Source organism: Mauremys reevesii, linkage group 8, assembly GCF_016161935.1.
Source record: "Mauremys reevesii isolate NIE-2019 linkage group 8, ASM1616193v1, whole genome shotgun sequence".
NCBI classification, from domain to species: Eukaryota; Metazoa; Chordata; order Testudines; family Geoemydidae; genus Mauremys; species Mauremys reevesii.
In genome coordinates, this window is record NC_052630.1 from 87,287,788 (window position 1) to 87,431,966 (window position 144,179).

The window sequence follows — 144,179 nt, forward strand, 5'->3', positions numbered from 1 at the left end:
TCCACAGACCCAGTTATCTCCTCATAGAAGGCAATTAGGTTAGTCAGGCAAGATTTGCCGTTGGTGAATCCATGCTGACTGTTCCTGATCACTTTCCTCTCCTCTAAGTGCTTCAGAATTGATTCCTTGAGGACCTGCTCCATGATTTTTCCAGGGACTGAGGTGAGGCTGACTGACCTGTAGTTCCCCGGATCCTCCTCCTTCCCTTTTTTAAAGATGGGCACTACATTAGCCTTTTTCAAGGCATCCAGGACCTACCACAATTACCATGAGTTTTCAAAGATAATGGCCAATGGCTGTGCAGTCACATCCACCAACTCCTTTAGCACCCTCGAGTGCAGCGCATCCGGCCCCATGGACTTGTGCTCGTCCAGTTTTTCTAAATAGTCCCGAACCACTTCTTTCTCCACAGAGGGCTGGTCACCTTCTCCCCATACTGTGCTGCCCAGTGCAGCAGTCTGGGAGCTGACCTTGTTTGTGAAGACAGAGGCAAAAAAATCATTGAGTACATTAGCTTTTTCCACATCCTCTGTCACTAGGTTGCCTCCCTCATTCAGTAAGGGGCCCACACTTTCCTTGACTTCCTTCTTGTTGCTAACATACCTGAAGAAAATGATTAGTTGGGTATCCACACATGTAAGTAGATCAGAATATGGGAGTTAAGATCTTCTGTGCAGATATCAGTGAGGAATTTTATGCATAGTAAAACAGTACCATGAGACATTTTACCACAGCTTTCTTTATTCCCAGTCATAGGTGTACTGAAGCAATTCTAGTTGTTCACTGGAATACAAAATGATTTATTAACAATAGGAAAATCTGCCCCCTTGAGTATATCCCAAAGCAAGTTTGAAGTTATTGAGGCAGGGTCATTACCATCCACTCTATTAGACAGGCCTGGAAAATACATATTTTAACTTTAATTGAATTCCCCATAAGCTCCAGTCTGGCCTTTAACAGAGAGGTTTTGTTTTAAATTATCATAGACCCAGGCACTTGCTTTAGGCTCACAGATTTATTCTCCAAACTACTGAAGATTTTTTTTTTACCTCAGTTGCATTCTGGTATCTAAAGCAAAAACTTTACAACAAAATCAACACATTTTTGCTTTGATGTTTTTTAATTTAGATGTAACTGTGCCCAGCAGGGACCTAATGCCTGACATATTTTTCTGTCTAAAGTTTTTCAAATTGTCGAATAGTTGACACAGTTAAATTGGCCGTTAGATGTTAACTGAGGAGTGTGCAAACTTGTGAATTTTGAGGAGTTCTGCTTTCCTCGATGCTGAGGTGAATCGGCTTCTGAAATGATTTTGAATCCATCTCAGGAATTCTGTCATTACTGGCCAGCATTCATCCCTGTGAAGCATTTAATTCTGGTTGTGGAAGTCTTTCCTTAGTACTTTTCCCAAGCATGGAATTTCTGATTTGGAGGAGGGATACAGATAAGCTTGGATGGGGGTTGGATCAGGCTCCGATAAAAGGCTTCACTGACATGTGGAGGCTTCTTAGCCTTTTAAAATAAGTATTTGTGTTACTGCCTTTTATTCTTGGATGCTATAGATCAATCTGAAAAAATAAAAAGAAGCCTACATGAAAATGTCACTCTCTTCTGTTTGGGCTACAAGAAAAGCTGTTCTGAACAAACAGAGCTCAGAAACTCAGGTGCTAGACATAGAAGGAATGTCTGAAAGTTCAGGTCTATAACTCTGTCCACAACTCCCATTGTTTTTAAAGAGGTTTGCCGCCACTGCAGCTACAGAATAGGGTCCTGCAAAATCTCGCTAGACTTCTTTTATCTGTAAAGTATAATGAATTTAACAGAACCATGTCATGTGTAATGTAAGCCAATATAGGAAAAGCAGAACTCAGCCATTTTAGGCCTTTTCCTCTTCCATTGAAGTCAAAGGAAGCAGGACCAGAGCCTTAAAGATAGGATATCTGGAAAACTTTAAAACAGAAATATTATAAAAAGTTTAGCCAATTAAACAAAGGGCAGGCTCTAGCAGAATGCACTCTGCAGCTACCCTGAATTGGGAAGGGACCCTACAGGAGTGGAGTGGGAACGAGAAAGGGACTGTACTGAGCATTCTGTGCTTCACTCCAAATACAAATGGGAGTGAGCTGCTTAGCTGAAGACCTAGGCTTCATCAAGTGACAAGTTCCCAAGCAGTTGAATACTCCACATTTCCTGACTGAGACATAATCATCATCGGTCAGCAAGCACGCATTGTCTATTGAGGACTGTTTGTCCAGCCACAGTGTGACCATTGTCAATGGTGTCACACCAGGCATCAGGCAGTGACGTTCTGAGATCTGTCTCAGTCTTGTGAATCCATGAATCTATGGGGCAGCCCTGTGGGAGTCATAATGGGATAGGGATTTGAAGATGTAGTGTTGCTGCCCCAGCAGAGGGTCTTCCTAAGAGTCTTCTCTCACCCAGGCCACAGTGCCTCTGCAGGAGGCTTCCTTTAGGCATTTTACCAAGAGGATATCCCTGTCCCACAGATAATGAATCCCCTGGAGGCAGAGAATTCTGAGAATTCCCTCCTCAGAAAACAGTGCTCCCAGAGTAGAAGGGTTCTGAGGGCCTCTGCAGATGCTGCTCCTCAGAGAGGGAGATACTAGGGGCCTTTTCTCCCAGGATCAGTGGGGGTGGCTTTCTGAGGGATTCTCTTCTCCACAGGGGATGATGGCCAAGCAGATACATGTATCATGGGCTTACATTGTGTGAGTCCAGCTGAATGGGGACACAGGTAACTCACAATGAGCTTGAATCAGTTCTGCCTATTTAAATGAAACCACTACATCTGGGCTGTGATTTTCTAGTGAGCCTCAGGGCACCTACCTCCTAATCCCACTTCTAACTTTTCCCAAACAAGGAATTTCTGTTTTGGGGGAAGGGACGGACACAAATTGGCTTTGATGGGGGATGGATCAGACTCTGATTAAATGCTTCATTGCCACTTGGAAGCTTACAGTATGCTCTAAACTTTGCTTTAAAATATATATTATTTCTGAAAAAAGGAGAGGGAAAAAAAACAGTCACCATCAAAACAAATACATATAAACCATTCCCTGCACAGCTATGTGCAGGTCAATATTTCAAAGCACGATACACATTTTAATTAAATTAAGCATCACAACACCGAAGTGGGCAACCACAGGCACAGAGATTGTAAATTTGCCCAAGGTTAAGCAGAGAGTCAGTGGCAGTAGTGGAACTGGAACGTGTGGTTTCTGATTCTCAGTACCCAGTTCTCCTAGGTGACACTGACATTTAAGAATGGTGGCATTGTGCACTATCTCAAAGATGCTGTAAATCAGGGGCAAAAAATACCCAAGCTATCCACAAACCTCTTAAAAATGTCATCCCTTCAAGTTCAGAGTTACTTTCATCTCTGTGGTGTATTTGAGAGTTCATGCCACACTGAAGACTTCCAGGATGCATTCTTCCTCTTCTCCCTTGTTCAAAGTTAGGTGGTATTTGAAAGGCGTTGGGATATGTCTCAGTGAGCATAGGTCTGAACTCAAGTGCCTCATTGGGTTTCCATCTGCTTCTGCATTTTGAGATGACAATGTATCCCTCCTTTTTGTTATCATATTTGCCTCTTTCTAGTTCCTGCCACTGCCAGATGTTTAGCTCTGGCCAAAAGACAGCACAAGCAGCCTCATCAATGGCCTTTATGAATATTTGCTGTGAATCTGACAGCAGCGAATCTCCTAGAAAGGAGCAACAGAAAGATACCTTCTCCCAGGAGGCTGCATTATGTAATTTCAGAAACAAGCTCACGTCTTTACTAGATAGTCACATAAGAGTTTCCAATCACCCCTAATTCTCTGGGTCTCCTATGCCAAACAAATAAAAATGTTAGTCTTACCAAATCAAAGCAGGAAAAATGCCTGGTTTAAATTAAACTATCACATGGAATTACAGGAGCAGACAGCGCATTTTAAATACACATATTAAATTATGCCATAGAAAAAGAACTTGGCATTTTAAACAAACTGGAACTGTTTCCTTTTTTAAAAAACTAGTGTGCTTACAAAACAAATATCTATTTTATATTACATTACATTGCTGAATTATTTCCTTACAGTTCAAAATACCTGAGTTGTTTGTGTTAGCCTACTAATACAAATGCCAAATAATGATTCATTTAGTTCTCCATTTTTGTGGTGGAGATTACATTATGACTTTATCAAGTGTCTTGCTTTTTTTTTTTTCAAAGAAACTTATTTGAATCCAATTTTTATGTCATGTTACAGATAAATGAAAGCAAAGACACCCCCCACATGCTGTATGTGAAATCTGTAATACCATGGCTCTAGTGTAATACCTTAAACAATCAGGCTAAATATGTCAAGGGACTTTTTAATATGCTGCACTGATGAAGCAAGAGTATTAAATTTATTCAGCCATGAAGAAGACTTTGATTATCACACACCTCAGCTGTGCTGGTATGTGTTGACCATGAGAAGAAAAAATAAAATAGAAAATGAAATGTGATTAGTTCCTGATGGGTTGAAATTCCTTTAATACACTTAGCATGGAGTGAGTTCATATTAACAATTTCCATCAAGAATTTTTTTTCATATCTACTCCACGACACAATGAATCAGTGTCTCCAAAGTATGATAACATTCTTATCAATATCTGAATAGAAACACATGGGATGGCACAATTATTGGCATTTTATTGTTTGCTCAGTTAAGTGAGACATGCATTGTGCATCACTGAAGTCCTGTAAATAGCTGCACCAATTATTACTTTTGACAACAGTGGCTGTGATTGGTGATATTTTTTGTCAATAGACAGATTGTGAAAACTGATAAGTTACAAGGTTTTAAAAATTATTTTGCAGCTGAAGCTTAACAAAAGCCTTCCTCTAAAAGCTTAGTAAAGGAAAAATAAAGCATAATGCATTTGAGTGAGGTGTGATTATAATATTCTTAAGCCATTGTCAGTAAATGGAAAAATTATGAGAAAGTTAAAAAGGCTGATAATTATAGAGTCACCTAGTTTTGGCAGCACTATAATATTCATTTTCCTGTTTCTCAGACAGCTGCTGAATTCTGTAGCGCTATGGTAGATCTGAATGCAAAAAATAAAATAAATCTTACTACCTGTGTACAATGTGCAGACTTTTTCAGCTGAATTATTACAACTTCATGTTTTGCTTCTGTACTTTCACTGCTGCCTCCGCAGTTGCTTCATACATACTCTTTGTGAGTAACTGTAAATGATGAAGCATAGAAGTTTCACAGAATTTGCTGAGACATGTGAAATCAATTTTAAAATGTTGAACATTGTTAATTTGTGTGCATCGTTTGTAAAGGTAAGGCGGTGTGATTGCAGTGGGAATGTGAAGTTGGAGGAAAAAGTGCATTCAAGGACACACTGTACCAGAGATAAGACCTTCCCCAGGTTAGAGAGACATTTAAAAACTTGGACTGATAAAATGTACCCTGGCATTTATATATAGTTCTCATCCAACTGGATCCTACACCACTTTTAAAACTTCACTGATGTGGTGGTTGTCCTCAAGAAGAATGCCTCAGGAGCTCCTGGGCATACAAAGGCTAACATGCGCACTGCTGCACACTTGTCTAGGTCTGCCAACCAGTTTATGGTAGAGTCCCAGAGCCAGGGCCATGCCTCTCCAGGAAGCGAGTCCTCCAGCCACCACCACTCTGACTGGGGGAGTGAGGCTCAAGTGCAGAAGAGGGATCAGAAGGATTGACTCATAAGTGTCCCCACATCATGGTGTGCCTAAAGCCCAGATTGCCTTAATCTGGTCCTGGGCGCTTGGCTGGGGACAGAAGGGTGGTCAGCGCTACTGTGCTTTGTACTTTGTACTTTGAAACAAGCATGAAATTGCAGTTGGCTCATCTTAAAGTGCCCTCTAAACTGCTGTTTGGGACGAGAGTAGCAGCCTGAGGAGAACAGAGTTGCAAATAGAACAGGAGTACTTGTGGCACCTTAGAGACTAACAAATGTATTTGAGCATAAGCTTTCATGGGCTAAAACCCACTTCATCAGATGCACACAGTGGAAAACACAGTAGGAAGATAGATAGATATACACAGAGAACATGAAACAATGGGTGTTACCATACACACTATAACAAGAGGGATCAGTTAAGGTGAACTATTATCAGCAGGAGATTAAAAACAAACTTTTTGTAGTGGTAATCAAAATGGCCCATTTCCAGCAAGAAGGTGTGAGGAACCATAGAGGGGAAAAATAAATATGGGGAAATAGTTTTACTTTGTGAAATCCACTCCCAGTAGCCCAGCCAATTTTACACCACTCCTCCTTCCCCCAGACTACCGTGGACATAGAAGAACAAGTCTCCTGAATCTGGACCCTTTGTCCTTCATAACCGTGTCTTAACTTTTGGACTCAAATTATTATGCTGGCAAATGCATAACTGTGAGATCTGTCAGAATGTGAAGTAATCTTCCAGAGGAAGTAGTGAAACCACACTGGCGAACATACTGTAAGCAACAATCCTGTGTTGGTGGGATGATGGACTAGGTGGCCTATAAAGGTCTCTCCCATATCTAATTTCTGTGGTTCCATGTATCAATACACAGGCAATTATAACAACTGTCTGGAAGTGCACTCTGAAAATACACAGTAGAGGTTGCCGGCAAGCAATGTTTATTTCAGCCAAGATATTGTATTTCAGATCATGCTGCTGTGACACATCAAATGAAGGCTGTGCTTTAAGAAATCTAATTGCATGTAACAGTGATACCAACAAAACATACTTTCTAAAATAGTTTAATTCTTTTCAAATGTTTGATTTCACTACTGGAACAGCTTCTTTTGTGAAAAAGGCACACTGTATTTTATTAGGTATATATGGCATTGTATAACGATAGGGCAGTCCAACCATGTATGCCCGTGCCCCAAAGATCTTTCAATCAGAAGGCAGGAACAGAGACAACCAGAATGACTAAGATACAACATATTGAGTGGGATATAGCCATTGTATCCAGAAGAGAACAGAACCCTGAGAGTATTCATAGATTTTAAGGCAAGAAGAGACCATTGTGATCTAATCTGACCTTCTGTAGAGCACAGGGCACAGAACTTACCCAAAATAATTCCTAGAGAAGCTCTGTTAGAAACACATCCAATCTTGATTTGAAAATTGTCAGTGATGAAGAATCCACCATGATCCTTGGTAAATTGTTCCAGTGGTTAATTACTCTCACTGTTAAAAATGTATGCCTTACGGATGTTACTTTTTCCTACAGATAAGCAACTACAAAAGGCAGAAAGCAAACAGCAAAGGTCAAGTGTCTGTAAAAAGTGCCTTGCATTTTACCTAAGGTAAAGGAAAAGGTGATTGAAACCTAAAGAAAAACTGCTATTTGATATTATAAACAAAATGTGGCCTAAGTGGCTTGGTTTAGTCGCTGTTTAAAAAACCTATATGACCGTTTCCTGACCATGACAAAAGAAAGTAGTTGTCATAAGACAGAGTAATGGTATAATGAAAATGTTAGCAGACCCTTAACTATAGGGGCCCTGGTAGACATGGTTATAGTGAACTACAATAAATGAAAGCATTCAGTATTTATGGTTTGTAATCTTAATGTCTGTTTAAAGGTAGTACAGGAGGATTCATGAGGGATTTAATGTTCTAGGAAATATGTTTGGTCAGTACAGTAAGATTTTTATGGTCCGACATTAGAATTTGAAGTTGAACTGTACAGGTTATGCTTTGAATGCAAATCATGTAACAGCATGCTGGCTGTACTCAGAATCCTGAGTATGACAGATGAAAGAGACAGCTTGAGAAGTCTTCTATTTTAATGATGTTTGTGTTGAATATGATAAATACAATCTGCATCTTTGAGGTTCACATTTTTAAAAATTCTCTAGGGGGAAGTGGCTAAAATATGGTTAAAAGTACTTTGCAACACTAAGAGATTGTCTCCATGAACAATGAAGAAGAAAAATCTGGGGAACTATAGACTCACCTCAGTCCCTGGAAAAATCATAGAGCATGTCTTCAAAGAATCCATTTAGAATCACTTGGAGGAGCAGAAGGTGATCAGGAACAGTCAACATGTATTCACCCAGGGCAAGTCATGCCTAACCAACCTGATTGCCTTCTATGATGAGATAACTGGCTCTCTGGCTATGGGGAAAGCAGTGGACGTTATATAACTTGACTTTAGCAAAGCTTTTGATACGGTCTCCCACAGTATTTTTGCCAGCAAGTTAAAAAAGTATGGGCTGGATGAATGGACTATGAGGTGGATAGAAAGCTGGCTAGCTCATCGAACTCAATGGGTAGTGATTAACAGCTCGATGTCTAGTTGGCAGCTGGTATCAAGTGGAGTGCCCCAGGGATCTGTCCTGGAGCCAGTTTTGTTCAACATCTTCATTAATGATCTGGATGATGGGATGGACTGCACCCTCAGCAAGTTCGTGGATGACACTAAGCTTGGGGGAGAGATAGATATGCTGGAGGGTAGGGATAGGATACAGAGTGACCTATACAAGTTGAAGGATTGGGCCAAAAGAAATCTGGTGAGGTTCAACAAGGACAATTGCAGAGTCCTTCACTTAGGACGGAAGAATCCCATGCACTGCTACAGGCTGGGGACTGACTGGCTAAGCGGCAGTTCTGCAGAAAAGGACCTGGGGATTACAGTGGACAAGAAGCTGGATGAGAGTCAACAGTGTGCCCTTGTTGCCAAGAAGCCTAATGGCATATTGGGCTGCATTAGTAGGAACATTGCCAGCAGATCGAGGGAAGTGATTATTCCCCTCTTTTCGGCACTGGTGAGACCACATCTGGAGTATTGGGCTCCCCACTACAGAAAGGATGTGGACATATTGGAGAGAGTCCAGCGGAGGGCAAAAAAATGATTAGGAGGCTGGGGCACATGATTTATGAGGAGAGGCTGAGGGAACTGGGCTCATTTAGTCTGCAGAAGAGAAGAGTGAGAGGGGATTTGACAGCAGCCTTCAAATACCTGAAGGGCGTGTGGGGGTCCAAAGAGGATGGAGCTAGGCTGTTTTCAGCGGTGGCAGATGACAGAACAAGAAGTAATGGTATCAAGTTGCAGTGGGGGAAGTCTAGGTTGGATATTAGGGAAAAGTATTTCACTAGGAGGGTGGTGAAGCACTGGAATGGGTTATCTAGGGAGGTGGTAGAATCTCCATCCTTAATGGTTTTTAAGGCCCAATTGGATAAAGCCCTGGCTGGGATGATTTAGTTGGGGTTGGTTCTGCTTTGAGCAGGGGGTCAGACTAGACGACCTCCTGAGGTCTCTTCCAACCCTAATTTTCTATGATTGCCAAGTCTGACCAGTGTAAGAAAGGTATTGCACACAGGACTGCTGGTAAGAGTGATCTTTATTTCCTTGCCCCAGTCACCCAACATAAGCAGAGGTTAAAAGGGGTTGTACAAGGTCCAGTCTCTCTCCACTAGCTACCTACACACACCACTTGGGAGATCCCATTCCCTCTTGCTGCCCTCTGTGCTTCTAACCCCTCAGGAGCATCAGGCAGGGCGTTGTCTGTGTCTGGTTGTGCTGAAGATTCTGTCTACATCTTCAGCAGGGGTTGACATGCTATTGGCAGAGAGGAGCCAGTGGAGAGAATGCTGAATCTCCACTCCTGTTAGGTTTTTGTCCTCTGAACTGGGCAGTTGTGCCAGAGGATCCACCTAACTATTACTGCACAAGAGACTTCCTACTATTAGAGAATTGCCTTAAACTTCACTTGCAAGTTGTCGATCTGTGATAGAGCACTAATATAATCTTCCAATTTTGGTAGTAGACCTTTAAAAAGTATGGTACAGAGCCTGTGACAATAACAGCAGTAATAGAACAACAAGTAAAAAACAGTCATACAAGATTTGAAGTATTTTCCTGCCTGCTCTCTTTAGTTCTTAAAAAAAAAGAAAAAAGAAAAAAAAGGTCTTTCCTTGCTCTATAACTTTGCATCAATGCTCTAATGTCACCTGTTGCACCCACAGTAGTTAATATTTTTTATGGCATGGTCTGCTTACTTCAGAGGAGTAATCTAAGCTCTCCTGTTTTCTACAGGTGTTTGCTTGTTATACATCATGCCTTTTCCCCCAGTAGGGTTATACAGATTGATTTGGCACCCACCAAAGAATGGCTGAATTGAAGGGGATCATCTTGAGTTCATTTTTTGTTTAACATTCAGACTCTGAAGATATAATGGTCGACATGAGCTTTTATCTTTCAGAGTCTCTCCACTCATCTACCTATTCTTAAGAAATAGTCTCAAGAAAGCAAATGGGAGCTCTCTAGACTCTCCTTACTATTAACATTGCGTTTTCAGTTCCCAAGGTTACTTTAGTGGGGAAGGATAATCTAATGGTTAAAGCAAATATTGAGAATTGGGATATATGGGTTCAGTTGTTTCCTCTGTCACTGATTTATGATTCTGGCAAATCACTTAAATTTCCTTTGTCTTAAGGTGCCCATTTGTAAAGTGGGGATTGTAATATATTTCTACTCAACCTGGGGTGTTATTTCATCAGTATTTGTGACACAACTGAGGTCCTTGGATAGAAGGTTCTGTGGGCTTATGACATGTTATTATACATAAAAGTGAACAGCAAATGATTTTAAAAAAAAAAGACCTGCATATTTATAGGGTTCATTTTTAAAGTTAAATTAACTAAATTTTGAGTTAATTTTACTCCCCAAAATTTAGCTAAGCACTAAAGCAGTCCATAAAAATAAATCAGGGAACACTTTTGAGGGAGTGTGATGGGGCATCTGCCCCACACTGACAGAAGGAGGGGTTAAAGCAGCCCCAAGGAGGCTGTGCAGGAGGCAGCCAATTAGGAAAGAGCTTGTAGAGACCACCAGGCTGGGCCATGAAAGAAGGGCTGCTGAATAGAGAAGTTTCAGTTACTCCCTGGAGTTTGAGGAGGGAGGGCTGCCTGACCTGAAGGAGGGAGAAGAGACAGCACCATGGTCAGAGCAGCATGAGTGAGCTCCTGGCTGACCGCTGCCAGACTGGGGCCCTGACTGCCACCCCCCCCCTCCTTTGGCCCCAGTTGCCACTGATGCAAGTGGCTAGACTCTGGACTGCAGCCTGCCACTGAGGCAAGTGACTGGACAGAGGGAGGACTGCTGTCTTTCCCCCGCCCAGAAGGGGAGGAGAGAACCAAGCGGGGCACAGCTGAGGGCTGCGTCCAGAAGAGGACACTGTGGTCCTGAGAGCAACATGGGTCCTGACGACAGAAGCAATGGAGGTGAAATGCCACTAGATGAGGGCGCACTGATGAACCAGAGCTAATTCCCAGGAGGCACAGCAGTGTTGAGTTGCGCCCCAACACACGTGGTGGAGAATGTGGGCATATAGTCAGCCCTGCTACAAGGGGAAGATAGAGGACTGTGGGGAGTATTGCCTGGTATAGATGTTTGAGAAACTAAGGGACACGTAAGGTGGAGAAAATGGAGTCAGATGCTTTCTTTGTGGAAGGTCCTGAGACCTTCCCAAACTGGATTCCAAAGTCGGTACCCCTGCGGAAAGGGTCTAACAAGCAGCAAGGGCAGTTTCAGATCCTGCTACAGCAGGTGCTCAGAGCCCAGCACAGACCATGGGAGGCAGAGGAGTACCTGCAGACCTGTATGGCTGGACTAGCAAAGCAGCAGTTGTACTTGTTTAAGTCTCTGTGATGGGGAAGTCCTTAAGAATCACTGGGAGCAAAATGGGAATTCCAGGGCCAGGAGAATGTTTTGCCTGTGGGCAGCAGGGACACTTTAAGAGGGAGTGCCCCTACCAGAGAGAGGAACAGCAGCCTCATTCGGAGATGGATGAAAGAGCCCAGAAGAGTCCCCCCTATGAAAACAGGGAGGCAATAGGCCTGTTGGGCCTGTGGACAACAGGGGCACCTGAAGAGGGAGTGCCTGACCCATAATTGTAGGGCCCAGGCTAGCCCAGAGTATGCGGCTGAGCCAGAGAAGGACTTTAGGAGGGCCATGGCCATGGGGAGGCAAAGGACATGCTTCCAGTGCCACAAGGAGGGCCATATACAAAGGCATTGCCCCCAGAAGAGAAGGAGGGGGATGTCTGAGAGCCAGGCTTGGTCAGAGACTGCCCAGACAAAAGGGCAGTGAGGACTGAGGACCTAGCAGAAAGCCATATCCCACACTCAGCAGGAGGAGGTAGGGAGGTGATGGATAGGATGACTGGGACAGAAGAGACCCAGACAAACAGGGAAACCCACATAGAAGCAGGACAGGCTACGGTGGGGACCCAGACCCTGGAAGAGGGAAGCAGGTTGCTCCTCTTAATAAAGAGCCTGAGGCAAGAGAGGGTCAGCCTGCGGTCACAGCTGCAAGGGAAGCTGGGAAGGTAGAGACCCCGTCCCGGGTGTGTGATGGGGCATCTGCCCCACACAACAGAAGGGGGGTGTTAAAGTAGCCCCAGGGAAGCTGTGCAGGAGGCAGCCAATTAGGAAAGGGCTTGTAGTGACAGGCAATTGGGAGAAGGGTTAGAGAGACAGCCAATCAGGGCCAGGCTGGGCCATATAAGAAGGGTTGCTGAACAGAGATGCTTCAGTCACTCCCTGGAATTCGAGGCGGGAGGACTGGCTGCCCTGAAGGAGGGAAAAGAGACAGCACCATGGTCAGAGCAGCATGAGTGAGCTCCTGGCTCACTGCTGCCAGACTGGGGCCCTGATACAAGGGTGGAGAAGGTGGTAGGGCTTCAGGGAAATGGCCCAGGGAAACGGACGATGGGGGTTGGAGGTGACGCAGTGTGTGACTGCTGTCCCCCCCTCCTTTGGCCCCAGTTGCCGCTGATGCAGGTGGCTAGACCCTGGACTGCAGCCTGCCACTGAGGCAAGTGGCTGGATGGAGGACTGCTGCGGGAAGTGGTGGGGGGAGAGAACCGAGTGGGGCACAACTGGAGGGCTGCGTCCAGAAAAGGACACCATGATCCTGAGAGCGACACAGGTCCTGATGACAGAAGCGATGGCAGTGAGACGCCACTAGATGAGGGAGCACTGATGAACCAGAGCTAATTCCTAGGACGGCCAGCAGGAGGGGCCACAGTGGTGAGTCGCGCCCTGTCACAGGGAGTTATTTCAAGAGTTAAAAATGACACGAATGGCTCTTTCAGTCTATGTTATAATGGGTAAAGAGGATAAGGCATCTTCTTTCAGGCATACCATGAGCAATAATAACTGTGATGTTTTTCATGCTGGTAGAAGAATGACAACATCTGCAATAGGGTGATTCCTTAATATCAGAAAGAGTTAATCATCACCTTCAGGTTTGTTAAATTACAGTGCCAAATATATGTTTTTAAATAACAGTTGCAGACGTTTTCCTCTTTGGGGATCTTGCAAACAAGTTCTTTTCAGCAAAACCTTTGCAATTCACCTTTTAAAATCTATTACGTTCTTAAATGTGAAAATGGATGGGCCTGGCCTTTAAAGAGATGGACCTTGGTTCAGATGGGACACATTTGTACTCTCTCCATATTCTGGAACCCTGTTCGTTGCAAATTATCACAGGATGTATTTTTACAAGCAGTTTAAAATTGATTATATGGGTTGGGAGAGCAGAAACCTTATGACAAGAGCATCCTTATGAAACAAGTCTCAAAGTAAGGGCTCAGCAAATATTGTGTATGCCATGCTACCTAAGAACCTGTACTTAGTCGTTCTATTAAATTTCTCAGTGACTTATTGCTGATTTACACTAATGTAAATGAGTGTAATAGCTGGCTGAGATTCATTTTCACTGAGATGATAGTCTAAAGCTGGGTGAGACCAGATAGCCGTTTTAGGAAACCTGCGAGGCTCTGGTAATACTTCTGTCAGAAGGACACAAGAACTCTATGGGGTGACATTCCAAAATAAAAGACCACTGGAAACCAAAGAAGCTGCATAAGGATAAATATTAATAAAGATGCACAGAACAAACACTGTATTTGCAATGTCATATGTAAGGAATCTAGTTAATATTTCAGTAGAATTCAGTCAAAAGCTGTGATAAAAACTGACAGATTCACAGTATCATGGTATAATATTTGCTGATTGAGAGGCAAGCAGCTTTTTAAGAACAGGGGGACATAATTTACAACTTATTCTTTGTGAAGGGAGAAGCCCCATGACAGATTTCAAGTCTTTGGCACAGCTTTATAACTTTATCAAAGAAAAGCATCAAAGTAAGAACTTTATTCTGGGGAAGAAAAAAAGCCAGAAAAAAATAATCAATAGAAATCATAATAAAATATAAGATCAGGATAATCATGTTGTACCATCAAAAAGGTACATCTTTGTGTGATGTTTTCTTCATGACAGTTTGGTCTCAATGGCACAGTGAGAAATAACTTTCCTGTCTTAAGAGTGACACGGAATTTAAATGTCAGCAAGCAAATGCCAATAGAAAAATATCTTGGATTGCATATTGTCTACCAATATGGAATCCACCTCATATCCTTGAAAATTCATGGGGTAATTGGCCCCACATGGTACCTGAAAAGTACAGATGTTGGTATTCAGTACCAAGAGAAATTACCTGGGAAATAATTGTATGTGATGACTCATCAGTACTCAGTGCCACTGCTAAAGCAAGATAAAGGAGAAAATGGAAACTCCAAGAAGGAGAGAAGATAAAAGCAGGCTAATAAGAAGAAGAACAAGATTTTTAACTGTCTAATGAATTCTCTTTATACTGAACTCCCATTCTGCCCATCATAATGTAAGCCAGTATCATGGCATTGTTTTGTGTTTGAATAGTAGCACAGAGAGCATGGGGTAGCTGGAACATGTGAGCTTCACTGTTGATAAGACTTGTCTTGCTAGGCTCCTTTTTACGGTCCTCAAATTTCACTGAGGCTGTTCTAGCTGATCACCCCATCCTTTGTGTTTATAAGGGCATCATTCCATCTATACATATATGCATGGAGTAGAAATAAAGGATCAAATTCATCTTTGCATTCACTAATGCAGTGAATCAAGGCACCCAGGAATTCGAGAGGAAGGGTAGAGTAATAGGCCACATTCTGAATTAGAACTACTATTTCTCCAAGTAGTTGATCATAGTTCAATCTTTAGGCCCAGGAATTCATCCCTATAGAGAGCACAACATAAAATGTCTTATGATGGCAGGACTGAAATGCTACTGATTCATGCTGGTTTTTGACCTCCTCCGTGAAGAACTAATGGGCACTTGAGCATTGGGGAAGTCTGATCTGGAGCTGGTTAGACACATACTGTTCTGGTAAGAAACACTAAATCAATCTCTAGAACTTGCAAGATTCTAGCAATCTACACATATTGATGATGTTTGTTTGTGTGCTGCAGTATTTTTAAGATTTAGGGTTTTTTTGTGGCACTAGGGATGGGGGTGGGGGAAGACAAAGCGTGGAATTTGACCCCAGATGTTAATTCTTTCCTCACAGTAGGTCCTTGAGACATAGATCAAATAATTAGCCACAATTAGAATGATCATTTGCTTATTTGTTTTTAAACATTCCACCAACATTTGAGTCTGAGAAGAGCTTATTATCTGTAAAAACAGCAACGACTGGATTTTACTAGAGCACACTGAAAAATGGTGAACATTTTTTCTGAGAAATTTCAACCAACTCTAGATTAATTTGTTTGTTCCTGCAGCCAATGCAGGTAGTATGTGAATGGCAGCATTACAGATACAAGCTGCCATCACCACTGCCTTCTTGATTAACGATGGAGAAAGGGTACTATGTGCAGAGATGAAGAAAACATATGCACTCCCAGTTCTGAGTTTGGAAGATATTGTAATTATGTTGGGTTGAGGAGGCACCTCAAAGCATGCATAGTTGTCACATGACAATCAAAACATTTTTAGTAGTAAGCTAACCACACTGGTTACTGCTGCTGCTCCCAGGACTGCTGCTGCTCCAGCGGACCCCGGGACTGCCCGAGCAGCTGGCCCCAGGGCCACTTCAGCAGAGGCCGGTGCATTTGGCTCTGGGGTCAGCCACACCAGCCTCTGCAGCTGCGGAAGTCAGGAGGTCCTGGAAAGTTACAGAATCCATGACTTCCATGACCTCTCTGACAGACTCACAGCCTTAGTCATTGATAATACTAAATGAGTGGACAAAAATAGTTTGTGTATATAATGAATATGATTTTTTTGCATTAATTATGTTGACACCATAGTCTAATGCAGTGAACCAAGGCTCCCAGGGATTTGAGAGGAAGGGGTAGAGTAATAGCCATATTCCCATTTGGAACTACTATTCCTCCAAATGGTTGATCATAGTACAGTCTTTAGATCCAGATTTTCAGTTAGCCTTCAGATTGTTTGGGTATAAAACTCCCTGGACCATCCCTACACAATCTTCATCTGTGCACATGAAAAAGGTGATCCAGTTATGATCCTGGCCATAGCGCCCATGCCCAGGAGGTTAGGAATGTATAATGAATCCTCATATCCCACTATTGTATAAAAGCCAAGGACAATCACAAATTCTGCACTTGGGGAAGTGCAAGGATAGGTCCTCTCCAATGTGCCTCTAGGGGGCATAAATCACTTTGAAGGGGCAAGGAGGAAGCACAGCCTTGGTTCACTCCCTTTTCTGCACTAGCCCACAGAGTAGCTTTGAAGAAAGGGACCACACAGCACCACATAAGATATGGTGTGGCATGCACACTGTGCTCCATGGAGCTCTGGAAGGAAGTGTGGTTTTCAGTCCCTCCAAGAGCTCCCCTTTGATTGGTATGATTGCATTAAACCCCACTCATGTCTGCAGCTAAGCATCACAATCTAGTTCTCAGTGTCTCCCTCTGCAACATGCTAGTAAATTCTTTAGTTCTTAGTGGGTCTGATCCTACTCACATTAAAGCCAGTGGGAGTTTTGTCATTGCCATTGGAACGTGGTCATTGATAATTCCAGTCTGCTCAGTAGTGGAAGAAAAAGGAAAAGAAATACTCAAGCCTGGGTGGTGGTGAACAGCAGATGTTCTTTACTCAGGTTGTGAGCCACCAGTGACATCTTCTAAAGGAGATAGTATTGACACTGATGGTACCCAACAGTTGCTAAGTAAATATTGATTTAGCAACAGCAGCTGAAGTGGTAATGTGCACTTATTCTGGTTTGTTGATAAATCATAAAAAAATAGCGTGCTTGCGAGATTTGGTCGTTGGCATAAGATCCCTCCCCCCATCATCTATAGGAATGGTCAAAATAGCTTGCTGATTAAGTTACCCATCCCTTTATAAAGTAGTTATATTCTTATCTACATTGTTCTGTTTTCTGAATGTTTAGTTTAAGGATAAGAAAAACAAGCTATATTTTATGTGTGTTATGTTGTCCCTACTTCTGTATACCATCAAAAATCTCTCATTAATGATAGAATGGCTATAACTAATGTACTGGCAACATGCATTTTCATGCTCTAGTCCTTTTTATCTATAAAACAATGGAAACCTTTAATAATAAAAAAGGAAATGCTAGCATTCTCCTTTAGCGATACAGATTTTTCCCTTTTTATTCGGTTTGAGATTGAGAATGAGTATTGTTGAGAAATACTGGTTTATTGCAGTGGGCTGGGAGATGAGATAAGAGTGAAATACTGAACACACACATACAAGCAGAATGTGTGAAAAATTGAAATGATAAGGTTTTTGAAGTAGGTTGCTGTTAAGGTGATTGGGGTACAGCACTTTTTTCTGGGGAAGTTGAGGAAAATAGTGATGTAATCAATTAAAATGGATGCCAATGTTCCCAGACAGAACTGTCTAAAAGCTAAATACTAAGCGTGTGTGTGCGCGCACATAGAACAGATATCATTTTTTTTCTTTTTTACTTTATGTCAAGGTTATGTGACTTTGCAGCAAGCCTAAAAAAAAGTATGGGTCAAATCAGAGTTACTCTTTTATAGGCAACTGGAAACTCAGAGAGCTTGAATTCATTCCCTACAGGGAAGGAATTTGTTCCCCTGAAGAATACCCATGACAGCTGTACATTTCCCAAAACCCGCTCGAGTCCTTGGCCATGTGTGAGGCCCCTGTAATTCTATGCTGTATCTCAGTCTGGCCCGCTTAGTAGCCCCTGGGTGTTGTGTAATGAGGGAACTAGAATACATCAGTGCTGACCTTAACAGCAAATAAATAGAGTGTCAGATTCTCCAGTACCCTGCAGCTGTGCAAAGTAGCCCTATAACCGGCTCAGCTTATTCTCAAATTCCAAATGATCGAGCAGAGCTAAACAGCCACTTTTGCTTAAAATAAAACTGCCTGGGAAATATTTCCTCATTCTCCCCACCAAAGTTCAATTCCCTCCCCAGCCTCCTAAAAAATATACATCTGCCTCAGGCCCAGCACCAACAAGGCTGCAAGCATCCTTCTTAGACTGTATGCGCCTCAGGTCTAGCAGCACATGTTTCTGTGTGGTGTTACAGTACCTAGCTCAACAGGGCTGACTAGGGGGCCTCTGGCACCTACTAGGGCAGTGGTTCTCAACCAGGGATATGCATACCCCTGGGGGTACATCAGCTCATCTAGATATTTGCCTAGTTTTAAAACAGGCTACATAAAAAACACTAGCAAAGTCAGTACAAACTGCTCTATGTACTATACACTGAAATGTAAGCACAATATTTGTATTCCAGTTGGTTTATTTTATAATTACATGGTAAAAATGAGAAAGTACGGTAAGCAATGTTTCAGTAATAGTGCGCTGTGACACTTTTGTATTTTTATGTCTGATTTTGTAACCAAGTAGTTTTTAAGTGAGGTGAAACTTGTGCGTATGCAAGACAAAGCAGACTGCTGAAAGGGCTACAGTAGTCTGGAAAGGTTGAGAGCCACTGTACTGGAGCATAAATAACAAATACTATTAATAATGATGGCTTTTTTTAATATATAAAAGTGCTACAATTCCAATGTCTGATATCTCACAGCCCAGCAAGGCTAGAAATGGAGGATTTTGCAACACTGGAAGTGAAGATTCCATGCTTTGCAATAAGACTTAGTAATTGTTTCTAGTTCAAATATAGAAAAGCTCTACATTTTAGATCTCCGGGGCCTGTACAATTAAACATATCGGGGCAGAGCCTCAGACCGCATCGATCATCCTATCTCCAGCAGAGCTGTACTGATTTACATCTGCTGAGGATCTGGCCACTGCTATCCAAGGCAAATGGATACAAAACCCAGTCTCAATAAATGCATATAAATCTCTTCATTCCAGAAGATGTCTTTCTGTAATCCATGTGTGATACACAAAACATATGAAAGGGTGGTGTAAAAAAATTAGTCAGCACTCGTTGAGGGTAATGTGATTCTCATGCAGCAATGTGTGCAGCCCAAATTCATACCATCCTGTATTCCATATCTCTATATTAAACATGATAATATAGTCTTTCATTATTTTTAGCACATAAAGTAAACTGGCATTCTAACTCCTGTTTTTTGTGGCGAAATTAATTAGATGCTTTAGTTAATACAGCCACTGTGCCTGAACAGAAATTCCACACAGTAATGCCTCTCTCCACCACCACACCAATGTTCTCTCTCAATTACTTTTTTGTTAAGCAAATATGTACTGTGCTTTAGGTGCTGCATCCAGTAATTACATTGAACGTGTCACTATTGTGTGATGGCTTTCTTACAAGCCCTGTCATTATAAGTGTCAGATGAACTTTAAACACTTGGCATACAGTAAGACTACATTTATAAAAACACTGGGAAGATTATTTTTATACACACTACCTGTTGTCAGAAGAATATTTGGGAGTGCAAAATTAAGTGAAATCTAAGCACCCCAAATGAAAAAGCTGCTGCATAGAGTGGCTTTTCTAAATTCCATGGCATCTTGTTATAAAAAGACACAAAAATACAATTGTTTCTAGATATACATTTATATATGATACATCTATACACACAGACACACACTGTATGATGGTTACTGTTTCAAGAAACTGTATTGTTCTTTGAAACTACTGTGATTCACGTCCCAAGGGTGGCTAATGTTGCATCAAATTGTACCTGAGGAATGCATAGCCCAAGGTTCCTGGGGAAACATAGTTTTATATACAATATTAACAAATAAATGCATTTCTCAGTTGTTTGTATCTAATTTTGTATTTCAGCAAATAGCTCTATGGTAATGTTTGAATTTTCTCTATAGAAAGCTGATTCATCATGAAGTTTATGTTGCGATTATCTATATTCTTCATAGTTTATTAAGTTTTAATAGATAATTGGAAATTTTCAACTCAAACTGTCAAAATTCCAAAACAGGTAGGGTGACATCCATGAAGGGACTTAGGCATTGCAACACTGAGTGTCATGGCACCTAGAATCACAGGAACAACACTCTGAGCCACAAAGCCAAGTTAAGCACCCTAGGTTCCCTATACAGTGAATGGGGAGAGAGAATGTGATCCACAAAAACCTGCACACTACGTGGGAAACAGCCTAAGTTTGCCAATGGGAAATGCCAACCGGGGTGGGAGGGGATTGCTAAGTACCACCCCGTTGGAGATAGACATGTAATTTCAAGCTGCAGGGAGGTGCCTGGGAACCCTATGGATTTAGGAGGCTTAGGTGCCTAAGCAGGTTCTTGCAGGAATAAGTTAGGCGCCTGCCTCATCCAACACACAACACCTAGAGAAGGAGGAGATAGTGGTGCCCACCTTATAACTGTAGTCCAAGTAGACACAGCACTTGCCCGAGATGTGAGAGACCCAGGTTCAAGTCTGCCCTCTCTGCCACAGGGAGACAAAAGGATTTGAACAGAAGTCTTCCACTTCTCAGCAGCATGTGCTAACCGATGCACTATGGGATATTCTTCTGATATTCCTCAGTCTCTCCTCTTGAAGCTGTTGCACCCTGGATACAAAATGAGTGATTGGAGCAGGGGGACTGGACCTGGGACGCCCCACCTCCCAAGTGGGTGCCCCAACCACTGGACAATAGAGTCATTCTTTCTCTCTCGCCCAGTGACTGTTTAAGTAGTTATCCACAGTTGTATAGTCATTGAGCCAGGAGGGAGAGTGAGGGAGAATAATTCTGTAGCCCATGTACTAGAAGTTATTAATGTGCCCTCAGTGTTTTCTGGATAGAGACCTCTCTTCTTCAGGAATCCACCCTAGAGTAATTAAGACAAATGAAAACACAGTACAGGAAAACTATTTAAATGGAATGTCTCTGAATGAGATTATTTGAGTTTAATGATTAATGGTAAGTATTGTTGCTTAATTGGGTCAGTAATTCTGCTTAATTGAGATGCCTTCAGGCTATTAAATTCTGCATTGGTCTTTTGTGTGTGTGTCGCTCTCATTCTGTGTGTTTGCTTCTTTTTACAGTGTCCAATCCCTCCATAGCAGTGATACACATAAAGATCTATTTATATCACAACTATAACCTAGTCAGGGGACCCAGACTCTCCAAGGCTTTAGCTTAGTTATACACATTTCAGTCAGGTTGCCAGGCCGGGAAAGAACCATGTTGCAAATGGGCTATTCAAATAATTTGCAGTTAAACTCCAAAACCTAAGTCTTATGATTTAACCATTCACCACCAATTCACAAAAATTGGTGTGAGTTGGTGAAAGATCTGTGAGACTCAGTTTGGGCTCAACATGGGATAACTTTTGAGTGACAATTTTTACTCACAAATAATTATATTATCTAGGACCTCTGCCTTGAAATTTTTATGAAGACAAGGATCTGTTTCTAATGTTCTAATTTCTGCATGTTTCAGTCAGAAAATAGCTATTTGATTTTTGGGGGGAGAGTGGGGGAATAGGAACTGGCTTTACCCTCAAAGCAAAGCTAACCCCAACCTTTTCTGAGGTTCATAAAAGTTCAGATTCGTTTGGCAGTAGGTATTGTGACCAATATTGCAGCCTCATACAGTATGTTTGTATTAAATTGATGAATACTTTGTGTGATTGTTTTCTACTCCAGGGGGGAGGGTTACTACAGCTCCTCCAGGAACTAAAAATTGCATGTGCGGAGGGAGAGGAGGTGATTCGCTGAGACTGGACAACCCCAGAGATGAACTACCCTGTGGAGTGGTTTGCTATACAGGCTGGGTTTTCCAGACTGCAAAAAAAGGGGGATTTGGTATAAAAGGATTAATTTGAACTGACTTGTGGCCTTCATCTTGATTCAGCAAATGGACAGGTTCTTCTGCCCAATGGGAGGTTTGACTTACTAGGGCCCTATAAGACCAATGGGTGACTTCTGGTATATTTAGTGTGCGTTTAAATCTGGGTTTTTTTTTTATGTTTTCTCTGTAATGCTTTTACTTTAATAATAAAAATGTGCTTGCTTAGAAAGAGTTTGAGTTAACTTGTAACTGCTGGCAATACACTGTTCAGAGCCCTCAGAGGGAAAGCAAAGCACAAGTGCTGGCCTGTGGGTAGACTGGCTTGCAGGGGATATCAGGGAGCTGTAAAGACTTAAAAACCCCTGATCAGAAGGGAGTGGAACAAGGGTCTCTGTCCAGAGACAGGTGATGACAGGAGTCCTGAGACCTGGCTAGACACTCCTGGAATGGATCGTGGAAGAGAGGATACAGGGGCAGTTACCCTGAAATTATGACAGTCATTTTCACATGTTTTTGAAGTTCCTGATTCCCGCCATGATCAGAAACAAAGCACCAAAATGGGGGAGATGTTGTGATATTTCTGTCCTAGGAAGAAGCAGGAACTATCATAAATCTCTTGGGAATACTTATTTTTTGTTAGATCTCTTGCCAACTTTTCCAATCCAAGTGATATAGAGCAGACATTCATACATTTGAGTGTTATGTAAACTGAACCAAACCTCTGAAAATGTTCAGGTTCACCCATCAAAAACTACTACCACACTTGCAGTATCTACCAAAGAAAGTGATTTACTTGGAGTATTTGATCAGTAAAGCATGCTACCTTCACTGCTTTAACTTTGTGAGTCTATGAAAATGATAGACATACAGAATATGGCCATTAAATCAGTAAAACTGTTAAAGAGGATGGGGAAGAAGTTTATAACAACCTAAGTGGCAAAATTATGTCTAGAAGATAAAGGACCAGAGCACTAGAACGGAATCTGTTGATTCAGTGTTCAGCAGCAACAGAAGAACAGGAAAGAGATATTACAGAAGCAATTTCTGCACCTGTGACAACAAAACCAATGGCATTTGCATTTCCTCACAGGATGTTGTGCTAAAAGGACTACCCTGAGGATGCATGGCTAATGACACTGAAAAGCAGACAGCAATTTCTTCCACTCAATCACATAAACTGTTAGAGATGGTCATCAAAATTTTGTTTTGATTTAGATTATTCAATGCTGTCTTCTGGGGGTAGGTAAGACAGAAGAGAGAGAGGGGGAAGTAAAATTTAAGTGAATGTCATTGTTCCTTATATTCCGCTGATGTAATAAATAGATAAAGTACAATCTTCTTTGCACAGAACTTTAGATTGCTGACTCCTCAGGATTAAGTTCATGAGCTTTGGAAGCCAATTCATCTGTGGCCATAAAAAAGTAAGTTAGCCTACAGAAAGATCTCTCACTTACTATCTATATAATCACACACACACAAAAGCTATGGTAAAGTAACATTAAGATTGCAAAGTCAAGCACTTAAAAGTTAGGAAATGCCATGATTAAGGTTGTTTGAAGAAACAACTGAAGAAACAGAAATTGTGTCATATGGCATCATATTGATGCTCACATGGTTCATTGGCAGGGTTGGAACTTTTCAATTCACCACACAGACCTCTGTCACTTGAACTAATGAAGTAACCAATTGCAGTAGTAGCTTATTATCCTCTAAATGGACCAGCAATAGAGAGGGATGAAACACATGCTGTGCCATTGGGATTCATAGATATTTGCTAACACAGAGGAATGATGAGATGAAGGAATCTTGAGTTCCATTCCTGGCTCTGGAAGGGATTGTGCTCAAGTAGTCATAATCCACTTTGCCCATGTTCAGACTAAGCCTGTCCCATTCTGTCTCTGTGTCTTCCAGCCTGTCCCTGTTCCAGCGCTGTCTTTCCCCTACCCTCATCTTCTCGCCCAAGTCCCAGACTCCACATTCCATCCCAGTTTCTTTGCTCATGCAGTCTTCTTCTCTCCCTCTGGGCTCCCCATCCTAGTCCCAATCTTCTCCTCACCTCAGTTCCCAGCTGTAGGCTCCCTGCAAGTTTCCACTGAGCATGTGCACATTGCAATTTTTCAAAGGCTTATAACTTGGCCAAATGTGGCAATTTTTTTCACATTAACAGCAAAAGCCACATCCCTGACACAATGGCCACCTTCCAGTGCTCAGTAACACCACTGAAGCCAGCTTCCCTCACTCTGCCTCCCCTCCCCCACTATCAGCAGGCATGGGTTGTCTTTGCCTGACACTCCTCTTCTCCCCCATTTGCAACGTGCCCCTAAACCAAGTGGTGGGAGATGGGTGACATAAAACCATTGGCACTGACTTCGTATTGCTTAAGATTGTCTTGTGTCAGGGTAAATGCTCATCTGCCCCTTATGGGGTTGAGCCTACTGTGTATATGAAAAGAGATAAAGGGTCTGGAGGGTGGGGTATTACCTCATGCTCTCAGAAGTCACTGAGATACCAAAGCATTGGCAACTGTATGCAGTACCATTCCGGCATCCCCCAGTTTTATTTGACTTTGCTTTGATGGATTTTGCTGCTTCCCTCTTCACTGCGGAACTGTTGAAAATGTTAAATACTATACTAAAAGCCTAATAGATCCTCAACTGGTGTAGACTGGCACAGCTCTACTGAAGTCACTCTGATTTTTCTCTATGGCAAACAGATTGTTTTAATTTTTGCATGTGCACTGAAAGGAAAACTTAAAACAGAAAAAGCCTGGGCGTGGTGAAAATAAGGTTACGTATACGCCATTCTCCTGCAGCTTGTGCAGGCATTTAAACCTGTACCAAATAGGTGTACAAAGCTAGTAGATCATTATGGAGGAATTTCACACCTATTTTTCTTGTACTTTGCATGCTATAAAAAGCTACATAGGGTGCAGGGCAGGGAAGAATCAGGCCCATTATTTTTGAAAAACCTGCTCCAAAAGCAACATCCTTCCACAACTTGGTCCTAGCTTGCCTATTTGATGGGCTCTCAAATCACTGGTGTGTTTCTGAATTGCAATTCAATGAACAACTCTCAGCACACTTTCTCTGCATTGCAGTCTTAATGAACTTAATTTAAACAAGTGCTTCCAAGAAATTTCGTGGCAGGAAGGAGCATTCTTCAGCCAAATGTTCTAAATTAACTGTTGCGTTGGGTTTGTACGGTTCCAATCGTCTATAAATCTGTTCAGGGGGTGTTGGATAATGCTGTATAAAACTGGAGGTGGACAATACCTGCCCACCCAACAGCTTTTAAATGATCTACTCAAACGATGGTTTCAAATATAGTTTAGAATGTTCTTGTGTAAATCTTAGAAGAATGTATCTGGCAGCAGAAGCAGTGCTATCACAATGCATAAGTAGTTCAAGTACAGCAAGATATTCATTTTAAGGGAATTAATTTTGGCAGCCCAACAGACAGAAAGCTGTTTTCATCAGGTCTTCTAAGTCACCGATTTACTTCGAAAATGGAGAATATTTTATTTTTAAGCATAAAGCCTGATCCTCTCAAATCTTACTCATGTGTGTCATCCTTATCCATCAAAGTAGACCCACTGCAGGTAATGTGGACTACTCACGTTACTCACTGAGTAAGGTTTTGCAGGACTCAATCTGTGTTTTGTGTTAACAAAAATATAATTATAAAGCTCTACTGCAAGCTCTACATAACATTCTCAATTATACAACCATTGATTTGGAAGCCTGAGGTTCCTCTTCAGTGATTAATATACATATAAGCGTCACCATTGAGTTTATTGATGGGGACTTGAACTGTGGCTTAATAAATAGCATAGAAAATAGTGATGGACGTGAGGACCATGGCAATTTTCAGATATTAAGGTGTGGCTAAGATTTGCCTTGGTGATAGGGGCCATATGTGAACTGAAATAGAATTTCCTCCTAGAGGATATGTTATCAATACCAAGAGTCGTGACTCCCTAGATGAGTTCTACGATCTATAGAGTGGTTCAGAATACAGCAGAGCTGTCTGTTGAATAGGACTGGTAGGAAATTTCCTATCAAAATGTTTTTCTTTCAATGGCGAATTGGTTTTTCAACTAGGTGAAATTATAGAAAGTGCCTACTTACCTTGAACATTTTTTATTTTTCAATGGAAAACCAAAGCCCTGTAAATGTTCAGGGTTTTGTTTTTTCTATTAAAAATCCTAATTTTCCACTGCAAATTTTGACAAAGATGGTAGGGGAAAATTTAAATTTGTCAAAATTTTCCCAGGTGCGGGGGAGGGGAATTCCAACCAGCTCTTCCATTGAATACATTTTTAGGGGCAAATTTTCAGCCAGGCTTTGAGGGCATGGAAAACTGCATGCATACATTTTGGTATGCACACGTTCTGGTACATGCCATAGTTTGCTGATGTAAGCACCTGCATTCCCACAAGTGCTACAATCACAGCCATAAACCCCTTTGTCCCAGTAGATACAAATTCTAACACTAACACTTGCACACTATTAAAATCTAGTCACCACTGGCCATGTAGTGCTGTGAATAAGGATCCTGGACTGCCTCTGGAAGAACTTCACTAAAGTCCTTGTCGTTGGAGGTATTTAGCAGAGTCAGACTGATACTAGAAATTGATCTCCAACTTTCCATTAAGACATGTGCCATTATGGAGCTACCTAACTTAATTAATGGCTTGAACTTTGAATTCTTACAGCCACATTGATTGTGAGAAAATGTATTCTGTCAGTTTGGAGAATACAAATCACACCAAGCTGCACAGTTTTATTAGATATCACCAGCCTCAAAATATATCTTATATGAAGTAAGAATCATCTACATGACAGGGGTGTGTGTGTGTGTGTGTGTGTGTGTGTGTGTGTGTGTGTGTGAGAGAGAGAGAGAGAGAGAGAGAGGGTACAAATGAATGTCCCCAGTTTGCCTGCCAGTATAAATATACCATGTAGACTTCCAGGTTGACAGCTCATTGCATTCATTAGGCCCCAGAACCTCACCCCAACATATAGGCCAAGCAGCTGGGTTGTGCATAAAGGGGATTCTTGAATTGTAGGATTTTGTGGTTAGAGGCATAGACCTCCTCTGCACATGCCAATACAGCATCAAAGTGTAGCAATAACCACATGCCACCTCTGCCTTCCTTTCTGATATGATTAACTAGTTGCCATCCAATCCCTTTTACACCCTTGACCTTCCCTTAACACAACCTCAAGCAGGGAGCTGAGCTCTGTGGTGCAGCCCTATGTAAGCTCCCAAATCTCCCCACACTGAGTAAATTTTATAGACCATAAATCACAAGAGGAATATATCAATAATAAATTTGTCTATTACTTATTCCATTATTTTGTTAGAAAATGTGAATGTGAGCAGTCTGAGATTCAAGGATCAAATGTAATTGTCAACATTAGAATTCTGCTGTAATGTGCTTTCAACTACAGTTGTCTTGGTACGTTCCTGTGACTCAGTTGTCCACTCTCCCTGTTCTCAAGCCTTTAAAAATAGAAACAGATTTATTTGTAAATATCTTCATCTTCTGCATCTACATCCCTCTTCATTCCCTATGAATGTTTCCTTTCTGTCATTGTACTATCTACTAATAGGTTTTGTTGAAATTAAAATCCAGTCATTTTAAATATGAAATGCAGAGATGGGCCCAGACCATAACCCAAGACCCTGATATTCAACACTGAGTATAGGGCTTGAATTGGGGTGGCTTGTGGCAGCTTAGTAAACCCACACTCTTTTGGAGGATGTCATCCAGTGCTTCCAAATCGAAGCTGTCCTACAGAAATGTGTAGCTGGTATGGCTGAGGAAATAACCCTGAAAATGTGAAAGAAATGTAACAAATATAGTGATGTCTGCCTGAGTTTGCAGAGAGCCTGAAATAATAGTTCTAAGAAATGTGTGAGCTGCCCCATTCATCTCAATGGAAGTATTAGCTCAGAGGCCCAGTGACAATCTATCACGCAACATTGTTAATAATTTTGCCAAAAATCCAAGCCCACAAATAAGAAGAGGGAAGGACATATTCAGATTTGCACAATCAATGACTGACATCAAAGTTTGCCACCACCAGCAGGCGTCAGTGAAGAATAGCACCAACACATATATTTTCCCAATCTGTCTCAATAACCAATAAGAAAGAGGGTCGAGCAGGTGTCTGAGTCCCATCAAGGAGGAGCCAAGTTCAGAGAGACCGGTGGGGCAGCCAAGTCTTATCAAAGGGAGTTGAGTTTAAGGAATTTAGTAGGACATCCGATGGGAAGTCAAGACTGAGGAGCACACTGGGGTTCAAGTCTAAGTTCAGCTCACTATGCATGATATTAGAACATTTGCGCTATTTATTACCAGTATCATCTCATTCTGGTGTGTCAGATGGAGGCTAATTTTGGGAGCGTACCATTGCTTTTGTATTTCCCAGTTCAACCTCTGAATGAGGGGTTGCCAAAGCCAGAGCTAGATCCCAATTTTGTGGCATGGACTCTCTCTAACATTGCATTTAACAATGCACTGAGTTGTGCTGGCTTGTGGTTTCAGGAAACTTCCCATAAACTAGCACTCCAACTAGCACCCCCAGCAGAGCTGCCCAGGATTGAATTCTCAGGAAAACCACTAACCTGTGAGCCCTAAAATGAAGCACACAGGGAAGAGGCCCAGCAGTAGCCCGATGTCACAGCTCTACTCTCTGATCACATAGTGTACAGGGGAGATGCTGCTGCTTGAAGCAGCATTAACATCTCACAGCTTCTAGGGTGGTTCTTCCACATTCTGTGGGTGAAGCATTCCAACTAGTGAAGCTTCTCCCCCACCTCCCCCCAATCCTTAGCCACTCTTCTTGTTTATCTGAATTTTATGCATTGGAGGAAAAGATTGCTGCATAGAGCAGGAACAGCCTGAGGAGCTGCTTCTCCACTCTCCATGGCCCCATCGTGGCTTTTCCCACAATTTCACAACCCTTTGTGTTGCACAATAGCAAGTAATATGCAGCATTTGTTAATGCTGAGTTTAGCAGCAAGATTTAATTGTCTAGATCAAATGCTTGACCTCTCTGGGTTACCGTAAGGAGGTTAGCTAAAAGTGCCCCCTGTTATAGTATTTCTCAGACATTTGGACGTGTGTGAAAGCATTTTGGAAGCACTGCTCTTGTACAGAATTACTATTGCACACGTTAATAATCAAGATATCCTGCATATAGTTCTTCACAAATAAAAGCTGTCTCATTTGCCCTCAGCACCTGTAAAAAAAATCACATTGCAGTCGTGAAGAATATGCAATACATTGCAGATCAAGATAGGTATCCTAATACTGTTCACCTTCTCAAAGAAACCTCCTATTGAAATAATTACAATTTTTGTCACTTAATAGCATCTCTTATGAAAAAAAAACCCCAAATGAGTGCCCTACTTTTTAAAGCTCTGACAGTGCCGTTTTATGAGGAACAAGCCAAATCCCATTTATATTAACTACACTAATTTAAGCCTATTGACCAGATAAGGACATATTAGTTATACTACTATAGGCACCAGAATTACCAAGGAGGAAAACAAACAAACAGAACTCACCAAACCTATTCCTGACTACCATGGACACAAGGAGTGAAACCTTGGCCCAGTGAAGTCAGTGGTAAAACTTCAGTGGCCAGGATTTCACCCAGCATGTTTAGACAATCCTTAGGGGCTCCCAGTTTGACAAAGGGAATCATACAAGATGCAAATTGATGTACTCCAGTGTTTGGAACACTGCCTTACTGTTGTACTACCATTGTTAATCAGTTCAGAGAGTCCAAAGGCAATCAGAAAAATGCCAACAGCCTTAGAGACTAGGAGTTAGTTGTCAGAAACAATAATAAATAATAATATATTAAATGAGCCAACTATCATTAATTGCAGGATTAATCTCAGATTTTGGACGTCTTGCTGCCTAACTTCCCACATAAACGCTCTCCCTTCCCCCTCATTCCTATTCATAACAGCCCACCATCCTCATTATTGCCCATTCCTGCAAGTCTTCTACCTATGAGAAATCTATTCCCCATGAGGTCACTGTGGCTTTAGAATTCCCTCTCTTCAGTCCCAATTAGCCTGATGCCATTTCAGCATTTGAGAGAGGGTCAAAGTGTTGTGGTTCTTGGCTTCGGTATCTGTGTTGCAGGGGATTTTGCAGTGTAGTGTTTCCTGATGATTGGCGGGCTTATGTTGGGGGAAAGGGGACAGGACACTGCTGCTGCATTTGTGGTTTTGTTTTTCTTTAATGCTGAAGGTTGAATTTCCCCTGGTTAGCAGGGTATCCAGAGCCAAAGTTCAAGATCCTCCTTTTCTTCCCTTTCATCACTCAGCACAGTCTCACATGTCTACATCTCCATAGCTTCTCTCTGCTTCATTCTCACTCTTAACAGTCCCTTTCTTTTAATTCTTGGTTTTGCATCTTTTCTCATGCTGCCCTGATATATGAAACAGTAAAGAGTTTCACAGGCATAAAACTCATCCGCTCCATCTCTTTGTCAGTGCATGGTTATTCCTAACAGTATGTTCGTTAGTGCTCCAGCTTGCTCAGCCCATATAAAAAAAGTTCTAAGTGATGGTTCACCACCTCCCTTGGGTGACTAAGCTACATCCTAATGCATTTCACTGTCAGGCTGTGTTAGCTGGATATTCAGCCTAAATGTCTCCTCTTCATTTCAGCCCATTACTCCTACTAATTCCTCCACAGTGAACAAGTCTTCTTCATCCTGGGTGTTTACACTCTGCAAATACTGTACATTTATAGGCTGTTACCCTGTTTAGGCATAGTTTTTAAATAGCTGTTCCTTCTTGATTGTCATGGTTAAGTAAAAAGTGAGCGATGACTGAGAATAATGCAGCCTGTTGTGAAGTATATTGAAGATTATTCTAATTACTGCACAGAGACATCATATTGGAAGCAGAAGAGTTCAAGTCACACTAATATATTTCCTTCCACTGTATTTCTTTGAACACAAATTTGCAGCTCCACATGCCTATCAAAGGATACCTGAAGTATAGAGTGTGCTGCGGTCTATAGAACAGAGGGTACAATCTCCATCAATATTACTATTTGTGTTAACGTAAATGATAAACTGATCAAATGTAGCTTTTCATTACTAATACATATAGATCTGAAACATGCCCTGGCCAGCACAGAAGAGGAACAAAGACACGTCTTCTGTAAAAGGACTCTTGTAAGGGGAGATTTATTATAACTGGCCTGAAGGGTAGGTTAGGAAGTACACTTTTCTACTCCTTGGAACAGAAGTGAAGTATATTCTTGCCTAGCAGCTCCTGCTGTCTGCAGCAGTCAGTACATTTCCCCTACCCACAGACTATGCTCCCCTGAATACATGGGCTCTGATCCTGCAATCCCATAGTCCTTACCCCCCAAACAGCTGCAGGGGATTCTCAGTGCTACTGTAATATAAATAAATATTAATAATGATAACGATACAGTAGGGAATAGTCATTTGAGTAATGATTATAGACCTGAGTTAAGGGTTTGCAGGCTCAGACCCCTGTGTGAATGTCAGCACATCAGCAGGCAATCGACTTAGCATTCTATTCAGGGCTCGGAAAAGATCCAGCCCTGATACATACACAGGGAATAATGCTCCTTAAGTCCTCTTAACCATCCTTCTCCAATCCCTCCATGCACTAGGATAGTAGAGAGCAACATTTAGCCCTGAGTTTCTCTAAACTTAAGGTTAGCAAAACTTATATGTTTTGTCATGTATTGACTTGGACTTTAAAGGGATTTTGTACAGATGTCAGGCTTCAGCAATACCCAAATGGAAAGTACAGAAATGGAGGCGGAATAGGCTCACAGCTGACAGCACATGAAATGCTAAGAGAGAGCCACAGAGAGAAAATATCAAATACAATTATATGGTCAGATCCTGAGTTCTCTGACTTCATTTGGCCTCCAGGCAGACAAACTCCAATTGATTTTAATCAGAGTAAAAATGGAGGCAATATCTCAGGATTTGACCTAGAAATTAAATGCAAAACCAAGGAAACAAACCATTGTTTTAAAAATAATGACATAGCTACCTGCTAACGTGTAGAATGAAATGTAAATAAAGTACAAACAAGCTACGTGTTTAGTCATTACATGAATAAATGAAATCAAATATTAATTTTGTAAAAAAGCAGCAACAGGGAAAAAGAGAAACATTTTGCTGAGCAGGTACAGTCACAAACAAAATCCTAATTGTCCTTGGCAGATATCTGGAATTGAATGCAATTGTTGGGGCAGTATATGAGAGCACTGCTATTTCAGATCCATAACAAGAAGACATTTTTAAAACTTATTTTGCTCTTACGGCCTATTTACACTGAGAAAAGCCTGCAGTAGCTGGTGCACGCTAGCTACTCCTCACTAACTCCCCACATGGACACTTACTGCATGCTAAGACTGCTTTTGTTCTGATTATCTTAATTCACTTTGCAAGTGTACTAAGGTAAACCTCCCAAGGGCACTCTTAGTGCTCAGTAAGGGTGTCTACATGGGGAGATACACTGTGGAGTAGCTGGTATGCTCCAAATTCACACCCTATCCTAGGGCTTGTCTACACTTACATTTTATGGTGCTCTGACTTGCTGGCTCAGGGGGGTGGAAAAACCCATGAGGCTGCTCTTATTCAGAATTAAAGTGGCTTAAGGCCACTTAAGCCACTGACTTAAGTTCAGTTTATCATAATTCACCTCCATAAATTAAAATAAACCAATTGAAGGCTATGTTAATTCTGAATAAGAGCATACACCAAAGCATTTAATGTGGTTTAACTAATGTGCTTTAAATTCACACCTTTAGTTCATTCAGATTAACTTTTCTGAACATCGTTGTATAGACAAACTAAGGACATAACTCTGAATCACAATTCCTTCTTACTCTGAAGGTATAGTGAGTGAAACACCCTCCATGCCTGCTCAAGTGTGCTGGCCAATGAATAGATGGGGGTGAAGCCATGTCTCTGCCCATTTCCAGCCCTTCTCACCCCTCCTACCTGCTTTGAGGAAGGGGTAAGAAAATGCAGAGCACCTGTACAATCCCATCTGCCAAATCTGGGAAGCCCATGCAGGGGTGTTCAGAGAGTTTTACTTGCTCTTACTCCTTAGCAGGGGAGTGTGGTCCAAGTCAGAGTGTATCCTTTTATGCAGCCCCACTTTCATATATGTATTCATAGCTTTTAAACAAACAACTGGAAAGTGTATTCCTTGTGCACCCAAACACTGGAAGCTTTGGGTGCAAATGTGTTGCGGGGGAAAGCTTGTATTTGCCTTAGTAATACATATACAGCATGACTATGACTCAAAACAGAGCAACGAGGAGAGTGTGGATCTACTATCTGAGTTACAGTAATGTTCATTATAGAAGGATAATAGTAGATCTCCTCTCAACCATGTAATCAGGGAATTGTACAGGAGAGATCAGTTGTGTTATGCCTGTATTTTCTTTCCAAAGTCTATCCCAATCTTTCAGTGCTTCACAGTTTGCTCTGTTCACACTCCACTCATTTCCATCTCTTCCAAGAGTGCATTAGCAGAATGAATGATCCGGAACATGAATGCTTTAGCATCACGGGACACTGAGTTTGGTTGGGTACAAAATCATGGCTTCTGCTCTTTCAATGGCAAATTGTTTCCTCACTCTTTTAATCTGTATTGCTGGCAGATGCTAGGAAATAATAGTATCATAAGTGCCTTGTGCAGTGCTTGTTGGCTTTGTTAATCTTAATATTTAATAGCTTTCCATACTCTCTCTTTGCTGTTCCCATGTGAAAAAGTTACTATCATGGTAACTGCTGCCTTTCCACTATCAGATGACTCTCTTGGGAGCAATCTAAAACACCTCCCAATTACTCTTGAGTAATTATTTTGTACACAACATTAGTAGTTAAAATCATCTGGCCAAATTCTGCTCTTCTTACACCACTGTAAATCTGGAGTAAATTTATATTCACAAGCATGATTTGGCCTCTGTTTTCTTTGCTGATATATGTGACCATTTGTATACTTTAAACAGGTGTCAATTACTACATTATTCATAAAATATGTTTTTAAAAGTATTATAAATGGAATCTGCTAAGCAATTGTCACTCCAAGTTGATTTAAACCAAAGGTGTGTAGAAGACAGCAGCACAGGCCTCACCATTTCTAGCATTTTGTCGGTTTTCACTTGGACTTCATGCAAAGCAGATGTTCAGAAATGAGGCTGTCTGGACTGCAAATTAGGCAGCAGTTCAAGCTGAAATTGAAGCTCATCTGACAACATGGGTGGGGCAAATTTTTCCCCACAAACTCACAAAGAGCCTGTGCCTTTAAAGAATTCATGTACTGAGGAATGATGGCATGAAGTCACTATGCACTCATCCTTCAAATCCCTCCCCTAGACCCAACTACAGAAATCAGCTAACCAAGGATGGCCCAGCGGTGTGACAGGTACAGCTGATTCTATTTATTTTTTAAAAAGGGAACCATTAGGGACCATCAAGGTAAACAGAAGCTAGTCTATTAAAGCAAAAACAAAAACATGATGATGCTTGACCTCCTTTCCCCTTTGAGTCTTGTCTCAAATTGGATTGCAATTTCTGGGGCAGGGGCACTCTTTACTTTTTGTGTCTCTACTTTGCCTACATACATACACTCTTGCTATGGATCCATAACAGTGCAATTAGTTTATTTAATCCCTGAGAAGGCAGTGAAATTTGATTGCGAGTGGCTCTAGAATCCCTTTCTTGCCACACCCAGGTTCACTCAGAATATGATCGACTATCAGAAACAGAATGAGCGTGAGAGGCAGAGGTTATCAAAATTGTGAGCCTAAATGATGTATTTTGCAATATTTTATAACAATAACTACAAACAGGTGCAATTCACCATCTAGTAAAGTACAATCATGCTTTTGATTTGGAAATATATAAGAGCACCCACTTATCTTCATTAGATTAAAGTGATGTCATATAGAGCTGGGTTAGAAAAAGCTTAATGTAATATTTTTCAAATATAAACTGCAGCTGTTAAGCATGTGTGGTTTCTAGGTTTTGCAGGAAGAAAAAGGCTTTTGAAATACACATGATCAGGAGGTTCTGGACAGAGAGCTGTGCAGTATTTGTGACTTTGGCACAGAAACATTTTCCCCTGGTGTTTTGGAACTCATTTCCCCTCTTTATTTTTCTCATTTGTAACTGTTCACACAGTGTGGTGTTAGAACCAAAGCTAACTGTGATCTGAAAGTGATTGGGGCACGTACATTGCAAACAATTCTCCCTTAAACTGGGGAGAGTACCTGTTTGATTAGAGCTTGCTCTCTCTCTCTCTCCCCCGCCCCCGCACACCCATTTCATTACTAAATAACTTTAAACTTAAAATGATAACTGTAATTAGTAAATAACTTTGATGTGGGGTGACTCTTACCTCCACACTGGTGAGTGGATGCACAGAGGAAAAATCCTGCTCTTATGCACAGCCAGCATATATAATCCACTCTGTCATTGCCTTTCAACAAATGAAAGCAAGAATCTTTTAGAGGACCAAGCATGATGTTTTCCATCAGGCTGGACATTAAAACTCTACTTTTTGTGAAGCCACCAGACAATATTTTCCCATTTGAGATTACATCCGTCAGAAATTAATTATTTAGGCCTTTTTTAAAGAAATATGCCAACATCAAAACATTCCACTAACACAGGTGAAAGATAATTGAAATCCTAAAGAAATGGGGGCTTGATCCTGACAAGCGTTTGGCACCCACAACTTCCATTGGGAACACCTCTGATCAGGTCAATTATAAACTCTTCTGTGAAAGCTCTTAATTAGGAATACTTTTTCAAATGCACAACCCAGAATTTGAGCTTTACACATTGATTACATAAACATAAGCACATGTGGTTATATACATCAGTAAACTTCTATACAAGTATATGGCTATTTACACATCATTATACACAGGGGCAGCTCTAGCAATTGCGCCGCCCCAAGCACGGCTGCACGCCGCGGGGGGGCGCTCTGGCGGTCGCCAGTCCCTCGGCTCTGGTGGATCTCCTGCAGACGTGCCTGCGGAGGGTCCGCTGGTCCCGCGGCTCCGGTGGACCTCCTGCAGACGTGCCTGCGGAGGGTCCGCTGGTCCCGCGGCTCTGGTGGAGCATCCACAGGCACGTCTGCGGAGGGTCCGCTGGTCCCGCGGCTCTGGTGGAGCCTGCGGCAGGTCCACCAGAGCCGCCTGCTGCCCTCCCGGCGGCATGCCGCCCCAAGCGCTGGGGTCTAGAGCCGGCCCTGATTATACACACTCATAAATCTTTTATACTACTTCATGTTTCACTTGATTTCATTTCTCAGGTGCAAACAATCCAGTGGCCAGACAGGTATATTGACATTAGTAAGCTGCCTGAAGGACAGACTGGGGAGAAAATGGATCTTTTGGGGCTGTTTGCTCAGTGCAAATGTGGAGTGTTGTGCCTATAAATGCAAGTTGAAAAGTGATTAACAGAACAGAAAGTGCACTGGGATTTGATCCTGCATAATGAGTGCACAGCTGCATGGCTGTCAAGTTATTCTTGTCTAGTGGCAAGAATAAGGCCAGTGCAGAGCAGTTGGCATCGCAGTGATGCAGTTGCATGCAGAGGATGACAGCTCAGACACACCCATTCCTCCACCTACTGTCCTACCCTTTTTTACATCATGAACTCTTAAGACTTACTTCTGCTTGAGGTGGAGAACTATGCTTAGCGTTCAATTATACCCTACACATACACACATAATTTCCAATTATACTACAAAGCAACAGTCTTGCCTTCCTACTGCCCATTCCACAAGGCCTTGCAGGAATAAGATATTGATTCATAATATTTCTTAGATTCCTTGGTAGTGTTGAAGAGAAATATGAGAGCTGAATTGTTTGAATTGGGTGTGGCAGATGAACATTCCATGTTCTGTCTTGGAGAGGGAAATTAGGGCTTGCTGCTTTCTTGTTGGGTATCTGGAGAGATGGGCTAATTATTTCTATTCCTCTGCAATGCAAAGTAACATGTGCCCTTTCCATAGCAAAAAAAAAAAAAAAAAAGATCTCTCCAAAACACATGTTCAACAAATATGTTGGCTCTACTTCTATTAGTACCTTAAATCTTGGACACTATTCAGGAGCATATTCATTTTCCTGCTGCGGCACCAGCAGAAAATAAAAAGAGGCTTCTAAGCCATTGTAGATTTACCTGCAACTGGAAGTGATTTGCAGGCAGGGTGCATGTGCTACTAAAAAAGTGATTGCTAATGTTTTCACTAACTACAGTATCTCAGCTCTCCTTGTGTTGAATATATTTTCAAGTTGTCACCAATCAGTCAAGTGCTGAAAATGTAGCCAGGCATCTCCAGCTGTCTAGTGGATAAATGTGTTTCTAGAATGCTTGCTCTTAACAGTAGTTTAATGAGTGTTAATTTTATGTGTTGATGTATGTTGTAGGGAATATGAGAGATCAACTGAAGGCGTATTTATTGACACCATATGGCAATTCCGTAAATCATGGCCAGTTGCAATTCTGTGTTTTCTTCCCCAGGTGTAAGCTAATTGAATAATATGTATGCATCAGGTGTGTGGTGAATTCGCTTGTAAAATGTAAATAAGTGGTACAGTGATTTTTGGAACAGGATCCTACACTTTCCCTGCCTGCTGTGGAGGGCATAAGGGGAGAAATGATCTCAAGTCCATTTGCAAAGAGGTCTTTGATGGTTCAGTGGGCTCACCTTCTAGCCACAAGTTTGGTAACAGGTGTTTAGGTGGGACAGGTATTTAATAATTCAAAATTGATTAATGGTAGATAACTACAAGGGTCCAGATCCTCACCTTGTATAAGCCAGCATAGCTGCACGTGGAGCTGCACCAAAGTACATCAGCCAAGGACCTTGTCCATTGTATTTAGATGAGTTTGATTACTCATGTGTATTGATGTTTTGGTAACCTATGTACAGTGATTGTGTCTATTTAAATAAGTTAATTAAATATACAGTTATGATAAAACTGGCTCTTATCCCTCTCTATTTGTATTTTGACTCAGCTCAGATCTGTCACAACCTAGAGAATAGTAGTTTCATAATATTTGTTGTTCTTCCTGACAGATCTCGAGTCAGTGCTGTACCCTGGCTACAGCAGGTTTTAATATTTAGTGAGATTTATCTACACTAACATTTCTTATACTTTGGGTTAAAAATTGATTTTCATTCTCCTTGGCACAGAATGGACTCTTTGCTCTAGGATTTTCCCTAGATTGTGATTGAGGCCAGGTGGGCCACGAAGTGTCAGAAGTCCAGTTCCCAGTTCAGCTGAAAGATAATCGCAAAGAGAATTACAAAACAGAATCCCATCAGTAATGTTCAGACTTTCAGCGGTGGACTTTCCTCATTCATCCTAAGAGTGTTCCATTATTCCCTTAGTAGCTGATACATATTTACATGGTGTAGATTAAAGTCTAATTTTAATTAAACACATGTTTGTGCTTTGCCCTTTATTAGGTGAAAAACCATTTGTAATCCCATGGACGTTATAATTTATGACCTAGAGCTAACCATTGTATGACTATGCATTTTAAACTTTGAAAGAATAGAATTCTACACAAAATAAACATAACTTTAGAAAACCTACACAGAATGTGGCTCTTTGCCTAGCTACCTAGATGGCCACTCACATGGTAGCATTTGAGTACCTCCCACACACATGCAAAACAGAAATAATAAGAAAACAGTTACTTACCATGGTATCAATATGGTTCCTCATGAAAACTGTCTCTGCCTGTTCCCGATTATAGAATGACCCGTTTCCCTTATACTGAGACTTGGGAACCTTCTGGAAACCAGTGCCACACAAGTGTCCTTTCTTGACACCAAATGTCAACAGTCGAGTTTATAAAAGAGACTGATCTAATATTTCCAGGGACTGGGCATGTAAGACCTTCTCAGAAAGGAAAGCACAGAGCATTTGCAGCCCATTAGCAGTTATCTTTAAAAAGTCATGGAAGACGGGAGAAATTCCAGAGGATTGGGAAAGGGCAAATATAATGCCAATCTATAAAAAGGGGAATGAGGACAACCTGGGGAATTACATACCAGTCAGCTTAATTTCAGTACCCAGAAAGATAATGGAATAAATAATTAAGCAATCAGTTTGCAAACACCTAGAAAGATAATAAGGGAATATGTAACAGTCAGCAGGGATTTGTCAAGTACAAGTACAATCTCCATCATTTGAGCTTTTTAAGAGCAGGTTAGACAAACACCTGTCAGGGATGATCAAGATAATACTTAATGCTGCCTTGAGTACAGACGATGGGACTAGAAGACCTCTCAAGGTCCCTTCCAGTTCTATGATTCTCTTATTTGTGCAGGCCCCACACCGAGCAGAGATCTGGGGAATGGCCATCTTAGTCAGAATAAACAACAGTAATGCTCATCCCCCTCCCACAATGTGGAAGCGTTATGTGTGTTGCTTTAAATCTACCCTTCTTATCCATATCTACAACCCTTATCAGCCATGACCAAATAGGTCCAAACAAAAGCTAAGCATGTAATACTTTCTAACTACAATACACTTTGCCAATAAAAATAGGGGCGTTTTGGATAGAACCTCACAAAAATCACTCCAAATATCTAGAGAAGTTCCTTTAATCCGCAGCTAGCTGTGACAAGGAAAAATTGAGGCAGGTGGAGTCATCTGTCTCTTATAACCTTATTATTAGGTTCTGTAACTTGAGAGCCCCAATTGACCGCTCAGAAGTCTCAAAGGTACACATCCTATAGTGGGAATGTGCAGAAACCATCTTGGAGAACAATCTCTCCTTTTTCTTCCTACCCAGACAATACAAGAAATAATTTGATAGAATATAGCAGTTTGTTTGCTTGGTTCTATAGCATTGTGTTGTGGTATTTGTGTGTCTGTGGAGAATTAAATGACTGAAAAACTAAGCCAAAGAAATGAGTTTTGCCCAAACAAATCCAGAATTCACAACAGCAAATTTAATTATATTCCCAAACCAATAAAAAATAACCTTGCTCCAAAAACCAACCAATGTCAGTGATTTACAACAACAAACTTACCTATGACATCCATTTACAAAGCCCAAACAGTTGTAAGCAAGGAAGTGAAGAATTAATAGCATTACAAATTGAACACTTCCCACATAATACATTAATTTATAATTGATAAGAATGTTTTAAAGTTTTTAAACACAAAACAACCTTAACTCTGCCCCAAAATTAATACTATTCTTTCACAGTAATCTCAAAATAAATACACAATAAGTTGCATCTCCATAACCTTTCACTTCTCCACAAGGGGGGAAACTTGCCTAGCACAACTTTTCACACTAGTACCTAAGTTTGGCACTCTTTTGAAAGCCTGTTAACATGAAGAGTATGTCTGAGTTCAGAAAATCTAGTTGACTTCACTTTGACATTGATATTAGAAATGTTTCCTCCAGTAACTAAAATTATACACTACAGCATATCATGTGGCAGATTTCTTTAAATCACAAATCCAAACTATCCCAACCTTTTGGCCAAGCAGAGATTGAGTGAATAGCAACTGTATATGCCTCACCAGGCACATTTAGAGTAGTTCTACAATACTACCCTAATATATGATCCTCTGGGATTACCTTTTAAAAGCAGCATATTTGTTGAAATGATTCTATCTATGTGACTTTGTGGACAGTTAAGCAGGTCCTGATAGTTTCTATTTCTTTTGTCTGTGCTTTGTAAGGAGACTGGAGACTCAGTGTAAAGCCATTTCCAGTTCTATATTTTTGTATACACCAGTGCTTTCCAAAGAACACAATATGCTATTTTATTTTAGCTAAGGCATGCATCTGAAGTTCTGCCATTATTTGTTTCTTGTATTGCAACAGTGTGCTTGATGCTGAACGGAACATGTAGGAGTCATGGGGTCCTGACCTCAAGCAATTTATGGTCTAAGATCCACCACCTACACAGTGCATGGTGCCTACAGGTAGATGCTGAGTGCTTTCAACTCCCAGTGAGATGAGGGTACACATCACCTTGCCACTCTAGACTCAGAGCTCAATGCCATAAGGTGCTCAGCACTCTTGTGAGGTGCTGAGCACCCTCAACTCCCACTGTCTCCAATGGAGTTCAGTGTACTCAGCATGCATTGTGGGGTAGAATCTGTATAATCCGATCCTATAAAACCTTTTTTATCTTTACACATGAGAGCAAAAGCTGAGATATAGGGTCCTAAATCCTGTGTATCTGCCATAAAACTTCTTATTTTGGAGCGGCATATGGGTAGGAAACAAAATCTTGTGCTTCTTGAGGACCAGGCGGAATACATCTGATGCATTTGTCTCAGGAGATTTGTAGCTATTACAATATAAATTGTGAGGAATTAAAAAAAAAATCACTTTGGAGAGTAAAATTAATAGTTCACCTTTTAAAGTCATCTTTTTTATAGTCTCCACAAATGCAATTGAAATGCTAATCTTAAGAATTTAAATACCACAAAGAAACAGTAGCTAAACTATTAAATTATAAAGAAAGATCACTTACTTTGTTTTAACCTTTATAATGAAAATTATTTTCTTATTAAAAAAATCAAAGAGTTATTACTGTATTCTTGGGTTTTTAAAGAAGTAATGAGCAGTAAACATGGCAATTACTCACGTACATTACTAAATGTCATTTGTTAAACAATTGCATACTACGAAGAGGAAGAGATATCTATTCAAGGAAGAAACTTTCGTCCGATTTCATACTCTGTGAATTCTAATTCTTTAATGTGATGCTTGAATAATTTTATGCATAGCACTGCAAATAAAGGTAGAATTTTCTTGATGTCTGTTTGACTATGGGCTTCTTACACCATCTTGTGTGCTAATACAACCAGCAAAAAACCCCAGTGTGCTTTTAAACTATACAAAACTAGGTAGTATATCACACTTTAAATGTGATATATAGTAATATTAAATAATTTGTTGCTTTTACCAAACCACTAGCTCAGGATTTTGCAGATCTTTTTATCTGCAATAATAATTATTCCAGCAAGAACAGTTTTAATTAAATGTTGCTCTTTAAAACCAAGAAACATGTACAAGGTCAAATATTCTAGATGAAATTTGCCAGACTATTTTGGGTGATTATTTCAAAGTTTTCTTTCATACTCTTTATTATTCCAGATGCTATTTAAAGGATAATAACTGTTCTAACATGTTTATTATTTTCATCATCATTATTGTATTTTATTGATTGCTCTTTTTAATTAGAATTTGGTCATAGTAAAATCTTCTACACATTTGTAATGAGGAACTGTATTAGCTGTACAAGGTTCACCTGTGCAAAATATTTAAAATCAATATACAACTGTTGCTATTAAAAAGTCAGTATAATCTAGCTGCACTAACTCAGATCTTGATGATTAATTTACATCTATGCAAAATGAGTGCAAGGGGGATGCCAACAGCCAACATTCTGATTTGGTACCATTTTGTACTCACTTTATACAGGTGTAAATCATCACACTACATTGAAAGCAGTAGAGAATCGGGGCCCTGGTATTTATAGGAGACCAATCACCATAGTACATGGAACTCATTATTCAGATTTACATAAAAATAAAAGTGATTCAAAATGAACTCTGCTCTTGCCCATGCTCAGATATCACTGCTTGTGCTTAGATTCATTCTTTCTTTCTATTTCTCCTAGCTCCCATGTTGAAAGACTTGGTCCTGCGTTCATTGAAGTCAAAGACAAAAACTCCCATTGACTTCAATGGTGCAGGATCAGGCCTTCAGGCCTGCTGTAGTGCTTACTTAAGAATATAAGAGTGTTACTCAAGACTTTGAAGACATCATGTTGGAGTCATAGAAGAAGGCAATGAGGTCCTGGAAAGTTGGGTCCGAGTCCACTGTGATAGAGGATGACAATAGTCCTTTTCTATGGTTATTTTCCTGGTCTTCCAAAGGCACCAGTGCTGTCCTTCCAGGCACTCTCCAGTCCAGTCAGCTTGCCATCTTCCTTGATGTCTGGACTCACTAGTCTTGGAAGAATTCCTGCCACTCTTGAATCCACTCCGGTGGCCAGCACATCCAGCATGTTTCTGACATTTTTGATTTGCTCCTTAACTCAAGAATATAGAAGTCTATTTTCTCTTGGTAGGTTGTGGGCCTCCTTCATCACCAATGCATGGTTGAGTATTAGAACCAGTGATGGTGTAACAGATGTTATTAGTGTTGGTATAAATGTTAGGGTCTGGGCCAAATAGCTCCCTGTATTCAGACATGCAGACTCACTGCCTCCAACCAAAGTCTGTACCTAAAAGGAAAAATCACATGTTAGACTGGCTATTGCAATAGTGGTACTGTAAGAGCTTCCTTTAGACAGCTGAAATAAAAACAGATATTGAGCAAACTGTGGATTGTTCCTTATATTGGGATATGCACATGAAAGGGCTTTTTTCCTAGGTGAAGAAATACAGAATACAAAAGTGTATTCAGTAATGTAGAATTGTGTACTTGAGAAAGCTACAATATGGTAATTCTTTTACACAATGACCCAAAGCAGGCAGTCATCTAAATGCAGTCCACGTCCAGTATATCTTCTGTGCTTTTCATATTGTAGAGGCTATTATAATTGATAATGCATAATATGTATCAGTAAAACATCTACAGTGATGCACTGCATTGCATTTGGAATTGGCTAATAATTTATTTCACTTGTATGCCACACATTTTCTTATTTTTCATATGAACCTGATTAAATTAGTGTAGCAACTGATTAGATGTTATCCATCTCATCTATGTTTCTATGAGTAGTCCCAATTACTTCAAAGGGACTATTCATGGTAGTAAAGTTAAACGCACATGTAAGCGTTTGCAGGCTTGGGCCTTGGTTCCTGTAGTATCTCCAGCTAAGGCCAGCCTAAGAAAAAGTAAGGACTATTTGGTATATCTCAGTAATGCTTCATCTTTGTGTCAAATACCTCCTATGGAACTTGGCAACAAGCTTCTTTAAGGAAAGTTCTGCGCCGTACTGTGGAGGTAGGAAGGTTATGCAAATAGAACGGGGATTCTTATACAATGCATTCAGTAACCATATTTTACCAACATATAATTTACATCCTGGAGCAACTTTTGTTGTAATAAAAATAAACGCTTAGCCCATGATTTTCAAAAGTGAGTGGTAATTTTGCTTCAGTGTTTCGGTTCCCAACTTGAGATTCCTTCAGGATGGGTGCTCACCACTTTCTGAAAATCAGGCCCCTGGAGTCATCTCAAACTGGGCAACAAAAAACAGAATCATCCAAAATCACTACTTGCATTTGAAAATCTTGCCTCTAAGCCTGTAGTGAACATGAAGTATAGTGTGAGGGGCTAACAGACATCTGACTTTCTGAAAGACAGTAGAAATACATGGTAACCAGGAGCAGCTGCTGTAAAGAGGCAGGACAAGAGACTCTAGTGATCATGTGTGGACTGAGTCTGAATAAGACAGTGGACTTTGAATTGTAAAGTGCGAAGATATTTCCATTCCCGGAAACTTGCAGATGGATGGAGACTAGAGAGACTTGCTAGATAAGTAAAGGGCCAGTAATGAGATTAAACAAATTACTTTGAAAAGGGAGAAAGTGCTCTGATTGGAAAGAATGAAAGTAATTAAGGAAATAAAGGTCAATTAAAAGACACCCCCCCACACAAAAAATCCTTGAAAGTGTCAATGATGTGGTCTGGTAAAATGGAGGGAAATCATGTTTGGTAAAATAATTACTAGAAGTTGTAAAATTAAAAACAAACCCCAAGCACCTTTACCAATGAGAATGCTGATAGCGAAAAAGAACTGTTGTTTCAGGAGCACAAAGGATGAGCAGAATGCTTCAGGTAGGACTAGGGCACACAAGACAGGTTTACCTCTGGCTTCGGTTGTCCACAGCCAGAGTGCTAGCATCTGGCCCCGTAGCATCTGAAACCATGTTGCTTGGTCCTGGTTCTGCAGCTCTACAGCATTTACTTGGATTCAGACATAACCTCCCATCTACTGCAGCCCATTTAATGTCTATAATAATGCATTTCTCCTGGTCTCACCTGCAAATTGTGTAGGTAAGGACAGAGAAAACAGGGCCGTTTGCTGTATCAAAAGTGATCAGACGGGTAACCCTGGCTGAATTTAGAAAAAAAAGGTGATCTCATGGGGAGCCGTGGTATCTAGCTTGATGGTGCTTATTAGGCCTAGGGGAAGTATGATCTCTACCTTCTGGCAACTGCCAAACCCTGATAAAACTAGACTTTAAGATGAATGATGAATATTGGGTATCCCAACTTCCGCAATATATTTAAACTGAAAGATCAAAAGCAAGTAGGGTTGCCCACCCTCCTGGTTTGGCTGGGAGTCTCCCAGAATTGGGCTTGATTTCCTGGAGACTGAAGCCAATCTAGGAGATTTTGGGCGGCTAAAAGTCCAGTGGAGTAGCAGAGCTAAGGCAGGCTCCCTATCTGCCCTGACTCCGTGTGGTCCCGGAAGCGATCGGCATGTCTGGAGCAGTTCCTAGGCGGAGGCACAGCCGGGGGGGTCTCTGCGTACTGCCCCCACCCCAAGCAGCGACTCTGCAGCTCCTATTGGGTAGGAATGGGGAACCACTTCCAATAGGAGCTTACAGGGCAGTGCTTGCAGGCAGGGGCAGCATGCAGAGCTGCCTGGCCGCCCCTGAGTGTAGGAGATGCTGTTGGACATGCTGCCGCTTCTGGGAGCCACCCAAGGTAAGTGCTGCCCAGCCGGCACCCGCACTCTGAACCTTCACCTCTTGCCCCAGCCCCCTCCCACACCCAAACTCCCTCCCAGGAGGAAGCCTGCACCCTGAATCCCCTCCCAGACCCCAACCCCTGCCCCAACCCTGAGTCTCCTCCCACACCCAAACTATCTCCAGGAGCCCGTACCTCTCACCCACTCCTGCACCCCTGCCCCAGGCTCAGCCCGGAGTCCCCGCCCACACTCTGAACCCCTTGGCCCCAGCCCAGAGCCCGCACCCCAACCCCCTGCTTGAGCCCAGTGAAAGTGAGTGAAGGTGGGAGAGAGAGAGTGACATAGGGAAGGGGGCGAGGCATCAGAGAAGGAGAGGGTCTTGGGAAAGGGGCAGGGCAAGAGTGTTTATGTTTGTGTGATTAGACAGTTATCAACCCTAAAAGCAACCAGGATTTCCAGATGTGACTAGAAAATATCTGCTATAAACCTGCTGGTCTACAACAGATACATTTCCAGTCCTAACAGGACATTTAACTGGCTCTTGGTTTCCTGTGGTGTTGGAGGCAGCAGAAAGAATTCCCAAACAATACTGTATTCATGTCTATTTGACATCTCAGGGAGTATTTTATTTCCTACCAGTCTTCTGTTACAGCATTATATTTTACCCAGAGAAACGTCCCCTTTGCCGTTATTTAGACTAGACCTCTGGACTCCATTTCTCATGTTTAAAAGGTTTAACAGAAACTTTTCTGCTATCTTTAGACCTTCCCCAGGACCAGCTTCATGCATGGAGGTGATTATGGTTTGAAGAGAAATATTTTCATTGCAAATTTCAGCATCAGGATTACAAATAGGATGCACTGCTTGCATCCGAAGAAGTGGGTATTCACCCACGAAAGCTCATGCTGCAAAACATCTGTTAGTCTATAAGGTGCCACAGGATTCTTTGCTGCTTGTACCACACTATACCATAGCAACAGCACTATGTCTGCTGCAGCTGCAGATGTGTGTGTAAGAATCCTGTAACACTTTGTTCGACAAGTTAGAAGTGAGGGGGACTAATAACGAGGCTTTTTTTGAAGTATGGCTATTTATTATGAATTGAAAAAAGGGGAAAGAGGGATGAAGTCAGGCTTTAGAAAGGGCTAAAGGTCCAGAAGGTCTGATTGTGGGGAATGATAAATTAAACATTGCATTTCCACAAATTACACAGGGCTTACCAGTCACTACAAAATGGCCTCATGCCAGGCTATATCGGACAGACTAGGCTCCTTCAGAAAGAGAAATGCTTTTTTCAACATGTCATTAAAATCTTTGGTCGTTTTACAAAAACATACATTACTATAAATGGATGTGGTGGTTTTAGTACATTTCAAAAGCTTGACTTTCTTTTAGTGTTTTATGTGTTTGTTTTCTTTCACCAACCAATTGATTTTGGCCTTGATTCTGCACTTGTTGAGAAGTACTTTATTCCATTGTAGTACCATTGAATAGAGCTACTGGTGGAGCAGAATACTACCCAACGTGACTGCATTTAAACTCCAATTCAGCATGGCACTTAAGCATGTGTTTAATTCTTGATGATTTCCAGGAATCATAAGCATGTATTTAAAGTTATGCATATGCTTAAATGCTATGCTGAACCAGTGTCCTAATGAGTCAAAGGACTCTTTATAAGTAGGCCTGAGTGAGCCCGTTCAGATATAAGAGACAAAACAAATGCTTAAATAACTTTGAAACAAACAACAGCTAGGTTAACTTGAACATTTAAAAAAAATTGTTTGGGAGAAAAAGCAAAAAGTACTGAGAGAAACTCTGTTCTTGTGGTGTATTCAGCCAGTTTTGCAGATCAAAGAAGTCTGGACAGTGTGCAGACTTATGGCTAGAGAGGAGATTGTTAAAGCTGAGACTGAATTTTTGGTATGTGTGTCTGTGAATCAATATCTTAAGTGTTAGCTCTCAATACAAAGCTAAACCTAAACCAAACAATAAGCACATAGCATATATGAATTCCATCATTAGTAACCACACAAATCTTAAGATTTCTTACACCATATGTATTGCATTGTACACATTTCAACACTTAAAAGAAAGAAAGAATCTCTCATAAAACATCATAGTATTGCCATTTGTTAAATAGTCACTGTAGTATTTAAAATAAAAGCACAGAGAAATATATGTCTTCCAACTGTAGCTGGAAATGCACCAAAAAGAGGAGAACCACAGGGGAGAGACACTGCTAAACAGAGTTAGGAATATTCAGTAGGGAACCCCTGATATCCCCCAAACAGTATTTCCCCAATTTTCACTCCATGACAATAAGAAACTGTGAGCCAGATTCAGAGCTGAGTCTGGGAATCTAAACTGCCATGAATTACATCTTCTTGTGGCCTCCTCAGTGTCTAAGATGTACTGAGTTAGGTTGCTATCCATTTTCCAAAGTGTAAATTACACCTACCTCTGACATCTCTGAATTTAGCCCACTGAGTCTGAGATAGTCCAAAATGGTGTAACTTACATCGTGAGGGTCTGAGAAAGAGGGAGGTAATATGAAAAGAAACTACAAGGCAGGTGAAGTGGGGAGGGATAGCTCAGTGGTTTGAGCATTAGCCTGCTAAACCCAGCATGGTGAGTTTAATCCTCAAGAGGGCCACTTAGGGATCTGGGGTAAAAATCAGTATTTGGTCCTGCTAGTGAAGGCAGGGGGCTGGACTCAATGACCTTTCAGGGTCCCTTCCAGTTCTATGAGATAGGTATATCTCCATATATTATTATTTACTTTAACTTACAACTTTTTTTTGGTCCTAGATGTGTAAATTACACAAGTATTTTTGTTACATTTCACCTCTACATTTCACTTTTTGTTTTACTTTGCAAGATGATATATAATAAAGAATAATTCCAGTTACTTCAATGTGTTCTGATGTATTCAGAATGACACATGGCCTTGTGCAGGGTGCGGAGTAGACAGGCCAGATCTAAGAGTCTGAAAATACTCTTTTCTATAGTTAAGAAATGTTAAGTTTGCTAAGTTACGGAGGCTGTGTGTGTTGCTTTGATTTTAAATTAAAGAATTGATTCTTGCGTGCTTAGATGCAATCTGGATATGAAGTCTAAACAGTCATCACAGTAGTAAATGTCTGTCAGATCTCATGTGTTCAGACTCTCACAGGAATTTCTTATGCACTGAACAGGCAGAAACTTAACTCTGCTTTTCAAATGGGCACTGCAACCAGGGCCGGCTCTAACATTTTTGCCGCCCCAAACAAAAACAAAGAGCCCCGCCCCCCAGAGCGTCGCGCCGTCCCGCCCCCCTGAGCGTTGCACCGCCCACGTCAGCGCCTCTGAGTGTTGCGTCGCCCAAGTCCCACCCCGAGTGTCATGCTGCCCAAGTCCCCGCCCCGAGCGTCGCGCCGCCCAAGTCCCCGCCCCCCGAGCATCGCGCTGCCCAAGTCCCTGCCCCCTCCAAGCGTTGCGTCGCGCCGCACAAGTCCCCGCCCCTCCCGAGCACCGCACTGCACCGCCCAAGTCCCCGCCCCCACGAGCACCATGCTGCTGAAGCCTGCCCCAGACAAGTGCTGCTCCGCCCAAGTCCCCGCCCCCCCAGCATGGCACCACACCTCCTAAGCCCCGCCTCCCCCCCAGCGCCGCCCGGCCAAACCAAAAAAAACAAAAACAAACCCCAAGCACCGCCCCATCCCAAGGTGCCGCCCCAAGCACGTGCTTGGTAGGCTGGTGTCTGGAGCCGGCCCTGACTGCAACCCCCGGGTACACTTTTATGAGCTCTTGGGGGTCACACACTGCTTTAGCTTTTTTGACTACTCATCAGTCTGATTTCACACACAGCATAGCAGCAGAATGGTTTCAATCACGCCAAAAGAAGTGGTTAAATCTAATGGCCTTTATGGGGGCCACAGAGATAATGTACACTCTACAAAACTTTTTAAAATTGATTTTCTTTTTTAAAATTTTGACAGGAAATTGCTGAAATGATTTCCTTGTTTGGGCCCCCAAAATGCAATAACTCGAACATGCCTTTTAAATTAACTATAATGACTTTAATTGGGTCAGAATAACAACAAGAAAGAAACATGAAGTCATGACATAAAACATATAGGTTCGTTATAACAAACTTCAGCATAGGTTCCTTTACCAGCTAACTCCTACTTCATTTAATGAATCTTTTAACTGTGCTACACAGAAATTGCTTTGCCTTAACATGGAAATTACTTTGGGAAAACACTCCCTTTTGTCACCTACCAATAATGAAGAGGTGAGAGAGGTAGAGAACATTTCAATTTTGGGAAGCCTGCTTTGTATCTTCTGCTCCTATGGTGGTAATTGCAAAATTCATACATCTTATTAGAACTGGTCAGAAAGTTCCCATTAATATGTTTTTTAACAGAAAAGACTTTTCAACAAAAAAGGAATTTTCAGAAATAATTGTCCATTATTGTCAAAATCTGGGGGGAAGGTTGTAAAAAAAAACCAAACTAAACCCCATTTTTTAGTTTTTGGCAACTGAAAGTTTTCAGCTTTCAACTGATAAAACCCTAGAAATATTTGGTATTTACTTTTTTGACAAAGCTCTATATATTTGATGAAAATAAATCTTTATTTTCCTTGAAATATTTTGTAGGAAAATATTTTACAACTAGTTCTACTTATTATCACTATTATCCTCTAGTGTATGCAATTTAGATAAAATGGCTAACATAACAAGGGTCCCATCGAAGATATGTTCCTCTTGCCTTGGAAGAAATGACTCATATTTTAGATCATAAGGGGGCACAGTCTTGAAAACAATGAAGTACATTAACACAAACCCCAGCAAAGAAAAGTCACACCAAAAAATATAACAAAAGGGAACTCTACTGGGAGCGGGAAAATAGGATATGGGGAAGGAGAGAGTTATGATTAACTAATAAATACTAAACATTAATAAATCCACAAATTCCACACCTCCAAACCTTCACGATTTATCCCAACCCCAAGGTAACTCCCTAGCACCTTCCCAAGCAGATGGTACACTGAGGATGAGTCTGGAGTGATCGCTGTAGTTCTGTGAATATTGATTGGCTCTTACAGTGTCTTTGCCTCTGGGTAGGATAAGCTCCTCTCCTGACTTTCTGGTGTGGAGATCTTGGCTGGCTCTTGGTAGTCAGCACTTGCTCAAATCTCTGCCATCCAAACACGGATCTCCACAGGGCTGGAACTGCCTGAACCATGCACTAGATCCCACAGTGGTTCAAAGACTCCCTTTGTGGGGAGGGGAGTTAATAAGAGACTCCCTGAACTGTTCTGCATCTCTCTCAGCTCCAAACTCAAAGCCCAAAACTGAAAGAAACTAAACCTACTCTCAAATAAAGATATCCTATCTCCTAGAACTGGTAGGGACCTTGAAAGGTTATCAAGTCCAGCCCCCTGTCTTTGCTAGCAGGACCAAGTACTCATTTTGCCCCAGATCCCTATGTAGCCCCCCTCCAGGATTGAACTTAGAACCCTGTATTTAACAGGCCAATGCTCAAATCACTGAGCTATCCCTCCACTGCCCCTTTATGTCTGGGTCAGCTTGTGTCCTCTCATGGAGGGGTTGAGCACCCTGGCTCATCACTGGCCCAGCAAACTGTTTGTCCATATCACCCCTGTAGAAGCTGCCCCACTGGCCTCAGATGTAGTTTCTAGCCTGTTCTGTTTCCACCCTGACTCCAGGCATGCTGAGAAATGGCATCAGAGGCCAGCCATTATTGTTGTCGTGATAGGGTAGGAACCCCTAGGAGCTGTACAGCATTCCAGGAGCTGAGAAACTTCAAGTGTGTCGCAACTGTATGTATTATAATTTTGTTTATTTAATTGAACAGCATAATAAACTGGATTATGGGACTGACCGACTTTTGGAATTTTGGATACGTTAGCTATAGAAGTTGGAGCAGAGGATGAAATATACTTTTTCTTTTTTTCCGAATGCTGTGTAAAAAAAGCTTTGTAAAGGGAGATTGACTCTATAGGGCTTCTGCCTTGACACCTACTTATTTATGGTAGTATGGTGTAAATTCCAGTATTCCTTTGTCTTTAAGGTCTTGTGCCGTATTCAAGCACAGCAGGCTGAGGGAGAATATGAGATTTTTCAGTTTGTGGAATATTTGAAATTAAAGCTATTTCTGTTGTTTCTTGGCAATGCTGAAGCAATCATCTAACAAGGAAATATGCATGCACATGCACTTGGAGACAATAATGAAGAGCTTTTTCTAACCTTACAGAGCCATTTATCATTGTCTGAAGTTTGGATGTCCTTGGGGAAGCTTTGTAAGTTGATATAATATTAGTGGACCCGAGTGCTGGTTTGGGCAAGTTTAAGAATAATACTCACTGTTATAATAATGATGCCCGTTGTTGATTTGCCAGCCACAAGATGATAAAAATCTCCTTTTTTCTTGTCTCATGACTAGGGATACGATTTAGTCACGGAGGTCCCAGCACTCACAGGTGGTGTGACTTTACTGGACCTCTGTGACTTCTTCAGCTGTCAGCAGCTGAAGCCGGGCCTGGAGCTGAGACTGTGCACCCCCCTGCAGCTTCAGCTGGGCCCATACACCCTCCCGCACAGTGGCAGCAGCCAGGGCTAGGGCCAGGACTGTGTGCCCTGCATGGTGGTGAGGCTCAGGCTGCCAGTCCCCCCCCCATGTGGCTCCAGCTGTCATTCCTCCCCCAAGCTCTGCCCCCTCCAGTTGTTTTTAATAAAGTCACGAACAGGTTATGGGCTCCTGTGAATTTTTGTTCACTGCCTGTGACCTGTCTGTGACTTTTACTAAAAATAATCGTGATACAATCTTAACCTTATTCCTGACCAATGAAGATGTGGTTGAAATGGCAAATGACTGTACTGTACAAGGGATAATGCATGCCTTAGGGTAGTTTCTATTAGCTGTAATTAAAATGTTATATCAGAATTGCTTTTGGTCAGCAGAGATCACTGATAGATTTATATATTTCTTTCATCTTATAAAATTACACCAACCTGTAATGAACTACTCTTAATAATTAAGTATTTTTATCACACTTCTCTCATCTTCCCTCTTCCACTCACTCCCATCGGGTACACTAACTTGTTGTATCATGCCTTAATTGTCTCTTGTCTCTTCTGGGCAGTGATTGTACAGTGCCTAACACAATGGGCCCCTGACCAGTGTGGGGCCTCTGCATATACTATAATAATAATCATTAATAGTAACAGTGTTATGCCCAGTCTTCTATCAATCACCTCGAGGTGTGGCAGTATGTACAGCAACTGAAATAGCCTTACTGCTCCTCCAGCACTTTTTTTTAGCTCAGATTTCCAAGAATGTCTTCTAAAATTGCTATTCCACTTTAGGGTTGTGCATTCAAAGCTGCAACTATCTCTGCTTCTAAACATGTTTATATGTTTTACAGACTTTTGAATGCCCCAGGAAGTTGTTTAAGGTGTCAAAATAACATATCTGATCTTCCCATGACAGTTCCAATATCTTATGTCTATAAATATTTTCCTGTGTCATTTGAAAACAAAAAAGGAAGAACGAATATAAAAAATACTCAAAACCCAATACCAACACCTAGGATAGCCCCATATACCAGTTCTTAGTGTTCTTGTTTTGGTTTATACTTACATATTCTTTGTTTATATACAGTAACCACAAAAATACTCCAAAAAACTATTCCGTTAGAGTCTGGAGATCATGTGTCTCTGACTTTGGCATAGCAAACTAATGTTCAATAAACAGAACATTTGTAGCTAAGAGCCATACAACTAGATATTGATTTATTAGCTCTGGAGCTTCTTTTCACATTCTTGGCAAAATTTCACCCCAAAATGTAGAAGCCAAGCTGAGGTGCCTGCGCCTATCTCATTATATTAAGAGAGTCTGAGTGTAGTTGACGTAACTTAACAGAAGACCTAGCATAGATCCCCATTATCACTTCTGGAAGTGGAATCAGTTCTATTTCCCACTTCATGTATGTGTGCATGTTCATATAGGACAATCTCTAATCATTTCCATTTTAGAAATGAAGCATGAAGGGCCTGATTCTCCTCTGCCATGTGCTTAATGAATTCATTTACACCAGTGCAATCCCAATGCAAAATGCTACTAAATCAGAAATCTCCACTCATTCACATTGCTGCTAGCACTTTACTATGACTTTGTATAGGTGTAAATGTCTATAAAACAGGAAAGTCAAAGGAGAATAAGTCCTAATGTCTTTTATACATCCTTGATCCTTTTATAATACAGCTCATAAACCATGAATTCCTTTGTCTGGCTTGTTTAGGTTCTGTTAATAATACATAACAATATTCTGACATGGAATGTAACATCCCATGGTTTCTGCAAATTTTGGGTGCATTTTTTAAAACTGGTATAATGTATTTCAAAATTAATAACTCTGATTTATGAATGAGAATTTTCTTTTTGCAAATTAAGCCAGCATTCTTTTGTGTGTGTGCTTTCAATTATTATCAGATTTAATTAAAAGATTCTGACCAAAAAGATGCTTTCCTGACATGAAAGCATTATGAAGGCTTTTGGATTTATGCTCAAAACACATTTTGAACAAAGACAGAAAAAATAGATATACAGCAAAATAATATCAGAGGGGTAGCTGTGTTAGTCTGGATCTGTAAAAAGCAACAAAGAGTCCTGTGGCTCCTTAAAGACTAACAGATGTATTGGATCATAAGCTTTCATGGGTGAATACCCACTTCGTCAGACACAAGACTGCGTCAGACGAAGTGGGTATTCACCCACGAGAGCTTATGCTCCAATACATCTGTTAGTCTTTAAGGTGCCACAGGACTCTTTGTTGCTTTTTAGGAAAATAATAGTTTATAGTGTGGGGACATCACATTTTTCATACAGCTCCAAGTATTGAATCCCATTCACTATTATCTTTGCAATACCTGTGGTCAATTTCATATTAGGGCCCTGATCCCGCGTGGGTAAACCTTCATGCCTGCATGGAATCCCACTGATTTCAGTGGGACTTCATGCTGGAAGAAAGACCCAGGTAAATCCCATTGTAGAACTAGAGGTTAGTGGCTGATGAGGTGGCCTGGAAAAATGCCTACATGTGTTCAAAAAGTAGTAGAACCTTATATTTTCTGGAAAAATACCCCCCAGGATAATATATTGCTGAAGACAAGAAGGCCTGGGAGCTAATAAATCAATATATATTTGTATGGCTCTTAGCAACAAATGTTGTGTTTATTGAAAATTAGTTTGCTATGCCAAAGTGAAAGACACATGCTCTCCAGAGTCTAATGGAATTGTTTTTGGAGGGTGGTTGGGTTGTTTTTTGTTTGTTTGTTTGTTGTTGTACATAAACAATATGAAAGTATAAACCAAAATAATAACACTAAGAACTGGTACATGGGGATTTCCTAGGTGTGAGTTAAATAGTCCTTTCCCACCCTCCCCATCCCCTTCTTTTTTCTGTTAGTCACAGCAAATTCATGATTTGAACTATAAGCTTGAACTAAACTAGACAAAATAAGCTAGCGTTAGAAACAGGCCGTTCATTTTCTAAACAACACTTAGCTAACAAAATGGGACTATATGCCTGAATGGGACTACTCAGATGTGTGAAGATTCCAGAACTAGGCTGAGATATTTTTGCAATGTTAATTAGCTGACTTTCAGTATGTTTAATTGTAAATATTGCCAGCGTTGTTTTCATTTCCAAACTAAAGGTCTCTCCTAGGTGTAAGAGGACAAGTAGTTACTCTTCAAGACAGAGTATATTTGCTTATTGATTTGTCCTAGCCATTAATTATAACTTTAGTAAACAGACACAAGAAACATAAAGACAAATGAATAGGGACAGATGCTCAGCTGGAATGAACTGAAGCCGATGGGGTCATGATGATTTACACCAGCCGAGGGTCTAGCCCAAGACATCCACCTATTTTAATTAAATATTTAATATTTAATTTTCTTTGGATTTTTTTTTCTTGATCTCTGCCATTCACCTCTGGGTGTGGGCTCTCTGGCAGAAAGCACTGATGTTGCTGCTATAATAATTCTGAATTTATTAATGCTTTTTATCTTGAATGAGCCCAAACTGATTTATGCAGTAAAAGGGGTCGGTCACCTTGCCACTGAAATGGAACATGGAATGTGGCTGCCATTCTGCTCCGCCAACACTATTCAAACAGGTTTTTTCAGGAGATGTAGAGAAGAATATCAACTCCTCCAAGTAACATTATAGTGGGAATTTAGGTACTCGGAAAGTAATTATACAAGTTGGAATCTGGCCAGGACACCAAGATTAACCTAACACTCTTGCTTTTATGAAAAGTGACATAGGATCTTTAATGACCACAGCTGCTCTGGGCCTCTGTTTTACATCTCATCCAGAAGACAGGTCATTGCTGGTAATATGGGTTAGACTCAGACCAAGAGTAAATGATGTGACAAGCTAAATTTAGGTTTGACCCTCTCCCCTTTCAACTGTGATGCTCTACTTTGAGTTTAACTAAGTGAAAAGAAGTTTAATTTGCAAAAATTGCTTTATACTATAAGCCCCAGTCTTAGAACTGCATCCAATAAAAATAGTGCTCTTTTCCCCGTCACTAAATAAATACAAATATAAATACTATTAGTTGTTTTAATCCGTTTAATTTCATTTCGTATGTGGCCTTTCTTAGCTGTTGATGACAAACTGTTATAGGCTGAATAACCTAGCACGTTCATGGAAACCTCTTGCCTTTTAAAGTTTCAAATATTGACTTGTCTGTATGATATTAAACCAGACAAACACATAAGCATTTGTTCAACTTTAAACATGCAAGTAGTTCCACTGATGTCAAATGGATCTATTTATGTTAAAGTGACCATATATTCTGTTTTTATTGGGATTGTCCCAATTTTTTCATAGGACAGCCCAGTGTTTTCTTTCAGGACCTGAAATAATTTTTTTTGCACCTGGAATGTCCTTATTTTTCATTTAATCAATCAATCAAACAAACAAAAAAAATTGGTTGTTTTATAAGCACAAATGGTTCAAGATGTATTGCTATTCACAGTAGAATTTAGCAGGACAGTCCAGTGGAATAAGTGTTTAGGGTGATGAACAGTGTTTGGGGCAAACAGAAAAATCAAATTGCATTATTAAAGTTGTTTCTTTGCTGAAAGTGAATGCTAATGACAACTGTTCAGTTCTTCAGAATAAATTCAAATTAGTGGGAATAAATCCTTTATTGAGAAATGTATAAACACGTTGCAGTTGAGTCAGCAGCACCATGAACACACCCCTTTTAGAAAATGAGCACTTTTTTGTCTCTTGTAGGTGTGTTTGGTGACTGAAAATATTGCCCACACTAAAGTGTCTCAGATTATAGTTTTGAAAATAATGTCACTGTAATTCATATGCTTAATTTTAGGTACATTCTTAAGTTCCTAGCTAACAAACTAAGAGCACTCGGCATTCAGGGCTTATGTGCCAACTCATCACTGTCTGAAATGTTGATGCCAGAGATCCATAATATGGCAAGAGACCACCCTAGCTTAACCAGGAGATCCTCAATGATCTGAAACTCAAAAAAGTGTCCTACAAAAAGTGGAAACTAGATCAAATTACAAAGGATGAATATAAACAAATAACACAATTATGTAGGGACAGAATTAGAAAGGCCAAGGCACAAAACAGGATTAAACTAGCTAGAGACATAAAGGGTAACAAGAAAACATTCTTCAAATATATGAGAAGCAAGAGAAAGACCAAGGACAGGGTAGGCCCGTTACTCAATGAGAGGTGCGGGGGGACAATACCAGAAAATTTGGAAATAGCAGAAGTGCCAAATGACTTTTTTGTTTTGGTTTTCACCAAAAAGGTTAGTAAAGATCGGATGTCTAACATAGTGAATGCCAGTGAAAATGAGATAAAATCAGAGGAAAAATAGGTGAAGAACAAATTAAAAATTACTTAGACAAGTTAGGTGTCTTTGAGTCGCTAGGGCCAATGAAATGTATCCTGGAATACTCAAGAAGCTGACTGAGGAGAGATCTGAGCCATTAGCAGTTATCTTTGAAAAGTCATGGAAGACAGGAGAGATTCAAGAGGACTGGAAAAGGGCAAATATAGTGCCAATCTATAAAAAAAGAAATAAGGACGACCCAGGGAATTACAGACCAGTCAGCTTCACTTAAGTACCTGGAAAGATAATGGAGCAAATAATTAAGCAAACTTGGTAGACCCTAAAAATTAGGGTCTTACTAAAGACACTGGATTTATGGCTTATACAACAATCTGTAACCCACTATCCCTCCCACCCCTTCTTTGTCCTATGACTGCAGAGATGTTAACAGGCCAATTCACCTTGTATGGTCTAGTACAGTATGCGTTAACTACTTGAGATAAAGGATCTGTTCCACTGTGTATTTAGCTGTGACACTCTCAGTACTTTTCCCAGAACTGAAGAAGAGCTATGTGGAGTTTGAAAGCTTGTCAGTTTCACCAACAGAAGTTGTTCCAATAAAAGATATTACGTCACCCACCAGGTCTCTCTGATACCACAGAAAATGGTTAAATCCTTTAATCTATAGCAGTTTAACACCAAAAACATGGAGAGACCACATATGAAGTTAGCATTAGTGACTGATCAAAGGGAAACAAATTAGCCATCACTTCCTGTTAGGAAGCAAACTGTTGTTTAATAGGGTGAATGGTTTTCACTTCACTTCAGTGACTTCCAAATAGAAAACGTTGGAAGAATAAGAATCAGGGTTGTACAATAAAGATCAATAGAAATGCTTTTTATTTCCTTTCATGCAATTGTGAGATAGTTTTAAAACTATGTTACATAAGCTTATAAATTCATCTTTAAAGTCAATTCTGTATGTGGAATATTCATTAAATATAGTTTGTTAATATTTACCAGTAGTAGAATGCATTTTGTACAATGTGTGCTGAATAATCTCTACGCACATACTTACTGGTATTTATTAACATATAAATAATTTCTCTCTCTGAGTGTGTGTGTGTGTATATATATATATATAGTGTGGTGTTATATTGTATAATGTTTGAATTGGACCAGGTGGAAGAAAGATACAACAGTAGAATGTGGTGTAAACATAACCTCAACTTTATTGCGTACATACAACTGGTATAATACAGTTCAAGTACACAGCTACAATACCAAATCTATTAAATTAAGGTTTTCTGCCACTTAAATCAGACTTATTTGGAGTCAGTACATGAACTACATTTCATGTAGTCTCCTGCAGTGGAATCATGGCCACGCTGAAGTCAATGGAATTTTTGCCCACCTGACCCAAGGTGTTTAAAGATAAAACAACACAGACAAAATCAGTTAAGGCTGAAATTTTCAAAGCTGCCTAAGGGATTTGGATATCAAGTTTCCACTAGAAATTAATAGGAATTTGGAATCAGCAGCTTTGAAAATCCCACTTAATACCATTGCATTTTCACCAGTGTCAAAACAGAAGGAAAAAGTCTTGCATGAAGCAAAGATGTAAATTGCAACACCTGTATTTCATGGAGTGTATCATTTTCAGAGATTTACCACTCCAGTTAGAATACAGTTTATGCGGAAGTCTATAGTGTCCAGGGGGAAATTTCAGTAAACTCATTTAAAATATACTACACATAATATAATGTATTATACATTATATATATATACGTGTAAGTAATCAGTCAATAAACATACAGTTTAGTTAAGTATTCAGTTGTTTTATGCTTTACGATTTTTCACCTTCCCATTTCCTCACTTTTCCTTAGTTTCTCTCTTCTCTCCTCTCCTCTTGTAGCCCACTCACATTCCGGAAGAGCTAATTTTGCACAGTAAGGTGTCTGTGGGATGAGTGGAGTGCAAATCAAAAAGACAGTTATAGAGATGGGGAGTTATATAAATCCAGTATGTAATAACTATACTTAAAACGTCTCTACAGTCAATGGGGAGTGACCTGCATCACTGAGTTATGGCTAAGCTCCTCATGGTGATGGGGTCGGCCCATCCCATCGAAATAAATCCCAGTATCTTATTATACAGTGGCTGTAAACTACACCTGATGCATCTCTCTCTCTCTCACACACACTCACTCTCTCTCTCTGAGGAAATGGTTTGACTGAAACTGAGAGAAACAAGGACATTCCTTATTCAGGAATGCTACCTTCTTTTTCACCACAGTATTTCAGCAGGCCCTCGAGGCACTTCAGTCTAAGGATGAAGTAATAACTTTAATTGCCTGGCTTTGGTTTGTTTCACATTGAACCCCTTAACTGTTATGTCAGTATCTTTTTATTTGTTTATTTAAACTAATGTTTAACACCCAAGTCAGACACTAGCATGACAATAAACCACCACTGATATATTATTGAAATGTTGCTCCTTTGGATCAGATTTGACATAAACTGAAACCTTTTTTCTTTTCAAATTTCCATTGAAATAAAGGGATAATTTTAGTAAAAGGTTGGGATTATCGAAAGCACTCAGCAATGGCCTAGCCCCGCTTTCATCTAGGTCAGTGGAAAATGTCCCATTGACTTGAGAGGGAGTACAGTTAAGGTATAGATGACTACTTTTGAAAAATCCCACCCTAAATAGCTAGGCATCAAATGCCTGGAGCTTCAGTTCAAAGGAGTTACATCTACGTAACTCCGGTCTATTGCAGTGGTGAATTAGGCCCATTGTATTGGATATTTATGTTAACGTTGTATTGAATCTGTGCATGACACAGCTCTAATTAGAAGTGAGTTGTAAATTCTCTTATAATTCAACAATTTTCACAGGAGTATTTTTAAAGGAGACCGAGGGAGTTAGCACTCCAAATCCCATTGAATATTTGATTGAGAGGAGCATGGGCACCGGAACAATTTTTTATAAAGCGAGTTACCGAAAACCATTGAACAAAACTATAAAACCTGAATATGATGAAAGCCATGAATTCAGCTGCTATTACTGTGTCAAAGTAGGAGCTGGTGCCACACCCCCAGCACCACTAGTTCTAGTAACCCTGCCAAGGAGCCACAAATCCAATATGTCAGTACCAGTTTATTGTCATGCTACTTTCTAACATCCCAGCCCCAATTCTTACTACTTATTATTTAATACAAGCAAATGAGATACAATCCTGGCCCAGCTAGCCCCTGGTAAAACTCCCATTGACTTCAACAGTCAGGATTTGCCTTAGTGAGCTAATCATTCTATGAGAGACAAACATTTACAGTCTTTGCCCTGCAACCTTAAAATCTATAGGGAATTTCAATTGGATTTTACATAATAAAAGACAACACTGGGCAAACAGTGTTAATTAAAAAAATGTAACTAATTCAAACCCTGTGAGTATGTGTTTTCCAAATGGCACATTAACTTTATAGCCAATGCTCATGGAACTTGCAAAGTTAAAATTACTTCTCAATTTAGCAATCCCAACCTACACTGTCAAGGCCCAGAGGTTTAATAATAATATGCTCTGAATGTTACTGCAGTAAAGTGCTGTTATAGTATGATCCCATTTTGGTTACAAACCTGGACTCTGCTCCCGTTGAGGTCAATGGGAGATTTGCCATTGACTTCAGTGGGAGCAAGAATGGGTCTCTCTATGATGAATAAAGGTCAAACAAAGGTTCTTCCAATTTCCTTTGCTGACATGACTGCTCTAAGTGATTGCTAATCTTTACATGGTACTGAGTGCTCACTGTAATTCAAAGCAAATTTGAAAAAGCAGCCACAAAAGCACAGCATAAGAAGAAAGACATTTATGTTATGATGGATGAAATTAAGCTTCCATTTCCATTGCAAATGGTTGGACATATGGACTGTAATTGGGGAACTTTTAAGCAGAGATTTCAGCTCTATCTCACCATAGCAGTTAGTGCAGCTGAAATGCCTGACAAATGAAAAATAGCATTGCTTCTCACAACTGCAAGGTCACCAGCAATTGATAGCTTGAATACATTTACATACATTTTTCAGCTTCTCTGTAAGGAGAAGCGGGGAGAAAACATACTAAAATGGAGGTGATTTTTGCAAATATTTGATGTATGCTGCTCACCATAAAAGAACGAGGCATATGCAAAGCTGTATCTTCAGCGGTAGAACAAAGCAACACAGAGAGACATTTGATGCTTTCGTCACAGATCAAAGCTTAGTCATGTAAGTCTAGTGAAGGCCAGATATCTTAAGGCAAAAGTACAAAGCTCAATACTACCACTACAAGCAGGGCCACCATCATGGGGGCAGGTGTGAATGCTGTCCTGGGCCTAGCATTAGCATGGTGTCTGGGACATCTGCTCAGCTGACTAAATGATGCTTTTTAAAGCTGCTGGTTGCCATTCAATTAAAACATGAGCAAAGGGCATGGGACTGACTCCTTTTAGCACCGAATATCTGTGTCTTCCTCTCTCCCATTGGGCCCTGCCCCAGTTTCAAGCAAATAGGGAAAGGGCCCAGGGGATGATGGGGTATCTTTCCTTCATGCTCAAGAAGAGGAGAGAGGAAATCAGAACTCTCAGCATGGTCTTCCATGGGGAGGAAAAGAACATGTTACTCCAATGACCATCCTTGAAGGGGCTAAGATGATCCTAGCTCCCCCTCTTATTGCCTGTGGGGAAATGGAGAGGAGATTTCCCCACTCAAACTACATAGGAAAAGGTTTCTACAGAGTAAATGGGGTGGATGGTCATGTGCACGTGACTGGGCGAGTGCATGATCAGTGTACAGTGGGTGCACAGACATTTTGCTGTAAAATCATTACATGGGATTTTGAAAATCTAGTTCATTATCTAGTCCAAAATCTATTATGTAGCATCTATAAATCATGATTAAAAAATTAGAGCCCCATAATGGGGATCAGATATCATGTCTGAAGGAATAACTGTTTGTTAACGGTTACTGCTCTTCCAACGTTGTGATACTTGTCACACTGTCAAACACAGTGAGCTAAACTCTGGCTTCTCTTCCCTCATGGAGCAGTGCTCCATTTGGAATCTGCGAGACTCCCGTGCATAGCTCTATGGTAGAAGTAGGCCCCATAACATATATGATCATATTTCTCATGAAATCCATATTCTGTAATCATTGAACCTTAGCAGTCATATCTGGTGGTTTATTCCAGAAAAAGCATCCCCAGCAACTAATTAATTCACACATGTCACATAATGGAGTTCTGACTATGACATAATTTATGTAGCACCATGTTTACGGTAATTAAAAAGATACAGGCTGGCATTTTCAAAGGACGCATCCCGGAGAATTTTGGTGGTATTTGGGTACCTTAAGCCCCTTAGGGTGCTTTGAAAATCCCAGCCACAGTCTCTTACCCAAGGACTTTATGTTCCAAGTTACAGGAGCAGAATAATTGAATATAGTTGGAAGGGAATACGGCTCTTGGGAAGTATAGGTTGCCCAAAGTTGGCATATCACACGCATTGATTGTTTATCATGGTTTTGTTAGTTACACGGGGACAGGATTTGTGTTTCTGCGTGTGCATGTGTTGCTTCTTAGTTGTGTCTAGCACAATGGAGCCCCATCCTGTTTTGGGCCTTTGGGTCCCAAACTACCATAGGGAGCAGGTTAACTAAAAGATTTCCAGGTACAGCTCTAGTAAAAATATGTATATAATCCATTGATGGATAGTACAATGCACAATGTTACAAAGTGCATCAACTACATTTCCACAGTAACTACTTTCCAAACTCCAGGTGACAGCTAAAGGTTCAAACCATGGAATTCTTTGTGCTTGTTTTATGAAACATTTTTCACTCCGTAGTAGACAACAAACTTCTCACAAATTTATCATCTAGCTTTTCTATATGTAACTTCTACATCAAAGCTAGTCCATATACAGTACCCTAGATCTCAAAGCACACTTATTGATCCATTCAGGCCTTCCATATCCCAGTGACTGGTATTTACATTTTTACACACACACACACACACACACACACACACACACACACACACACACACACACACACACACACACACACACACACACACACACAGTCTTTCTAGATGGAGAATATTTAAGCTTCAATTGAATGGTTTAGTTTTTAAATGACACTATTCAATATTTAAGAGATATTTACATGGGCAAACTTTCATATACTGCAAAAAATAAAGAAAATTGGAGAGGTGATTGTAAGTATGTCATATTAGATTTTGTCTAAAAGAGAAGTTTTCAGAATTAGCTCTCTCTGGCTCTCTCTGAGTGTAGACGAAAGAGAGAGAGATCCTTTTCACTCCCTAGTGGAATATACTTAACTCTCATCACCCCATGTACAACCCTCTAACCGGCCATGCAATGTCCTCACAAAACTTCCATAAAAGTCTCACTAGAAAGTTTAAAAGAGGCACCAGATGCTATTTTTCTGATGAGTATTCCTGGCTACTCAACTCAGTATACAATACTTGTACACCTGTGTTGACTGCATACCTGGATCATGTTAATTACCTTCCTTTCTCACCCAGCTCAGCCTGTTCCTAATCCACATGCTAAGTCATTGTTTTTCCTGTAAGCTGGTGTCTGTATATAATAAACTTTCTCCAGTCCTTTTTGGTTGTAACCTTTTTGGTTGGTAACACATCCCCTTAAATTCCCCTTTTCCATATGTTTGTGTGACTACAGAGTTTCCGCATCTGGTTAACCAGCCCCTCATATGACACAAGGTCTTCTCAAGCTGTGACACCTCTCTAATCATTGCACATTAGTCTCTTCACAAGTTTTCATACACCCACACAAAACAATATACTGTGTACTGATGCCTGCATGCAGGGCCTTTGACACATATCATGATGCAGTATGGCTCTTATTTTCTTTGCTTTGGGATTTGATTGCTTTTAAAGAGCATTTTTCAGGCGACCCTTCTTGTTTTTCAAGATTGAAAATATGGGTGAATTTAGTGCTCAAAAACTGGGCTCTAGTTTCAGCCAGGCATGTTGTGGGCAAAAGCCAGGAAAGCTTCCCACGCACCTCTGTGTGACAGAGCAGTAACACTCCTGCTATCCATGTCCTGGGTCTCTCTTGAGCAGATGCTGCCAATTGTATTGAATTGTACCCAACTCTGTGTTGTTGGATTCTTTTTTTCAATGTGGCCAAATGGGGGGTAGGACAAAGCTGCCAAACTCATTTTTATTTGTAACCTAAATAAGGATTTGAACCTAAGTCGCTGGAGAGGCAAAAGCTATTGTAGGGACCCATGATGCTATCTAGCCTCAATCGTTTTGTAATTAACATTTGTTGTACAACTGTCTGTCAATTACTTTTTGCTTAATTATTGTAGATTATGTGCATTTTTCATTTGCAGGCCAAGTCCAGTGACTTGCTTTGGCAATTGCAGCTTTCCTTACAGTACAAATCAATCTATGCATTTGCAGAAGAGAGTGAAAAGGCAGACTGATAGCCGTCCATCAAAGATGAAGCCCATAAATTATCCTTTACAGTGAACATATAATGCATGATAGTCTTTTCAAGGGCTCTGAGATGAATAATGTCTGAGAGGATTCTATTTTTAATAAGCTACATTTATGTGTCTTTGTGAAAAGCTTTGTGAAATCATGAAAAGTCAAAAGAGAAATCATCCCCTAACTTATATTTGTTAAAAGTATGATCACTTATAGCTCAGACACTAGTGTACCACCATTGTGAACCTCAGTGCTTTGGGCCATGGCTGTATAACATTGTGGTTGGTTTGTTTTGGTTTTTAATGATGGTCATTGGTTGAAATCAAACTGTCTACAATATTCTGTGTCAACTGGTGCATTTCAGAACCTGAACAGCAATATGATTGGTAGTGACCACTAAGCCATTTCTTGTGCTTTGACACAATTTCCCAAAGTGTTCCCTATTAAACAAGATCAGATGCTTGTTTTCCAGTATTTTGAAATGAAGCAACAGCATGTGTAACATGCTGTGTACCTCTTTGGCAGCACATCTAATGGTTTAGCTGTTATTAACAACATACCTGTGGTTCTGTGAGCAGCCCCTAACGTCATGCATTCAGGGCAGATGTGAAGAACCCCCGCTGTCTAGTCCTGGCTTCGCCACTGATTTCTTCTATGGCCTTGGGCTAGTCCCTTAACCTTAGTTATTGAAAATAAAAATCTAGCTTGTTGGAAAAGCATCAGTAAAATGGAGGTTTGTATGGTGATGGTGAGATGATCCTGTTTAATTGAGAAAACACATGACATTAAAACTGAAACACTTTGAATTGTTGTCTGTTTTGTTTTCTGTGAACCCACAGACAGGTGCACCTCTCATGGGTTTTATCACCTGAAGAATTTAAATAGCAAGAATGTGAGTTTGCCACGGAAATCAATCCACACTGTCATGGGAAATCTCTGCATTTGCTGGTACCTCATTGTTTATATATCTCCCTTTCTTCCGAGAAATTGTAAATTGTACATTTTATATCATGCTACTTTACATAATATAGACATTGAAGCAATGTGAAATGATTTTTCACTACACAGCACGCAATGCAATTTATTTGTATGTAATTTCCTTCACATTAAATATCATCCAAGGCTTTGCACAAAGTGTTAATCATAAGTTAGATAGACAGGGCATGTTAAATGGAATGGATTCTGATTAATAGCATTGCTCTGGGTTTACACCAGTGTAACTGAGATCTGACCTGATTTAATGAAGTGACATAAAGGATGAATTTGGCCCCAGACCTCAGAGGGAGGGAGGAAGGGAGTTGTAAATAATAAACTAAAAGAAATGGCTTAGAGAAAAAGGCAAAACAAGAGAATGGTGGAAAAATTAGATGTTTGCTTGAGGCACACAATAAGGAAAGTTGCACTGAGATTATTAAGTAGAATGAGGAGAGAGAGAGAAAATCTCTGAACAGAAGAAACAAATAGGTCATTACTGCTGGGAAATGGGTAACCTCAGCACCGTGAAAAGGCCAAGTGCCATATTAAAAGTACAGGTGAGGGAATAATTGATTTTTCAGTTTGCTGGCCAAACTGAAAAAAAATCTGAAAAAAAAATCGTTTGTTTCAACCTGAAATACTTTGTTGTTTTTTTGTTTTCTCATGAAAAGAAAAACAAAACAAACAAGCATCATTCAGGTGAAAGAAAACATTTCAAGTGTCAAACTGAATTGATGTTGTCTGAACAAAATTTCAATTTTAACCAACCGTTTTGAAGTGGCAATTATTAAAAAAAAGTTTAAAAATTTAAAATATTGTAGGTTTTTTTTTGAGGGGTAGCTAAAATATTTATTGAATTTGACCTGAATTTGCAAATATTTTCAATTCCCCCCCCCAAAAAAAACATTTTTTGAAGAATAGTCAATTTCCCAAAAATATTTTAGCCAACTCTAAATAAATGTAATCAAGGAGGAAAATTTTGATGAGGTGGTCATAGGGCTAAGAGGACAATACAATATTCAGAACTTTTCTAATGAAAGGAAGGTTGTAGATAGGATAGCATTTAGAAAGTGAAAAGGACACAGGAAGATTTGGGGTTTTTTCCAATGGAAATGGAAACATTCGGGAGAAATAAAGTGGTGGTTGAGGTTTGGATCTAAGTGGCAAAGTCAGAAATGGTGAAGAGTTACTTTCCTCATTGATTAAATGAGACTGATCGTATTGTGATAGAAGCTGATTATACTCAGTGGCATGGGGATGGGTGCCATACTATTGGTAGATAAAGGAAATATGAGGCACCTGGTGCTCAAGTCAGTAATGGTGTAGTGTATTTGTTGCTGTTTAGAAATAAGACTATAGCAAACTTCACACAATGGTCAATGGGGAAGATATTTTGGGGAGTGGGGTAAGGAGTCATCAGCAACCTGAACAATGATACACTGGAGAGATTGAGTGAGTTGTGCATTCAGTAAACTCTGGCATATGGCCCCAGTTCAGCCAAGAATTTAAGTACACGCTTAACTTTAAATATCCCTGTTCAGCAAAGTACTTAAGTATATGATTACAATTAAGTATGCATTTAATTCCCATTTGATTTCAATAGAACTTAAGCAGGTACTGAAGTTCTTTGCTGAATCAGGACCTGAATCACTGTATCTCCTGAAACTTTTAGCTGGAACAGGGTTGAGTAAAAGCTAGCTTGAGGGCTATCACAGCAGATTTAATAGATGTGAGGGGACCATCAAGGCAAAAAAAGAAGTACTAACTCTAATATAAGGCCAAAGCTGCCTTCAGAATAGACGGTGACCAGAATGACAGGAGTAATTCCTAATGACAAAGTCAAAAGAAGAGTAGCATAAGCCCCAGATGTAACTATTGACCCTTACAGAGGGGATCAGTTTTGCCCTAGGGCAAGATGAAGTGATACTGAGATGATTGCTTAAATCAAGGGCATGCAGGGCCGGCCCACAACATTTTGGTCCTGAGGAAGGGAGCTCAAATGATGCCCTTATGCCCCCTTGTAGACACAATTTTCTACACTCTGGGTCCTAGTGCCCCTCCACCCCCCACCCCCCACACACAGAGTCTGGCGCCTGAGGCGGCCGCCTCAGTTCGCCTCATGGTAAGGCCAACCCTGAGGGCGTGGGGTGGAGGTGGGAATAGGAGCATGGCCTCTGGCACACACGCAGCACCTAGGTTTTCCAGGCTATCAAGAGTGACTATTAGACTGTGAGACTGAAAGAGTATCCAGGAGGAAAGGGGGTTTACAGGGAAGATGGACAGAGGTGTCATCTGTGAACTTCTCAGTGTGATACAATGCATTAGAAATATTAAAAAGAACCTCTCCTTTTAACTGAATAGTACTCCCTTGTGATCACTGAAGCCTGTAATTCAGTTCTACAATGTGTCAGCTACTTATTATTCCAGCCTACCAGATTATAAAACAGCTAATCTTAATGCTTCTCCAGTCTATGCTAGTTTATAAATTATTTTAAAAAATTAGCCCAGACAAAAATACAGCACCTCATAAGGAAACACATAAGCTTTTTAGGAGAGGGTCATGATAGACAAAAATGATGATGCACACTGTAGTGTCATCATCAAAGTATAATTGTCTCATTAATTAAGATCAATATTCTATTATATATTGGGTCCAAGAGTGATTATGATTCAAATGCCTGCTAAAATGTGTGAATTTATCTTCTGGCTTACAATTTGCAGCCACGTAAAGCATTTGATGAAGGTTAAAAAGTTCAATTGCTGCTTTAAAATGTATTTGAACTTTAGGCATGAATAATCATTGATCTGCTCTTCAGCTAACCAATTCTCAAATTCCAGTGTGGTGTGAGTTGTTGGGCTGGTTTCCCCCCCCACCCCCCCAGTACTCTAATTACTTTTCCAGCAGGGGGAAAACTATTTGCTCTCTTCAATATGTAGTGACATAACATTGTACATAATGCTGCCTCACACAAAGGTGTTCGAAGTTACCGGCACTGCTATAATTTACTGATCATCCATTGTTCTGTCTGTGATATGTGTCTCTTGTATTGGGGCCGTTACAACCCACCTCTGACATGAACAGTAAATCATGCTGCGTTATTTTGTGTGACATAGAACCACACTGAAAATTTAGCACTCCACTTATTTTGATGCAAAACTGAGATACTGGATATCAAAAAAGGTAAAACACAGATAAGCGACATAGTTGTCGAAATAGGAATTGAATCATTAGCCAACTCATTCATCATTACATACATAATTTGATGAGTACATGTAACTGCAAACACCTAAAAATTCTTTTTTCACAAAATATTCTGACACTGATCATGCTAATTTTCATAAATTCCTTGCCAATGTGAAAAGCTTGTAACTCTGTATGTTCAGGAGTAATTAGATCAGATTCAAGCAATTTGCTGTAAGCCCTCAACTCAGATCATCCTTCATATGTCTTGTTGCTAGATCTGTCTTTAAATTTGATATAATGAGCTCAGCAGCACTATTAATAATACAACAAATCATGGGCGAATATGGTTTTATTTCATCGGTATTATATGCACAATCATGAAGCTTTTTGCTTATCTAAAGTAGGTGACTGCTCAAAGCTTTATATCTTTTAATCATGGAAACCAAATATTAGGACACAGGAATTACCAAAAAGTAAAATATATTTGCTCATTTTCAGTAACAGCTATGGGTTTAAAACATAAACTTTAGCAGATTATTTGGAAATGGCATCATTTAGATAAAATATTATTAGGGTCCTTTCTCTGTCTCTAGAGATTATTTTATTTAAACAGTGTAATTCCTGGTCTTAATAAATGTAGTGGATGAAAATTGATCCTCTCTAAATTATTCAGTCTCTCCATTTTTGAGTCACAATGGAAAGATTACCGCAGCTGATTAAATATGGGACAGCAGCACACAGTGATTGTGACTTGTGTCAGCCTAGCGTGAAAGTTATAAGTTAGTTAAATATATCTTATAACAGGAGATGGACTGAAGTACTTTGGAATTAGTGTGACAAGTATATTTGCTTCACTTCAATTAAAATGAGATGGCCCTTTCGTTGTGGGTATTAAGAGTGCAGGGACTGAGATCATTGCCTCTGTAGTGTAATGTGTCCCCTATCAGTCACAAGCACAGGGAGGTGAAGGAGTTTAAAGTTCATGCTACTTGCTTTTCTGGAAGATCAAAAGGGAGAATACCTGTAGGTCAGATCACCCTCGCCTGTGGGAAAATGCCTGGGAGAGGAAGTAAAGCCCAGGGAGAGTTCTCACAGCGAGATTTCCCACAATCAAATCTCCCTTCCCATCCTCCCTGCACTGCACTCCAGTGCAGAGTGAACAGAGTGTTCAGTCCCTAGGATCTCGGATCTCAGGAGGCACAGAGCCATTTGTACAGAGGCCCTCTGCCTCCATCCAGTTGCTGAGTACAGGGCCTTCCTCCCCTTTAGCTTTCTGGCAGTGTGGCTCCATTAGAGCTGTGCTGACATTGATGCCTCTGCCCACAGCTGTCCCCAGAACCTCTTTTGAGGGAGAGGGTTCCACAATAGGGAGGCGTCTCCATGCAGAAGGTAAAGCAGCTTCAGGCTGAGTTAGCTTTCTGGCATGGTGGAGGGGACAGTATATAGAAACCCACCACTACTGTCCCATGAGCAGACCCCAGATCCATGAGGCTCCCTCTGCAGGATGGGGAGGCAGAGTGTGCATGACGGAAAGCTGACATCCCCCTACAGTGCAGCCAGGAACATATCCACATAGAACAGGTATCCTCTGTACCTCTAGGAGACACCTTCTCTTTGTTTATCCACTGTATTGTTCATTATATATTGAAAGGATTGTCATTAAGAAGTCAGGTCTTGTCAAGGGCCAGTTCACAGTGCTATCTGAGATACCACTTCTAAGTGCCTAAGTCTCTTTTCAAAATGGGACTTAAGCTCCTAAATCACTGAGTCACTTTTGAAAAATGTAGCCAGTGTGTCTTAGAAGTTCGATTTTCCTGCATATTTCTGGAAGATCCTAGAACCTTAATAAAGCCAAACTATTTCCAAGACTTCTTCATACAGCTGAACAGATGTTACTAAAATACAAGCCTCTGGGCCCAAGAGAGAAATTTACAAGTGAAGCAGTGGCCTCATAAGGATTGTATCTTGTACAGGTTTCTACTGTCTCCATGTTTTCAATGCCCCCATGCAGAAGACTCAGGATGATCTTACTGAAAGTTAAAAAAGCCTCAAGCTAAGAAAAGTCACCTCCTCTCCCAAAGGCTAGGAATTTTTTCTTCTTTCTTTTGGCTCTTTGAAATCTATCATGTTTATTTTTGATGTAACAGCATGAAACGGTGAAACTAATCATTGATTAGCTTGGCTTGACTCCTGGAGAGAGAAGTGTATTTCACTAATTGTGTTGTTCTGGGCCATGCATTGACCTACTAGTCATTTTTAGTGCCATGCAAAGTGAAGCACCTGAGTAAGTAATGTGAGTAATTTAAAAGCACGAGTACCAAGAAGCTGTGTTTAAACTGCTGTGCTCTGTGTTTGCTGAAAAGCACAGCTGAGCAATTATTTTAAAGAGTATTTGTTTTTAACTTTCCTAAAAATGTTTTTTAAAGACTCCATCGGGGGCCACCTGTTGTGGGCGATCATTACACACTGAGCTGCTCTGATTTGTAGCTGAGGCTTAAAAACCAAGCCATTTGTTTGAAGTTTTCTATACTACTGTACCTGGAGTGGGGAGGAAGGGAACCACAGACATTCAGCAACAAAATATTTAAGACATAGGCATCTAGGAAGCATGTTTCTAGTCTTGGTATGGGGATGATTTCCTAAGCATACTCAATCTCTTCCTACTCTACATGCCGTGCTATTACTTTGACCAGTGGTTCTCAAACTAGGGCTGCCGCTTGTTCAGAAAAGCCCCTGGTGGGCCGGGCCGGCTTTTTTACCTGCCATGTCCTCAGGTTTGACTGATCGCGGCTCCCACTGGCTGAGGTTCGCCGCTCCAGGCCAATGGGGGCTGCAGGAAGCGGCACGGGCCGAGGGTGAACCACGGCCAGTGGGAGCTGCGATCGGCCAAACCTGCAGATGCGGCAGGTAAACAAATCTGCCCGGCCCGCCAGGGGCTTTTCCTGAACAAGCAGAAGCCCTAGTTTGAGAACCACTGATATGGAGAACTCAAAATATAAAAGAACTATAGAGAAGGACAATGTTGTGGCTTACATGTAACATATCATTCTGCTAAGGACTTAGAGTGCAATTCTCGAGTCCATTCTTTCACTTCATTGCCTGGCATGAGGTAGGAGATGGAGCATTATGGAAGTGATCCCCTTAAAGGCAGTGGAAAAGTCTACATCTACACATGGAGTGGAGGGTGTGATTCCCAGCTTGAGCAGACACACTCATTCTACCTCTCATAAAGCTCTCAGTTAAAAGTAATAGTATAGCTCTGATAGCACAGGCAGCAGTGAGTGATTGTATGGGCTAGCTGCCCCAAATATGTACCCACTTGCCATTGCCCTGGCTACCATGGCCACACTACTATTTTTGGTGTATGTCTATTCAAGCTGAGAATCACACCCCTAGCTCCAAGTGCGGACATAGATGTACTGTTCTTGTGGTTGCCTGTATTGGACAATATGTATGGGAAGCGATGATTTTCTGGAGAGGTCTTAGTGCCTCAGAAAGACCCAGTAGCAGACATTAGTGAAACATTTGTGCTAGATCTCAAAGAGAGAATAGTGTCCTCTTGGATAGGAATGTTCTTGGGAGGAGGAAGGGACTTGAAGAGTGAAAGAATAGCTTGTTATGAAAAGAGTTGAATTTCCCCTGCTTCCCGACACCTAAATATTTCTTCTCAAAGGGCCATGTTATGAAGTATAAGGAGCAGAAAGAATCCAGACAGCTGTTGTCTGGAGAGCTTGTGCATTTTGATGAAAAGCAATGTCATTCTTTTTGAAAACAATGTTTAAAATGTCTTTAAATTCCATTGAAGTCCTCTGTTGGTTTGGGTGACAAGGGTGTACAATGTGGTAAATTACAATAAACATCACAATATTTGACATAGACCAGGTGTTGCCTGTGCACTATAGGCCCATAGGGCTCTGAACTGGTTAAAAGACACTTCTTTCTGGGGAGTTGCATTCCCATTATTATTTTGTTTGTTTTTTAACAGCTGAAAGTTCAGGGATAGTCAGTAAAATTACTATATAAAATTACCTGCTTCTTACTCAGCCGCTCTGCTCCTTGTATGTCTGATTCATTTCTTCTGACTTGAATGGAATAATGGGTTCAGTCCTGGTTAACCTATCTCAGAACATGAATAGCAGAAATAGAGGGGAGATTCAGATCAGGATAATGAAAATCATCAGCGGTATGAACTGACTTCTATTAGGAGAGATTAAAAAGACTGGGATTGTTTAATTTATGCTCTGATTGCCCTGAAGACCAGTTCACTTTGCATTGACTTTTAGAAAGGGATCAAGGTATACAAGCTAATGAATGGTACAGAGAAGGCATAACAAGTGCTGCTATTTACCTTTTTATGATACAAGAGTAAGGGTAGATTCAATGAAGTTGAAAGGCAACACATTTAAAATTGATAAAAGAACATGTATGGAACTCAAGATACAAGATACGTGCTACAAGACAAAAATTGAGACCAACAGCTCAGTACATTAAAAAAAAGAATTAGGTATTTACATGAATAATGAAAACATTTACAGTTATATTAAAGGGTAGCCTTAGAAAGGATACAAACTTTTATGCTTCAGGGAATAAATACACCATTAACTAATGTGGGTTGGGAAGAATTTACCCCTTTGGGCAGTTTTTTCCATAATGGTTCCCTACATGGTTTCTTACACCTTTAACTGAGGCATTAGGAGCTGGCCACTGTCAGAGGCAGGATACTGGTCCAGATGGGTCTCTGGCCTGATCCAACATGGGAATTAGAGCTGGTCAAATTTGTCAATGAAAATGTATTTTATTGGGAAAAAACAGATTTGTTGAAAGGGTTGCTCAAGCTCAGGATAGAAATTCCTGCTCAAAAACACCAGCAAGAGAGAGAAACTGAAACAGACCCCAGACAAGCCCAGGGGTTAGGGCACTGATGTGGGAGACTCAGGTTCAAATCCCTGCTCTGCCTAATTCAGAGCAGCAATTTGAACCGGATCCCTGGTAGCCCCACACAAAGGTTAACCACTGGGTTATGCAGCTAGCTGCTCTTGCTGGTGCAATGAATATTGAAGTATTTATACAAAGTGGAACAGCTCTACAAAGAGTAATTGGGACTGTCTCTATAGCTTGGTGGTTAGGGCACTCACCTAGTATGTAACAGTCTTAGGTTTAAGTCTCTGCTCTAAATCTGGCAGAGCAGGTTTTGAATCTGGCTCTTCTACTTCCCCTGTGAGTGCCCTAACCCATCCTATTAGCTATTCTGTGGTAGCCCACTCTCTCCATTAAAAACTTCAAATGGTCTTAGTTTTGCAAAACGGAATTCTTGTTTTCCAGCCTGCTCTAATGAGAATACAGCTGAGGAAGTTTGATCCTGTTCAACCTGGTGCATCGTCAGTACAAGTTACGAGCTAAACTCCAGTTACAGAATTTTTATTTTCATTTATTATAGCAGCAGTAAGAGCACAACTTGGACTCTCAGATCTGCAGTTGAATTTCCAGGGTTGACAGTTAGAATAATTGTCTTCTGACTTGTAAACTGAACAAATTTGATATGAATCTTTGAGAGAGACTAAATGTAGCACCCCAAGATGTCAGGTTCATTGAGTCATTTTCCTGATGATTATCGTACTCCCGTTCCTAGATAAAAAGCTCAGATTATTTTATAGAGTGAGGAATAACCATGCACAACACAGTGTCGCTTCACTTCACACTAGCAATCATGAGTTATGTACTCATCCTGCTTCTTTCTCATGAGAATAAAAACACTCTGCTGGCTCTCATGTAGATTATCCCTTTATCTATCACTATACCCATACATAGACATGTGTATATATTATATTGGTAATGGTGAGATCTGTCACAACAGTAAATTACAGTTTCAAGTAAGGAATAAATCCATCTGAAATAATCTATTTTTTCTTAGCTACATATGTGCAGTTGGCACTTATGTTAAAGGGACCCATGCCTGTTCACAATGAAAAAAATAGACTCCCATCATTATAATTGGCTGTCAACCACACATATGCATTTGGCATCACTACACTGTCTGTTATTTTGAAATGTAACTGGGACTTGTTGCAATGTTAATCCAGACATTGGCAAATGCTAACTCAGCAATGTTAACTAGTCTTGTTGTTCATGCTGTACTTGTTTTGTGGTGGAGGATTTAAGTCTTCTGGCCAATCTGTTTCTGATTTTGAGCACTAAATTGAATGGAGTGGCCAGTCCCTTTTGAAGATCAACCTTGCATATTTGAAGGAGGAGAAAAGTAGAACATTGTTTAAAAAAAATGGTTCTTAATTTAAATCTGCCAGGGGGTGGATCTAATTTCCACTTTGAATAGAATATTGCTCCAGTAATTATCCTACTATTTAAGAACAAGAATAATTAGTGTAGTAACCTCAAAGTCTTATAGTACTCACAGCCTGCTGAAGGAATAAACCCTACAATTAGCATTGGGAAAGAATATGAAACTTTTTTTACATAAGTAACTGTTTCAGTGCTTTGCTCTATAAGTAGATTATTATCATTATTTTTAAGGAAGAAAAACTGGGCAGCTTGGAAAGAAAAAGAGTGGTGTTTAATCAGTGAGAAACCTATAGGAGTTTTTTATTTTTTAAAGGACCTTTAAAAGTACACTGTTCCCAGCTTAATGGGATGATCCAACGTAATGGTCCTTTAATCTCTTCAGTCATTTAATAAACCAAGCATAACACTTTGAAATAAAATGTATTTTGCTTAGGGTTCTCTTCTTCCTTCATTTTTAGGTGCATGTCAAACAGAGTTCTACTCACAAGGGGAGATGAGTTTTTTTCAGCATTATGCAAATGTCTCATACTACATAGAACTCATCTTTGAACTACCTAAACAAATGTTTCTCAACAACCAACTGAATCAGATTAATACATCCAGTGATTTCCCTACACCCCCCCAGGGTGTGTGTGTACACCCCCATGAATTTCCCCAACACTCCCCTACCCCAGTTGTGTGAACTAGTTACATGCCAATTTAGTGACTGTTTGGAAATTTGAATTGAAATTGAAACATTAATACACACTTTAAAAGCATATACAGTGTATGATAAAATATGTGTATCTGAAAAAGTATAATAGATTTGAAAAGTATGAACATAGAATAGCTTCCTTATACAGCTGTTGTTTTTTTATGATAATGTCAGTGCATTCATTTTGGTGATGTTGGCCAACCTAATAATTTCAAATGATGATTTGTAAGCAAAGTCTAAATGAGCTCTCCCTGACAGCTAGCGATGAGCTGGGGCTGAGGGGAAAGGCTTCAGGACCAGACTGTATTTACATTCACACCTCATCTACCTAGGTATCCAGCAAACGGAGCTGTGTTGCCCACGTGATAGATTTTGGCTGGTTGGGTTACAAATCACTTGAATGCGGGGTGGGGGGGGGAAGAAATGTTGTTTTGCCTATTGTATGAGTAAAGGGCAGTATAACTGTACTTAGCTTGTGCTGATTGAGGGCAGCAGGAGAGAGGGTGGGGACCTGTCCCTCTCCACTGTTTAAAGACAGAGCTGATTAGGCTCCATAGATAGTCTTTTGTTCTGTTAAGTGACCACTGCAGCTGAAATCACTGATAATCAGGTCTAAGTGCTTAGTCCTGCTGTGGGGACAGTGTTTCTGTGGAAGAGACAGCCCAGATTGTACTAGCCCACTTTCAAAGCCAATTTTAGAAGTACTTAATGAGGCTGTTAAGAATGCTGGAGACACAACACAGTTCATGCAAACAAACATGGCTGTGGCATCCTACTTTCTATTTAAGCAAGAGATACCACACACTACAAACTGGAGGCCAATGTTAAGTGCATTGTCACTTGTTCATTGTGAAGTTGGACACTGGTTCTGAACAAGATCAGCAAATGCTCACTATCTTTCTGCAAGAAACTCTACTGACTGGCTAGAAGCATGCAGTGCAACAGTGAAAGACTCAACAGTTGAAAAAGTGAAGAACTCTCCCACCACATTCAAAAAATTTGCATACATGGCTGATGAATGCATCGATGCAAATGGACATCAAGTATTACATCATTATGTACATTAGCTTGATGTCAGGGGTAGGCCAGTAGATGCATTTCTAGCTGTTCAAGTTATAGAAGACACATTGGCTGCATCTGTGACAACCCACATCTTAGAAGAGTTAAATGCTTGTCAATTGGACCCCAAACAGATGGCTGCTTGTGCATTTGATGGAGCTGCAAACTTCTCTGGAAGACATGGCTGAGTACAAGCTTTGCTCAGAGAAAAATGTAACCCTAATCTCTCCTGTATACACTGCAGAGGCCATCTCCTCCAACTAGCACTAGTACGAGCTGCAGAATCAAAAGACATTTAAAAAGCTATAAATTTGATGTCTTCATTAGGTTCTTTTTTCAGCAAGAGTCCAAAAAGACTGAATATATTGGAAAATATAGAAGATACACTGGGACTGAAGTTCAAATTAGTCCAACCTGGGAAAACCCACTTGCTTTCTCATGAGTGATCCTTGGCTGTTGTCTTAAAATTACTCCAGTCGTTATTACTGGCTTTGGAAAGTATCTGCCAAGATGGGATGGATCTAAGTAGTGAGGCTGGTGGATTACTTTTGCTACTACATTCAGAGATGACTATTGCCATTCTCTCTCTCTCATAAGTCTACTGTTGAAACTACTTGGGTCATTAAACAATGCCATCCAGGCATCTGCTACAACAGTGGTAGATCTTTGTCCAGCAATAGAGCTACATTTGGATCAACCAGAGAGCTATCCATAGAAAAAGTACTGGAAGAAGCAAAGACTTCAGTCCAGAAGTTGACTAATGAAGGCATTTATATTGACTCCTTAAGTGAAGAAGACAAGAAGTGTTTGTTAAGACAACTGAAAAAGTACACAGACTTGATTCTTAAAAATCTACAACAGCGACTTCTAGATTCTACTCAACCTCTACGAAGCTTTTACAGATGCCTGTCCTATAAAACACCAACAGTTGAGTGGAGTGAGGCACTACCAGCAATGGGGCTGCCATGTGATCAGGACAGAATAGAGAATTTGAACACAGAGTGAATATCATACGACGAATGAATGAAGATTTGACTTCAACTACTTTTTTATCATCACTAGTGGCTTGACCTGATCTTTGTGTTCTTCATACAACCACCACTAAATACTGTACAAAGCCTGATGTCTATCCAAGGTCATAATGTACTGTTGTCATACCGCTAACTCCTAAATACACTTACAGGGAAACCCTTTTCCTCTGTGGTCACACGTCAACAGACAAAAAACTGTAACATTATTTAATAAAGATAATATCTATTCGTTTATCATATCCTCCAGTGCAGATCATTGAGAAGTATTTCTGTATTTAAAATTAGTTGTTTATATAACCACATTGTACAAGTCTATGTTTATGGTTGATTTAGTAGATTTATTTAAAAATAAAAGTAGGAGCATTATTTAGAAATAACTATTCTTTACAGTTTTGGTCATTATGTTATCTCCAAGACAGGAGTTCACATACTGGGGCAAACTATTGGTTCAAGAACATTATTAATTATTAATATCATTATTATTGATTCTAGAGGCCCCAGCTAAGATCAGGACTCCCACTGTGCTTCAGCACAGTACAAACTCATACTAAGAGATAATACATGCCCCAAAGAGCTTGCAGTCTAAATAAACAAGACAGGCAAAGAGTGGGAGAAAGTCCCGGTTCCTGCATTCAGCAATAGACAGTGAGGAGATAATTCGTAAGAAGGCTGTACCTACCTAATTATACATTGCAATATCAAGAAGGATTTGAAGGAAGGGGCAGAGGTGGAAGAGGATTCCTTCTTGACCCTTGCAAGTAATTAATCCTGAAATTTGAAAATGTATATCCTTTATAATTGTAGGCTGTAATTGCAAATGATCATGTACATATAGATTTTTATTGCAATGATTAGGGCAAATTTTCTTGGAGAACACTACCTGCTGTAATTACATTTCACTTAAGCTCCTTGGATCTTCATAATACTGAAAACCAAAGACATTTAAGGTTGATGAATTTTGCATAATTTCTCCCATACAAAAAATTTTCACTTATCAAAGAATAAACTGATCCTTTATGCCATAATATATTGTTTTTCCTCTTGCATACAGATAACAGCTGAGCGTTAATTCATTTTAATTCTAATACCGTACATAACCATAGTGTGATGTGGTAAATATATCTCCTATATTAAAATGGATTTTGCAGTTTGTGTTAATCATAAGATTCATATTGCTAAATCTTACAACCCTAGGTACAGCAGTAGGCTAAGTATTCAAACCTTGTACTAATTGCTGAGCCCTGTTAAGCCTCAAGCTTGTTGCAAAGCCAATTTTAAATACTTTTACATCTTATTTTCCCCACTTGCATTATAACTTTAATTTTTTTATTACCACTTCCTTAAGCATCTTAGATTTTCCTAACATATAGATTATAGTTTGCTTCCAGGTATAGACGTCTCACAACCACGTCTGGGATCAACAATCAACATATATAATAAACAGTTTTGAGTTAGTCCAGGTTTCTGGAAGACAAGAATTAAAAGGAAGTATGATGCTAGTAGACTCATTCATCCTCTAGTGTGTGGCGTGTATATGGGGGTAATAAGCTAAATTAAAAGGAAACCAGCTTACTAGGAATGTTTTCACTTTTCACAAAAAACATGTGTGTAACAGAAATATGGCTTGATGCTGGATATTAACTCCTTTCAATTAATTGCATACTAGGCATGCGTGGATACTCATGAGCGATATAGGGCTAGGTTCAGTAGGAGAAAGGCAGGAGCAGGTACTGGAGTAATACAAGGATCTCATATAACTAGGGCCCTACCAAATTCATGGCCATGAAAAATGCATCATGGACCGTGAAATCTGGTGTCCCCTCGTGAAATCTGGTCTTTTGTGTCCATATAGCCTATATATTGTTACAGACGCAGCCATCAGCGCCATCAAAAGCCTACCTGTTATGAACCAACTCGATGATGAACCGAATGTGGAGGAGCTTAGCCTTGCCATAGATGACCTCCTCAATGTAAAGACCCCCGGAAAAGACTGCATACCACTTGAGGTCATAAAATGCAGAAAATCTATTCTACTGCAACATCTTCATGAGTTGCTCTGCCTGTGCTGGAAAGAAGGTGAAGTACCACAAGAAATGAGAGACTCCAACATCATCACTCTCTAGAAAAACAAGGGTGACAGGAGCAACTGTACCAACTATTGTGGCATTTCCTGTCTTAGTATTATGGGAAAAACCTTTGCCTGAATTGTCCTGAACAGACTTCAGACCCTTGCAGACAGAATCTATCCTGAATTACTGTGCGGCTTCAGAGCTGAAAGGTCTACTATCAACACGATTTTCTCGCTGAGACAACTACAAGAGAAATGCAGAGAACAAAAAAAGCTCCTCTACATAGCCCTCATCGATCTCACAAAGGCTTTTGACTTTGTCAGTAGAAGTGGACTATTCACACTTCTAGAAAAGATTGGATGTTCCCCCAAGCTCCTAAGCATGATTCAATCCTTCCATGAAAACATGTTCGGCACAGTCCAATATGATAGTTCAGTGTCTGAGTCTTTCCAGATTTGCAGAGGAGTTAAGCAAGATTATGTATTTGCCCCAACTCTGTTTGGGATCTTCTCCCTATTTCTGAAACAAGCTTTTGGTTCCTTGACTGCGGGAGTCTACTTGTACACAAGATCTGATGGAAAGCTGTTCAATCTTGCAAGACTCAGATCTAAAACCAAGACTCGGTTATCCAACACCTTCTCTTTGCTGATAATGCAACAGTCACAATCCACACAGAAGCTCATCGTCAAAGCCTAATGGACAGTTTTTCCAAAACCTGCCAAGACTTCGGGCTTACTATAAGCCTAAAAAGAAGAACATAATGTGCCAAAGAGTTGAGGAAGCACCCTCCATCAAGATCAACAATTAGTGATGAACAAGTTCACATAACCTGGGGTCCACTGTTGCAGTCAACCTTTCACGTGAAACAGAACTCAACATCTGCACAGGAAAAGCTGCTACAACCGTGTCTAGACTGAACAAGATGATATGGCAAAACAACAAACTGACAGAACACACAAAGATCTGTGTGTATTGTGCGTGTGTTATCAGCACAGTTTTGTATGGGAGCGAGACATGGACCTTATACTCTCATCAGGAACAGAGGCTCAACAGCTTTTATATGCATTACCTTTGTCAAATCTTTGGAGTCTCCTGGAGGGACAAAATACTGAGGGGATCAAACAGACCAGAATACCCAGCATGAAAACACTCCTCAAACAGAGACGCCCCCACTGGCTTGGGTATGTATGCCGAATGGATGATGGGTGCATCCCAAAGGACATCCTCTACAGTGAATTGGCATCTGGAAAAAGACCCAAAGGATGTCCAAAATTGTGTTTCAAGGATGTGTGCAAACAAGACCTCAAAGAAATGGACAAATGGGAAGATCACACTCAAGACTGCAGCGTTTGGAAACAAGAGCTTAACAAAGGTCTCCGGGGCTCCAAGAGGAAACCATCCAGCTTAGCAGAGGAGAAAAGAGCTCGCAGAAGGCAGAGCCCAAAAGGTCAAAAAAACACCTTTAAGTGTGACAGATGCGGCAGAGATTGTCTCTCTTGAGTGGGTCTCTTCAGCCCTGTTTGCGGCTGCCATAAAACCAACTGAGTAAATTCTTTATCTCTCAGGGTCGCATACCCATGGTCTCTTGAGACTGAAGGATGCCTACTACCTACCCTATACTATACAGATTTCACTGGAAGACCAGCATTTCCGAAACTGGGGGTCCTGACCCAAAAGGGAATTGCAGGGGGGTCACAAAATTATTTTAGGGGTACATGGTATTGCCATCCTTTTTTCTGTGCTGACTTCTGAGCTGAGTAGCCAGAGAGTGGCTGGGGGCCTAGCTTTGAAGACAGTGCCCCGCCAGCAGCAGCGCAGAAGTAAGAATGGCAATACGATACCATGCCATCCTTCCTTCTGCACTGCTGCCTGCAGAGCTGGACAGGTGGAGGGTGGCAGCTGCTGACTGAGGGCCCAGCTCTGCAGGCAGCAGTACAGAAGTAAGGGTGGCAATACCATGCCATGCCATCCTTAATTCTGTGCTGCTGGTGGTGGCGGCTCTGCCTTTAGGGCTGGGCTCCTGGCCCGCAGCTGCCACTCTCCAGGTGCCCAGCTCTGAAGGCACCACCACTGCCAACAGCAGTGCAGAAGGGTAGCAGTACCACACACACCCCTTCAATAACCTTGTGCCCCCCCCAAAAGAAAAACCCTCCGTTTTGGGTCAGAATCCCTACAATTATAAATTTCAGATTTAAAAAGCTGAAATCATTACATTTACAATTTTTAAAATCTTATGACCATGAAATTGACCAAAATGGACCGTGAAATTGGTAAGGTCCTTCATATACCCCCTCCTCCACATACTCTACACTAGAGGGCCCACAGTCATCCTGCCACAAAGGTAGGTTGTGTTGACCTGCAAGAAGGAGCTGAGCATATTGACTCACCAGTCCTGCCCTGACTACAAATGAAAGGTGACGTCCTCATTTCTGCCTTCCCTTGCTCACCTCTTTAGAGTCCCCATGGGTAGATTTTTAGTGATAATGCCCCCCCTCCTTGAAATTCCTGATCATCTTCTTGATCCCAGGGAGAAGAGCATTATTTAAATGATCTGAGTTCTAATGGGCAATTCTTATGGAATCTTTTTTTTTTTGAAGAAAGTATTGCTTCTATTTATTAATGAATTCATTTGCTTTAAGCAGAGCTTACCTCAGGACTTAGGGAGATCTCCATTGATCTTTAAGCTAAATAAATACCTCACAATCATCATTTATGCCTCCGCATAGCTGGCATAATAGCTGAGGACAGAAAACTAGTTAAGTACAGATCTAATTAAAATATATAAATTTGCTGTGTAGGAGATGGATGTGCTTGTGCTGTCTCTTCATAGCCTTTGCCCCTGGAGCCATGTGCAACCCCATGTGTGCTCAGGTTTCAATGAATTACAGTGCTGCCTTTAAAAAGTTGTGTTGTTGAAAGAACTGGAGAACCTAATACAGAAAGACACTAGTTTCTAATTGCCTGTAAATTTTAAAATGGGGGATGTAAAAGGGAAGCCTGTCTAGGAGATCGGGGACTAGCCAGCCTTATTCAACCAGCCCTGTCTGTGCTATAATTAGCTGCCCCCCAAGCTAAGGGGTGTCAGGTGACTGGACTTCATAAAAAGCCTAAGAAAACTCAGCTGGGGTGAGGGAGGAAATCAGAGGAAGAAGTGATGCTCCTGTGGCAAGTAGGGTCTGGAAGGACCCCAGGTAAGCAACCTGGGAATCTGGGCTCTATCCTGGAGCAGAGAGATTAAAGTAACCCAAAAGAGACTGGGAATTGAACCTGGATGCTGAGCTGAAGAGGCGCCCAAGTGGGATAGAAGAATTTTTTATTTGTTTTGACTTTGACTCCGAGGACTGAACTCGGAGGGTGACCAATCAGAGGGCTGAGCCACACAAATCCCTGGGAAAAAACAGAACATGCTGGTGAAGGGAAATTAAGGCCGGGAGTGTCTGCAGCACCATGATCAGCCAAAAAGGGTTGCTACAGAGAAGACACACCTTATGACAAGAACCACCTCAGAAAATTCAAGGAGCTTCCTGATCTTCAGCCTGCACACAATTCCAGACGTGTCAGATAGAATTTTCAAGTTGCCTATGGAATATGGATTTCCAGTTCCTATTAACTTTATCTAATTCATAAAGATTCCCAGTGACTTTAGCAGGTTTTAGATTTGGGCTTTAGTCAACTTTGAAAACCTCAGTCTTAAGGTTAGGATCTTTCTGGCCAACACCCCCCAACACACTCTTCACACACGTCATCTCTTATAGCTGTGTCTGCTTAAGTCCAGAGGCAAATCAGAAAGATCATTTTATTAGCAGATATTAATTCAGCTGCTTGAGTAGGCTAAGAAGCTAAGATGTTCTCTAATAGGAAAGACGTGTTCAGAACTCAACCCGCACAAGGATGTTATGTTGCAAACTATTACCTCATTAGAGCAAATTTTTCATTTCTGGCTGATCCAGAGGGTAGGGTGAACACTTATAAGCTCCTGAGATCTGGATGTCACAAATTATTACTACTTATTAAGCAGGATAGCTCGCTGGGGGGCACATGACACTACTGTACAGGATATGCCCCTGCTGCCCACTGGATTCTGGATGGAGATTGAAATGTTGGCTATGACCAATTAAACCCTAAATTGCCTGGGAACAGACTGCCTGAAGGATTACTACTCTCGCCAGTCCATACTGTTGTAGTCAGCAGGGGCACCTCAGCTGAATTTCCCTTGTTATATCTTAGAGGGGATGTCTGGCAGGGTGTTCTCTATGAGGGCTCCAGGACTCTGGTACTTGCCTCTCCTCCCAGGTCCAGAATAGCGCAAATTTATTGACTTTCCAGGCATGATGCAAAAAATGATCCTTCTGATAGGGTTTCTGGAGAAATCTAAGAGTGTGCTTTCTAGGTGATGAAGAGTGGGGGTTGGGAAGAGCAGGGCAGTCACTGTTGAGGAACTGATTTTAATGCTGGTCAGATTTAACTTATTGTATTTACAATATAGAGCTTTGGAAAGCCATCATTTTTTAAATTTTTTAAAATCTAATTAAATAAATACATAAAATAAATTAGCTCTTTCTAATATATTCTAATATAGCCCTTCCTCTGCTGCTGTCCATCTGCTCTCAGTAAATCTGTGGTGTAGTTGTGTTGGTCCCAGGATATGAGAGATGAGGTTTTATTGGACCAACATCTGTTGGTGAAAGGTACATGCTTTTGAGCTACACAGAACTCTTCTTTGGGTCTGGGAGAGGAAGCAGAAGAGTTCTGTGTAGCTTGAAAGCTTGTACCTTACATCATCAGAAGTTGGTCAATAAAATATATTACCTCGCCCACCTTCTCTCTTGTAGCCAATTAGTTCATTTTGTCATCCATTTATTATTGTGTTACCATGGACACATGTTGTGCATAGATGCTCATGAGAATAAGGGGAACTAAGAAAACAACCTATGAATAATGGAGGAACTGAACATTCATGTGGTGTGGAAGTACAAATAAGGAAAGAGGATTGAAACCCCTATGCATTTGCGTAAGGTGTAGGCGTGGTCATGACAACAGGATAAAATAGGCTCTCTGGTTAGGCTAAGGAGGGAGGAAGACCCATGAAAGACCTCATTAGGATGACCCCAGCAGGAACAACCCCTTTCTCAATGACCACCTGTTGAGAGAGCTACCTGACTCTATGAAATCTTTGGGTATGTGAGTATGGATACGGCATTGGCCAGTGCATGGACTCTCTCAGGTTGCGTAAATGAGTATGCGAGTGCACTAGGTATGTTTGCACAGCAATAACCATCCGTGGCTGGCCCAGGTCAGGTGGGGCTCACAGGGCTCAGGCTGTGGGTCTATAAAATTGCTGTGTAGATGTTTGGGCTGGGACTGGAGCCTGAGCTCTGCCACCCTGCAGGGGGGAGGGTCTCAGAGCCTGTACTCCAGCCATAGCCCAAACATCTACACCCCAATTTTTAGCCCTGCAAGCCTAAGTCAGCTTACCTAGGCCAACCGTGGGTGTGCTGCAGTCTTCTATTCCAATGTAGACATACCCTTTGAGTCCTGGGCTTGAGAACTGTTGAATGCCCGTGTCCCCAGATCCGATCAAACCAGCCTTGAAAATGGACTCAAGATGTGCCCTAAAATCCCACTTTATTAAAACTATAAAAAATGGCATAAATCAAGAGAATCAAATCAAACACATCCCGTACAATAAAAGAGCTTGCTTCCTCTAGAAAGATGTCTGGATTCCTTCTGCAATAGTTGAGTTCCTCCTGGTACATGGAGAAGTTTCCCATTACGTCCTGCTTTAAAGGGGTCACTTCTTCGCAGACAGAATTGGCCCCTATTTTTATCTCTGCAGAATTGCTGAAAAGGGGCAAAATAGAATGGGTAAGAAGAGGAACAGAAGCCTGTTGGCCACCATTTTTACACATCAAGAAAAGAACCAGTGGTTGCGCAGCACAGTTGGAGAATGAGCTAAAAGGAAAGTGGCAAAGTTCATTGTTACTTCACGTGGGTTAAGTGGCAATATACTAAGCTAGCTGTACAGAAGCAAAACTCATAGTTTGTCAACTTGCCTAACCAATGCTGGAGATGCTTGAGTTTTAGGCATCACAGGCAAGTTTGATTCTCAGGAGGGATTTAAAAGAGGATAAAAGTGGCATTTTCATGAATTTGGACTGGGGGTGGGTGGGTTTCTCATATGGTGGGCAGCTTGAAAGCTGCTTGGCGAAAAAGTAGACATCCCTGCAATCAAGGCTGGCATCGGTGACAAAGTAAAAGCAGGAGATGACAGCTCAATCAGCGAGTGGTTCTGATAGTTAGGGCAGGGTTATATAATGAAGGGCCTTAAAGGCAAATAATTTTATTCAATTGAAGTAATTCAGGCTTCAGTTTGAGTATAAAATATATGGAATTGAAATTGGTTTGGTTTAACGGTGTGATCCTTTGAGGTGCTGGGCACCTTAATTCCCACTCATGTCAGTGGTAGCTGAGGGTGCTGAATGCTTCCCAGGACCAAGTCTTTACCTTGTTAGAGACTGCTACATACAGTACATTTAATACCCTTCTTAGCAGTGTATTGCCTTCTACCTATCCTACAGCCCACTTACTCTTTTTTTCATCTGTTGATGATTCATGCAGTATTTGGTGAATAAAACATTTTACTATAATAAAAATGCTGCTGCTCTGAGTTTATTATCTTTTATTTCTTCCACCAGATCTTTGCATGGTTTCATAAAAGGCTTTTCTTACCATTTAATATTCATAAAGTTAAAGTAGTTTTCTGTGCAAATAATTAAACATGCCTTTCTGCATTCCCTGGGTCTTCACCTCTCTTCATAAAGAGCTAAACGGGGGGGGGGGGGGAGGGAACATATGGAGGTGGCAGTTATAACAGGATAAAATAATGTTGACCTGTTACCGCTTCCACTGGAAATTAGCATTTATTTTTTTTCTCATCTGATGTTCTGTCATTACAAGGATGGTGTGTTCTGGTATTTTCATCAATAAACTTCACAATTTAACAGCTAGGTTAATGGCGATTTTAAAGAAAAATAATATTAATTAAAAAACAGTGACAGCTTTGATCTGGTTTTCTCTTCTTGAAACAAATTGATTTTTAGAGTCTCCTGCATGTAGCCACCCTGTCTTCCAAAATACACAACATATGTGCCAAGGTTGGGGGGTTTGTTTAAAAGTTGACAGTTAATGTGCACAGTTTGTACTATTTTGTTGGATATTTTCACTTCACAGAGTCTTTTGCACAAATGCGGATTCATGCTGCTGCAGCCATGGGATTTACAGATTGCTAAATCTTAAAAGGTTTGCATAAACAGGCATCTTGCTATTGATAAGGCAGACAATATGACCATCTGTCTTTTTTCTGTAGCCAAATGAAAATGACATGAAGTATGGGTCTTGTCATTTGAAAAGTAGTAATTTCCTAGCTCTTGTTAGTATTAATTTAAACTCTTATTTTGCAATGTGCTGCTAAAAGGTGATTACTTTCAGAAAGTGTGGCATTGCAGACTTTGATTTAGCTACACCACAAATCACTGTTGGAGAAAGCAAATGGAGAAGTGTTTGATTCAGCTCCCCAGAGCTTCTCCTCTCCTCCCCCCCCACCCCAACATGAAGCTTACATCTTGGAATGTTGATCACAGCACTCCTGGTTCCCTGAAGAATTCAAAATGCCTGTATCACAGCTGTAGAGTTTCCAATATAACAGTGCAAAATCAAGGCATAGGAACCTTAATGCTTTTTAATAACTAATGAATCAAAAAGTCTGTAGTGTTAGCTTTGCCTGTAACCTTATCTAAAGATAGCTCAACAGTTCAGTGTTTTGAGAGTTCTTTTATGCAGATTCCCAACTGTGTCACTATTAGTAAAGCCTTTAAGTTTCCTCTATTGAGAGCAAGTCTCTAGGGAAGTCCAGGTTTGGGCTTTATCCTTGGCCTTCTCTCTCTCTCTCTCAGCTCTTCCTTTGCATGAGCGGTAGTAACAAGTTCAGAATGTACAGCTAGAAAAGATATTGTGATGATACTGCTGGTTTTCAGCAAATCAGAACACGGCATGTGGTAGCAATTGATTCAGTGATATATTTTGACTAAAGGTTCAAGGTCACTCACATCTGTCCCTGCTATTTTTCCTTCCACTCTCAAGAAAACTTCTCAATGGACTAGTCATCTTGCTTCGTGCACTGAGTTCCTAAAACATGTACTAATTACTCTGGCTGCAATTCAAGACCAGATCTGTTTTTGCCAAGAATAAGACAGTGGGCCTAGAATGCACAAACAAGCTGGCCCTTGGCTGGTTAAGTCACCATGCTGGCCACTTCATCACAGACACATTTATGTTCCCCCAGGTAATATATATATATAATTATAAACAGCTTTGAATATATATATTCGAAGCTGTTTATAATTAAGAGATGCTGAATAGGCAGCAACAAGCTAAATTTGCCACAAAGAATCAGAGAATGTTTTCTTTTTTACTGAAAAAAGAAATCATCAGCTCCTTCAACACATATTGGAACAAGCCCAGATTTATGCTGAGTGTGATAACAATCTACAATGTATACTGTATCAGGGATTTACAATATTGTCTTAATGCTGCATAGGAGCATTATAAACAATAACAGTGCTTAAGGTCTCTCTATAAATCTTGGGTGGTTAATAAAGTGAAACTGAAAATTTACTGCATGTAATTCCAAATTCGCCTCCATACTGGTAGTTTGGAGGGAGGGAGGGGGGATTTTTTTTTGTTTTTTGTTATTGTCCCAGTGAACATCAAGAGACTCTGCTGAGACTTCATGTCATTAAATGGGGGAGCATGGGTGGTTTGCCCTCTTTCTCTTACCCTCCAGTTCATTTTACACTACCCCGTAGCTTTCATATATTTAACTCCAAATACATACCTTGTTCTAGCAAGTCACCCAAGTACTGACTGCACTATTGCACAAGATGCCAAAAGCCCTGAAATAATAATAAACCTTGACTCCTTCATTCTGACTTGTGTAAGTGTCATGAGATCAAGTTACCATGTAACCGGCTTTCCTGTGATCAGAAAAGCTTCATGCCCCTGTTGGAAAAGCCCTTTCTGCAGTTAATTTACTGATCTTGGGGACAGTCAACAGTAAGGGTATGTCTAGATTCAGGAAATTTGCACTTGTGTAACAACATCAAGGTCACTACCCCGCTGCAAATCCTGACTGTAGTTACTGTGATAACATACAACGATAAATAGCATGGGTGCAGAGTAAGTCGCACAGGTGTGTGCTCCATCTTACACTAGTACATCTGTACTACCAGTTAATACAGGTTTAGCTACACTGGTGCAAGCCCCTTCTCTCTCACACACATATGATTTAGTTGGGGTTGGTCCTGCTTTGAGCAAGGGGTCGGACTAGATGACTTCCTGAGGTCTCTTCCAATCCTAATCTTCTATGATTCTTCTATGATTCTATATACGTTGTATAGAAGAAACCCAGTATATTGATTCTATTGTTGGAACTACCGATTATGATGCAAATAGCATTCCTCACACTTGTAGGTGCAGAAGGCAGTGAACGGTTATTCCTATTGTGGGTCTAAAGAAGGAAAGAAATGTTGCCAGGGAGGCAGCTGACCTTGCCTTTATATGTGGATAGGAAGAGAGCCACACATGGAGAGGACCCTCCATACAGCAGCTGACCATGGTCATTTCCAATTCCTGTTATTTATTATTAAATATGTAATGAGCCTTTCAGCAGAGTAGGAGTTTGTCATTTTGTCTTTGGCCACTGCTCCCTCCACACCCTCACTTCACATGTTATGCAATTTGCAGTGGGGCAGCTATTTGCCATCCTCCACCCCACACTTGGCCACCCATAATTGTGTATTATGTGCCATATATATGGCATGATCCTGGAACCCCTATTCAGACACAGAATCCCATTGCAGTCAAATCCTGAGAGGCATCGAGTACCTGCAGGTTCCAGGAATCTCAACGGGAGTTACAGCTGCTCCTTACCTCTCAGGAGCTGGTCCAGTGACTAGAATGTAAAAAGCAAAATTATTATCATCACTAGTTCCAAATGCTTTGAAAAAATAGCTTCATTTATGCATGCAGTCCATTCTCCCAGTGATGTGTCACATTTACATCCATAACTCCCATTAGCAGTAATAGGAGTTAACAGCATAAATTCTCCATGAAGCAATAGATGAATGGACTCTTATGAGTGGAACATTGTGAAATGCATTAGAATTTTAGTCTGTTCTGACATCATATGGCTCTATGAAACTCACTTCTAGTCATGAGCAGTATATTTATAACTGGATGCAAAAACAGTTTACTAACCTATCTTAGATATAGCAAGAAAATAAATAGCACTGTATTAGTTATCATTCTAAACAGATGGTCTGCTAGTGATTCATTTATATCTCCCTTTCAGTCATTTTATTTATAAACAAAAGTTAATAAGCCTCTGAATTGTATACTCAGCTAATATAGGTAACTGTGTGTTCCCATTACTAGCCACCTACTATCAACTGTCTTTTATGTTATGATGGTACAGCATGCAGGAAAAGGGAGCCATGATCCTGATTTGTGTCTTTGAGCACATCTGTAATACAAATAATAAATAATTTAATAATAAAATCAAGTTCCTCCGTATGTTGATAAAGAAACAGAAAGCTGCAACTACTATAATATTTGATTAACCAGTTAATATTTTTTTATAATCTATGTAGTACTTTAATTGCACTAGCTCCCAGAACCAGAGCTGGCTGAGAATTTTCCATTAGATTTTTTTTTAATTGGAAATGTAGTTTCTGCACAATTGAAATTTTCCAGAAGAAAATGTTATTTTTTGACTACATTGTCAATTTTTTGATGGAAAATCAAAACATTTCATTTTGGGTCTGGTCAACATTAAGCTCCTCCACCTGAACTGCCGTGGTGCATCATGGGAGTCATAGTTTAGATGTCTCATATCCCCATTCTCTCCTTCAGGCTGGGATTCTTCATTGGACTTCATCTCCCATGATGCACCACAGTCTCTCCTTTGGCTGGGCCCCATTAGTGCATAAGGAGAGCTATAGTCCAGTGAGGGAACCTAATTCTGCCTGGCCTTTGCACAGAAGCACCAACTGTGAGGAGGGTGCCATGCATCCTTGCACAGGGACCAGGCACAAGGATTACCCTTTTGTGTCCCGTGGGGCACCAGACACCCTCCTAAACTGTGGTGCAGGGTGTGCCCTTCCACTGTACACCAGGGAGTTCTAGGAGGCAATTCCCCTCCCTAAATCACAGTGCTTCCCATAACTCTCCTTGGGTTGGTGCTGCTCTGGATTCCCCTCAAAGTAGGTGTGTGTCTAATAGGCCTAATGTAATCCTTAAATATGTGTTTAATAATGTTGCTATTTTGCTTGTTAAAAACCAAAGTAAACCTTATTTTAACAGTTTGATTTTTTTAAAAGTGCTTTTAGCTTTTCACTTTGGGATGGTTGGGCGTGATAAGGCACTATGTAAATCTAAATTGTTGTTAAAGGGCTTTAGTCTCCTAACCTCTGTGCATGAACTTCCTTTGTGCTGAAAATCCTTAGGGCTGGTCTCCACTACCGGGGAGATCTATGCTGCTGCAATTGATGCAGCAAGGATCGATTTAGTGGGTCTAGTAAAGACCCGCTAAATCGATGGCAGAGTGCTCTACGGTCAACCCCAGTACTTCAGCTCTCCGAGCAGAGTAAGGGAAGTCGACCAGAGAGTGGCTCCCATCGACTCAGCGCTGTGAAGACACCAGTGAAAGTCGACCTAAGCTACATCAACTCCAGCTACGTTATTCACGAAGCTGGCGTAGCATAACTTAGGTTGACTTACCCCCGTAGTGAAGACAAGCCCAAAGTGAAGGCATGGAAACAGCTTCATAAAAAAGCAATCAGCACAGAGGTGATTGCATATTGCAATAAGTAAGTGTAAGTGGAATACATGGATTTTTACACATTTAACTAAAGTGGGCAATTTATATACATGATTTTGTTAAATACCCAGCAAGGTTTCCAACTGGCCCTGCTTAGGGTGGAAGGAGCAGAATTGTCTATATTGTGTCCTAGAATCATAATCCAGTGTCTCTTATCCCCGACAATAGTAAGTGGGAATTCTTGCGTTCAAAGGCCCCTGCTTTCTTCTGTGCCTTCATTTTTTCCTACATCCTTCTCTTTCCTCACGATTTATTCTCCTTTTCCCTCTCCTGAAAGTGTACCTTATTCCACACCACTTTGAACACCCTCCTGGTCTGTAGTGCGGGGATTTGGGTTTTGGTCTTGTTTGCTATAAAGCATGGTGTACAGCTATGGTGCTACCATTTATGTCCCTTAACTGAATTCAACATTTAATATAAAAATATAGGGAATTAATTCACTAATAAAGTCCAAATGGTATGAGATTGAAGGCAATTGTGAATCAGTCTAGCCCACTCCATGTACAGAGAAGTCATGCTAATTTCAACTAGATCTGAGTTTCAAAAGCCAGGACTTGTGCAACCCAGCCAGACAGCTAGATGAGAGGAGGAAATCTTTGAGATCTTGAACTGTATTTCCAATTACTGCATGTATGATTTTAAATAAAAGTACCAGCATCCAGAAGAGAGCCTGCTGTTTTCTGTCCATCAGCAGTTTATGCTCCTGATCTAGAAACTAGTGGTACCACTGTTACAGTTGCTCATATGAAACTGACCAGGCTACAATAAGAATGTTTTCACAACAAAAGAAAAGTTGAATTTCAGCTCTCTGGAGCCTGTAAAGTGGTTGTGAAAATAACAAAATATCCCCCAAAGCTTCATGGGACAGGCACACTAGAAGGGAGCTCTGGTGAAAAGCAGGCAGGATGGAGAGAGATAAGAGGATCATGCTGGAGCAGACTCCTATCCAGAGATAAAGGAGAGAAAGTTTTCAGTGCCTCCCTATACAGGGTCTGCTGGAGACGGGTGTAGTGATGCTTCAGTGAGCACTATGGGCTTTTCAGGGGTGGAGAATCATGGGGCGCAGGTCCTGATCTGCCTCTGACACATCCCCTCCATGCTCTGCCCTACACTCCTCGCTCCACTCATTGTGCAACCTGGAACATTCCCTGGCCTGGGGGCTGCTACAGAGGCAGCACAGAGTGGTATTCCTGGGGGCTGGTGGAGAATGGTTTACATCTCTCATGATCCTTTTGCAGCAGCCTACCTAGCACATAGAAGCCATGGAGAAATGATTAATCAAGCCCATTGTGAAATATTAGTATTCATATAAATAGGAAAATAATTACATTCAAACTCTTTTTATCTACTGTAAACCATATTTATGCTACATACATACCAAATGTGTCATATACAATTGCAAGTAGGGACTTATTTAAATACTTTGGGAATATAAGATCTCTTTGAGAAAAGGTCCACTAAATACTTTTTCATTATATTGTCCTTTGTACCATCCCCACATAAGCTGTGGAAGAAAATCAAATCCCAGCTCCAAATGCACACACAGTATATAACAATTCACAGAGTGAATGAGTGTTGATGGTTGACGGCAGGCAACAAGGGTGAAAAGTAAAAACACAAAGAACAATGCTAGTAGCAAAAGAGGTATGTTTAATAGAAGCTCCTGGGGCCTTTTATGATTATGATGCTATCACATGGAGGAGAGTACAGAGACCATAAACATATTTGTTTTCATTACAGTTTTACCCAGTCAGCATTAAATTGACATCCCTCTATTGGATCCCTCAGGAGGGCTTCTGGGGCAGATGCATCATGTCCCTTGCTGGAGTCATGTTGCCATTGATCTGGGGGCGGGGTGCAAAGGAAGGAGACACATGACATCTGCAGATCCCCCCAGACTCCACCCAGATCTTTGGGGCTCTACTGGATTGCAGGGGCTAAGCCCCTGTGCTGCTTGGAGAGGGAGAAGCCTGTGATTAGCTGGCACATGAAGGTTAACTCTCATTTAAGTTTTAGGCCGACTTTTTTGTCTCACCATAGGAACATTCTCCCTTACATCTTCTTCCAATTACTTTCCATTTCCCACCTCAGCATATCTCTGCCCCATTAGCACACTGTATATCACCTAGGCAACCTGAAAATCCTGAAGGAAATATGGACAGGAAGACATTTTTCTGAGACACATTTACATTGGTTTGCAAATATGTGACTTCTTTTCTTTTTGCAGGTGATAGTCATATATTTAACATCTGACATGTTTTCCCAGCCAAAACATCCCTCAGCAACCCAGCCAAAAGAATTTGGTGTCCTCCTAACCATGTAAATATAGGCACAACTCAAACAAGAGTTTTAGAAGGTTACATGACTGCTTTACCAGCACAAGTACCAGAAATCTTCACAGCAAGAGAAAGGGAAAGAGACGGGAAGAAAAGGCACATTGTTTTTTTTAAGCAGGCTCAAATGGAACTTTCTGAGAATTCTGTATTTGTAATCCAACTGAGGTGACTTCAATTACCCTCCAAAGCTAGCATTTCTCATTGTGCCACGTTATAAAAGTGGAGCAACAATTTCAGCCAATCAGAAGCCAAAAAAGAAGCACCAAGTGAAACTCCAGAAAATTAGATTGATCAGAGTTGATAAGAATCAAGTTAAACAATTCTACAGTGTATACACGTTTGAAGATTATAAGACCACTGATAAAGAATTCAGATGACAGTATCTTATTAACATAAACAAGTTATTATTTTCACAATAATTTGTTTAGCAGTGTTTCACAAACCCCTGAACTAGAAAAGACAAAACATCTTTGCGATCTAATTACTTTTAAAATTCTATTAACATAATTCAATATAGCTGTTTTCAGGGTATCCCTGTTTAGGGCTTTAGTTCCCATGACAACGGAACAGCTTTTAAATATAGCTTGTAACACCCGGAAAGTTCCAGGAGACTGGAAGAAAGCTAGTGTTGTGCTAATATTTTAAAAGTATAAGTGGGATGACCCGGTAATCATAAGCCTCTGAATGTGACATTGACCCAAGGCAAAGTGACGGAATTGCTGATACAGAACTAAATTAATAAAGAATTAAAAGGGGTAATATAATTAATGCCAATCAGCATGGGTTTATGGAAAATAGATCCTGTCAGACTTGTTACCTTTTTTTGATGAAATTACAAGTTTCGATGAAAAATGTAATGGTATTGATGTAATATACACCTCTACCTTGATATAACGCAACCCGATATAACATGAATTCGGATATAATGTGGTAAAGCAGCGCTCCCGGGGGAGGAGGGGCAGGGCTGTGCACTCCGGTGGATCAAAGAAAGTTTGACATAACACGGTTTCACCTATAACATGGTAAGATTTTTTGGCTCAGCATTATATTGAGGTATAGGTGTCCTTAGACGTCTGTCAGGCATTTGACTTGGTACCACGTAACATTTTGATTAAAGGACTAGAAAGATATAAAATTAACATGGCACACGTTAAGTGGGTTAAAGCTGGCTAACTAATAGGTGTCAAAATGTAAATATAAGAAGGGAATCGTCATTGAATGGGTGTGTTTCTAGCGGGATTCCACAAAGATCAGGTTTTGGTCATATGCTATTCAACATTTTTCTTAATGAACAAGAAGAAAACATAAAATCAACATTGATAAAATTTTCACGGCACAAAAATTGGGGGAGTGGTAAATAATGACGAGGACAGATCACTGATACAGTGCAATCTGGATCGTTTGGTATTCAGGGCACAAGCAAACAGTATGCATTTTAATATGGCTTAATGTAAATATATGCATCTAGGAACAAAATATGTAGATCATCCTTACAGGATGGGGAATGCTATCCTGAGAAGTAGTGACTCTGAAAAAGATGTGGGGGTCATGATGGATGATCAGCTGAACAAGAGCTCCCAATACTATGTGGTAGCCAAAAGGACTAATGCAATCACTGGATGCATAAACAGGGGGATCTCATGTAGGAGTAAAGAAGTTATTTTATCTCTAAATTTAGCACTGGTGCAACTGCTGCTGGAATATTGTGTCCAGGTCTGATGTTCACAATTCAAGAAGAATGTTGATAAACTGGTGTCAAGTATCAGAGGGGTAGCCATGTTAGTCTGGATCTGTAAAAGCAGCAAAGAGTCCTGTGGCACGTTATAGACTAACAGATGTTTTGGAGCATGAGCTTTCATGGGTGAATACCCACTTCGTCAGATGCATGTAGTGGAAAGTTCCAGGGGCAGGTATATATATATGCAAGCAAGAAGCAGGCTAGAGATAACGAGGTTAGTTCAATCAGGGAGGATGAGGCCCTCTTCTAGCAGCTGAGGTGTGAAAACCAAGGGAGGAGAAACTGGTTTTGTAGTTGGAAAGCCATTCACAGTCTTTGTTTAATCCTGAGCTGATGGTGTCAAATTTGCAGATGAACTGAAGCTCAGCAGTTTCTCTTTGAAATCTGGTCCTGAAGTTTTTTTGCTGCAGGATGGCCACCTTAAGATCTGCTATTGTGTGGCCAGGGAGGTTGAAGTGTTCTCCTACAGGTTTTAGTATATTGCCATTCCTAATATCTGACTTGCACAAATACAGACAGATATCATCTTCCTTTCCAAATACAAACTGATGGACACCATACCAAATGGACTAAAGGTAAAAAATCCACTGCTATCTACTGTGGCAAAGTTCCTCCTCTCCTCTAGTAGGTCCTGCGCTTATTGGCGGATTTCTTCCCCTTAGTGGTTTTCCCCTTGGATCAACTACTCCTATGTCTGATTAGGAGTAGTGGGGCTAGGGGGGAACCCGGGCCCACCCTCTACTCCGGGTTCCAGCCCAGGGCCCTGTGAATTGCAGCAGTCTCTATGGTGCTACGTGTAACCGCTGCTTGACCGCTACAGCTCCCTGGGCTACTTCCCCATAGTCTCCTTCAAACACCTTCTTTATCCTCACCACCGGATCCTCCTGGTGTCTGATGCTGCTTGATTGTATGGTGTTTTCCTCAATCCTCCAGTAGTACCCCCTCTTAGTTCCTTGTGTCTCTGGCTCCCAGCTCCTCATACGCACTTCCTTCCTCTGGCTCCTCCCCCCTAGACTGGAGTGAGCTCCCCTTTTTATACCAGGTGCCTTGATTAGCCTGTCCTGATTGGCTGCAGGTGCTCCAATCAATGTAGCTCTCTCCGGTGCCTTCTAGAAAGTTCTTAATTGGCCCCAGGTGCCTTGATTAGCCTGGAGCAACTGCCATTTTGGTTCCCATGGTACTAGGGATTTGCTTAGCCTGGAGCTAACATACCTGCTCCTCAGTACTTTCCTGTAGCCATCCGGCCTTGCTCCATTACACTACATACTACACAGACCACAGTGAGAGATTATGCCATACTCTATCAAAGAAACTGAGGAACCACCTGATCAGCATCCTATACAGCAAACAGGAAAACATCAAACAAGAGCTCTCCAACCTGGAGACTCTCATAAATAACCAAACTTCCATACAAATGGACTTCACTAAAATAAGACAGGAGATCTACATTACTCACTTCACCTCTCTACAAAGAAAAAAGGACTGTAAGCTGTCTAAACTCCTACCTGCCACATGGGGCCACAACCGTGGTATCCCTAACCCACCCAGCAATATCGTCAATCTATCCAACCACACACTCAGCCCAGAAGAAAAGCCTGTCCTATCTCGGGGACTCTCTTTCTGCCCTGCCACCCCCACTAACATGATACAGTTCTGCGGCGATCTAAAAGCCTACTTTTGCCGTCTCCGACTCGAAGAATACTTTCAGGATCACACTGAACAGCCCACTGATACACAGTTACCCTCCCACCAACAGCACAAGAAGAAAAACTCTGCATGGACTCCTCCTGAGGGTCAAAATGATAGTCTGGACCTATACATAGAATGCTTCCGCCAATGTGCACAGGCAGAAATTGTGGAAAAACAACATCGCTTGCCTCATAACCTAAGTCGTGCAGAACGCAATGCCATCCACAGCCTCAGAAACCACCTTGACATTATATTCAAAGAGGCTGATAAAGGAGGTGCTGTTGTCATCATGAACAGGTCTGACTACCAAAAGGAGGCCGCCAGACAACTCTCCAATACCAAAGTCTACAGGCCACTTCCCTCAGATCCCACTGAGGAATACACTAAGAAACTGCACCATCTACTCAGGACACTCCCTACACTAACACCGGAACAAATCAACATACCCTTAGAGCCCCGACCAGGGTTATTCTATCTACTATCCAAGATCCACAAACCTGGAAATCCTGAACGCCCCATCATCTCGGGCATTGGCACTCTCACTGAAGGACTGTCTGGATATGTGGACTCTCTACTCAGACCCTATGCCACCAGCACTCCCAGCTATCTCCATGACACCACTGATTTCCTGAGGAAACTACAATGCATTGGTGACCTTCCAGAAAACACCATCCTAGCCACGATGGATGTAGAGGCTCTCTACACAAACATCCCACACAGAGATGGAATACAAGCTGTCAGGAACAGTATCCCTGATGATGCCATAGCACAACTGGTTGCTGAGCTCTGTGCCTTTATCCTCACACACAACTATTTCAAATTTGATGACAATATATACCTCCAGATCAGTGGCACCGCTATGGGCACCCGCATGGCCCCACAATATACCAACATTTTTATGGCTGACCTGGAATGCTTCCTCAGCTCTCGTCCACTCACGCCCCTTCTCTACCTACGCTACATTGATGACATCTTCATCATCTGGACCCATGGGAAGGAGACTCTGGAAAAATTCCACCATGATTTCAACAGCTTCCACCCACCATCAGCCTCAGCCTGGACCAATCTACATGGGAGGTCCACTTGCTAGACACCATGGTGCAAATAAGTGATGGTCACATTAACACCACCCTATACCGAAAACCTACCGACCACTAGGCCTACCTTCATGCCTCCAGCTTCCATCCCGGGCACACCACACGATCCATTGTCTACAGCCAAGCACTGAGGTACAACTGCATCTGCTTTAACCCCTCAGACAGAGACCAACACCTACAAAATCTCCACCAAGCATTCTCAAAACTACAATACCCACACAAGGAAATAAGGAAACAGATCAACAGAGCCAGACATGTAACCAGAAGCCTCCTACAGCAAAAGAAACCAACAGGACTCCACTGGCCATCACATACAGTCCTCAGCTAAAACCCCTCCAATGCATCATCAGGGATCTACAACCCATCCTGGACAATGATCCCACACTTTCACAGGCCTTGGGTGGCAGGCCAACCTGAAGCATATCCTCTCCAGTAACTGAACACTGCACCATAGTAACTCTAACTCAGGAACCAATCCATGCAACAAACATCGATGCCAACTCTGCCCACATATCTACACCAGCGACACCATCACAGGACCTAACCAGATCAGCCACACCATCACCGATTCATTCACCTGCAAGTCCACCAATGTAATATACGCCATCATATGCCAGCAATGCCCCTCTGCTATGTACATTGGCCAAACTGGACAGTCTCTAAGGAAAAGGATAAATGGACACAAATCAGATATTAGGAATGGCAATATACAAAAACCTGTAGGAGAACACTTCAACCTCCCTGGCCACACAATAGCAGATCTTAAGGTGGCCATCCTGCAGCAAAAAAACTTCAGGACCAGATTTCAAAGAGAAACTGCTGAGCTTCAGTTCATCTGCAAATTTGATACCATTAGCTCAGGATTAAACAAAGACTGTGAATGGCTTTCCAACTACAAAACCAGTTTCTCCTCCCTTGGTTTTCACACCTCAGCTGCTAGAAGAGGGCCTCATCCTCCCTGATTGAACTAACCTCGTTATCTCTAGCCTGCTTCTTGCTTGCATATATATACCTGCCCCTGGAACTTTCCACTACATGCATCCGACGAAGTAGGTATTCACCCATGAAAGCTCATGCTCCAAAACATCTGTTAGTCTATAAGATGCCACAGGATTCTTTGCTGCTTTGATAAACTGGAGAGGGTTCAGAGAAGAGCCACAAGAATGATAACGGATTAGAAAATATGCCTTATGGTGAGTGCAGTGGGGCAGTTACTCTGCTCTAGTGGGAAATAGCTAGGCTGATTGGAGAAGCAGCCACAGCTGAAGCCACGCCCCAATCAGTCCACGCCTTGCCCTGTTATAAGGGCTCAGGGATGAGCTGGGTCAGTCTCTCTCCAGTCTTGGAGGGAGAAGGACCTACCTGCCTGGGAGCACAGGGTACCTGAAATAAAGCAGTGCTGGGGAAGGGCAAGAGGAGCTGGGGAGCTCCAGCCTGGCAACTCCCCAGGCTGAGGCCTTGATAAGGGCCTACGCAGGTATTGGATCTGGGAGGTGCAGCCCGGGGATAGGCAGAGGCAGCTGGTCTGACCCCCTTGCCAATGATGAGTGGCCATTACAGACTTCAGTTTGCCCCAGTGTAGGGTTACCAGACAGCAAACGTGAAAAAATGGGGTGGAGGGTATTAGGCACTTATATAAGAAAAAGTCCCCCAAAATGGGACTGTCCCTTTAAAAATGGGACATTTGGTCACCCTACCCCAGTGAGAGGGGCTAGATGATCACTGGCAGTAGCCACTGAGGCAAGGTGGGTGTAGGGGGGGGTCCCCTGGGAGGGGAGACCAGAGCGTGGGGTACTATGGTGGGCAGATCCCCAGGGTAAGAGGTGCTGGGGTCTGGGAGGGGCATGGAGGCCTAAGGCAGGCGAGACAGCAGCCACCAGGAGGCGCGCTGAGTACTGGATGAGCTAATTCCCAGGACGATCAGCAGGAGGTGCTGCACTGGTGAGTCTTTCCTCTGCTACAGTGATAAACTAAGTAGATTAAGCTCCCTGAGTCTAAAAAAAGAGGTTAAGGGTGACTTGATTATGGTCTATAAATAACTGCATGAGGAACAAATAGTTAATTGTGGACTCTTCAGTCTAGCAGAGAAAGGTATAACACAAGATAATGGATGGAAGTTGAAGCTAGACAAATTCAGACTGAAGATAAGGTGTAATTTTTAACCATTGGAACAATTTACCAAGGGTCACTTTTTCATCACTGGCAAGTTTAAAACCCAGATTGGATGTTTTGTAAAAGATCTGCTCTAGGAATTATTTTCGGGGAGTTTTATGGACTGTGTTATACAGGAGTGCAAACTAGATGATCACACTGGTCCCTTCTGACCTTGGAATCTATTAATCAGTTTGGTGGGGTTTGGTTTTTCTTTGGCAGAAAATTTAGACAAAAACGAATTCTTTTTTGTTCAAAGTTTTTCATGGGAAAAAGCCTCCCAATTTCTGAGCGGCTCTAGTGCAAATCCTAAAGTACCCTCCTCCAATGAGGGGCACCATAAACTGCCAAGAATATGCCTCCAGCACGTCTATGCTGAAAACGAAGGTGTGATTGCAGCTTGGGTGGGCAGCCCCATGCTAGTTTTCATCTAGTTATCATGACTAAAAACAACCGTGAAAACATGGTGGCACAGGTTCAGTGCAGGCTAGCAACATGAGTACATACCAAGGTGGGCTTGTACAACCCACACTGACGCCCATGCTGCTGCATCTTCACTGCTATTTTTAGCCCTGCTACCTAGAATGATGCTATTACAGGGTTTGCCTATCTGAGCTGCAATGACAGTTTTGATTACAGAGTAGACATACCCTTCCTGTCCCAATGCTTCAAATTAGCTATTAGATGTTCAGGTCTATTTCTGAGGAATAAAATCATTCAGCCAGTTGTAGGCTCCATGGACCTCAATGGAGTTGAGTTAATATACCCTGAGGATCTGGCCTATTGTATTTTTCCCCCCTCTCTCTCCCTCCATCTCTCCAAATGAATTTGATGTCATAGGGTGATATATTTTATGCTGCAAAATCACATCTGAAAAATAGATGGAACATAGTGATGGATTTTCTTGATAGTAAGTTCCATCCCTGAACCCAATTTCAGGGAATAAGGCTAGAAAACCATTAGGGTCCTCTGGGATTGCTCACATTGCAAGCATGAAAACTGGGTACCCTTATTTAAACGTTGCTTTTTCATATAAAATAGAGTCTTTGATAACCTATATACTCATTCACAAATTAAAAGGCAGCATAGTCCAGCGGTTAGCACAGGGAACTGGGAGCCAAACTCCAAGGCTGAAATCTTGGGCCCATTGAAATCAATAACAAACACCCATTAACATCAATGGGCCCAGGATTTCACTCCCAGATTGTATTTCTCATTTTGACATTGACATTGACAACTCACTTCATTGTCCTGCACCTCAGTTTACCTTTCTGTAAAATGGGGATAATACTATTTCATAGGGTGGTGTAAAGATAATTAAATGTTTATTATCCTCAAGTGAAAGTCATTCTATAAGTATGTTATTTGCTATACAATTGTGACATATGAGGAGGCTCACTGGAAAATAAGTTTGTGGAAATCTTTGTGAGAGAGAAAATACCAGGACTTACAGGTAGGAAGGAATAGCTGGGTCTAGTTTAGCCTCGGCATAGGTTGTCAAACAGATTTTTCTGCCAATACATAAAAGAATTCATGTCATCACATGGATGCAGACAACAAGAATTTCCTGAGATGTATAATATATGAAAGCACTGTTCACAGGCCAGTCAGAATGCCCAATGCGACTGATGCAAAGCTAGATAACAGGTTATTTTGAACAAAAAGACTAGATGTAAAGTAGATAATCACAGGATACAAGTTGCACAGCCACAAATAGTTCTAAGGAAGTGGGTGCTGTTCAGAATTCAACTTCAAGTTTCTGCTCAAGTGGTGTGGTGTTGGGTTTTAATACCCAGATGGGATTCTTTTCAAATAGCAGTGGTGATCCACCATAATTAATCCGCATGCCTTACCAGTTTATAAGGTGGAAGCAGCTGCAGCCAGCATTTTTGAAGCTTCAAGGTTTAATTTCCAGTGTGTGAAAATAGTCCCCAGATTAAAATGGAATCAGCAAATAACATCTGACATCAGGTAAGATCATGTAACGCAATGGAATTCAGCGCAATTGAATGTGAATTAAAGGAGACCACATCTTCTAGAAATGAAACAAATCCAAGAATGTTAAGCAAAATGAAGAAATGGAAAGATTGTCAACTGGAATAATAACAACAAAAACAGGAAATATTTAGTTCCATGGACTAAATTAAGAACTAAAGACTGAATTAGGGCCTCAGTTATATGACTTGCACCCATGTAACTAATCACAAAACTGGGCTCTCTTTTTATTATTTTACCGAAATTTAAATTGCTAATAGTAGTAGGAAATAATAATACTTGCATATTAGTCCTACATGTTTGTCAATCCCTGTACATCTTCAGAAAATGTGAGGTAATCAAAGTATATATTCCTTACTTGAAACCTTACTCCTCATGATGCCTTATTCTGAAAATCAAATCTCATGAAGAATTCTGAGGTGAGATGTGCTAAAATAATTACTTGTAGTGTTAGGTAAGTAAAGCAAATCAGTTGTCTAGTCTATGGGTTTATGACATGTAATAATAGAGGGCTGCTTAACTATTTGCATTTGATCCTTTGTTGCATTCTGTCATATGTTGCATTATAGGGCATGTTAGGAATAACCGGCAGAGAAATGTCAAGCAATATATGTTTCTTGCTTTTGCTTTTGGATCAAGAGATTAGATTAGAAGGGCATTCCAAGAAGGCAATGGTATGGCTCTCCTGTAGTTGTCATGACCATAACTGCTCTTGAACTCCAGGCTTGAGTCTTGCCTTGATCTGGACCTCACCTTCTGACCCAGATCCTGAAACCTGATTTGGATACCGATCCTTGGTATTGGGCCTGGCTTGGAACTTGACTGCAAACTTCTCTGCTACTCTTGGCTTCAGGTTTTACCCTGCTCTGACCTTTGGTCCAATTACCCTTGTCACAATCCTGACACTGAGGAACTTCTTTTTGTTACATAGATCTTCAGAAATAATTGTGTAGACTGGCTTTCAAACTGGAAATATATTTAAATTCTGTGCAAACCACCACAGATAAAAGCTGCCTCTGAAGTTTGAACTGAATTGGTTTAGACCCTGATTCTGCTTCCATTGAAATCTATGGCAATATTCCCATTGACTTCAATCATCGCAGGATAGGATCTTATGCTTGTACAGAAACTATTTTCTATTTATCAAAAATGTTTTAGGATTTTCATTGCTCTGTTTCTTTGACCAGATGTCTAGATTCTGCAAATGATTATCATTTGACATCTTTCTCACATCTTCTGTATGATTCTTACACAGTTTACTTAGAAAAAGAACACTCTTTTTCATTCAAATATATGGTTTTATGTCTTTAAGAGCCTCTTCCCCCTCCATCTGACTACTCGTGCTTTCTTGACAATGTCACACAAAAAGGGTGAAAATGTCAAATTCAAATGCAGTCAAGTATATTGTTGCCGTATGGCAGCTATACAAGACTTTGCTATAAGTAATGATTACACTAACAAAAGTGAGTAAGAATTGGAGTTGCAAAGATAATTTCTAACAGTAATCTCACCAGAGCTCAGATTCTATATGCACATACAGCTCCACAGATATATCTTCATTATTTGTTTGTTCTTCTTTATCCTCTACATCCTCAGGTGTATGGGGTGTTGACCAGTTTTCACCGTTTATTTTTATCTTGCGCTGGTCTGCTCAGGCTACTGAATGTCATATTGATGGATTTGGCTTCTTTCTCTGTTGTTCGGCATAATGTTTCTCTAGCACATTAGCTGACCTCTGAAATTTCCTGTCTAGAAGGCAACATCTTTTAGGGAGTTCATTGTACATGGGTCGGTTGCAAGGTCTATTGGGTGGAGACATAGGGCTCCACAGCTTGATGGAGTTCTCCATATATTAGTATACTTTGAATAAGCATCCGAGTGCAGAATCTTTTGGAGTTCCTCCATCACTAGTCTTCTATAATTGGATCCATACAGGCGGCCTCTTTTGCTTCTGGGCCTCAGTGGATCAGATTGCAGATTTGGGACTTAGCAAAACTGCATATATTATTCTATGAAAAGTTGATTTACAATGTGCTTTAATGAACACTGTTGCTAAGGTGAGGCTAGTTTCAAGGGCATCTGCTGGAAAACAAAATACGGTAGAGGGAGCAAATTGTTAAACTTACACTAATTAGTAATTCTTCACTCCATTATACTAGTTTTATACTAGTTTCAGTGGAGTTACCCCCATCATAAAACTGGCATAATAGAATGGAGATCAGGCCCTTTATGGATAAATATTGTAGGAATGTAAGGTTAAATCCACAGCTCATACAAATCAGTTTTCTTCCATTGAAGTCAAGGGAGCTACATTGATTTACATGAGTTCTGGATCTCATCCATTATGTGAGTTTATTTGATAAATCTATTATATAATTCCCAATTAATGAAAAAACAGTTTTAGTTAAGTGATGTGGTTAGTAATTGACACAATCACATCCTCTCTTCTTTTTCTTTCTTTTTTTTTTTCCTACCAAAGCAATACCTTTCATCTTTCCAGGACTCTGAAGTAAGGCTGCTGCTTCACATACATTTACTTGTTGCCAGGCACAATAGGTTTTAATCAAGAAATGATTGATAGCTATAGTTAAACAAAACATTAGGCTAATGACGTACCAAGCTGCAGCACAGTTAACTTATTTATAAGTTTATTCTGTATTGAGGAATTTAAGTTGCTTACTTTAAATCCAAAGCCTTTAAGCTCTCTCTCTCTACAAATGTGTCCTCCAGCTTAGTAGGGCTGCTCAAAAAATTGTTTTGACAGAAAATGAGGTTTTTGACTAAATAAAACATTTTCTGAAAAAAATGTGCTTTCCTCGAAAAATGCATTATTTCAATGAAGAAGTCTGCATCCCAAAACTGCTAACCCCAGTGACTCAAGGAAATTGCAATTCATTTGTCTCATGTCCCCATTCTTTTCTCTGGGGCGGGCTCCCAAGTCAGACTTTCTCCCAGCCAGGGAACTTCCATGATCACTGTCTTGCCACAGTAAGAGGGGAGACTGTGGTCCTACCAACGAGGCCTATAGAGGTGAATGAGAGCACGAGTCATTGTGACAGCATTTCCAAATTGAAATATTTTGCGTTTTAATCTTTCACTGAAAAGTTGAAATTTTCCTACCCACTGTACTACTTAACCTTCTTCTGACAGGCACTGATCAGACACAGTCCATTCAACCGCTCATCACTTCGCATCAACCATGGCTGCACAGAGTGCTGAAGGAATGTCTGATGGTGCAAGTTGTGAGTGGAAAGGCAAGAGCAGTCAAGATAGCCATACTAATGGCTGAGCACTAATAATGGTATGTTCCAAAACATACACATAGCCTACGTTCTCTCTACATTTTGCCTCTTATTGGCTCACTCTTCAGACCATATTTCTTCTTCAAAAATATTTTTGAATGCATACATAGACTGAGTATCAGAGGAGTAGCCGTGTTAATCTGTATCCACAAAAACAATGAGGAGTCCAGTGGCACCTTAAAGAGTAACAGATTTTTTGGGGCATAAATATTCGTGGATTAAAAAACCTCACTTTTAGCTCATTTAGATAGAGCTAAAAGTGAGCCTTTTAAATAGAGCTACTTGGGATATTCATGCTCTCCCTCCCCAGCTACTGCAGAATCCCTCATAGTGCACTGCCCAGTTGCCAAGGCCAAGTACTGGTGTAATGCTTTGCCTTCCATGCACAGCACAGACATGTTGACATTCCATAGAGATACATAATAAAAAGACACCATTTGCAAAAGTAAGAAGCAAGGTGAATCTGATTTACCAACAACAGCCAGTCGGTTGGCAGGTACAAGTGAGAACAACTAAGCTATGGATTGTGACTTTCCCAACCAACAATGGAAATTAAAAGGAAAGGAGAGGGCAAAAGACTATCGTAGCATCATGCTAACCACTGAGAATAAGTGACAGGCATTTTGAAAGGCCTTCTCTCCCTTAACTATGCAATTAATGTTTGTATTTCTTTTGATAGAACAAAATTAATCATCAAGAGGAATATGACTTTTGCAAATGAAAGATTAAATGAAGCAATACAAAATAGATTATTGTCTTCTATATCCGATCAACAAAGTATGATATATTACCAAAAAAAAATTGTTTTTGCTTTTTCTTCCACAAGGAAGATTTCTTGAATTCCTTATTTTATTTTAAAATAAATTCTATCATGATTAATAAGGTCCAATAGTTTAGTATGTGTCTGATTTGTGTCTGAGGCTTGTTTTTAGAATGAATAGGAAACCTCTCTTTCCCAGGATCAGCAGGGCTCACAAAGGGTTGAGATAAAAGAAGATAGTAAGTGGTTTTTGAATGACTTTGACCTTTACTACACTTACGCCTAGTGTGCAAGAAGTGATGATTTCTTTTCTTTCTTTTGAGAGATAGAAGGATAGAGAGTGGAACTGTACTGTTCTGTGGGATGCTATGGGGTAAGAATGGTGCTAAAATGAGTCTAGCTTTGTAAGTGACAGTTTGGCTATGAAATGATTGCAGAGGTGTATGTCATAGCATATATGTGGGGAAAGCAGGAGAGGAAAGTGTATTCATAATTATTCTCTTTTAAACTAACACAGAGAAGGTGGAAGTAGTGATGTTCTCTAGACTCTACAGCTGATAACATGAACTCCATCATTCCAGCTGTTCTAAAAATGTCACTTAAATTAAAAAATCATATATTTTATATCATTTTAATATAATGTATAACTATACTTAGACCTTGTCAGGTACAAGCTACTTTACAAATATTAATTTAATGCTTAAAAAACTGTAATTGACCATAATTAATGACTCACATGTCATAATACCTTCTATTAACACTCTCTACTAATCATCTGATGTTAAATTTACAGTCCCCACATTATAGTTAAATATCACCAGCTCTGGGATTACAAATGCTGAGTTATGTAACATAACCACTTTTGCCAGACATTTTTTATAGAACATTGGCTCCTGAAAACAGGCTGGCACTTCCTGAGTGCCCCCTGGTGGCCTGAGATATTGCTGCATGTACCCTGCCTCAGTTTCTCTTCTTCCTGGGCTTCTCAGTAACTCACAAAAAGCTTCCAATAACAATGCCCCTTCTTGGGGTATTGGTTTAATATAAAATAAAGTCTTTTCCACCCAAGTCTTACACCCCTGCCTGTCTTTTTAAAGTAACTTTCTTTCACCCAATCCCAAGCCAGGCCCAGCCCCTCCTCCCTTAGGGTCTAATCTTTCTGTTTCTCACCATTTCCTCCCAGGAGTTTCATAATGCTCATATTTTCACTCCCAACTCCCAGGTTTGTCTGCTGCAGCACACCCTCCCAGCAGCTTCTGTATTCCACCTGCTCTCCTTAAGTATCACCCTGTCTCTGCAGCTTCATGTTGCTCTTACAGGGGACTCACTTGACCCCTGCTCAGGGGTGCCTACCTTGTAACTAGGATTGGCTGGCCCCCTAACCTGGGGCCACCCTCTCTATTCTGCCCTTACTCTAGAATGTTGCCCACCACAAAGCAAGTTCTACCTAAGGGAGTGTTGCCCCTTACAGGTTTGTTTCTCACTCTGTACCCTGTCCAGCTCTCCTTTTTTCTGACTATGTTCAAAGAGAAACTGCTCTTTCTCCCAAGCTACTCCCATCATTGCTGCCTGGAGACAAAGCCTCTTCCTCTGATCCACTAGCATGCCACTCTGCCACTCCATGCCCTGTTTATCTGAAGCTAGCTCATCACTTTCCTTCAGGACCAGCTGCCTGGCTTCTTCCAAAGCGGATAGTTCCTTCTGATAGCTCTCCTTCAAGGACAGTAAACCACTAGTGGTCTCTCCCAACAGTATTGTATGGAATCTGTCCACATCCAGCAGCCCTGTCCTGCCACTCCTTAGGCATTTCCATGAACTAGTCCTACATCTCCAGGACTGGTCCTGTCTCCAGTGTAACATCCTTTATGTGAGCCTTCAATGGTTCTATCCTGCATTAATTACCCTTCTGTATAAGGTAGGAACAGCTGTGGCCCCCACAGCTACTTCTCTCCCCCACCTCATCTCTGCAGTGGTACTGGTCATCAGTTCTGACCCTTCCTGAACTTGGGAAAGGGCCTTTTTCAGTTCAGGCATCTAGAGCTGGCCAAGTTTCTCTAACAGCCCATCTAGTACTCCCTGTGGTAATATGCAGGTCTGGAGTCTCTTTCCTCTGAGATTGCCTGTCTTTCCCTGTCTCAGACCCCATCTTTCTTTTCCCCAATGTCCTGAACCTCATCAGGACAAGTCTCTACCACATATCCTTCTGTTCCACAGCAAATGGCATCGTAGAGGGAATCTTCTTCCACCCTTGCCCTAGCTGGATGCATCTTGCATGTCGCAGGGGACACTGTTGAACTGGCCTGTTGCTCATCTTCTTTTGCTTTCATATTTTTACATGCTTAAAAAGGCAGACCCTTCCTCTCGACACTTAAAACACCGGGATGGGCCCTTCCACCTCCAGACTGCCCCTGGAGGGTCTCTTCCCTGAGCCCATTTTGAGTGCACCCACTGCCCCCTGGGGCACTCCAACTTGGGTGTAGGATTTCCACATGTAAAGCATAACAGCATCTTCCTTATCTGCCGGCAACAGTTCACTGCTGTGCCTTGAGCTGCACTGCCTGGGTTGCCTGCTGACTCTGCAGGAGCTGCAAAAGGAAGGCTTGAATCCTCAACTACTGCTCAGCCAGTAAGTGGATCACATCCTCCATTTTTCTTCCTCTTGACCATCGAAACTCCCTTCATGTTTGAGGAGGGGAGCAGTCTCAGAGCCTACTGACTATGCCAGTGTCAATGAGTGTGCTGCCTCCCATCTGCCCTCTCATGGCTTGAGATCACTCTACAGGCAGCCTGCCTCAGTTCCCCTTTCAAGGGGCTTCCTAAATACATTCTACAGTGGCTTTTTTGTCCATAATGCCCCTTTTCCCTGGGTCTAATTTATTAACATAACAGAATATTCAAAATAACAATTCTCAAATCCCCATCAAGTCCCTGCTCCCAATCATCCCTCTGAGGGTCTTCCAGGCCTTCTTGCCTGGAGCCATTTCCCTGAAAATTCAGGGTTTCTTGCTCCCAGAAAACATTGATACTACTTGCTTCTCTCTGTACATCCACTTTTTCTCTGCAGCATCCTGCTGCTCCTATAGAGGGAAATCATCTGACCAATGCTTAGGTGTGCCTACCTAGTAACTATAGTTGGCAGGCCCCAGGCCTCTAGCTGTTAAAGTGGCGAGCTATCCTCTGCCAGCTCCTCAGTTATGTTTGTCATTCTAAAAGAATTGTCTTGAGACATAGGAAATATTCTCATCTCTGTCTTCCCCACCCCCATTCCTTTTGAACTATAAATTCTGGCTTGTAAAATAGGTGACTGTTGAACTTTCCAGAATACTGTAGGACACCAAAGTAACTTACTGCCTGTTGCCGTATTAGCTATCATCCTTAGGGTTCCTAAGAAAAGTCTGTTAATTTATTTGATTTATACTATTAATCTCTAGATTTCTGAGAGCAAGGTGGATTCTCTTCACCCTCAGAGCATAGAAAGCTTATCCTCTTATGAGGTTGGAGTATGGGTTTCAAGATACCAACAAGTGTCTGTATTTCTGTTTGAGATAGATTATATATATATATATATCAATATCTATATATATTTAGAATGATGCCTGGCATTGGTTTCCCAGAGCAGCTCCCTCATTCTAATTTTATGTTTAATGATCAAATGTCCAATGGCTTCACAATAACTCTATGTACATAAGAAAAGAGTACTTATAAATGCTTGTGTAAATGCCATGATTGCACATGCTATCCAAAATGCATGTGCAAAATTTCAATCGGTGCTTCACTAGAAAAGCTGAATGAGAATGGTGAATATTTTTTATTACAGTTCATGTGATTTCCCCCCTTCCCCTCTCCGCGCACAATTCTCTCTGAAGTGTTTTTTCATTAAGTTCTGAGGGCCCAAACCATTTTCATAGATTAATTTGCAAAATCCATTTTCAGGTGTGAAATGTTGTGATCTGGAAATTTCACATTTGGAAATTCAGACAGAAGTATCATGGGCTTTGTATCCTTGGCAATTTGAGCCTGTAGAGGAAAAACAGGCAGGGACAGAAAAGCCTGCGAGTCATACGCTCATTTAGAATATATTATATAGACTAACACCAGGTCAGGAGGAACAGCTGTGGCTTGGGATATATATGTTATGGCTTTACTTGTATTAGAAAAAAAAAACACTCCCCATAAAAATTAAACAAATAGTGGAGTAGCTCTATTTGTTTAATAGAGACTCTAGCTCTAAGTCAACAGAAGGATGCCAGTTTACACTAGCTAAGGATCTGTCCCATAATATTTACATGTAATTTAAGGTAATATGCATATTGGAAGTTTTGATAGAAAATACATTTCACTGTGTAACAATGCATATTACAGTATATAATAAACGGACAAACTACATCCTTAAAGGCAAAGAAACAAGTAGCAGTTAAAATTTTGTGGGAGACAAAATTAAAGTAACCCAATCAATAGTAAGTTTCACTTATTGGTCTGAGAAAATGAATTAAGAGTATTTTGCTTTGTTGATACAAATCTTTTTCTTTTTTAGCATGTGGTTTGAAAAGCATCTGCAAGGAAAATCTCATTAAAGAGACGAGTAAACAGGTTCCCCCCCCCTTAAAGATAGGCTACTTTTCGCCTAACTAATTTTAAAACATATGTCACAGAAGATAGCTTTGCCATTTGCTTTCAGTAACTTATCTTACAACTATGGTTAAGTTTTTCACCTGTACTGTTACTTTAAAAGAAGATGCTGCTCTCCCTTTATGCAGTACACTAAGAACAGGGCCATGGGGATTCTACTGGCATGAGGGAGCCCTTCTAGTGTTGCCAGCTTAGCTGATTCTGCACCTCCTCCTCTCAGCCATATCCAGGCTTAATGTCCCAAGCAGGATGAAGCATGGCCAGAATGCATTGAGATTAGGTTTCCCCAGCTGCATAATGGCCCCTACAAATTCTGATATTAGCATGTCATTACCACTGGGCAGGGGTAGGGGGGAATCTGTCCACCCAAGAACTGTTTTCACCCCTTTTCATTGGGAACCTACTCCTAAGCTTGCTACAGCTCAGCTGAGCTGCACATGTCATGTTCTACTCAGCTGTTATTTAGCCATAAAGGAGGCAGGTAACTGAATGAATAGAGAGAAAGGAGTGATTTGGAGATGGGTGGGTTCCTGAGGATGAGTGAGTTAAGGATGCAGAGGTAAGTTGGGTTCTTAGAGTATGGGAGTTGGAATGTTGTTTTTAAGGCATGAATACAGGCAGATAGTGATGGGGATAGAGCATGAGTTGAGGTGATGAGAGTTCCCAGGATACAAGATGGAATGAGGCAGGCTCCTGGAGAATCTGAATCCAACATGGGTTTGGAGGAAATGAAGTTTGGCCCCGTGGGGTGGGAGCAGGAGCAGAGTTCATAAAGTGGGGAGATTGACATGGAGAGATATGAATACTGAAGTCTTTGAATGGAATTTTGTAGCACGCCCTATGATCTCATTAACTGAGTTATATAGCTTTCAAAGATGTAAATATTTAACGTTGTGTTAACTCATCCTTGGATATTAGTGCTTTGTTTGTCATTTTTTAAAATAAACCTGTCTTACTGTGGCACTCATTCTTCTCAATAGATCCTTGCAAACTGCAGATTTAAACTCAAATATTTAAGAATTTCAATTTTTTTAAATTCAAAACCTGTTTTTAGTTCTTCCATTTGAGTTAGCTATGAATATTCACAATTTTTTTAAGATGCAGAAAACTTCAAATGCCCAAGAAAAGCTCCACAGATTCTGTTGGAGGATCTCAGGCAAAGGTGCTCAACAGAAAGAGACTATATAGAAAACCATGCCCCTTGGAATCAGCTACACACCTTGATACTGAGAATGTGATCTAGTTCCACCTATTAGTTAACAGATTGAAGAGTGACCTCATTACTGCATAATACACTCCACCCACCATTGATGTCAAGAGTGAGAATGGGCCCAGATCAATTCACCATTTTACAGCTTGTCCACTATTCAGTTTTCTTACTCTTCCACTCTGAAAGGAGCTCCATACTGTTTTCTAGCCAAAAGTGACTTGAGACATCAGATATTTTGCCAAAAAAAGACCTTCAATGAAGCAGTGAAGCATCACAGAAAATCTGGATGCCTCAGAGTTGTTTATGAGCATGCAACCCACTTTGCATGCATCTTGCCCAAGAAGAAAGCATCTATGAGGAATAGCTAAATGAAGGATTCTCAATGGTGTATATCATGAAAATTGCTAAAAGCTGCACCCAACTGTACCTGTTACTGTGCCTGTCACTGTGCCTGTCAGAAGACAGCACCCTAGGGAATGTGCAATCCAGGGGCGGCTCCAGGCCCCAGCATGCCAAGTGCGTGCTTGGGGCGGCATGCTGCAGGGGGTGCTCTGCCAGACGCCAGGAGGGCGGCAGGCAGCTCCGGTGGACCTCCCGCAGGCGTGCCTGCAGAGGGTCCGCTGGTCTTGCGGCTTCGGTAGAGCATCCGCAGGCACACCTGCGGGAGGTCCACCGGAGCCGCGGGACCAGCAGACCCTCCACAGGCACATCTGTGGGAGGTCCACCAGAGCCATGGGACCGGCGACAGGCAGAGCGCCCCCCGCGGCGTGCCGCCGTGCTTGGGGCGGCGAAATGGCTAGAGCCGCCCCTGGTGCAAACACTATTTGAGTTCTGCACTGACCCAAGGAAAATATCTGGAAAGTGCTCCAGTTATGGTGCTCTACACATCACTCTGAACACAAAATGAATTGTCTGAAATCTGTGGTCAAATAGTTAGAAATTATATTGTTGAGACTGCAAATGCATCAGTATTTTAGCTGATGAGTCGACATACTTTGTGGAGAGTGAACAAATGACTCTAGGAATGAGGTTTGTTGAAATGAAGCATGGAAGTGCCTGTATTCAAGAAGAATTCTTGGGTTTTGTCCTAGTATTTGCACTGACTACAGAAACTGTAGCCAATAGCAATTTTAACAAGTGCTTCTGAGTTTGGGCTTGACCTTTTCAAATTAGATGTTCAAAGATATGACTGCCACGGCAGTAATGGAGGGCAGGAAAAGTAGAAGGTGTTCATAAAAGAAATACCCAAAAGCAATGACTGAGCATTGCTCATTGCATAGGTGAAATCAGGTTATTAATGACTCAATCGGTATAAATGAAATCTGCACCATCACTGGAACTGTCAGGGCGATTATCTAGGTGCGGGTGTTTTGTTTTTGTGTGTGAGAGTACTCCTAAGGAGATGGCTAATCCCTACCATACCTATTCTATGAGAGAGATGCTGGCTGGAGACCTATAAGAGCATTCATATTTTTACTGCAAATATACCCATTTTTATGCAACTGGAACACCTTGCCTATACAAGAAAACAACACAGTTTACACATTGGTTCTTGTTGTGTATTGAGCACCTTGTACTTTACCATTAGCTGGATTATTATTGTGAAGTTTTCCTCAGTGGTTGAACCAGTGTGACTCAAACACTACACACTGTGCCATTCGAACTACTACAAATGCACCCTGACATCAGAGACCTAACAGGACTGCTTAAGCAACAGCGTTAAAATGCTGAGATTAGCCTAATCAAAATAGAAGAAATTGCTCTGAAACTGGCAGTTGAAGTAGGGGCGGAAGTCTGTTCTACAGCCAGGATCGCCAAATAAGTCAAGCCCCAGGGAAGTGTTCTAATGGCTCTTTCTGTGCCTTACATGGGCTCTCCGCTTGCAGATCTGCAGCACGCTTTCACCAAAAAAACCAAAGGCCATGTCTACGTTAGCAAACTTACAGTGGCACAGCTGTACCGATATAGCTGCACCACTGTAAGATCGCTCATGTAGGTGCACTACACCGACAGAAGAGAGCTCTCCCATTGACATAGTAAAACCATCTGAATGAGCAGCGGTAGGCTATGTTGGCAGGAGAGCTGTGCACACTTTGCTATGCTGGCAAAACTTATGTCACTCCGGGAGTGGGGGGTGTTTTTTCACACCCCTGAGCAACATAAGTTTTGCTGACAGAAGTGGTAGTGTAGACCTGGCCAAAGCAACATTCTGATTGTTAAAGCTCCATCATTCCTCAATGCTCATTTCACAGGTATTGTGCTTTCAAGTCTTCCCCTGGGGAGCTGTGACCAGCAATGAATACAGTGACCCCAGTAGGAACAAAGCATAACAAGAGAAAAGAGTTTTAAATACAATAAAAGGCCTTGGCACTTATCTATCTTACTTATAGGCTTAGGTAGGCCTAGCTTATCCCAGATATCCCAACCTCTGGGACTGGGGTTCAGCCTTATTCTGTGCCCTGTCCTTCAGCTGTTGTCTTTTTATCAACTCAAAGGTCTTTGTTGCAGTTTCCTTCACTTGGATTCCTCCCTCCATGGCTACAGGTGCCCAGTGAACTCAGCTGGAGTTTTTGGTTAATAATGAAGCACCAGCAACATGCCTTAATCTTGACTTCTATTTCATATGCTTCTGAATCAAAATCGACATCTTTGATGCTATCATCAAATATACAATGCATAGATTTAAAATGTATAATATGATTCATTAAATATATTTTGGCATATACAGAAGAGCAAACATTAAGGGACCACATTAGGGAATGTTAATGAGAAGAGAGCCCTTTATTTTTAGGTCACCAGTTCAAGTCCAGCTTAAATTTGCAGTGGATGAAAGTGATTCTTATTACCATTCTATGGCTATTTGGCCACTTCCCAAGTGTCAACATTTCCAAAAGACAGTGGTTTTAAACTGCTAAGTGGTCAGCTGAGTGACATTCTGAGCAGAGAGGTCACAGATTAAATTGGCAGAGAGAATGGCTATCTGCTTAACATTAGTGATAGTGGATAGTGCCTCTAAATCATGGTTGAGGTATGTTGGCAGGAGACTGTGGGGAGGGCAGATTTACATTGCCAATGTAAATTCTGTATTTGTTCTTTTGATAGAGAGAACTGCATCCTCTGCAATTGCCAAATTTGATATTGTTCATGTGCACTACAAACTTCTTCTTGCACTACTAAAATCAGTGGAAGTCTTATTATTGACTTCAGTGAGGGCAGGGGCAGGTGCTATATTCAAACATACAAGAAAAAAACCCCCGACTAATAGAGACAAATAAAAGATTAATAAAATCAATGGCTTGAATACATCTTCCAGACTTTTGCCATTATTCTTTTCAACTTCAGTCCTACTCTTTCAAACCTTGCACTCAATTTAGGATGCACAGCATGTGTATGCCAAAAAATTCTAAGCAGCAGAAAACAAATATGGAGACACATTATCAAATTAAAGATTAGAAATGAAAATGTTTCTTGTAAACTATAATCCTTGCCTTGACTCATGCATTAAAAAAAATCAATAAAATAATCAGGCAACCATGCAAGTCTTCTTTTAATGACTTGTGTCTTAATAAATACTATATTCATTACAAACCTCCATCAAAGTATATTATCTACACATTCACCATGCTACTTTTCCTGATTAGAAAGTTTCACCTTGCTAAAGCATGAAAAATGGATAAGAGTGGAATGGAATACAAAATGATGGTTATTGTTGGTAAACCAGCAAGTTTTGCCCTTGTATAGTAAATCTCAAAATTTTAAATGTGATATTATAATGGTGACAAATTCCCTCTAGAATCACCTACATTATTTGAGTTTTACTTAAACCTGGAATAACTGAGTGAAGACTTAATTAATATTATAATAATGGAAATTGTGGATCTAATTTAGGTGCCTAATATTGAAAGCAGCATCCTATTTTTGCTGGAGGGTGGGTGGCAATGGAGCAAAGAGAAACATTGCTCCCACCATGATTCCTTCCCCACAGATCCCCAAAATTTGTCGGGTTGTAAGGGCATCACCTCCAAATGCCACAGTCCCCCAAACACCTTCACCAGAGGGACAGTGCTAGGACACCTCCGTGAGAAGAACCTTGTGGTGTTTTCCTCTCCCCAGCCCTCCCTCCCATGACATTTTCTGCCAGAGGAGGTGGTCTGGCTCTTGGCTGATGCATTTAATGCCTATTTTGCTTCAGTCTTCACTAAAAAGGTAAATTGTGACCAGATGCTCAATACAATTAATATTAACAACAGGGGTGAAGGATCACAAACCAAAATAGGGAAACAACAGGTTACAGAACATTTAGATAAATTAGATGTATTCAAGTCAGCAGTGTCCTACGAAATTCTCCGTAGGGTACTTAAAGAACTAGCTGAAGCAATCTCAGAACCATTAGCAATTATCTTTGAAAACTTAAGGAGGATGGATGAGGTCCCAGAGGACTAGAGAAGGGCAAACATAGTGCCTATCTTTAAAAAGGTGAACAAAGGGGCAAAGAGGACCCAGGAAATTATAACCCAGTCACACTAACTTTGATACCTGGAACGATACTGGAACAAATTATTAAATAATCAATTTGTAACTATATAGAGTATAATAAGGTTATAAGGAATATCTAGCATGGATTTGTCAAGAACAAATCATGCCAAACTAACCTAACTTCCCTTTTAACAGCGTTAGTGGCCTCCTGGATAGGGAAAGCAGTAGATTTGATCTATCTTGATTTTAATGTTTTTGACACAGTCCCACAAGACATTCTCATAAGGAAATTAGGGACATGTGGTCTAGAAGAAGTTATTATAAGGTGGCTGCAAAACTGGTTGAAAGACCCACCTCAAAGTATTCATCAATGGTTCACTGTCAAACTGGGAGGATGTATCCAGTGGGGTCTTGCAGGGGTCAATCATAGCTCCAGTCCTAGTCATTATTTTCACCGATGACTTGAATAATGGAATGAAGAGTATGTTTATAAAATTTGCATATGACCCCAGACTGGGAGGGGTTGCACGCACTTTGGAGGGTAGGATTTAAATTCAAAATGATCTTGATAAAATGGAGAATTGGTCTGAAATTAACAAGATGAAATTCAAGAAAGCGAAGTGCAAAGTACTTCAGTAAAGAAAGAGAAATTCAGTGCACTACTACAAAATGGGGGATTACTGGCTAGGTGGTAGTACTGCTGAAAAAGATCTGGGAGTTATAGTGGATTGCAAATTGACTATGACTCAACATTCTGACGCAGTTGTGGAAAAAAGGCAAATATTCTGGGGTGTATTAACAGGAGTGTCGTATGTAAGACACAGTGGGTAATTGTCCCCCTCTTCCCAGCACTGGTCAGGCCTCAGCCCCGCTGGGATGGGTTTAATAACAGAAATAATTTGTTTCTGGGTTAACGCCACCCTGATCTGGAGCTGATTTTTAACAGAAACATTTCCTAATAATCCTCAGGGTCCCAAAATAAAGTCTGTCACCACACAAAAACTCATACTTGGTTCTGCAGTCTTCTCTCACCACAAGAGCTCTAGGGTTTCCCTAGCAGGAGTTCAGCCTTCTCACTTTAGCTTCTAGGCCCAAACATGATCAGCACCTCCCTCAGTGCGCAAAGTTGGCTAAAAGCCACCACTGTATTCCCCTCCGCATCAGCAGTAAGCCCTCCTGAGCTGAAGCAGCAGATTCTGGTCCACAGTGTCTGCCTGTAATTATAATTTGACACGTGTTTTCTCACTGTGCATAAGGTATTTCTGCTAGCTCATGAACTTGAGGGCTGTGTAAAGAGTTTCTCACTAAGGCCTAGTCTAGACTACCCTCAGTGTGGTACCTACAAATAGCGTATAAGTGTTATAGCTTCTGTTTATATTCCTTTATTTGTTCTTTTGGTGGCACTCCATACATTATACAGAATAATAACCTGCAGCTTTTTGTTTACCCCCAAATTATCCGATTTCATCAATCTTTCCCTGACTGATGAGCACAAATACCAGGAGACCTGATTTCCACTAGACAATCATAAAAAGATTTAATAATGATTGGATTGGATTTATCAAAGGGAGCCAGCCATTGTTTTACCAGTACTTGAAACCCTTCCTCCCTCTCCCATCTCCCTAGACCTGGTTATTTGACAATCAGTTATTCAGAATGAGCAAATGACCTGGTTATTTGACAACGAATTAACTAAAATATACCCCCCAAATATTCTAATTTTGTTAGAATTAGCCCATCATTTAGGATTGTTTTTCTTTCTAGCTCAACGAACAGATAAGCTCGTCCATCTGCCTGTTAAGAATCCTAGTGGTTTTTGTTTGGGTTTTTTTTTTTAAAAGAAAATACTGAAGTTTTAATTTCACTATGAGAACTTTTATAAGAAAGATGAACCAAAGCCTGGAATTTGCACATTTTTGAATGTTGAGGTAGAGATTTGAGTCAACTTCCATCTTCCAAACACTTCTTCGGTTTTGTTACCCTTTTGGATCATGTCCACAACAGGCAGGGGATCTTCTGAGATACCCACCATCTTGGGCTGAAATCTCAGAAAAATAACTTATGACATTTCAGCCATAATCTTACCAAACCTTGAAATTGACACTATCATATCTGAACCAGAATGCTAGTCTAAATCTGATCTAGATCTGGTTCCTCACATTGCATCTGCAGTCCATCTCTCCCATAGTATGTACTCAAGAGGCTCCTACTCAGGACAGGTAGAATTTTATACTTGCAGTTTGTTTTCATACGGTAGAACTACTGAGTTTTCTTGAAAAGGAAGGAGGAATTTTCATGTCAAAGCATTTCAGCATCACCTCTTAACTGGTAAAAATGACCACTGACAGAACAGGTGGGGTAGATGTTGTGAGTCCTATGCAAGTAGAGGATGTAGTTCTTCATATTGCTGCATATCCATTAGACAAATCTGGCAATTCAAAAAACTCTCAGTTTGACTGTGTATTGAACCAAGTAAGCCAGAAAGTCATTGAAAAATAGAACCCATACAATTTTGACAAAAATAGCCTTCATCTAACCATTGAACTTCTGTTTAGAGTCCATTGGCTATATTAGATATCTAAAATGATAAATCATATTAAATGGCAAGAAACTTGGTTAACAGAGTAAATGTTTCCCAATGACAGCTCATGTCCTTCTAGGATGTCAAGCTCCGCAAAGCTCAGCTTCAGGAAATAGAGTTAAGATAAGTGCTCACGTAACCTTGACTCTCTCCCCCTGGAGCTGGCAAGCACCACTGGCACTTACCTGCATGCAGCAGCTGCATTTAGTGTGTGATTGGTAGCTCTATTGAATGGCTTGAATAGTGGAGGCAGGAGGTGGTACAGGCTGGCAGAGGTGTGTTGGAGCTGAGGAGATGGGAATTACTCCGAGGAGCATCACAGAGCTGTGATTCTGATATGAGTAGATCAGGGTTTTGGACCCACCCTATGTGTGCAAGTAAAGGAAAAGGAAGCATGTGTACCCTGTGGAGCTAGTCTGCATCATTTTATTGACCAATTGGGTAGGTTGTCTCAGTAGCAAGGCACCGGGGGTGAGGCTTGCCATGGGAATTCTCAGTAGTAAGGTGGGATAGATGAGCGGTCTATTGGTTTAATGATAAGGGAAAATATAGGGTTAGATGGTATTGTGTGAGTCAGTGTGGAATGGTTGTTGCATTTCACAAGTGTGGCATTCTGTCAGGGGAGTAGGTTAAGTGTTTGCATGTAGGGCAGATGCAAGTAGCTACCTGCAAAAAGTAATATAGCAAAATGGCAGAATGTGAGTATGTGTGTGATGATGGGCATTTGGGAGCAATGCTCAAAGAGGACAGTGTTAAAGTTATATTACTTTATCTCTGTATTCCCTGGTTTTCTTAAGTTTCAGTTTTGCTGAGTTGTCACCAGGAAACCTTGTCGCTGGGAAACCGCTGTGGTAACCAAGTTTCTTTCCCTTTAATTTCCTAGTTTTTTTTTTAACAGAAAGAAAACTTGTTGGTAGGAGTTAATGATTGTTGTGGCAGTGGTAGATAGCATGTAAGCCAAGTGGATTATCAATCCCAGCCCTATATCTTTCTCCTCGCCACTGCTTAGCTCCACACCTCCTCCCCTACCAACCAGCCCTGTCCCTTCCAGGCCAGCCACTCTCCCCACACTTCTTTGTCCAGGCTACCCTCCACTCCAGGTGGGGGTGGGCTGTCCCTGATGTGTTTTCATGGCAGTGTACTGAGGTTTCCAACTGGATCCACCCTTGCAATCTGACTTTCCCCTATCGATGAGGCAAGAACCCAAAGGCTGTGTCAAATGCCACCACAATTTTCTGAAAAGGAGCTGTATTCTGTGCACTGCTTAGCCAGTCTGGGTTCTTCTCACATCCTCCAGTGTTTTGTCAGTAGGTGCAGAACACATGTGTACACATCCATCTGCAGCACTGGAGGCTCAGAAGTGGCCTATTCATCTCAATGTGATACTCTCACCTGAAAACACCTCAAGGAGATGAATAAAGCCTGAAGCAATAGCTCTGAGATGTGTTAACTCCTCCATTTGTGTCAGTGGGTGTTCCCATCCTCCCTTTACAATGCTGGAGAGTGTTTGGTAGTGTCAATCATGCCCTTTCTCAGATTCTCACTCCAGTGTGTTTTTGGCACATGGTCTGAGCATGCCTATTCTGAGCTATCCACTCAGAAGGGCAGGGCTTCCTCAGATCCTGGCTCACATGGGAAAGGGGAGTAAGGAGTGGGGGGGTCAGACTCCCCTAGTAAGGCAAACCTCTCCCCAGGACTTGGGTCCCATGAGTGGCGGCAGGGAGGCTGGTTAGATCCCCATAGATGGGCAGCTCCCCCAGATCTTGTCGCACAGGAGCAGGGAGGGGGACTCAGACACCACTGGGGTGGGCTGAGTTTCCCAGAGCCTACCAAACATTCCGAGGAGAGGGAGGAGGGAAGGAAGGGAATGGGTCTTAGACTGTCCATCTCCTGGCACATGCACACGCAGACTGTGGGGCTGACAGGTGCCACACCCTATTCTCCCTCAGCTCCCAGCCACTCCACCTCACCCGAGCATCCCCAACCCCTGCAATAATACAGAATGATGGATATATTTCAATTATTTAAGTTATTGTTTATGAATAGTGTTGTAAACCAATAGGGTCTTCGTCTCGCCTCCACTGCTTTAAATTAGAAATAGTAACGCCATTGAAGTGAATGGAATTATACCAGTGCAAAATTGGTGTGAGAAAAGATTTAGACCCAAGATCTGTCTTGAGGATATATTTGTTTTACAGTCATCAAGTTGTCATGGATTGCACTCACATAACATAGTGATGGGCAACAAAGATGAACTGGATGGATAGATTTCACAGAAAATGTGAAATTGATTATTTGCCACGAAACACAAAATTTCATTGGAAAATGTGAAAATTAATTTTCTGCCTCTATTTCACTTTGAGCAGTTTGTCTGGCATAGAGAGTTTACCTCTCCCACATCGAAGACGGAACAGTGAAAAACTTGAAGGACAATGCAGTCACAACATATTACCTCAACTGCAAGGTATATAGGTACATAATGTACTGCAAACAGGTATGTGTGGAAAGCCCACATGACTGAGCTGGAATTTTCTAACCTACAGCATATTTTCCTATTGATCCACAAGTGCAAGCCTTTTTAGCAGCTCCTGAAAGATAGAAACGTAGTATTTCACAGAACTGTGGTGCCCGATGTATTTTTGATAGATGCCTGGCTTAACTCTTTCCAAAAACATTTTGAAACTCTGAAATAGTTGGGGGGAGGGGAAAACAAGTGTGCAAATAAACAGGTTTTTTTTAAATGAAGAGGATTAGTGCAAGTCATATCCTCTTTTCTCATATTTACATTCAGACTTTTAATGGCACTTGACTCTGAAATCATTCCAGTAAAGCGGAAAATTAATATTTTAATATGTCTACCTCTCCAGCAACTAGAAATAAGTAAAGTGGAATAAGTATTAGAGAAGAAAATGTTTTAGTATTAACTATATGTATGAATATTTATCATCACTTGCCATCACACATCTGCCTATCAGGTGCCTTTTCACTTATATACACAGTAAATCACTGTGGGAATCACAGTAGCAATTATTTTTATGTTGTACAGAAAAGAGGGTGATAATTTATTTTGTATATCTTTGATTAGATTTTACCATAGTTTTTCTCTGAGTGAATCCAGTAGTATCAAGTATCAGAGGGGTAGCCGTGTTAGTCTGGATCTGTAAAAGCAACAAAGAATCCTGTGGCACCTTATAGACTAACAGACGTTCCGCAGCATGAGCTTTCGTGGGTGAATACCCACTTCTTCAGATGCAAGTGAAGAAGTGGGTATTCACCCACGAAAGCTCATGCTGCGGAACGTCTGTTAGTCTATAAGGTGCCACAGGATTCTTTGTTGCTTTTACAGTAGTATCAAGCATATCTAATAAAAAATCATTATACAAGGGAGTCACGGAACGATACAATTCTCCTTTACCTATAATAAAAAAGTGTATTTAGGTAGGGGGATAGAATGTTAGAGGAGAAAACAAATGCATTTCCTTTCAGCCTTCAACAATGTCTACATTTTTGGTTCTGCTTAAGGGTTAGACTTGCAGAAAAATTACCCACCTGGTTTAGGTCTGTTTGTATCTTTTTTAATGAGTTTGTTTCAGTGATCCAACAAGTAAATGTCAGTTTTACAGGAGCCTGAACTGGCGGGTGGGTGGATTTTAGCTGAGTACCTTTGTGCAGACAAAGCAGCTACAGGCGTTTGATGGAGAGTGATGCTTCTGCCCCACAGAAAGGCTAATTATACAATCAACAGCTGGATTGTATGTAGCCTCTGATTTTTCAATTTGGTGGTAACTGGAGGGGATTTTAAGTACTATGAAAGAGACAATGCAAGTTTTGGCTAATGCTAGCGATAGTGTTTCCAGGCACTGTGTGAACTTTACCCCCATCTATATGTCTGCCAGCACACCTCAGACTTGATTTGAAATAGCTCTGCTATTTCACCACTGAGAATCTCTTGAACAAAGGAGTAAGCCCATTAAGTCAAGAGGAAGAACTTGAAGTGTCAATAGAAATCCAGACCACCATTTGTGGCTATGAGCCATGCCAAGCCTGGCTGGTGAAAGGCACCCATGAGCATCTAACTTGCTACTAAATAGAAACTGTTGATACTGTACTTATTTAGAGAAAGCAATCTACTACCCTATCTAAAAGAAAAAAATGGTAAAGGGCTACCAGTGCCCAAAAAATAATTAATGTTACAACTAACCTTACCCTCTAATACCATGTATCAAACCCCAGTTCATGAGCAAGATAAATGAGAAGCTACTGATGAGTCAACTGATCTCCACCAATGTTCAGAACCCATCCTTAACAGTTTTCCAGAGTAGCTCAGAAATGGGGCTGGTGGCACTAGTGGAATATTTCCTCTTAGCTATGTCCATGTTTATAACATTGGCTATCTGAGCAGCATTCAGCATGGCCAGTCATAAAGTCTTGCTCGTCCTTATAGACTTGAAACTGTGAAAAATGCAGTAAACTGTCTCAGGCCCTTCTCAAACCTGTCCCAAATGCTAGTGATGGGTGATTACAGTTCTGCCCCCACAGCTCTCACTTGTAGACTTCCCTCTTTTCCCTGTCACAACTGTATGTAAAACTTCCAACAGTATGTGGACAATACCCAGCTATAAATCTTCTTAACTTCACATGCTAGCAACACCTGCATCCATGTCCCCCCAGTCCATAAATGAGATCAGTGACTGGATTAAGAGCATCTGACTGAAGCTACACCTGGAGAAGACTGAGGTTATGCCCACTGAAAAGGAAGGAATATTTCAAATGGGCTGGCCTCTCCCTTCGCCCTCTCCCTCCCTGCTGTGGTCTATTAAGGATGGCCATGGTGACGCCATAGCACAAAGACTACTTTGCTCCAGACCGCTTGATACCACACTCCTCATAGTGTATTGGAGCAATAGGGAGGCAGTGTGTGAGCACAAGAACAGAAAAAAGAAGAAGGAGGGGACAAAGATGGCAGAAAGGAATGGGGACAGGAGGATAAAGGGAGAAATACTGGCTCTCAGAGATCTATGTCCCACATTTGGCGGAGTGTCTGTGTTCCAGATAGCAGCACACCATAAGATGTATGGATGCAGCTAATCTACCTATTTCAGATAATATGGGGCCAAATCCTAGTCTTTTCACACACTTTTCCCTCAGGCAGTGCTCTAATTGGTTTAAATGGGAGTGTTGCTGTGACAGGGTTGACTAGTCTGGAGGCCTCTGCTGGAGGCCTCGTGACCCTGTCTCATCCTGCCTCAGAAAAGATCAGAGGAGAAGTCCTCCAGATGGCCTACTGTAGCTTAGGGGGAGCAGCCAATCAGAGCGGCTGCTGGAACAGCCAGTCAGGGGCTAGGAGGGCCATATAAAAAGAAGCAGCAGAGACAGAGAAGTCAGTTGCTGCATGGAGCTGGAAGAGATAGCACTAGGTTCCTAGCTGGCTGGAAGAGCAACAGGGCCAAGGACAGTTCAGTGTGAGCAGGGCTGAGCCTGGGAAGGGTGGCTGCCAAAGGCTGGGGGAGCTAAGAAGGAGCTCCTGGCTGGCTGCAGGTACCAAGCAAGGACTGAGCTCAGAACCTAGCAAGGGTACCACGATGGGTCCTGTTGCTCTGGTTAAAGACTAAACCCGGTGGAAGGGTTTCGGGGGGGATATCACAATGGGCCCTTTTGGACTGGTATAAATGGCAGTGTCTCTAGGAAGGAAGACTTGGTGTAAGGTAAAGACTCTATTCCTCAGAAGGGTTTGTTCTGTTCCACCCACAGATGTGTGTGTGACTTGGCTGGAGGGCCGAGTCAAAGAAGACCCTCTGAAGAAACCATTGGCCAAGTGGGGGGATGCTCAAGAGATGTAAGTGCCGCCCTGTTCCAAGAACTAAGAAACAGCAGGCTCTCACTCAACCAGAAGGAGGTGCTCATGGGAGGCGGGTGTCGACCCCAACTTACAGCTACCCATTTAAGAACTGAATGAGACAGGACTCCAGAATTTGGCCAGCAATGATGCCAGCTCAGACATTGCTCTTGGAAAGCTATTGGAAGCTCTTTAAGGATGTTGCTAAGTTTTCTGGAGAAAATGGGAAGGGGGAAGGATGCTCTTCAAGTTGGCCTGTGCCAATATATCACCTGCCCACTCAGTGACTACACACATCCATGAACAAAAACCAAGGCTCCCATTTGTTGTAGCCAAAGAAAGTTGACATTTCCCCAACTTGTGATTAGTTTAATAATATTTCAAGCATTAAGCAGCTCTGTTATCCTCTATCTTTATTATTTTCATGGATTTTTATTTAATTTTAAAGTCGTGCTATTTGTAAATACAAATGGCTCTGAATGTCAGATGCATGTGTATAAACATCAGGACCCACACATACCACAGCTGTATTTGCTTGTGTAGAAACCCCATGCTGTGGTTATACATATCTGTAAATTAGTCTTTCTTCTTTGGATTCTATACAGCTCCCTGATTGCTTGTAAAATATAGGCATGTTTAGCCTCTCTTTCAGATAGAATAACAGCTAATGTGCTGTTATATGCCGTAAAAATTATGAGTTGTATAATATATTATGCCTCTGCCATAGATAAGACCCTTTTTCTGATGCATCACAGGTTATAGACATGCTGTTCTTTCAGGCAGTCTCAAAACCCAAATGTTCAGGATATCAGTTTGTTTCTTAAAGATAAGTTTAATTTTCTCCTATTGATTGATGTTAAATGTAGCTAGGAAATAAATGCCTCTTTACTCATTATCTGTGCAGTGTATTTATTCTACACTAGAGTCCAGTTAAAATTCTTAATGTCTATGTTCCACATACTTTTCAGAGTTGTTCTAATTGGCCACCATTTCACAGAGCTCATTATTCACTAGGGTGACTTTCTGGAGACTGTTTCTAAATATACTAGAGATGATGGGTATATTACTTGCATAAAAACCTTCCAGCCTATAAAACCTGATCTTGACTTGGCTGAAGAAGATAAGAATAAGAAAGAATTCTGTCGAACTCAAGCCATACCTAAGGGCTCTCCACATAAATGACTTGCTTTCAGTACTACAGCTCTGGAAAAATCCCCCACTGTCAGTGAAACTGGGGGAAATCATCATATTTCATAATTATTTTCATGAATTAGAAAACTTTCATTTTACAGAGATGAGCTGTATAACTGTGTGGAATGGATAGTCTTTGTTCAAGAGCAGTCCAACACTCACTTAGCAGGGGTTTTGTATACCAGACCAAAATCTTTGATAGAGATTTTTTGGATAGAGGGTGTAAGTCAGTGGTGAGTAACCCACTGCCCGTGCACTGCACACAGCCCCATCAGGGTAATCCACTGGCAGGCCATGAGACAGTTTGTTTTCATTGAACATCTGCAGGTACGGCCACCCACAGCTCCCAGTGCCCCTGGGCCATGATTTAAAAGGGCCCAGGGCTCCTGCCGCCACTGCCGTGGTACCGCAGCAGCGGCGGCCAGAGTCCTGGGCCCTTTAAATTGCCACTGGAGCCTCGGGCAGCACGGGCCAGGCAGTGCAGATGGGCTGGCTGGGGGATGCTGACCCAGCCCTGCCCCTTCTGCCTGAGGCCCCACCCCTTCCAGGGGGGCCAGAGCCAGCCCTGTACTGGTAAGAGCTCCATTTTACTTTCACACCTGAGAGACGGGGAGCTTGAAGTCTGGTCCTTGGGTTCTTTTCCTTGCTCTGGCACAGACTCTATGTAAGTGTAACCTATGTAAAGGGGACATAAGTCAATATACTTACCAAGTCTCTGCTACAGAGTTCCTCTATGACTTCAAATATCATTTAATTTAGGAACCTTCTGTATACTAAAAGTGGAAATTATAATAGGATTTATTTTCTTTTTCTCCATAGAAATCCTGTACCAGTTTTTACCATAAGAGTGTTATGTACACACAAAATTAATTTCAAATTCCTTTGTCTGAATAACACTCAAAAGGTAAATCATTACAGCACAGCAGTTACACAATGCACCCTAGCTAGACTAGCATCGCTAACTATAGATTTGTTATTTTCCTTTAAAATGAAGAATATAACACCAGGCCTAACCACTTCCCCTCCCCAAATATATGCAATACCTTACAAAATAAATACAAGGATTGGAACTACTGACAATTGGAGATCTTCTGCTTTCATGTAGGCTTACCCTGGGTATTATATTGACAATTAAATAAAACATATAGTTGTACAACTTAATCAATTGTTTCAGCATCTACACTATTGAGTGTATACAGAATATCAAATTAAAAAAATTTGACAATCGCTGTTGCTGTTAGGCTCACACACTGCACTGTCTTTGGTCCAACGATGTAATATGCCTCACAAAGACATTTGGCCTCCGGGCTCTGATTCCTCCTTTATGGTGTTTTCCCAGTCTCAATCCCACTGACTTTTGTAAAATTAGGGGAAACTATATTGACATTCAATCTGGGTTACTCCTGGCAGCTCTATCTTCTCCCTGCAGGACTTGGCTGGTTCTGCCTGGTGCTCTACCAGTCAGGGCTCAGGGCCATGCCTTGTGTCTATATTCACACAAATACAATTGCCTTACTTACTTAATTCTAAGACTGTGTCTTATAACAACAAGAATAAGGCAGCATCCTTTTAGGCAAGTAGCAAACTTCCCTATCCTCTTAACTATAATCCATTGCTATATAAAAAATACACATTTTCCTTCTTGGATCTAAGGACCGTACAGATACCTTAACATACAACTGCTGCAGACCAATAATGTCCAAATACCCTATAAAATTACAGGAAACTGCACTGAGATCCACCCCACAGATTCAGTCTGGGTTACTCCAGGCAGCTCTATATTCTCCCTGTAGGGCTGGGCTAGATCTGACCAGAGCTCACACTGGCTACCAGTGTTGTACCCTGACCCAACTCTCTTTTAACTGTTTGGGAGCTTCTAGCTTGTTACAAAGTGTGTGTGTGGGGGAGGGGGGGTGTATGTGTGTACATGCAGGAAGTCTGCCCTTAATGAAGCCTTCTACACCAGCTTCGAAACTGCTACTGAGCATGGTTAACAACTTCCTGCACTCCTAGTGTGCTGAAATAGCAACTCCTTCTTTGCAGTCTCTCAGGGCTCTGTACTTGTTTGGGAATGTTTCTGTTATCAACTCAGAGCAAGTAGAAACAGCAGCTGTAATTACAACAATCAGTGTTTTTGGCTAAACACCATGAAATAAGAAAAAGAAATAAGGAGTTACATAAGTCATAGGGAATGTCATTTAGCCTCTGCAGTCCTCGGAGGGCCCAATAGTCTAGTGGGTAGCACCTGAGTATCCTTTAACTCTTTTGGGCCTTCATGATATCTCAGGACAGGTTCGTGTCCCCTCCATCCTGTGAAAAGAATTCCACATTTTTATTTTCTATGCCCGCACAATGGGTCATCTGGAAGCTATACAGCAGCATTGAGAGGTACCACTGCATAATATGTGGGTTGTGGTCTTTCATCAAGTTCAGCCAATGGAGTTGTGCACGGACAGCAATAAGGCAGAAGAGCTGCTCACACAAGTAATAGTGTAGGGCATCGATGGCCCAGTTCATTGCCATGGCCTCCTTGATGACCAAGTAACCTACCTCTCACGGGAACAACTTCCTGCTGAGATAGGAAACAGGATGTTCTTCTCCTCCTTCTAATTCTTTAGATAACAGTGTTTCAGGCTCAACATTGGACACATCTCTTTGTAGGATAAATGACTTTGAGAAGTCTGGTTCAAACAGGGGGCATTTTTTCAACTGCTGGGGATCTAATACTTTGTTATTTGCCAGGATGAACTGCTCATAAACCCTACTCAGAGTTGAGTCTGAGTTCTTTTGCTCTTCCATGAAGTCTACATTGCTGGACAGCAGGTCCAGATTGAAAGGTGGCAGCAGACCCCTACTGCTCGGGTTAGGTTCAGGTCTTTTACCTATGAGGATGGTCTCTCTCCTTGGCCTTCATCCTCCCTCAGAGCCTTCTCTTTCAAGGCCCTGTCTCAGCTACTGCAGCCATCTCCAGCCCTCCTGGGTCTTCCTGCTCTGGCTTAGCCTCTTCTATGGATGTGCCCCATCACCCTTTGACCACTACTTCTAAAAAAGGTATAACTGGGTAGTCCAGGTCTTTAGTCATGCCAGCCCATACTGTTTCAGTGTGTTTTTGCACAGGCAGATGTACTTCTCTGATTGGATAGGGTCATATGTCTCTGTGGATACACTGGATTTAGATCATGCCTCCAGATTTACCTCCGGACCCCACCAGCCTCTCCCTGGCTACAGTCTGAGTCTATAAGTCCTGTACTGCTTCTCCATCCACTTGCACAGCGACTAACATTTTCCCTGGGCCCCTCTTCTGAGCCCAGTTATTAGCTGTCCAGGCCTGCCTTTAATTATAGTCCATGAACCAGCAGTATCTTCTGAAATGTCCTTGTTGTCCACATGCAAAACAGTTCCCCATGGGCAAAGCTGGTTCTGCTGTTGATTCTCCCAAGTGGGATGGCCTCTTCAGATAAGGGTGCTCAGTTTGAACAGGAAAGCCAACTAACAGTTGGCTTTCAGGGTCCTCTCTTGGTCTTTGCATCCCCATCCACTAGGGTTGGGTGTCCAACTTCCCCAAGATACACCTGGCAGAGTTTAGGTATCTGGGTTACAGGAGGAGGGGGGCATGCAGGACTGATTTTTGGTGTTTCTACCTCCAGCCCAATGGACACCAAGTAATTCTCCACCAAAGATACAGCCTCTGCCAAGTTTCTGGATGATGTCTTACCACCCACTCATGCCCCCCCACCAGGGAGAATTTGGGTGAACTGTTCCATGACAGTCATCTCTGCCACCTAAACTACCATGCATCCCTCTTGCTGGAGCCAATTCCAGCAATGCTCTTTCAGGTTCTGGGCAACAGTCCATGGTCATGCTCCGGGGTGGGGGCGGGGATTTCTAGTGGCAGAACCCCTGCCAGTAGGTTTCAGGTGAGATGTTAAGGGTATCTAGGATGGCTGCCATGACATGCATGTAGTCCTGTTTAGCCTTCATGTCAAGGCACCAATATGCCGCTGGGGCCAGTCCGTTCATGTAGGGGACCAATAGGGTGGCCCAGCTTTTCTTGGACCATTGGGCCGCGATGGCATCTCTCTCAGACATGATGCCTCTGGGTTGTCCAAGAGGCCCATTTTTGTCAGCTTTATAGGGATGGGTGGTATTGAGTTAGTATTTCTCCCTCCTGTGGATAGACTCAAGGCCGCCCCAGGTGGCAATAGGAACGTTGCCATCTGCTGGATGAGCCACTCATGTTGTTCTTGCTGCTGCACTGCCATTTCCTTAATCAGCTGCTGCTGTGACACTGGCAGCTGTTGTTGGGCAGCAAGCTCCTGGAGCAGATGAACTTTGCTATTGCTGGGTGGCCTATTGCTGCTGGTTGTTAAGAACCCACTTTGGCAGTTCCTCAAAATCTGTCTCTCTCTCTGGCCTACCATCAGTCTTGGGAATACTATGTTGCCCACATTTTCCACCAAATGTAATAGAGTCCTTAGAGGGCCATATCATGATGGTCTAATGGGTAGCACATCCAGTATCCAGACTCTCCTCTCAGCAGGAAGGCCTTTTAGTCCAGTTCCTCAATTGTGTATGAGCTGAGCTTCACCTGAGGTTTTCAAAGTGCTTTCCCTCTTCTTACCAGAGGGTGAATGGGGTGGGGATGAGGCTACTGTCCCTCCTGAAACAGGGGTAGTTGCTGGGGGGGGCGGGCCCTTCCACTCCACTGGGCTCTGACCCAGAGCCTTGTGACAGCCAATAAGTGCCTGGCATCTGGGAGTGCCCTCTAAGTTATCTCTGGGTCACTTCCTACCATCCATCTCTCCCCGCTGCTCTAAGTCCAATATAAGATAACAAAAGAAAAATAAAAGGCAGCTAAACCTTCTGCCCCAACCGAGCTCAGCAAGCAGTCCTATTCCTCACAGGGATGCTTCTTCAGAACTCTTGCTCAGGAGCCCTGAGGGTAGGTCTTTATTTCTCCCCACTCTCCCCCTTCTGAGCTGGGTTGCTCCCTTTTAAGCCATCTCTCCAGCTGGAGCATATTCTGAAGGTCGGGAAGGGCAGGACTACCTGGGCCCAGTATTGTCTTTTAACCTCTTGGGGCCAAGTGTAGGGTTTGAACACCCCATCACAGGGGATAATAATTAACCTGCTGCACAGATATATTGTGAGGCTTAATGACTTAATGCTCATAAAATCCATTAAGGACATTGGCTGCTAAAAATGACATCAAAGTGCTGAATAGGACTTTTGTTGAGAATTAGGGGTTTCCAAGAAGACAAATAGGTGATATCTTTCAGTAGCTCAACCAATTATTTTTTAATTTATTTTACTTGTAGTTACTGGTCAATATTGTTTACCTTATATAAATGCTACTTGGTGTAAAAATGTACTAATGCCATATAAAAGTTTTCCCTTCAAATATTGACAGTTTTTACCACAAGTGGAGGTGAACTACATTGACTTGTTTACTGTGATTTGAACTGATACTATATATAAAAGTGTTACACTATATGATAGGATAAAAATTCAAATATTCAAACAGTAACATAGCTGTAATCCAAATACTGCAGAGAATGAATTGCTGTGCAAGAATCTAAATTGCAGGCAAAACTGCTGCACTGCAAGCCCTCCATCTCCGAAAGATGAAAGTTGATATTAGATATCTGTTATTCATAATATTAAAATCACTGAGGTGTAAAATTGTAGGTGTAGTGTCAAGCACAATGTATTATTTCTCTAGTCAGAAAAGACATATCCTTTGGGCATACCTAGAGCTGCACTGCTGCTTTTTTTTTTCCCCCCCTTTCTTTCTACCAGTGCTAGCTTGGGGCCTACAAATCTTTTGAGGATTTGACAAAGATGTCTTGGCTTGGTCCCCATGAAACTGTGATAATTAGGGGAACCCTGTTGGAGGACAGCTGCTTCTTTACATCCTACTGAATGTCCCAGCATATGTGCTGTAAGTTCCATAGGCTGTGTGGAATATAATCAAGGCAGCTGCCAGTCCCTCAAGTATGGAGGCGTTTCTTGGCAGAGTCCATTCTTAAGACTTTGAGACCTATGAATGGACAGATTTTCATAGCTGCTGATCATCCTGCCACATCATAATACATTTCAAACCACACTTTTAATAACATCTTGTAAGAAATGTTATCTCTCTTCAGGCTGCAGCCACTACCTTGACAGGCTCTTAGCCTTGAGAGGTTGTAGAAAAAGTGGAAAGCCTGTAAACTCTAGATGTTGCAGACAGAAGTTATTTTTGGTTGTGTGCTAGAATTAATGCTAGGGCCCAGCCCAGCACTTGTTAAGGGAATAATTGGGGCTTAAGTGATGGAGACAACCTTATGCACAGGAGAGAACTTTTTCTTTAGAAATTAAATGGGTCAGTGTATTTGGTCAACTTCTGAGAGCCCTTCCTACTGCTAATGTCAGGACTTTTTTCAGCATGTAAATTTCATGGATTATATCACTGTGGGACAGAGGTGCAGGTTCAAGCTTCACAGAAGACAGGAGGTTTTTGCTCAAGCCTGAAAATTCTGTTGTGTGGGAATTACAGTGCTTTTGGCCGTATAATCAGAATTAGTCTTCCTGGGTAAAATCCTGGCCCCATTGAAGTCAATGGAAGGATTTATATTGCTGTATAAAACTGTCTCCCAAAGGTATAATAATTCAGGGAAAAGTTGTGTCTCTAAATAAATACCAGAATCCTGGTCCTACTCTCAGTATACTCAATGGGCTCTCTGCTATTGACTTCAAAGGGAATAGAATCAGACCCATGGTCACTAAAGAAGTGATAAGACTCATCTACACTGATACAATAAGTTGGGATTGATTCGTCTTTAACTTACACTGGTTCTACACCAGTATTATATCCATGCAGTTACTCCTGTTTTATGCTGATGAAAATGAGAGGACAATTATGTCTGTTAATGCTCATTATATATGATATAGTTCCACAAAGCCCAATCTATAATTGCTAAAATGCATGTCTCTGGAAGGATTTAAAAGGGACCTATACATCATGTTTGTATGTTTCCTATACGTTATGCATAGATCAGCTTTGTAACTCCCAATAGAAAACACCTGTATTAGATACAATGTCAAATTTCCTTGTATACAAAAAAAATTATACATATTCCTCTTAGAAAACAGTGACCCACTTAAGAATGATTGACAAAATATATCAGTCATAGCTAGCTGACACCAGACATGTTTTTATTTTTTAAAGCAAGTTCTTACATAAATTGGAGATGCAAAATTCATCCTGTAAAGTACATTATAATTAAAGCACAATCTAAAAAAATTATAATGTTGGAATGCTATTAAATAATTATGGTTTATTCACATTTTTTCCATATTTCAATGTCTGTACTTTCTCTCTGACGGCTATATGTTTACAGCGAATCACTCATTTCTAAGTGTAAAACTGTATACTGTAAGACTGAATTATTCATATGATTCCTGTTCAGCCCTATTTCTATTTACATTTTTGATACTGAAAAATATTCCTCAAAGATTAAATTTAGCAATTAAAATTCAAAGAAACAATTTGACAATGCACATTATTAAATCACAAACAACTGGGACAGAAGAAAATGAAAAATAGAAAGGTGGTGGGTGTTAACTAGCTCTGATGTTTTCAGTCATTCATAAGTGGGTCACAGGTTTCCATTGTAGTATTAATATTGTTTATTTTAATGGCAAGCACTACATTTGAAATTACATACAATAGTGACATTTTCTATGAACCACATTCTAATATCCCCATTCATGCTGGATAGTACCTTACTCTGCAAGCAAACCTGTTGACACCAGTGGGGCTACTCCTGGAGTAAGGTATGAACCAAAGTGAGTACACTACAGGTATGAGAACCTGCCCCTCTGGGATTTGCAAAGTATTTGTCCATTTTATTTTTATACAACATTTACAATAGCTATTTTTACATAATCATTTGTCCATTAATTTTCATGTACACTCATCCAGATAGCCATGTATTGAATTTTTGGGGGAGGATAAAATGCCATTAGTTGAGCAGAACTAACTTAATGTGATCTTTGTCCATTATGCTATTCTTTAAATGTAAACCAAGAGACAATATAGGAAACATTGAAACTATTCCTGATACAATTTGTATTATAAATTACAATGAAAAAGGATCTTAAAGGAGTTCTGGGAAGAGACTGAAATGGCTCCAGTCATTTGATTAGTGCTTCTGTACTGAGGAAAAAGAAAAGGAAACACAAAACAGTTACAATATAGCTCAATGGACCAGAGAGAATACATTTGGAGTAATGGTTAAAATGTCAGAGGTAGTGCTAGGCCCTCACAATGCTTGCAATAAACAAGATTCCCTCGTGTGTCACAATCCCACCACTAGGGCTGCTTATTCAGCAGAAGTTGGTAAAACCTGAAGATGTGATCTTTGCAGCAGCTGATAAAGATTATACTGTAATTGACTCAAAACAGGCCAGACAGCTTGTGCAGCTGGAAGAGTCTCTAGTAAGTTTATTTTATACAAGGCACTGTAACGTGTACCACGGAGAATAATATTGAATTATCGGGGGTAGGCTTGATGGGCCTGTTTCTCATACATCAAGACTTCCTTACACAGCTCCAGTGGTGTAAAGGAGTCTTAAAGAGAGTGTAAATGTAAATTATAGCCACTTCAACCTCATTGCATTGCCAAAGCAGTGTAAAGTGGTTTAGTATAAATGAGAATCAGGCTTTATCCTGGTGCTTTAGTCAGTCCTTTATTACTTGTATGTAATCATTATGATTCTTATACTTGCTATCTAGTATAAAAGAATCTCACATCACATAGACAATAAGATCTCTAGCAGCTCTGACCACAGCTGTTTTTTTTTAGCCCTGAAGGGGAAAAACAGGTCTGATTTGGTTTTCAAAATTATGCCAATCAGCTTCTGGGTTTCCAAAACCAGGGACAGTTCACACTCATGTCCCACTTCAGCCAGACAAGTGTTTGAAGGATTGGGATACATACAGAAGTTCAGTTTTTGCCTATCTCTGAATTTTAGCTCCTAGTGTGGGATAGATCCCACGTGGTATAGATTAGGATAGCTCTATGTTGAAGCCAACAGAAGTGCACTTAGGTACAGTAGCTAAGGATGTGGCCTGCTGACTTCCCATAAAATCATAGATTTTTAAGGCTAGACAGGATCATTATGGTCATCTTGTCTGACCTGCAGCATAATACAATGTGAATAGAATAGAATAGAAATTTCATTCTTTCACTGTATAAAGTCCATTGATATTAAAATGTTAAATCCAGATCAAAATAAATTGAAAATGTGGTCAAACTCAAATTAGTGTCATATACTATTGCTGATCTGGACATGTTACTCACACTCATGTCAACAGAATTTGTTCAAGAGGATCTGGCCCTAATGGCTAAACAAACTCTTTCCTTTTTGACCATTAAGGTTATTTCTATTTTAAATGCAATTGTGTGAGAGTTTCCAATCCCATAAATTGCCAATATCATTCTTAGCAAGATAATTTCCACTCACAGAAGGCTCAAACACCAGTACACTCAGTAAATTTTGGCTAGATTCTGAGTATAGCTTTATACATTATTAGTCATGTTAGTAGTCCTGTATTATTCAATGGGGCATTCTTGTTGATAACAGTGGAACTACTCATGTGATTAAGGGCTACTTATTGATAAATTTGCAAGATCAGTCCCTTTGCTCTCAGAGACTGGATTGCCATATTCACTTAATTCAACAGGAGTTATGTTCATGTTTCTCAGGGGAGATTTTGGCATTTTATCTTTAAATACATTTCACAATTTCTCTCATGGCAAGGAAAGCCTCTTACTATTTGACCTTTTGTACTAAAGGGGTGAATAAAATTGATGCTGTAAGTTTGGTTAATTGGTTCCTTTAAGTTTTTACCTTTGCAATGTAGACAGTCTCTCCCCATTATGCAGTAAGAGCAAAGCTTGGGCATTAGCTTCAGCATTCATAACTGGGTACCTTAAAGTTGTCCAGTTTATATTCAGATATGCAGTTGTTAAGACAATGTTATGTACTGGTATGTTAATATATGGTTTATTGCAAATAAACAAGCTCTGCAGTGTTATGTTGCAGTTTTAAACATGTCAGGAAATGCAAAGTTATAGTTCCCACACCAGCAGTTACTGGGTCCTCTTGTGCATACTCTATGCAGTATTTTATTTGACTGTACATATTGTTAACTTTTATGCTTTCAAAAACAACCATAACTCCTACCCACATTTGACCTAACAGGAACAGGTTTCTATCATAACAATTACAATTTTAGGGCCCCATCATGCAGCCTTTGGATATGTGAATGCTTCAACAATGAGTAAGAGCTGTAGAACCAGGCCCCTAGCCACTTACATTTTCATTTGTAGGCAAGGGTAACATACACTGCACATAGGTTGATTCCTCTCTCTCCTACCTGGTAAAAAAAGTAATATATTTGCCTTGTTCAAAGAGTGGGCTACTCTGGGGTCTGTAGCCAAAATTTATAGAGTAGATGGGGTGAAACTGGATATATTGTGTGTATCTGTAGGGTGATGTGTCTGAGTCTCACCATATGAAGGGGGAAGAATGGCCTGCAGTAGCGGCTACACTGTCTCTGTCCCACTCAGTGGGGTAGTGTTGTATGCAGAGCCAGTAAGAAGACTCCCTCTGTGAAACTCAGGCCCCCTATGTGTTCCAGAGTGCACACCAGTTGAGGCCCATGGTGGAACTACAAGTGAATTTCACCCTGGTTTACTGCAGGTGAGTATATCACTGAGATAAACATAGCTGAGTTTACCTCACCATGTACCGGGCCAGCTATCCACATACTCATACTATGGGGAAAGGAGGATTTTGGCACCTGAGTACATTGCTAGAGTTAGAAGAACACAGTTTGCTGTTCTTAAGTCATACCCAGCTTAGACTACCACAAAACTGTGCATCTGGCATTCTTTACACAATCTTCCTTTTCTTAGCTGAAGGATACTTTTCTAATGACCTAAATCTGATTATTAAAAACTATTACATTTTTTTTGCTAATAATGCACTCTTCTAACCTACATAACCGTGCAAGAAATATTGAAATAAAAAATAATTTACTGTGTTAAAATATATGGATAATAAATATTTTTATGAATATGGCATTTTTTTCAGACAACCAAGATAATACATATCTTAGCAACTGTATATTAACATATTTTACTTTACATATGACATTGTGCTGGTTTCTTTTTAAACAAATTAAAATGGAGAGCGAGATTCTTCGGTCTCTCTCCGGTTTGATAGTAACAATTTCAAAGAGATGTTGCAGATGATTTCCTCAAGCTGGTCTTTTAATTTTACGTAACATTAACAGGTAGGGTATTGATAGCTGCTGTAGGCTATTTTAGCTACTGTCAAAAGCTTTGCCATTAGTGTATCTTGTTTTATGCTATGCAGCATACTAGGATAATGATAGCAAATGCATTTCCACCTTCAAGAGCAGAGATATACTGTATATAGTATTCTACTTCATTTCTAGAAAACTGCAGGGTGTAATTTTAATTCATTTTCTTCCATTATATCTTTTTTATTGAATTGTTTATAATTCACTACTTTTCTATACCTTATCTAACTCTATACACAGAACATGATTTTTGTTGCTGACACATAAGCCCTCAGGAACCTATTTGGTCAAACAATGGAAGAATGCTATCAAGTTTAATGACAATTTCCCCTCTACATAAACACCTGCTTTCCTGGTATATTACGTTAAAGCACTTCTAACAAGGTCAGTGATACTATTTTATCTTCCATCACTTTGAGGCATAGATATCAATCTTTATGAGCAATAAAGATGTATGAACACCAACAGTTTCTGTAACAGGTTTTGTTACATCTGTAAAGCTAGATTTATATTTGCTTTATGATATATGGATGCAGACATTCAGTGATAGAATCTGTGTCCTCAGAGAGAATATTCAATATATGAGGCCAAATCCTCAACTCCACACACAGCCTTCCTGGCCGGAGGATGCTCTGGGGATTCCTGGAGAGACAGGAAGGAAAGCTAGGAGCCTAAGGAAGTTAGGCATCCAAATCCCATTGAAATTCAATGAAGTCAAGCATATAACTCCTTGTGGTGCCTTTAGAAATTTCAGCCTGAAGGAATATTCCCCACAGACAACAGAGGCAGTAGCCTCCATGACCCGTGTGCTCTGCATCTCTGGGAGGAAATAGCTAGTGGATCCACACTTCAATGCATCCATTGCCTCTGTTCCACAAAGCCTTTTGCACCTTGGGATCTCCTGTGGAGTAGGGGCTCTGTGGTGGTATCCAAACTTACTCCAGCTTTCTCAGTGGAACATACCAGTTCCATTGGCTCAGGGCTGTCCTGAGCTGCGGAGAAGGTGACAGGATGAAGCCCACAAAAACATATTTTCAGTGTTTGTTATTTAGCTACAATAAATATATATATGACTATTTACGTTTTTCTCTTTTCCCCTGAATTTATGGGTGTATCATATACATGTATTCCAGAGTAGTTCTTGAAAAAAGTATCTTGCTCACTATTCCCTCTCAATAAAATACATTCTGACATTCAAGGCTCCTGTTAAATCCATAATGGCTGCTTTGTTTGCCAACTTACGCACTGTATCAGCATTATTTAACTAACTACTTTGTGAAGTACACGGACATATGCTGAGTTGGAAAGGCAAACTTTGTTTTCTGCTATATTAAAAGACTGTTAATGTTGCAAAGTCAAGCACTCTGAAGTTAGGAAATACCAGAATTAAAGTTACTAGTGCAGCCTTAATTTGACTCCCTTGTGCATATGCATAATAAGAACTAAGGTGAGAAGAAGATGACGCTGAAGGAGGAAGAACGATAAAGAGGAAAAGGAATGGGTTCTGAGGGAAAATCATCTCCCCTATTTCTGAAAGGTGTAGTAAAATGGCTAAGACAAAGTAAAAACAACTAACTAGTGGGGTGAAAGTAAACCTGAATGGGCTATAATGACTGAGCCTGACATTCTGCCATGGCCGGCTCTACAGTTTTCGCCGCCCCAAGCAGCGCGCCAAATTGCCACCACAGGCGGCGGGGCAGGAGTGGCACTGGAGTTTCTGGCGCCCTAGGCAGAATTCGGGGGGCGGCATTTTGTGCGCTCCCCACGGGGCGCACGGGAGTTTCCGGTTCCACTCCCATCGTGCCGCCGAAGAAGGACCCTCCGCCGAAATGCCATAGGCGACAGCGGCAGTCATTGAGCTGCTCAATTGCCTGCCGCTGTTTTCTGCGGCACGTCAGCAGAAGGTCCTTCTTCGGCGGCACAACGGGAGTGGAACCAGAAGCTCCCGTGCACCCCATGGGGAGCGCACAAAATGCCACCCCCCCGAATCCTGGCACCCTAGGCGACTGCCTAGGGTCGCCTAATGGAAGCGCCGGCCCTGCGGCGGGGGCAGTCCGTGTGCCCTTAGGGCGGCAGGTGCATTTCTGCGGCGGCCGCAATTTGGCGGAAGCTTCTATGTTTAGCTGAAGCCACCGCGGACGGCTAAACATAGAAGCTGCTGCCGAATTGCCGCCACCACAGAAATGCACCTGCCGCCCTAACAGCGCACGGACTGCCCCTGCTGTCCACGGCGGCAATTCGGCGTGCTGCTTGGGGGCAAAACAACCAGGACTGCCGCCCCTTGCAGAATGCTCCCCAAGCACCAGCTTGGAATGCTGGTGCCTGGAGCCGGCCCTGCATTCTGTGAATTATTCTCTCTTCATTCAGATCTCTTGTCCATGTGACTTATCGAAACCTGTTTTCCCCTAGCCTTTGCCAAAACTAAAATAAATGAGGTATCATACATTCATGATTCAAACAAACTAAAATAACACAGGTCTACAATTTTTGAGAAGTCATCTGCTTCAGAGATAAAATGTGATATTTATTATGTATTTTGATGTGCTGAATTCAAATATGGCAATTAAAACAACTGATTGGCTACTGTTTCTAAGATATTTAAGTTTTTACATTTTATGTCTATGTATATTGTGTAGATAGTAGAGTTTTAATCATAAATTGTAAACCTAGGTCTTTTCATGTGTTTATGGTTGCTTTACATGATAATATTTCACCTGTCCTGTTTATGTAACACTTTAAAAATCAGCAAAAGGTTTATATAACTAAAATGTATTATGAAACAAAAGGCAAAAAACTATTATGTACATAGTTTAGTCCTATTCAGTGTCTACTCAGCGCTTCTTGGCTTGTCTCTTGTATTCATTAAATGGAGCATCTCTTGTCACTGTCCAGCAATAGTCTGCAAGCATTGATGGGCTCCATTTGCCCTGATAGCGTTTCTCCATTGTTGCAATGTCCTGGTGAAATCGCTCGTCGCTCACTGCTCCGCAGTTTGGTGGAAAAAAATCTAGATGAGAGTGCAAAAAATGTATCTTTAGTGACATGTTGCAACCAAGGCTTTTGTATGCCTTGAGGAGGTTTTCCACCAACAACCTGTAGTTGTCTGCCTTGTTGTTTCCGAGAAAATTTATTGCCACTAACTGGAAGGCTTTCCATGCCGTCTTTTCCTTGCCACACAGTGCATGGTCAAATGCATCATCTTGAAGAAGTTCACGAATCTGAGGACCAACAAAGACACCTTCCTTTATCTTAGCTTCACTTAATCTTGGAAATTTTCCACGGAGGTACTTGAAAGCTGCTTGTGTTTTGTCAATGGCCTTGACAAAGTTCTTCATCAGACCCAGCTTGATGTGTAAGGGTGGTAACAAAATCTTCCTTGATTCAACAAGTGGTGGATGCTGAACACTTTTCCTCCCAGGCTCCAATGACTGTCGGCGTGGCCAATCTTTCTTGATGTAGTGGGAATCTCTTGCACGACTATCCCATTCGCAGAGAAAACAGCAGTACTTTGTGTATCCAGTCTGCAGACCAAGCAAGAGAGCAACAACCTTCAAATCGCCACAAAGCTGCCACTGATGTTGGTCCTAGTTTATGCACCTCAAAAGTTGTTTCATGTTGTCATAGGTTTCCTTCATATGGACTGCATGACCAACTGGAATTGATGGCAAAACATTGCCATTATGCAGTAAAACAGCTTTAAGACTCGTCTTCGATGTATCAATTAACAGTCTCCACTCATCTGGATCGTGAACGATGTTGAGGGCTGCCATCACACCATCGATGTTGTTGCAGGCTACAAGATCACCTTCCATGAAGAAGAATGGGACAAGATCCTTTTGACGGTCACGGAACATGGAAACCCTAACATCACCTGCCAGGAGATTCCACTGCTGTAGTCTGGAGCCCAACAGCTCTGCCTTACTCTTGGGCAATTCCAAATCCCTGACAAGGTCATTCAGTTCACCTTGTGTTATGAAGTGTGGTTCAGAGGAGGAGGATGGGAGAAAATGTGGGTCCTGTGACATTGATGGTTCAGGACCAGAAGTTTCATCCTCTTCCTCTTCCTCGTCTGACTCAAGTGAGAATGATTCTGGTGCATCAGGAACCGGCAGTCCTTCTCCGTGGGGTACTGGGCGTATAGCTGATGGAATGTTTGGATAATGCACAGTCCACTTTTTCTTCTTTGACACACCTTTCCCAACTGGAGGCACCATGCAGAAGTAACAATTGCTGGTATGATCTGTTGGCTCTCTCCAAATCATTGGCACTGCAAAAGGCATAGATTTCCTTTTCCTGTTCAACCACTGGCGAAGATTTGTTGCACAAGTGTTGCAGCATATGTGTGGGGCCCACCTCTTGTCCTGATCTCCAATTTTACAGCCAGAATAAAGGTGATAAGCTTTCTTAACCATAGTGGTTATACTGCGCTTTTGTGATGCAAAAGTCACTTCACCACAAACATAGCAGAAGTTATCTGCACTGTTCACACAAGTACGAGGCATCTCTGCTCACTTTGGCTAAACAGAAATGTGTCCCTTTGCAAAATCAAACACTGACAAATAAGAGAGCACGACACTGTATGATTTCTAGAGCTGATATAGGACAATTTGTTCAGCAAAGTGATGTAAGCTTCGTTATGATTGCATCATCCATGACTTCTAGGAATAACATGATGCAATTCATATCATGTATGACGCAATACCAGCTTCAGATTGCATCATTCATTGTTTTGACTAAAAAGCAAGTACTGTCCAAACCCAGTCATAGATTTATTCATAGATCCAGTCAAAGATGTAGTTTAGTCATTTCTGGTTTAAACTGAGATCCCTTCCCTTTATAACTCACTTATCCTCTGCTATTCCCAAGTCAAGGGTCGTATATACTGACCCAATAGCATAACTTGAGAACTAGAGCCAATCAACAATTTTAAGCATCATTTTCATTCTTAGTGACCCAGAATTAGTAAAGTTTGACTACATTTATTTCAGAAGCATTTTGGCTGTAGAGCAGTGTAATGGTTTAATTCTTTGGGTCTCCCAATATGTTTCTGTGTCTCATCTTTGTCTGACTGTTTATAGTGAGTTTTAGGTCAGGGACTGGCAACCGTTGGCTTGCAGCCCATCAGGGAAATCCACTGGCAGGCTGGGACGCTTTGTTTATCTGCAGCATCCGCAGGTTCAGTAGATTGCAGCTCCCACTGGCCGCATTTCACCATTCCAGCCAATGGGGGCTGCGGGAAGTGGCGGCCAGCACATTCCTCGGCACATGCCAATTCCTGCAGCCCCCATTGGCCTGGAACGGTGAACTGCAGACAGTGGGAGCTGTGATTGGCTG